The sequence below is a fragment of the Pongo abelii genome, chromosome 5 (genome assembly GCF_028885655.2).
Source record: "Pongo abelii isolate AG06213 chromosome 5, NHGRI_mPonAbe1-v2.0_pri, whole genome shotgun sequence".
NCBI lineage: Eukaryota > Metazoa > Chordata > Mammalia > Primates > Hominidae > Pongo > Pongo abelii.
In genome coordinates, this window is record NC_071990.2 from 87,637,351 (window position 1) to 87,761,753 (window position 124,403).

The following is a 124,403-nucleotide window of genomic DNA, read 5'->3' on the forward strand; positions in this document are numbered from 1 at the left end:
AACAGAAAAAGGCCTGGTGCAGTGGCTCACACCTGTAATCCCAGCACTTTGGGAGGCCATGGCGGGTGGATCATGAGGTCAGGAGATCAAGACTATCCTGCCTAACACGGTGAAACCCTGTCTCTACTAAAAATACAAAAAAAAAAAAAAATTCGCTGGGCGTGGTGGTGGGCGCCTGTAGTCCCAGCTGCTCGGGAGGCTGAGGCAGGAGAATGGCATGAACCCAGGAGGTGGAGCTTGCAGTGAGCCAAGATCGCACCACTGCACTCCAGCCTGGGCAACAGAGCGAGACTCCATCTCCAAAAAAAAAAAAAAAAAAGAAAGAAAAAAAAAAGAAAAAAAATTTAAAAATGGGCAAAAGACATGAATAGGTGCTTCTTAAAAGAAGACATGCAAGTGGGCAACAAATGTACAAAAAGATGTTCCACATCACTAATCATCAGAGAAATGCAAATCAAAACCACAGTGAGATACTAACTCACACTAGACAGAATGGCTATTATTAAAAAGTCAACAAATAACAGATGTTGGTGAGGTTGCAGAGAAAAGGGGATGCTTGTACATTGCTGGTGGGACTGTAAATTAGTTCACCCATCGTGGAGATCAGTTGGGCAATTTCTCATAGAGCTCAAATCTGAATTACCACTCAACCTAGCAATCTCATTAGTGGGTCTATAGCCATAGGAAAATAAGTCATTCTACTGTAAAGACACATGCACATGTATGTTCATTATAGCACTATCCACAATAGCAGAGACATAGAATCAACCTAAATGCCCATCAGTGGTAGGCTGGATAAAGAAAATTTTGTGCATATGCCACATGGAATACTGCACAGCTATAAAAAAAAGAATGAAATCATGTCTTTTGCAGCAACATTAGAGCTGGAGGCCATTATCCTAAGTAACATAGGAACAGAAAACCAAATACCACGTGTCTTCACTTATAAGTAGGAGCTAAATATTGTGTACATGTGGGAAGAAGGGAACAGCAGACACCAGAGTCTGCCTTAGGGTGAAGGGAGGGAGGAGAGTGAGAATCAAAAACCTACCTATCAGGTACTATGCTTATTATCTGGGTGGTGAAATAATCTGTACACAAAACCACCATAACACATAATTTACCTATATAACAAATCTGCACATGTACCCCTGAACCTAAAAAAAAAAAAAACCCTAACTTTTTTTTTAAAAAAAAAGTTAAAAAAAACAGTTGCTAGCAAGGCTGTGAAGAAAAGGGAATATTTATACACTGTCAGTGGGGACGCAAATTAGTTCCACCACAGAGCAAAGCAGTTTGGAGATTTCTCAAAGAACTTAGAACTGCCATTTGACCCAGAAATCCCGTTACTAAGTATATATCCAAAAAAAAGTAAATCATTCTACCAAAAGGACATATGCATTCACATGTTCATCATAGCTGTATTCACAATAGCAAATAAATGGAATCAACCCAGGTACCCATCGGTGGTGGAATGAATAAAGAAAATGTACATACACACCATGGAATACTATGAAGCCATAAAAAAAGAATGAAATTGTGTCCTTTGCAGGAACATGAATGCAGCTGAGGGCCTTTATGTTAAGCAAATTTACACAAGAACAGAAAACTGAAACCACAGGTTCTCACCTATAAGTGAGAGCTAAACATAATGATCAACATAGTAGTCATGGACATAAATATGGCAACGATAGAAACTGGGACTATTAGAATGGGGAGGTGGCGAGAGGGGCAAGGATTGAAAAACTATTGTGCACTATGCTCAGTACCTGAGCAATGGGATCATGCATACCCCAAATCTCAACATCATGCAATATACCCAAATAACAATACTACACATGTACCCCCTGAATCTAAAATAAAAGTTGAAAAGAAAAAGTGTCACAGCTAGGCAGAGGCAAACAAGCTCAAAAGCTGGTGACCTTTACAATGGAATAGCACAATACTGGGTCAATACTGCCTCTGCTTTTTGGAAGAATGTCCATGTACTACGAATAGAGGCTCCAATGTCAGGGAAAATAGCATATTCATAATGGTCAATTTCTTGGCTCTTTTTTGTCACTTTTAGCAAAATCTGTGAGGGAGAAATAAACTTAATAACTATCAAGTCTGCAAACTGAAATTAAAGAGAACACAGCTTTAAATCTGTTCTCTGCCTGTGGGTTGCAATCAAAGTTGAATGAGAGAACCATTTTGAAGCCTCCAAATTACAACAGCATCTATTGTTTTCATACTTTGGACAAAAGCAGTAATAAGAGGTATCTGTAAAACGACCAGATCGAGATTATGACTTCCCACTGGAACAATTATTTCAAATGTCCTCAAGAGATCAGCCTTGAAGCTGAATTAAAGCATTGGAGAGAACACCAAAGCCAAAACTTTTTTAAAAATGAGACTTTTCAGGCTTTAGAATTATGTATCTATAGAAAAGCCAGAGTACTATCATCGTTTTTGAAATGCATATAAAGCTACTGCAGCAGCCCAAGACTACAACCTTGAAAAATGTCCCTGCCCCCTTGACTTCTATCTTAGAGAGAAAAAACCAGCTGCTCACTAGCACTCAATAGTCTACCCTAAAGCAGTTATATCAGAAGTACTGAAAGGAAGGAAATCTGTTGTTGGTTTTCTTTCTCCTAAGGAGGTCTAGCTGCTGTTGGCTAGACTAATGACAAGTTAATTCAATCAGAAGCATTCTTCTGGGTTACCCTTCTGACCAACATAATGTTACCTCATAACCTTTAATACTTTCTGGGTCAAAATATTTTAATGCTGGTCTTTGATACTTGTCAAGGGAAGAAAAAAATGTAAAATACATCTATGTCTTTTCAAATAAATTACTTAGGTTAGAAAATCACAAAGCTAGATTTCAGAGATAGCTCTTACATATCTCATGAAGGAGGTGAAGCTTGAGGGGTGGGTAGAACTTAAATTAACTGCAGATGATTTCAAGCAGTATAAACAGCATACACAATAGGCTGTGAGAAGTCCTGTGGCCTCTGCATAGAAAGCTGGACTGGTTTCACAGAAGCTTCAGGCATAAATGAAGGGACATGTTGGGTAGGGACTTGCGTACAAAGTAAAAACATTCTAACTTTGTCCTATAAGTAACAAGGGTTCTTAGAGAACAATGGGTGATGTTTGAAAACACTGTTTTAGTAAGAGTTATATAGCAATGCCCCAAACTAAACCAGGGAGTCAGCCAGGACTCAAAAAACAGCACAAGTTCAACTAAGGAGAGTGAATAAGCAAAATGGGGTAAGTTGATGACTAAACTAGCAAGCCCCTTTAGTACTCACCAGCAGTCAGGGATGGCAGGGGTAAAACAGAGTCACCTCTGCTTGTTTGGAAAAACTCTTCCATTTGTATTTCTACAGAATTAGACTAATACCAATTTGAAGACTTAGGTTGCATATGATGGATTATCCTTGCCACTTGAGAACTTTTTAAACCTTGCCTTTTTCCTCTCCCTGATTGTTTCATGGTAGATCAGCACTGGAATGCATCAAGGAGCAACAAGAGTCAGATCTGTGACTCATCCATCGAGATTAAAATCTGTCCAAATACATAGTTAAGTGACTATGAATGTGTTGAAAATGCCAAAATAAACATAGACAGAGGCTCTTCTAAGCTTCCTAAGCAACTTTGAATTTTTTTCATCAATTTTTATAATATACTCTCTGCAAGCTTTAACAGAAACAGGACACAAAACATTGTCTTTACTCATTCTCATTTATGTCCATCAGATTGCGTTACCTCGCCTGGTAATGTACTAGAATTTCCTCTAAATTTTAGACAAGGTGATCGTGAAATGTGGTACAGTCTCAGGTGGTTTAGCAAACAACCTTCCACATCAGTGCAGTTATCTCAGCCTTTAAACCATCAGCTCTGGATTATAAATTTGATCTGCCAGTTTATGAACTTGAGTCAAAGACAAAGAACATTATGCCTTGCTTTGAAAGGGGATTAGAGCAAAAAATGAACTCAAGTGTTAAAAAAAAGTACTAAAAAATAATGAAACAAAAAATATATTATCAGTATCTCTCTAAGCAACAGAATATACTAACATGAATACAACAGCAATGTTACTATTTGCTAGAATTTCTCTCTCTGTCTCTCTCTCTCTCTCTGTCTCTCTCTCTCTCTCATTCTCTCTGTTTATCTCTCACCTTTCTTTTATTTGGTACACTATATCCTTTTAAATTATGTTTGCCCAAAGGCAAAGATAGTTTTTGCTGGTATTTTTCTACCTCTGAAGGGAAAACAAGGGTGAGTGCCATTTGAAGATGGACAGTATCTTATTTGTTCTGTTGGAACTCCTGCACACTGCAGAGACTTGGTAAAAGCTTAAAAATAAGGAGGAAACCTTTCAGTGGTACCATCAAGATCAATGTCCAAGGTTATACTAAGGACAAGAATTTTAACTCCACAATTCCTGCATTTGTATTCTCATAGATATAGAAAAACCCTTCCGAACTCAGGCACTTAACCAACCTGGTCTAAGCTTATAAAGAAGATGATAATTCTGATTATCTTTTTTCTTCCTTTTTCCTACTCCTAAAAAAAAAGCATAGCCCTCAAGCAGAAATTAACTGGACATTTTCTTTTTTAGTTTAAAGATTTGTTTGACTAATAATGTTGCCTAAATTATGGGACCATTTTCTTAGCAGGTTACCATGCTGTGTTAACAAGGAGACAAAGACGATTGTCTGGTGCAGAACCCTAGGAGCTCTTCCTGGGTTGCCAAGTGTTATTGATTGAATTGTGTCCTCTACAAAGATATGTTAAAGTCACAGTGTCTAATGCCTGTGAGTGTGATCTCATTCAGAAATAAGTTATTTGCTGATGTAATCAAATTAAGATGAGGTCATTAGAGTGGTCCCTAATCCAATATGACTAGTGATCTTACAAGACGAGAAAAATGCCGTGTGAAGACAGTGATACACAGGGAGAATGTCATGTGACAACAGAGGCAGAGATTGGAATGATACAGCTGCAAATCAAAGAATGTCAAGGATTGTTGGCCACCCTACAAGCTAGGAAAAGGCAAGGAAGGTTCTGCCCAAAGTCTCGGAGGAAGCATCATGTGAAAATGCCTTGATTTGGAACTTCTGGCCTTCAGAACTGTGAGAGAATGTATTTCTGTTGTTTTAAGCCACCCAGTTCGTGTTGCTTTGTTATAGCACCCTGGGAAACTAATACAGTCAGCAATGAGCTAGTTGAAACCAATAGCTTTCCCTTTTCCCAGTCGGAGGAACTGCACCAGAACTTGACTTCTCATGGGACAGATACCCCCAACAGTCTCTAGGTTCTGGGCAGCTGACGATTCCCAACATGCCTTAAACAGCCGTTTTTCTCCTATTTTACCAGGCATCTCATACTCTGTCCCCATTAAAAGGTAGAGCAATGGGAAGTGGAGATCCCCTGCAGAAGCACAGGCCAAGCACAGAATACTAGAAAAATAAGAGGAGTGTCAAAACTGCCGACTTGCCACTCATTAGTGCCACCTGCCCCAAGTGACACGCTGGAACTTGCCTCATGCCCTTTGCAGCACATATAATGCACTCAATAAAATTTGACATTCCATTTACATATTAAATGACATTTGGAGTATGCATAGAGCTCATATTCTAGAGTCATGATGCCTGGCTTTGAAAGCTGTCTCCTGCACTTACTAGCAATATGACCTTGAGCAATGTATTACCCTTTTTGGCCTCAGTTTCCTTATCATAAAATGCAGTTAATAAAAGATAACAAGAATTTCCTCTGGGTGTCCTTGGAAAAGTTAAATGAAAAAAAAATCCATGTGAAGTGGTGCACACACTTAGAATGCAAGTTCTATATAAGTTGCTTTGGTTGGTACTTCTTTTGCCTGCTGTAAGCATAAAGTAACAGAAAATTTATTTCTCATGACTGATGAAGCATTACCAGTCTCCCAGAGTGTGAGGCCTCTATCTTCTTACAACTATCACACTGACAAATTTCACTGGCTCATCATTTTCTCTTTCATGAAGTCATTCTTGGGTTTCACGTCCTTAAAGACAGCTATGATTCCTGTTTCGATTATTACTTTCCCTAAATCAATAAGCAAAACAACTACTTAAATTTTTGTACTTAAGAACAGAACTGTCTGAAGGCCTCCAGGCCCTATCAGATGCATAGAAATGATGATTGATGAATGTCAGGTATGACCATCACAGTCATTCTGTTGCTTTCTTACTGAACTGAGAACAACTAGCCACCATATCCCAAGAGAGTTTTAAATTGTCTTTAAGTTTTTTCCGATGCATAATTTGCACTCATCTAGCCATCAAAATGTCTATAATGTAGTAAAAGCTGATGTTTGAACAAGAAAATATTGTGATATTAAATTCATTTCGATCCCTCACTTATTGAGAATAACCACTCTCACAGCATTGAGTTATTTGCAGAGAAAAGGGTTGCACGTAACAGCCTAAACCTTTCTTTCTGTCTCATTATTAAGATGCAAAATGCCCCCCTCCACACACACACACACACACACACACACACACACACATGCACACACAAAAATATAAGGGAGTTTTTTTTTAATACAAATGCAAGAATTCCAACATCAATCATGAAAGCCTTTGGGATCCATTTTTAGGTCACAACATATAATTAAATTTTAGTCAATATTTTAAACCAAGCATAACATAATATGTCATTATAAAATCCATTTCAACAAATCATGCTTTTTTTACATAATTAACTTAAAGAATTAAGTGGTGACTCACTAGCTAAAAGAAAACAAGTCACAACTTGTCCTTATAATGTAAACCTATGTTACACATTTAATAGCGAAAGAGAGTGGAGGTCTCATTCAATAACCTAAATAAATACATACATGCATAATAAACAATAAATAAATAAAGCAAAAGAAGTCCAGAAGAATAGTCCTTTACTTTTGTGTTCCCACTCGAGGCCCCAGGGAGTATTTGGGAGGCATGCCTCCAAATTACTCAACTTCTCCATTGGAAGCTTCTCCATAGGCCTGGTAGGAAGAGGGAGCTTTCAGTTTAGAGCCTCTAAGCCACTTCAAATAGCCAACTTCTCCTCAGTAAGACAACCCATCTGTTTTTGAACTTCTCATTCTTTTCTTCTCCTTTAAATCTCAAAGTCTATTTACCCCCTTTTGCTTACCAAGAAGAGTATAAATAGGCTTGACCTATTTATAGAGCAGTTTTGCCCATCTCTTTTCTCTTCTGCATCTCCAGACATGAGAGAGGTGGGGTGGGATAGGATGGGAAGAACTCCAATTAGGGTCTGGCCCAGACTGGGTTATCTATGAGAAAAGATGAACCTTCAAACTGTTCAAGCAGACCTTCTCTTGACATATCCCATTTATAATTATGCTTCAAAACAAAAGAAAGCCTCTGTCTCTTTTTTAGCACCTTTTAAATTGCTTTTAAAAGGCCTCCTTAGTTACCCATATTTTGGTATATTTTAAGCTCCTGAAATTGGGTGAGGCAGGAGAAGGAGGAACCCAACCCTATGACGTGTATATTATGGTTATTATTAAAAAGAAATTCATAAAATAATCTTTAATTATATGCTAATTTTAAAACATTTTACTTGAATTACAAAATGACAACTTTAATTACTAAACAAATTATAAAAGTATATAGGTCTGTGAAACTGTCCAAGAGTCAAAAGGCAGTTGAACTACTCCATTATTCTAGACTACTAGGACTTCTCTAATATGTCCTGCTCAACAATTGATTGTATCACTTTGACACTTTTTAAAGACCACTGATTCTTGATGTCATTGATTTTTAAATTTCCCCTCTGAAAACTTTAAAACAATACTAAGAAAAGAACAAAGTAATGAAGAAAACAGTAATGAAAAAAAGCTAGAAAACACTCTATGTGTATGCGTATGTGTGTGTCTTATTGTTATTGTTGTTGACAATCTCATTTGTTGACAGCAAGATTGGCTTTGGAGACCACCGTTATAGACTGAATTATGCGCCCCCCCACCCCAAAATTCATATGGTGAAGCCCTAAGCCCCATGTGACTATATTGGAGATAAGGCCTTTAAGGAGGTGACTAAGGTTAAATGAGGCCATAAAAGTGGATCCCTGTTCCAGTAAAACTAGCATCCTTATAACAGAGGAAGAGATACCAGTGAGCTCACTCTCTGCCATGTGAGGACACAGTGAAATGGCAGCTATCTAAAAGCCAGGAAGAGAAGCCCCCACCAGAAACTAAACCCTGCTGGAAACTTAATCTTGGACTTCCCAGCCTCCAGAATTGTGAGAAAATAAATTTCTTTCGTTGAAGCCACTCATTCAATGATATTTTGCTATGGCAGCCTGAGCACATTAACACAACCACTGAATGTTTGACAGAGTAAAGGAAGGGCTGCATAATATGAACAGTTTGAGAAAACCTGTCCTAAGACAAAATCACCATTTTGAAAACACATTGCATGTGAGTCTTCAGCAATCTTTTGATTTTCTTTTTAACAGATGAAGGAATTATTTGGGCGGGCTTCAAAAAAACCAAATTCCTGGGCCACAGTCTCAGGAATTTTGATTCAGTAAGTTTAGGGTGGGCTCTGATTCTGTTTTGTCTCATTTCATTGTTTCATATTCCCCAGATGATTCTGATGCCTAGACAGGTTTAGAAACCACTGCTCCAGGGTATCCAGAAATAATAGAGGGTAGTGAATGAAATCCCCTCCTCAAGTGTTTTCTCCTCCTCCTCCCAAAGCTGCCTGTTCCCTATCCACCCCTTTTCTTACCAGTAAAATAAATTTAAAGTAGTCAGGCTGTTGAACTGAAATCAGTGTGTGGAAATTTTCTGTTGAAGAATAAGAAACTCCCACCCCCCAACCCTCCAGTCAATCAGGTGATATGCACGAGAGCAAGACAAAACCCTTGGGAAGTCACTGCATCCATTCTCAACAGGTCTGTTATAGATCTTCAGGTGTTTGTATTCAAACTGTCTTTCTGGATTAATCTATTTACTTTTTTTTCACCTTCACATTTGAAACCCATAGTTTTCATGAGTAACCCAAGTCTCTGAATAGGCCTTTCCTTCATAAGAAAAGAATATGGGAAGGTCACAGCAATCCCATTACTGGGTATATACCCAAAGGATTATAAATCATTCTGCTATAAAGACACATGTACATGTATGTTTATTGCAGCACTATTTACAATAGCAAAGACTTGGAACCAACCCAAATGCCCATTAATGATAGACTGGATAAAGAAAATGTGGCCATAGAATACTATGTAGCCATAAAAAAGAATAAGATCATGTCCTTTGCAGGGACATGGATGAAGCTGTAAGCCATCATCCTCAGCAAACTAACACAGGAACAGAAAACCAAACACTGCACATTCTCACTCATAATTGAGAGTTGAACAATGAGAACACATAGACACAGGCAGGGGAACATCACACACTGGGGCCTGTCGGGGGTGGGGGGCAAGGAGAGGAGAGCATTAGGACAAATACCTAATCCATGCAGGGCTTAAAACCTAGATGATGTGTTGATGGGTGCAGCAAACCACCATGGCACATGTATACCTACGTAACAAACCTGTGCATTCTGCACGTGTATCCTGGAACTTAAAGTATAATTTTTAAAAAATATTTTTAAAATGGAATATGGGAAGGTCAAAACCAAGCCTTGAATTTATGTCTCTGGAGCCTGGGATGTCAAGCAATGCGCTGAAGCTGGGGTGTATGTGGAGCCTGGAGTTTGGGGAGAGGCAGCTCTGCAGCCTTTGTTCCCTACCAGCAATCTCTCCCAATGCTGGGTGGTGTACACACCTCCCTCCACATGCAACACAGCCCTGAGGCTTAAACCATATCCCAAGGCTGGGACCATTCAGCTATAACACCTGGGACCGTTCCTCACAAGGTGAGGAGAGAGGAAGGAGTCGTTAATTCAAAGAGAAAGGTAAGATACTGCAGGATTCCACAAACACCACTGCAATTATGATCACTGAAGTTCCTAGAGCTAAAATTTTGAAAGAAGCTCTCATGGGAAACTCACTTGATCCATTTTCCTTCCAGAGACTCACTTGAGGAAGTACTTGTTGATAATAGTTTTCAAAAGCTGAAACAGCTAAATTTAAAGACCTCTTTTTTTTTCAATGCCAAGCCTTTTTTGGAAAGATTGTGGCCAATTCCCTCTGTACAGACACAGGATCTATGTGGAATTCTCATACTGGCCCAGTCACCTATGAATCCAAGGATTTGTTGCAACAGAAGAAAGTCTGGGCCCTGTCACACATGCATTTTTTGCACACCAAGCTCAAAAAAAGCAAGTATATGTCTTTCATGCTTCTTCCCATTTCAGTGCCCTCCCCTCAATACAAGCTCATCCCTTTTCTCTCTCCCAGGATCCTAAATATCCCCATTATATTTGGTATAAATCTTTGTACAAGGTTTTGCATAAATCTTTAAGCAGCAAGCTAATGACAAAAGTACTAACTTTGGAGTCAGCAGAACTGGATTCTAATCCAGGCACTATCAATGACCAGGCATGTGACTCTGGACCATGCTTTTCTCAGTCCATATCTGTTCATAAAGAAGTACACTGTACATTAAACCTCCTCTGTACATAAAAAAGCTCTCATCCTTCATCTGTACATAAAGAAGTACACTGTATACTAATGTCTATGGTGTCTAATTTCTCTAAAATTTTCTGGGATCTGATAAATAAATTTATAAATTTCATTTATGTATATATGAAGAGAAAAAGAAAATAAAACCACTTAAAAGGCCTTGAACATGTCATCTTCTAACTTCTCTAGGCCTTGATGCTGGTTCCAGATTGCCTGGTTTCAAACCCCAGTTTGCCACATACTGGCTACAGATTTGGGAAAGTTACTTAACCTCTTCATAACAGCCTACCAATATAAAAGACGATGACAATAATAGCTTTTTCCCCACAAGGATGATGCAGGGATTAAATGAGCCAATACATAAAATATGTTTATAGCAGTGCTACAAATAGAAAGAGTTCAATAAATGCCAGCCTCTATTATCATCCTATTGTCATAACATGAGAATAACAACCTGTCTTCACTTCTTCCTCATGGTTCCTGAGGATGAACTAATATAATGAATGTCAAAGTGATATGTAAATTACAAAGTGCTATTTAAAGGTAAAGAATTATACAAATGTTCACAAGCAGATGAATGATTTTTAAAAGTATGGCATATCCATAAATGGAAAACATTTTGGCAATTGCAAAAAAGAAACTACTGGTACATGGTTCATATGGATGAATCCAAAGACATTTCACTGAGTAGAAGATGCTAGATGCAAAGACTGAATATTTATATGAAATGCCTAGAAAAGGCAAATTTATAAAGACAGAAAACAGGTGGGGTGCGGTGGCTCATGCCTATAATCCCAGCACTATGGGAAGCCAAGACGGGCGGATCACCTGAGGTCGGGAGTTTGAGACCAGCCTGACCAACATAGAGAAACCCCGTCTCTACTAAAAATACAAAATTAGCCGGGCATGGTGGTGCATGCCTGTAATCCCAGCTACTCAGGAGGCTGAGACAGGAGAATCACTTGAACCCAGGAGGCAGAGGTTGTGGTGAGCCGAGATCGCGCCATTACACTCCAGCCTGGGCAACAAGAGCAAAACTCTATCTCAAAATAAATAAACAAACAAATAAATAAATAAAACATACCAGTGGTTGCCTAGGATGGTTTTGGGAGTAGAGATTCACCAAAAATGGGCATGAGGAAACTTTTTAGAGTGATAGAGACATTCTACAACTAGACTGTGGTGATGGCTGCACAATTCTAGAAACGTACTAAAATCATTGAATTGTACATGCACAATGAGTGAATTTTATGTTATATAAGTTATCCCTCAATAAATTATTTAAATAAATAATAAATAACTATAAAGTAACAGTGTTATCATCACCTAATAGGTTATTTCATAAACAGTATTTTTTTAAGAAAATTATTTGGAATTGCCAGATTTTATGAAGATAGGGAAAGTGCTTTGAAAATTCTAAGTTTCTATACAAACTAACAATATTATTAATAAAAACAAATAATAAACCCATTTTAAAGAACTCTGTGATTTGTCTACCCCACATATACTCACCCTGCCAAATACTCCCACGTCAGGAAGCTGCTCCTTTAGTGACCCTGAGTTCTTCCTTCCTCCCACACGCAGTCCACTCACTCCCATAATCCAGCTTTCGCTGGAGCTCTATTAGCCCATCCTGGAACACACTGCAATGGGATGGAAAAAGAACAGGCCTTAGTACAGACACAGGTTCAAGCCTCAGCTAAGCCACATTCTACCTGTGTGACATCAGGCAAAGTATTTACACCTGCACTCCTCCTTGCCTCTGTCTGTAAAATGGAAATGATAATGTCCATCTCCTAAACTCGTTTTGATTGTGATGATTAAATATAACATATGTAAAGCAGCTAGCATTTGCTCAACATGTTTTTTTCTCCTGTAGGAAAAAAAAACTCTACCACGTTTTGTTAATTCTTCAATATTTATTGTGTACCAAATGTGTTGGGGAAGTTTAAAAGAAACAAAGGTTTAAATAATTCTCCAGCAGAAGCCAAGTCTGACAGATAGCAGATGTTTTTCTGGGGCTTTGGTAAGAAAGTGCACTGCACATGGTCATTACAGCTGCTGAATGACAAGGCCTAAAGAGCTAGATCAGTGAGAGCAGTGTCTTGGCAATACCGAAGTCTCCTTTTTCATACAAGAGAAAAAACTTCCAAGGCCAAGAAAAAGAGTGGAGCATCTTTTTCCCTCATACAGGTCAGTTAGAAAAAGTCACAAGGGACTAAAGATCAAAGGAACATTTTTCTTTCTCTGAGTTGTGAATAGCTTTGGGTGAGTAATAAATTGAAAAGATTTAAGGGCAAACAAGGTCCAAAAAGAAAAATTAAAAATATGTTAGAGAACAACAAAACTCAGAGAGATGAATAAAAGAATATCCTGGGGATAAGCATGCTGATATGCAGCTTGAGGAACTAGCCCACAAAATGCACATAAAGGCCAATTCCTAGGGACCCCCCTCCCAAAAAAAAAAAAATTTATCTCTAGCTCCAGCTGCTGACCAGATACTGTGCTGGGTGGCCTGCTGCATCCTCAAATTTAACAGGTTCAAAATTTAACTCTAGTACTTCTTCTATCTAGTTGTCTAAATCAGAAATTATACTTAACCTTTTTCATGATCTCTGGTACCATTACTTTAATGCAGCTCTCCACTACTTCATGAATAAAAGAATGAGCAGAAGAATAGCTAAAGAATAATACTTGAAAGCCCATTTTTTGGGAGGTGGTTAATTTTATTTTTTAATCAACAAATAATACTTGTACATATTCATGGGGTACATAATGATGTTTTGATACAAACAATGCATAGTGGTCATATCAGGGTAATTAGCCTATCCATCATCTCAAACATTTATCATTTCTTTGTGGTTGGAAATATTCAGTATTCTCTTTCTAGCTATTTAAAACGATGTAATATATTATTGTTAACTCTACTCAAGGGCCAATTTTTTAAAAAATGATTTTAAAATATGGTTGGAAAATTCTCATTCAATAAGTGTTTATTGAGCAACTCCTGTATACCAAGCACACTGCCAAACAGTAAAGTGTATAATATAGTGTAGCCTATTGTAGCATATGAATGGAGGGAAAAGTTAGAGGTGACAATGAATAGGTATTTTAGGGCTGAAAGTAATCAGAGAAGAGAAATCTCCAGGATAAGAATCCAGAAAAGGGAAGTGATGTGGCTAGCATAAGAGAAACAGCATTTTCTACTTTGCCATCCTAGAGAGTCAAGGGAAACGAATACAAGTTACACTGGAGCTTTGGAGGAAGAACTTGAGACTTGTATAAAATAACAAAATATTCTTGTGCATTTTGCCTTACATTATGATGAATGTGATTAAAATTCTATAATTCTGGATGCTAAAGGAGAAAGAATTACTGATCCAAATGTCCTTAAATACCAAGCCTAGTGCTTAAAAGTTCTTCCTTATCAAAATATTGGAGAATATATACCCAAATGTTTCTCTATTGTTATCCTGAATTATTTACATTTAACTATTTCACCCTTTGGAATTTTGTTGTAATTTACATATGATGTGAGGATTTTGAATTGTTTTCTTTTTTGTTAATTTCTTTTTTTATTATTATACTTTAAGTTCTAGGGTACATGTGCACAACGTGCAGGTTTGTTACATAGGTATACATGTGCCATGGTGGTTTGCTGCACCCATCAACCCGTCATCTATGTTAGGTATTTCTCCTAATGCTATCCCTCCCCTAGCCCCCCATCCCCCAAAAAACCCCAATGTGTGATGTTCCCCTCCCTGTGTCCATGTGTTCTCATTGTTCAACTCTCACTCATGAGTGAGAACATGCAGTGTTTGGTCTTCTGTTCCTGTGTTAGTTTGCTGAGAATGATGGTTTCCAGCTTCAACCATGTCCCTGCAACGGACATGAACTCATCCTTTTTTATGGCTGCATAGTATTCCATGGTGTATATGCGCCACATTTTCTTAATCCAGTCTATCATTGATGAGCATTTGGGTTGGTTCCAAGTTTTTGCTATTGTGAACAGTGCCACATAATTTATTATTCTTTTCACTGCTTTGTGTTACCTTACTATCCTGGGTTAAGTTTGTCTATATTCAAGACCTCTCTTTGTGCTATCTTTTCTATTCTTTTTAGATGTATTTTTATGGTAATTTTTTTTTTTTTTGAGACGGAGTCCCACTCTGTCGCCCAGGCTGGGGTGCAGTGGTGCAATCTCGTCTCACCACAACCTCTGCCTTCCGGGTTCGAGCGATTCTCACGCCTCAGCCTCCCAAGTGGCTGAGACTACAGGTACTCACCACCATGCCTGGCTGATTTTTGTATTTTTTTTCTTTTAATAGAGACGGGGTTTCACCATGTTGGCCAGGCTGCTCTCAAACTCCTGACCTCAAGTGACCTGCCTACCTCAGCCTCCCAAAGTGCTGGGATTACAGGCGTGAGCCACCAAGCCCAGCCAGTATTCCCTTTTAAAAATTACTTTATTGTTACAATAGATTATACTACTTCACCTAAGATCATTGTCCTCCAGTTAATTCCTCTTTCAAAGTCTTCTTTGCATTTCTACTACATTTATAATGTCAGATAAGCATTAGAAACTTCTGTCCAATTCTCTCCATTAAAAAAAAGAAGAATGCTTCAGTCTTCTTATCCAGGCACTTACCTCTATTTACTCAAGTTTGCTTTTTACTCATTATTAGCATTGGCTGGGTCTGCTGAATTTTTGATATTAGAGGTTCTAAGTATAAGCAGCAATACCTAAACTGCACTCAAAGAAAGAAAAGTCAGGAAAGGCAATTTAAACATAATGGTACAAGAGATAGAAATACCAGCAGAGGTGCGTTCTGAAAGCCAAAAGTAGAGAAAGTTTAAGAAAGACTTTTGGTAAGCAATGCTAAAATTGATGAAGGGGACAATAACTGAAAATCAACCTCTGAAGTTGGAAGTTATTATACAAAGTCACTGATGATTTTCCCAAGAAAAATTTGGTAGCATGACTAAGTCAGAAGCTATATTCAGTTTATTGAGGAATGAGTGAGAGGTGAGGAAGAAGAAATGCTGAACATGAATTCTTTTCCTTTTCATGACATTAAATGGTAATGGTAAAGAGAGGCAAAGATAACATAGATGAGAGAGAGATTCAAGGAAAAGGGGGGAGTAGAGAGGGGTACAGGGAATATTTAGGCTAGAAAATCTCTATATGCAGGCTGGAAGAAAAGAGCCAGAAACCAGAGGCACAGACATTAAAAATAATCTGAGAAATGAATCTCCTTCTTACACAGTAAATGAAAAGGAAAAGATCATAGTAATAGCTAACACCCATTACTTACTGTGTGCCAGCCACCGTGCCATGAACTTTAATGCACTGTCTCATGTGAGAAACCCTCATACAAGACTTATCATCCTATCATCCCCGTTCTAAAGATGTTGGAAACTGAGACAAATATACAACAAGTTGGTCTAAGGTCACTCTGCTGTAGTAGTGGAGCTGGTGTCTGAACCCTGAAGTTTCACTCTAGAGTCAGAATGCTTGATGGCCAGCCTACATATTGTCAAGCAGAACGGTGAAAGCAGGGAGCTGCCCTAACATCAACGAATCACCTCCCGAATCACCAAAGACCACCTATGAACACATAACAAGGACTGCCAGCTTTGACTAGGACTCAGGAGTGGCAGAAACAAAGGAGTTCTCCATTACGAGAATGCCTATGCATGAATAGATGTGTCACTTTCAAAAGCAGCCACCCTGTCCTTCACACCAGTTTCCAAACCTTGATCTGCATACTGCTTGTTTTTTGTGCCTTCATGGTTTCCACTTGTAAGTTATTTATTTAATAATACAGGGACTTGGGTACAAAAAAATAGAAAGAGTGAATAAGACCTACTATTTGATAGAACAACAGGGTTACTATAGTCAATAATACTTAATTGTACATTTTAAAATAAAGAGTATAATTTAATTGTTTGTAATGCTTATTTCACATTGCATGCTTGTAGTACTCATGTACTCCATAAATATATATACCTCCTATATACCCACAAAAATGAAAAATTCATAAAAATGAAAAAAAAGAACACACGGGCAAAGGGACATAATTGTTTAGCCCACATGGTCATAACACGGGGCTTCTGGCCTGTCCATTTGAGAAAAGGGTTAGGCTGGTGAGTCTCCAGATGCACATGCATGGCACATAGTGATAGCTCCCTGGAGCAAAGAGAAGCATGCACTGGAGGGCAGGAAGACAGAAAAATTAGCCCTACACCAAGAGGGCCTACTCAGACTCTATACATCTTTCCAAAGCCCCAATTCCTCCGTAGAGGCTTCTCTGCTCCTTCAGCTCCTTCATGTAGTCATTCATGTAAATACCTTCACCTACCTTGGGTTTTCAGTTCCTTTAGAGAAGGGACCAAGTCCTATATCTCTTTCAAACTTCCAGGTTGGAGGTGTTCAAGAAATAGTTATTGAAAATGTATCAACTATTTCTACTCATGAGTAAGTGAGCTGCTTCTCATGATTACTTTTGATGAAAAAAAATGTGTTGATCATGAACCACTGTCAAGACCACTAGAGCTTGAGGTTTTGTTCTACCAAGTTTGCCTTAATTATTTCCTCCTGGGAACAAATATTAGCACATGCCAACACGGAGTAAGAGCCAGTTTTCGGCCAGAGAGTAGAGTTTTTTCTCAGTGCAAGGCCACCTTGCCAACTGTTCCCTGAACAGTTTAGATCTAGATGATGTATTCTAATCAGTTAAGCTATATTCTAGTTAATTAAGCTAATCAACCTAAATTCATTATTTTGCTCCCTGTATCGTGAGGTTGGTGAACATAGTTAGCCAATAGTATCAACAAATAAAACATTTTATAGTGAAAATGCCTTCATTCAAAAGCATTGCTGGAGATTGTTGTCAATTTAATAATTTATTCACAAAATATTGTGACCCCAGGCCCATCTCTACAGAAGCCTGGAATCCTTCCCAGTGGAGGAAACCTGCTTTTTATTCAGTTGACATCAGGCTTAGCCATATGATTTGGGATAGCCAATGGAATGTGAGCGTAAGTGATCTTATAATTCAGCTGAAGCTTTAAGAACCATTGTGATATTCCCCCATTACTCTTCCCTCTACCATAAAAATGGCCTGGCTTCATCAGTCTGGATCCCCAAATGGAGCTTCAGACAATCCACAGCTAATACTTTTATTAGCGAGCCACTAACTTCTACCATAGCAAGCCACTGAGATTTGGGGGTTATGCTTGGTTACCATAGCATAACTTCCTGAAAGCTGACAAACGTTGAAACCTACCTATAAACATTTCACTCTCTCCCTCTGGCCTCTGTCACACCACAGATATAAAATGCAATTTGAAGCTCAGTCTTTGAAATCAACAGTAAAATGAGAGAACCATGTCACAGGGTTGTTGAAATTGTTTAGTGGAATAGTGTATGGAGAGCACCTAGGATGGTGTGAGCTCAGAAATGTGAGCTCCCTCGCCACCATAATGCCTTCCCTTCATGTTTCATTCCCACTTCCGTGATGGAGGTAGCAAATGACAGACAATGTCAACCAGAATCTTGATTCTTCTCTATAATCATGTGATGAACAAGTTATACACAGTTCCTGCCTCACAAAACTTGTAGTCTTACTTCTAGCAGAAAAATGTACCATGTGCCTGCTTGCTTCCTCATCTATTAATGTGAAGTTCCAGCATCCAAGTGAAAAATTAACAAATGTAATTAGGATTGTCTTGGAGATAGAGGGAATCCATTGTTCATGATTTTTCCCTCTCCCAACCACTATCAACCACCCCACCGTCTATACACATCACCACTGCCAGTACCACTTCCAGAAATTACTCCCTGGTCCTAAAACCTGGATTAGATTGCCCTCCTTTGTGCTCCCATAACATCCTGTACTTCCCCCTTCTCCAAACTGTTACTCTGGAATGGATTTACTAGTTTGGGAATTAGTCTTCCTACTGAGAGAATAAACTGTTTCTTCGTTATTTTAGTCCTAGAAGTTGCCTCATGCCTCAAACATGGTAGATATTTATCAACATTTTTTGAAGTAATGAATGAGTGGATTTGATAAGTTAATTGCTTCATAATGACTTTTGAGTTCCTGCTGCAAGTTGATGACTTTTTTATGCCAGATGCCCAGGGCTCCAGGCAATCCTTATAGTTTTTTTTAACTGATAAGGAGTTCTCTATTATGAAATGGGGATGTGATTTACATATACCTGCAATCTTAAAGCACTCATAGAGGCCATTGGAAACTCAAATGGGTAATACAAATTGAATTAGCAGCTCTTGATTAAGAGAGCATTGATTTTATTAAAACTAGTGGAATATATGCCAGAAGTTAATTAATAGCTTGAAAATAATCAGACACTTCATAAAGCTGAACATCTGCCAAAAAGCGGGTATTCTGAGGTATGTTCAGGATAATTTCCAAGTGTATAATATTTGTTTCCATAGTTCCTTATGTTGTAATAACCAAAAAATAGGTAAATCAATTTTAAATGAAGCAATTTAACAAACTCATATTTCCTTTATATTTTGGAGGAACTCCAAACTTGCAAGAGTAAAACAATGTCCTTACTTACTCTCTTGGGATATCTAAAATATCTTCAGTCCTATAAGATTCTTTTTTAAAATGAGGAATGATTCTTGTTCTGTTTATTTTTACGTAACACCTTTATCATCAAACAAACTTCAAGATGTGTCATCTTTAGTAGGAAAATGTATTTCCACCTCATCCTCCTGTTAGACTTCAGTCTAAAGCCTATTCTCAGTTTAATGGGATTAACAGAAGCAAATCACAATTTAAGACTATAGTTTACCAAACTTCCTTTCTCTTGCTCAGTGAAATTCCCCTGATAATCCATCAGTCAGCCCCTGCTGGCCTTGAGAGGCACTCCAGAAGGCAGGAGGAAGGGCACACGGGCTCGCTTTTTGAACTGAAGAAGGGTTTCATTTGGTTTAGAATTGCCAAACTTCAAAAAATAAATAAATAACTTAAAGTGTTTTTCAAATCAGCCATAAGGCTACAAACCAGAAAGAAAAGTGTGAGGCAGGTGTTTGGGGAAGCTACCCAAGTTGCCTACATGGTTTCCAAGGTCCTTTCAACTCTAAGGTTTGTGTATCAGGCTGTCTACAGATCATACTGTCTCCATAAGATTGTCTAGTTCATTTTATGGCTAGTTTGAACAATCTGATTTTCTTTTTTACAATGGCAGGGGCTCAATCCATGTTAGGCTTCAATGTTGAGTCACCCAAGTTCTCCACAGAGAATAACCAACCAGCCGTAAGGAAGCTTCTTTTAGCAATGCCAGGATTCTGTAAAGTCCCTCCCAGCTTAACTTTTCCGACCTTGCGGCAGCAGAACAACGAAAAGAACAGCCCCTGGCACCCTCAGAAGAGCACAAAGCCCTCTGACAACCTGAGATGGCGCCCAGGTAGACTTCCCTCAAAAAAAAAAAAAAATGACAAGGCTGCTTCAGCAGGTCTTTCAGCCCCAACCACTCCACCCTCCGTCTCCTTTTCTTCACCGCTTTCCCCACCTCTCTTCCCCCCTTCCACTTTGACCCACCCCAATTTTCGTCCACTTCTCCCTCACCCCTTCCTTGTAATCTCTCTCCTTGAGGCGTCCTGTGGATGTTGACTGTAATCTCCCCTGGAGGAGAGCTAAGAAATGCACCTCCAGAGGGTCTGTTTGCCGTTGGAACCGCGTAGAGAAAGCGTGCAAACCCGTCAACTGCTCCCGCCGTTCCTCTCCCTCCTCAACCCAGGCTCGCTACAGAAGAGGGGAGTAGAGTCTGCCCCCTTGTTGTATCTATTTTCCCCTTCTCCGCCAGGGCTGTGGCCGGCAAGGGGCTCAGGAGGTGAGTCCCTTGCCCACACCTCCAACCCCGCAGGCCCGGTTTATAACATGGACAGCCCTGCCCTCTAGTGTTTGCAACCGGGAGCCCTAAGGCGCCATCAGCTCCAGAATTTCTCTTTTATAACCTAAGCAAGACCTGGAGTACCTCGGAGCTGCGACCTCCAGTTCACAATACCACCTGCCTCACACCCGGGCTCATCTTTTCATCCCGCCCCCACTACCCCCCTCTCCGTTCACGGTGTCCCGGGAGGCTGCGACCTGCGTAGATGATTTAGCAGACTGCCCCTGCCCATGCTCCTGCTCCTCCTCCTCCTCCTCTTCCCCGCTCTCTCCCTCTCGCCTCCTCTTCCAGTCCCGGCGCCCAGACTCGGCGAAGCGCAGCGCCTGCCACCAGCGGTGCCTCGGGCTGCCCCGCGCGCCGCGCTCCCAAGGTTCTGTCTCGCCGCACCCCGGCGAGCACTGGCGCGGGCAAGGACGCTGGCGGGGAGAACGCCCTGGGCTCAACGTACTCCAGAATCGAATGTTGAGAGAAGCAGTGCTTTGATCCAGCTCAGGAGAAAAAGGAGCGGGTTCCGAGTGAGACTTCTGGAGCCAGCGGGACGTGCCGGTTTGCCCAGTGCGGCGCGGCTGCACGCACCGACCACAAGGTGAGGGGCGCACACCTTCCGGGACGACCTGGCTTCCCTTCTTACCCCCACCCACTCCAGGTACTCCAGCTCTGGCTTGGGGATGTTTGCCAGCTTTGAGGCGCAAAGGCGGCGGGAGTTGGGATGCGGGGTGTCGGTGGGAGACTATGAGGGTCGCCCGGGCACTGTGCCTGCACGCTGGATTATAGTACAGAGAGCATTTCTTGTTCAAACAATTCCTCAAATGTGTGAACCTGAGAATCAACATTGTGTATAAATGTGGTTTGAGCATTTCATCCTGCTTCCTTGCAAAAGGATTAGAGGCAGCTTAAACATTAAATAGGCATGGAACGGGTGCTGGGGGGTGCCGGGGAAAACTTGAGTAGAAATCACAGGGAGGTGGTGTGCTCCAGGGACCCCGGGAGAACTGTGTGATTTCAAAGCCAGCTGATTAAAAAACCTTTGATTAGAAAGGACTGCACTGTTGCTCCAGCCCTCAGAAAATAATACTGTGCTCAGTCCTGATAAACAAAATACCCAGGTGAGGAGGTAATGAGGCAGGCTCATTTTTTTAAAAATACAAAATAAATCTTGGAGGTAAGAGTTAAGATGAGAAGTTCGGTCTTAAGCCATCTCCACCCAATACTACAAGGTGAGAGGCTGATCCCCTGCCTAATGAAAAGGAAAGGAAATTGAGTCAAAAGGGAAGTGATTCCAGCTGCTATTACAGGATCGTAGTGGTTTTGCATCTATATGTATATTTCTGCCTGTGCCCAGTTTTGGAAGAAAGGACCTTGTATTCAACCCAACGCTGCTTGTCCTTGAGTTAGAAGGATAAGGCAGATGGTGTCATCATCCCAAGGTGCTTCTTCCTAACCTTTCTAATTGTCCTTCCTTGCCTCCTGCACCAAATCTCTTGGGGAGGGAGCAGCCCAGGAGGAAATAATAGATCGTCAAATGGGTCGGGGGAGCAGTGTTTTTCCCAAAATAATTTAGGCTCATTTCATCATTCTTATGTTTTCCCTCAAAGCTCTAAGCAGTATATCGTCCTAAGCTGAATTTAACATTGTTCCAGAATATATATTTACCATAGTTATACATTCAGACACAATATGCATAACCTTAAACAGCCAGGATGCACTTGTGAATCAGGGGCTTCCCTTACTTAACCCTGCGCAAGAGAGGCAAAGCAGGCACGTGGGTCTGATTCCCTGTGCAGTCTCCTTCATGAGGAGCATATGTGAAATACCTTTGAAATACAGAGAAGATTGAGACAGCTTTTCTGTTTCTGGTACAGTTGCTTTCCTGCTGAATTAAGTGAAATGACCCTGTCTTCAACAAAAAAATGAATGGAGGCATTTGAGGCCCATTTAACAAATGCACAAAATATGCCTGCCTCAGTTTTTTCTCCCTTCAGAGCTTTAGCCTCCAGCCCACGGAGTTGTGATGATGAAACGGACCTCCTAAGTGGGACTCAGCTCAGTTTCTGTATCATATTTAAAACAGAGTATGTTGCTTATTTCTAAAATTGCACGGCACCTCACCACTAACTGTTTTGCTGCATAGAGGTATTTCATCACTAAGAGAGCTATATAGAGAAACTCACTGAAATCCTGATTCATCATTGTTGATAAAACTTAACTATTGTGTCATCATCATATGACATGGGCTGCAGAAGCTCCAAGGATTGCTATAGATCTCAATTGAGACTTCTAGTAACAGAGCTAGAAAGGAGCCTTTTAAAGTGTAGCCATGACTCTGGTCATTAGGTATATGCATGTTCAAATATTCCTTTAGGTGCTTGTTTTCGCTTTCATAACAATTTCCAGGGATGAAAACTTAGCAGATTATTTTTATAATGAAGAGTATTCAAATTAACAATGTGTATCCACCAGCTGACAAGTTTTAAATTCCACAGAAATCAACATCACAAACATAGTAAGATCAAGTTTTCATTCTTTCCTCTTCTGCCATAATGACTTCATTCAAGGCCTAGTCCCAGACCAAGTGCATGGAGACGATGGCTCATGTCTCTCAACATTTGCGCAAGGGAATGGTGCCTCCCTTGCAACTCAGCGTGATGTCACCTTTGTTAGCCATTCTGGTGTCTATACAAAATATTTGCTCCCCATTTCTTCTTATTGATGCCTGGTCAGCAGCAATCATGTAAATAAGTTTCCATTCTTCTGAGGAAGATAACAAAGTCAGGGTTTCTCAGAAGTGGTGCCTAGGAAGAGACAAAATCCAGGACACATCTCCAGTTCAGGTAACACTGCAATACATTTCAATTTCCTGCTGTGTGATGGGGTTATTATTGAAGAGGGAAATAAGGTGTATCATTCGCAGCACATTGTCCCCACCTGGCTCAAGCACCGCCCATTCCCCAGGTGGGCTCAATATGCTACCCCCCCCCCCAACCACCACCACCACCAAGATACCAAGGCTGCAGATGAAAAGTAGATCTCAGCCAGGCATGATGGCTCACACCTGTAATTCCCACACTTTGGGAGGCCATGGCAGGAGGATCACATGAGCCCATGATTTCGACACCAGCCTGAGCAAAATAATGAGACCTCATCTCTACAAAATATTTAAAATGAGTCAAGTATAGTGGTGTGTACCTGTAGTCCCAGCTACTTGGGAGGTTGAAGTGAGAGGATCACTTGAGCCCAGAAAGCCAAAGTTGCAGTGAGCCAAGTTCGTGCCACTGCACTACAGCCTAGGTGACAGAGCAAGGCCTTGTCTCAAAAAAAGAAAAGAAAAGAAAGTAGGTCTCTTTGCAGAAAGCCTCAGGCCCTGAACTTTTGTATCATCTTCTCATTACTCAAGTCTAATTCCCTACATCTCACTTTTACACACAGATCATTTTTTTCATGTTTCTTTTGATTGCCCACCCTGGAATTCTATTTCTACACTACCCTTTAAAAGTGAAAGATCAAATCTAACACTCTAATGTGGGAAAGCATTCCCTCTATTTCTACAAGCTTATTTACACAAAAAAATAAGCTTGACACTGATCAAAAACTGAATTTCTACCAAATAGGAACTTACTTTTTATGCCATAAATTATCAAGGCCATCTCAAGGCAGAGGTGAGTTTAGCATCTCATGCTTTATGCTCCTTTCTTCTGCACCTACCAGATTTGTATTATGTGTGAAATTATATGAACGTAAACCCCAGGGAAACATTGAAGATGAGTGTGCCATCATAAGTGATGCAGGGACAGATGAACAGGGAAGAGAAATGGGGCGGCAGCACTTGAGTGACTAACTTCTTTCTTGTTTTCTCCTCCCTGAATCATTTTCTAGAACCAGTATTGTGGCCCCTAAAATTTGGGGTTTAGGTCAGTCAACTTACCAAAGTTCATCTTCCTGGCGATGAAAGGACTTTCATCAAAATCCCAGCTACTTTTTATTCGTTCCCACATTTTGTGGATTAAGAAACTGAGAACCAGAATTTATAGAGATCATTCAATCAATTGGCATATTCCCGGATCACAACAAATTGATAAAATTCTTGAGAACCCTCTTTCTAATACAGTTTGACTATAATTTTGTCTTTCATTTTTAGTTCTCTTATTTTGTCTCATCCAATGTGGATTATCTGGTTTACTGCAGTCCTTACCTAAATAGATGTCAGTGTTTTGATCCCATTGTTGTATTCCCCTAAAACATATCAAATGAAAAACTGGACACTTTAATACGTTTATTGTTAGCACTCTCTCATGCTGATCAATTCTCAACACATGCATTTGTAGGATTAGGAAGACATAATCCTTTAGAAGAAGCTATAAAACCTAATCCTTCTGCATCTGGATCACTTTAAACTACAAGTTGTAAGAGGAATGAGCATCTCTGGATTCTAGTTATCAGTGCAGACCAGATGGAAGGTCTTTATGAAATCTGGTATGAGAAGGAAGGCATTTTATAGCAAGAAGAAAATATTTTGAGAAATAGCTACCAGCAGCAGCAGCTAGCAGTTCTAAAACTCTCAGATCCTCCTAATGACCCAATTAGGGAGGGAGGGAGGGAGGGAGGGAGGAAGGAAGGAAGGAAGGGAAGGAGGGAGGGAGGGAGGGAGGGAGGGAAGTGTTATAAATATTGGTCAGGGAAAAGCTTTATTATTAATTACAGATTAAATAATTAGCTACTAGGAAAATTCAAGGGGATAAATCAAACTGCCATTAGAAAGAATGAGAGAGCTCAGTAAGGTGGCTAGCTACAATAGCTTGCCTGGTTAGCAACAATATAATCATAGGGATTTATATTGCGCTTGTACACTGTTGGGCAGAAAACATGCCTGAGAGGTATAAAAGATGCTGTTAGCATCCAAGAAAAATGGGAAAGGAAAGCCCATCTCATCTGAGGAAGATGGAGGAAGAAGAACCTACAGAAAAGGATTCCACATTCCAAACTCATCCCTCTGAATTCAGTAATATTTATCCTTATATGATTTCTGACAGTGTAGTTTGTCATTGTAATTAATTCTTTCCTGTAAGTAAACAAGAATTGTATATTTACTTAAGTACCTTACATTTTAAACTTCATTACATACTGCAAATTTTAATGTTGAACTCTGCCCTAATCAAGGAAGTATTTGTTACCTAACATAAGAATTTGATATAGAGTAATCCATAAACACTATCCTACCATATAGTTCATCATAATTTAACATTTAAAGAAAGAAGCATGATTTCCTCTTTTATTATGCTTTCATTTGAGCCTTTTTAACTTTCTTATCATTCTTTCCTTCTGAGCCTAATTCAGTTCCTTACACAGATGCTCTAAAAAATCAAGCATTAAATATGTAAGTTAATTTGTAATTAGCAAATACATCATTTACAAGATACATTCATATTGGCAAGCATATTTTATTTCATAGATTGTAAACTGGTAAATCTCCTCACCCTCTCTGCAATACAGTAAGCCTGTTTCTAAGACCACCCGAGGTTTTATTTTATGTCCCAGGCATTCGAGAACCAGACTTTACTGACCCCAGGGTTTAGTGACTTACATATAAATGAAGCATCTTACCAAGAAAGGATGAAAAATGACTTTAGAGGAAGCAAAATCTCAAAGGTCACAAAAATTGATTACTTTCAACTTGGTGACAGAGGCAATGCTCCTGTGATGCAGATGGAGTAATTTCTCCAGCACAAAAGATGTCCAGCTAGGTCCCATTGGCTTTGAGATAATCTCTCACATTGCATTAAGTGTACTGAGTGCCCTGTCTCAGACTTATGTACCATTAGCATGCATTTAATTAACAATTAATGATTACATATTATTGTTACTATTACCACATATTCCTGTTATATTAAAATATGTGAAATTTGTAGCTATGTTTTGCCTGTTTAGTAAAATGAGTCTGAATCTAAGAGTGAGAGGGTCTACACACAGCCAAGAGGATGGGGTATTAACCCAGGCCTGTGTGAAGATATTTGCATCTCATGGAATGCTCTCCAGGGAACAAATTGACCTGCCCTGTGGATGTCAGCTAACCTCCCTCCAGCTTCCTCAGGGCTTGCTGAATGTACAGTGAGTGCCACTGTGCCAGTGTGGCGGTGAAGCACAGGCTCAACTCTACGGACCTGGGGTCAGAAGGCCTGGGTTAATACCCCATTCTCTTGGCTGTATGAGCTGCACGGTCTGTCATCATTACAATGGGGACAATAATACATGCCCTGTCTACCTCAGCCTCCTTTCAGGGAAGTTTCTCAAAACAAAGTATGCTATTGTGACTCACTGTCACCTGTGATGTCAAACTGCGCCTTGTGTTATACTCCTAGCGGGTAACACAGCATGGGGCTCAAGCCCAAGCTCTGGAGTCCAGAAAGCCAGGTTCATATCCCAGCTCTGTCATTCATTAACTGCTTTCACATCTCTAAACCTCAGTTTCCTCATTTGTTAGGGCTCGCATAACAGTACTATGTCATAGGGCTATTATGAGGATTAAATATGTGTATTCATTATTGCTAAATAATAAATTACCCCAAAACCTAATGACTTAAAGCAACACATTTTTATTATCTCTATTATCATAGTTCTATGGGTTGGGAATCTGGGTATGGCTTAGCTAGGTCCTCTGGCTCAGGTCTTTCACTCACAGGCTGCAAAGTTTCAACCAAGACTGCAGACATCTCAAGGCTCAACTGGGGAAAGATATGCTTCCAAGCTCACTCATGTGGCTGTTGACAAGCCTCAGGTCCCAGCTGGCTGCTGGCTGGAGACGTTGTTTTGCTACCACATGGACCTCCTTATAGGGCTACTAACAAAACAGAGTGCTTCATGCAGATGTTGCAGCTTGCTCTCCTTGGAGCAAGGGCTAAGATTGAAAGATGGCAAAACAGAAGCCACAGTCTTTTTGTACCTGATATCAGAAGTGATATCCCATGGCTTCTGCTGTGTTCCTCATTAGAGACAAGTCACTAGTTCCAGCCTAATTCAAAGGGAAGGGATTACACAGTGGGAGGAATACCTAGAGGAACCAAATCATTGAGAGCCACCTGAGATACTGCCTGCCGCAATATGATAAGACATGAGAAGCTGTTTGATAAAGACTCAATTCAGTATCACCTCATATTTTTATCTCATAGTCATGTTCTCAGACTGAAATTAGATAATCTGTGTCAAAGAATTTGTAAAATATAAAGCTCTATACAATATCAAGATTTTATTAGTTTTATTAATGCTGAGAATCCAGTTCCACTTTATAGATGGTGATATAAGAACAGCAAATCAACTAACCTGCACATTGCGCACATGTACCCTAAAACCTAAAGTATAACAATAATAAATAAATTAAAAAAATAAAAAAAAGAAGAGATGCGAATTTTACACCTTGCTCTGTGTGTGACCTTGGAAAAGCCATTTATTTGTTTCATACCTTAGTTCTCTCATAAAAGTGATGATAATAACAGACTTACCAGGATAAAATAAGATAATAGACAACCATGCAGCACACTGACAATATTTTGGTCACCCACAAACCACATATATGACAGTGGTCCCACAAATTATAATGGAGCTGAAAAATTCCTACAGCCTAGTGACATCATCGCTATTGCAGTGTTGTTGTAGCACAATGTATCACTCATGTGCTTGTGATGAGGCTGATGTAAACAAACCTGTGCTGCCAGTTGTATAAAAGTATAGCACATACAATTATGTATAGTATATAATACTTGCTAATGATAATAAACAACTATGTTACTGGTTTTTATATTTACTGTACTATACTTTTTATCATTATTTTGGGGTGTGTTCCTACTTAATTTAAAAAAAAGGTAAAAAGAAGTTTAACTGTAAAACAGCCTCAGGCAGGTCCTTCAGAAGGTATCCCAGAAAACAGCATTGTTATTACAGGGGATGACAGCTCCATGCATGTTATTGCCCCTGAAGGACCTTCCAATGGGACAGGATGTGTAAATAGATACAGTGATACTGATAATCCTGAGCCTGTATAGGCTGAGGCTAATGTGTCAGTATCTTAGTTTTGTTTGTTTGTTTGAGATGGAGTCTCAGTCGCCCAGGCTGGAGTGCAGCGGCACAATCTCGCCTCATTGCAGTGGCACAATCTCGCCTCATTGCAGCCTCTGCCTCCCAGGTTCAAGCAATTCTCCTGCCTCAGCTTCCTAGTAGCTGGGATTACAGGCACTCACCACTATGCCCAGCTAATTTTTTGAATTTTTAGTAGAGACGGGATTTCACCATATTGGCCATGCTGGTCTCGAACCCCTGACCTCAAATGATTCGCCCGCCTCAGTCTCCCAAAGTGCTGGGATTACAGGCGTGAGTATCTTAGTTTTTAACAAAAAAGTTTGAAAAGGAAAGAAAAAATTTAAAGTTTTAAAAACAGAAAAAAGTTTATAAAATGAGGTTATAAATAATGAGAATATTTTTGTATAGCTATACAATGTGTTTTAAGCTAAGTGTTATTACAAAAAGAGTCAAAAAGGTTTTTTTAATTTAAAAGTTTGGTTTTTTTTGTTTTTGTTTTTCTTTTTGTTTTTTTTTTGAAATGACGTTTCTTTCTTGCCTCCCAGACTGGAGTGGAGTGGCGTGTTGATCCCAGTTCACTGCAACGTCCGCCTCCCCAGTTTCAAGCAATTGTCCTGCCTCAGCCTCCCAAGTAACTGGGATTACAGGCATGTGCCACCATGCCCGGATAAATTTTGTATTTTTAGTAGAGATGGGGATTCACTATGTTGGCCAGGCTGGTCTCAATCTCCTGACCTCAGGTGGTTTACCTGCCTCGGCCTCCCAAAGTGCTGGGATTACAGGCATGAGCCACCACACCCGGCCTAATTAAAAAAGTTATAGTAAGATAAGGTTAACTTATTATTGGAGAGAGAAAAAATGGTTTTTACAAATTAGGTATAGCTTAAGTGTACAGTGTTTTTAAAGTCTACAGTAGTGTACAGTAATGTATTAGGCCTTCATATTCCCTCAACACTGACTCACTGACTCACCCAGAGCAACTTCCAATCCTGCAGACTCCATTCATGGTAAGTTCCCTACACAAGTGTCCCATTTTTTATCTTTATACCGTATTTTTACTGTACCCTTTCTACGTTTAGATACACAAATACCATTGTGTTACACTTGCCTAGAGTATTCAATACAGTAACATGCTGTCTGGCTTTGTAGCTTAGAAGCAATAGGCTATGCCACAGAGCCTAGGTGTACAGTAGGCTACACCATCTAGGTTTGTGGAAGTACACATCCTGATGTTCACACAATGATGAAATTGCCTAACAATGCATTTCTCAGAATGTATGATGCATGGCTATATATAAAATTATGCTGAAATCTAAAAAAATGAGATGATGGTCATAATGACAATGATGAAGATGACTATATGTTTCAGCTTCTACTCCATGGTCCTTTGAGGACAACTGAAGTAACTAGATATGATTTTTATCAGTTACGTTTTAAGTGTATGTATCAAATCCAGCTACCCCAAGTTTTACAATAACTTTATATGGTTCAATCTTATCTTGCTGAACACATTAGATATGCTCCCCTGAAAAGTGGCTTGCAAACAGAATTTTTAGAAACTGAACCATAATTAAAATGCACAGAGGCCGGGCATGGTGGCTCACACCTGTAATCCCAGTACTTTGGGAAGCCGAGACAGGCGGATCACCTGAGGTCAGGGGTTTGAGACCAGCCTGACCAACATGAAGAAACCCTGTCTCTACTAAAAATACAAAATTAGCCATGCGTGGTGGCACATGGCTATAATCCCAGCTACTCAGGAGGCTGAGGCAGGAGAATCGCTTGAACCCAGGAGGCGGAGGTTATGGTGAGCCGAGATCGCGCCATTGCACTCCAGCCTGGGCAACAAGAGCGAAACTCTGTCTCAAAAAAAAAAAAAAAGCACAGAGAAGGTTTCTATGTATCTAGTGGAATTGTACAATGCTTATGTGATCTTGTGATATCATTAATATTTTGTAATATAAATAATTATCCTTATCTTATTATTTTAATTTTCTGGCATTATAGCAAGTGCCCTTGAATTGGGCACACCTGTATAAATATTTATAGTTACTTAAGAACTCACAAAACAACCTTTGAAGTAGGCAAATAAAACCAACTCTTGGTTATCTCAAAGAGTTCTTTTTGTTTGATTCTTGTGTTATCTACATTTCTTCTCTCACTGTAAATTCGCATAAATTTGGCAGATACAAAACAAGTAAAGTTCAAACTTCTCCATTCAACCACTTTAAGGGATTTTTTTCTTGCTTATAAGTATATCACATGTTCATTGTAGAAAATTTGGAAATGCAGAAAAGTGTAAAAAATGTAGTTAAAGTTACTCTTATTGTCACCACCAACAGGCAGCCACTATTGATACTTTGATGAATTTCTGCCTTAGTGCTTTCCCTCTCTATAGGGAGAAAAGAGTGGTTTCTTTTTCAATGAAATCAAGAGTACATTATATACTTTTCTTGTATCCTGCTTTTTCTAATTAACATTATTTTTAAATGATATTTCCATTTATTGATTCAACAACATAAATTAGTAAATATTGACTATATCCAAAGTGGAATTTGGATGAACTGTAAGAAATATAGTTAATAATTGAATTCAGATTTTTTAAATCAATTCCAACAATTGTGAAGTAGTTTCTTTTCCTTTTTTTTTTAAATTTTACTTTAAGTTTGGTGATACACGTGCAGAACATGCAGGTTTGTTACATAGGTGTACATGTGCCATGGTGGTTTGCTGCACCTATCAACCCGTCATCTAGGTTTTAAGCCCTGCATGCGTTAGGTATTTGTCCTAATGCTCTCCCTCCCCTTACCCTCCACCCCATGACAGGCCCCAGTGTGTGATGTTCCCCGCCTTGTGTTCATGTGTTCTCATTGTTCAACTCCCACTTATGAGTGAGAACACGTGGTGTTTGGTTTTCTGTTCCTGTGTTAGTTTGCTGAGAATGATGGCTTCCAGCTTCATCCATGTCCCTGCAAAGGACATGAACTGATTCTTTTTTATGGCTGCAAACATTATCTATTTAATAAGTTTCACATATAATTACTATTTGAAAACATCATTTCTAATAAGTATATAATATTCTGTTGTATGGATATACTATATCTTATTTAACCAGTCATTACTATTGGACTTTTAGGTGGTTGTCAGTTTTTATACTATAAAATTATAGCATGAAAAGAAAATTTTTACATAAGTCTTTGTCATTCGTTATTCTAGTTATCTTAGTAAAAGTAGCAAAGGAGTCCTTGAAGTCACTAGGGGGAAATGAGGTTTGGTAATCCAAGTATAAATATATACACCACAGTCTTCTCTTCCCTCTTCCCTACCACTTCCTCTCACCTCCCACTGGCAGAAATTTGCAGGCTTTTAATGCTGGAAATTGCTGAAGTAACAATCTAATTGGGGTGGCCATCTGTCGTTTTTGGCCCACATGGTTCAGGTCACACTGAATGCACCCTTGGCTCCAAGAGTGACATGGGACCCAGGCCCATCCAAACATCTTGTTCTCCAGGGCACTGTGATTGATTCAGGGATGGGCCATGATCCAAGCAGACCAATTGGAATCAATGACGCTCAGTTGAGAGGTGTTCAGGTGCCGTCACCTACACTGGATTTGGAGATTTAAGGACACATGCCAGGAACTACAGGGACCCAACATAAGGGGAGTGCCTCCTGAGGATAAAACTTTACATGGAGGAAGGAAGAGCCAAGAGATGGAGAAAGATTCTTGACTATATTATTTAAGTTTCTGGATCCACCTGTGCCTGATCTACACTTGACACTGAAGTTTCATGAGCAAGTAAAGTCTCCTTCTCACTTACGCCAATTTAAGAAGATTTCTGTCATTTGTCTTTTAAAATGTCTTTAATAATCCAGAGATTTTTACCCTCTCAATTGACGAAAATGAGTTGCAATTAAGACAGATTCTGGAGCTGAATCCTAGTTCCGTCACTGACAGTGTAACGAGGGAAGGTTACATGACCTTTCCCCAGTCAGCTTCCCTACCTATAAAATGAAAATAATGCTAATATCACCTCAGAGAGGTTTTGCAGGGTTAAGTAAGTTAATATGTGAAAAAGTGCTTAGAACAGTACCTGGTATATTTTAATTACTACGTAAGTGTGTCCCTGCTGCTGCTGTTGTTATTTTGAAGGCAGAAAGAAAACACAGGAGAGTAAATGACTTATTTCACTCATGCAGAGATTTAGCAGCCAAGCTAAAATTCAAATTTAGGTCTTCTCTTTTCTCTGCTTGTTGTTCTTTCTCAAGAGCTAAGCATATCGTCATCTTTATGATATATTTGAGTATTAAGCTTTCAGAAGTTTCCGTCCACATATTTGAACATTTCTATCAAAAGTTTTTGAGGTAGACCAGGAGGTCAGAAAATAGATTTAAGTTACTAGCAATAACCAGATGCTACTGTAGGATTATAGGTTATCATAACTTGTAACTAAAAATTATTACTTTTATTACAATAAGTTTAATTAAATTTATTTAATTTTAATTAAAATTAAAATACATTTTATTATTATAATTTCTACTTTAACAAGTAACTGTACCTTTCACCATGTTTTATTTAGCACCTTTCACAGTGTTGTTGTCTTTTTTAATATACCTTCCTATTAAACCAGTTGCTCTTTGCAGAATGCTTGAATCATCTGGCTCTTAGTTAGTAGGCTCCCGTTACCTAACCAAGCACTGAGTGAACGTATTTACTGGGGAGGCAGCTGGTCTCTCCCAAATGTAAATCAGATTTCATCATGTCTGGCTTGGAGAGAATGTGGCATATGGCAAATGAAGACACAGCTGCATAGTGAAATTTTCCATCACAAATTAGTCTAATACCTAAATGCAGAGTGAATAAAACATTTTCTAAATAAGAATATTATGTTCAAATTCATAATCATTGTTAAATATTAAGAGTCAGGTTATTTCCCTTGAATTATACAAAATTTCACTATTCTGCTTGAAAAAGTACATGTTATCTTATATTTAAAGTCATACTATTCACATCCAGGCTGCCTTTCAACTTCTATTATTTAAAAATATTTTCAGATATCTACATTGCCTGTTATTAAAATGCAAACTATTCTTTGAGTAGAGAACCTTTGTGTAAGGCCTTACAAAGTTCTGATAGAGACGAAGTGCATGGAAGGAATGACAGTGTGGTGGGAAGATCCATGGCCTTAGGGGAATGGGTGGGAGCCTAAGCTTTGGAGCAGTTAGGTTGGAATTCAGACAAAGCCCTGCCACTTCTAGGCTGCAAAGACATTGAACAAGGTACTTCACTACCCTCTGCCTCAGTTTCCTTATCTGTGATAAGAATAATATCATGTAATGGTAATACAAACATCATAGGATTGTCAGAATCAGAATGAGAAAATGTATGCAATATTCTTAGCATAGTACCTGCCACATAATAAGCACTCAAAAATAATAAGACCTGCTTCATCACTGGCTCTAAAGTTTTGTCAAATTGGTTTCATAACCCTAAAAAGGCTATCAAATCTTCCTGGGCCTCAGTTTTGTCATTAGGTGAGTAAATTGGACCAAATTCTGTAAAAAGTACCTTTGGGGGTTAAAATGCTACAACAATGCCCATACACATTGGGGTAAACCAAAAATCTATAACAGGGGCAAACTTGGGAAGATTTTTTCAAATCTGTTTTTCTACACTGAAATCAAGCTGCATCCATTCTCCAAACGTGATCATCTTCTCTAATAATAAAGCAAGGTTTGTCTATTTTTAACTTTTTATCGATCCAGTGCTCAGATTTTTCAGCACCATTTGGGGAGGAGCGTTCAATGGCTCATTGCAGAACCTTCCTTGTCATGATGATTTTGATAATATTATTGACATTCTTTCAGATTCCATAGTGAGTCTTTGTCATGATTCAAAGGGCTCATGATGCTGATAACACAAACAAAAGTAACCAGTTCAAGAATTAATTTGGTTAATGAGGATCACTAATACGGATAATTTCTTCCTAATAGTTTTAGTGGGATGCATTATTTGGTTGGGTGTATAATCTTGTCTACACTGATCAAGCTAGCGTGAAACTCTTCTTATCAGCCTTTAACTACGTACTTTACCAACACAGCCTTTGAAATATTTGTTTTCTTTTCATGAAGAGCTTTTAAATTTTTTGCCTAGATTCGAAAGTAAGAAATCAATTTAAATGGCATAACTTTCAAACTAGACTTCTGAAATGAGATTTAATGCATCATCATTAAATCTAAATTGATATTTTTCTTTAAAAGATGCAACTTTTCTATTTCCTATGTAAATAACTGTGACTCTATTGATTTATAAACTCCAAGAACAATTACCACTAGGGAAAAAGACAGGATAAAGGAGCATTTGTTGTTAAGCAGATATAATATTTTGAACTGATGATAATGTTTCCCTTACAAAACATGCTTGTATTAACTGATATTTATACTCATTTTTGAAAACTGAATTATAGATTTATGAAGGATATATTCAAAACTTAATTCACTAAAAGAAAAAAATAGATATGTCTATTGAAATATCCCCTAAGAAGCAGAAAAATATTTTTGTTCTAGTAGTATAAATAGAATAATGCAAATAAGAATGTCACCTGAATTTTAAGTAACACACAGTATATTTGGACCCCAGATTGACAATTGGCAACAGTACCAGAAAATAAACTAGAAACTAGATGCAGCCAGGCCTTGGCAAATATCTTTTTAAGATATTTGTTAAGAAACTCATAATAACTGCTTCCTCATTGAGGTGAACTTTCCTTAGTTGACACTCTCTTGATTACAAGTACACGATGCCTACTTTAAATTATCCTTAATTATGAAGGGAATTTGTTAGAAGATGCCAGGATATTTGGTGAAACTCAAGAGCTAGAGTTAGCTACTAGGAAATTATCAGGAATCTAGAACCTTATTTTCTCTTCCCTTTTTTCTCTCCAAGACTGGCTTTGAATATTTCTACACACATGTGGCTAAATGTGGGTGTCCCATAGCTCCTTAGTTTCGATTTTGAGATTCAAACAACTCACAGAGAAAACCAACAAGCATCTCTCACTCACAGTTCAAATTCCTAGAAAAAAAGAGAGTTTGGCCCAGCTATAGTTAGCTGTCTATCCCTAGCCCATCAACAATGGTGCAAACATAGGTGCTGGGAATCTAGTCTTAGCAGGAGGGAAACAGTATGCAGAAAAAGGGGGATCTGTGTTGTACAGACACCCCAAAAAAGTTGTCTTTTCTTCCTTTTGGCTTACACATACACACACACAGACACACATACAGACACACACACACACACACACACACCATTCTTCCCATTTATTAAAAGGTCTCCCTGCCATATATGACTTAACCATCTTACACTGAACTACACCCTCATTCACCCTCTTCCTGAAGGGGATAATCCAATCAATCATATCTAGCAACTGAATCCTAACATGTCATCAATGGGCCCCTCTTCTCAAAGTGAATGATCCCCAGAATAGTCCATTTTTTTCTGTAGATTAGGCTTCATTTTGTTCAGAAAAATAGCTTTCTCTTTTTATTCTGCAACATAATGATTAAATGGTAAAATTAGAAAGTTATCAGTAAAACCACAAACATTCCCACTCAAAAAATGATTACAAGAAGCAAAAATCTTCACAGCAACATCATACATTGGTTACCAGACCAGAGAATTTATTGCATCCTGCAAGACAAGGATTGCAAGAAAGGTAAAGAGTAGGATAAATAGGTTTTATGGGCTTCCATTATTGTTGGGATGGGTTCCTTCCTAAATCAAGTACTTCACTACAATATAATGCAAATAAAGTTAACGTCTCTGCATGCTGCCTTGACTGACTCAGCCAACCAGTTTCATATTCTTTACATAGCTTTGTTAACTGTAGCTCTCTCTATTGATGCAATTTCTCTCTTAGTCAAGATCCTTTTGGTTGTGAGTAAAAACATACACAGATACAAAACCACAGACTTTAAGTTAGCGTAAGGAAAAACTATGTTGGGAGGAGTTTACTGGAAGGGTTCCAAGATACATTAATTCATAACAAATGACCCCAAAACTTAATGGCATAAAATGGCACTCTTTATTTAAGTCAATTTTGGAGATTGTCTAGGTAGTTTTTCTCATGTGGTCCAGCTCCGGTGGTCTCTGCTGACATTGTTCCTGCCTCTGCTTGAGCTGGCAGGTCAGTTACAAGCCAGACGATCTACTGTGTTCTCACATTTCTAAGGGTCGGCCGGCTGTCAGCTAGTGCAAAGGAGTCAGTGGTTAGAAGGGACTAGGCCATGTGGCTCTCAACATCCGGGATGCTACACTAGGCATCTTCACAGGGTTCCTAAAAGTACAATGAAGAAAGCGGCAAAGTCCTTGAGACTGAGACTCAAAACCCACATGATTCCATTTCTGTCACATTCTATTAGTCAAAATAATTCATAAGGTCAGCCCAGACTCAAGGAACAGAAAACAGATTGTATTAGTCCGTTCTCACATTGCTATAAAGAACTACCTGAGACTGGGTAATATATAAAGAAAAGATGCTTGATTGACTCACAGTTCCATAGTCTGTACAGAAAGCTTGGGTGGGGAGTCCTCAGGAAACTTACAATTGTGGCAGAAGCAAAGGGCAAACAGGCACATCTTACATGGCTGGAGAAAAAGCAAGAAAGTGAAGGGGGAGGTGCTTCACACTTAAACAACCAGATCTCGTGAGAACTCACTCACTACCATGAGAATAGCAGAGGGAAATCCACCCCCATGATTCAGTTACCTCCAACAAAGCCCCTCCTCCAACATTGGGAATTACAATTTAATATGAGATTTGGGTGGGGACACAAATACAAACCATATCATAGATTCACCTCTTGATGGCAGGAGCTGTAGTAGGGAAATTTTTGCAGTCTACAACAAGGGATATTATGAAGAAGTCAAAGATAATTTGTATAGCCAGACACCACAAGGGGCTAGAACTGTGAACTGTAAAGCTGGCAGAGCCTGAGATGTTTCCATTTTTATTCAGGCTGTCTGTCTGCCTCTCATCATATGGCGTCTTACTCTGCTTCTCTCACTAAGACATCTTACTTTATTCAATTACTTTATTCAACTTACTTTATTCAAGGTATGTATATAAGACCCTAGAGGCCTGCCCCACAAATCCCCAGTGTGCATGTCTTCAGTTCAAGTGATCTGCTCAGACAGCTGAATAGTATCTCTTAGCACCAATTTCAATTCCCAAAACAGAGGATTTGATTGTCCCAGATTTGGGGCAGTGATTCATCCCAATTCATCCACTATTTCTGGATGGGGAGCCACAGAATAGATACGTGGTTACTGTGAGGCCCCTCTGCAGAAGAGAGTGGTGTGGGACCCTTCTCAGAGGATGAGAGACTCAGGAGATGCTTTCTATCACAGTATGTAATGGCAAAGCCCGTATGCCCTGAAAAATTCAACTCTCCAAATGAAGTCAGTATTCTGTTACCAAGTCAGTGCCAGGAAAATGCAAGAAAAATTGAAAACAAGCTTGTCATTTTCTTCTATTTTTTTCTGAGTCTGAAGTGCCCGTAGATACTCTTAGTTCTTCTAGAAAGCTTGAAAGCAATATTTAATGGAAGTCAAATTTGGTCTGCAGCAGATTTCTTTTTCATTTGATTTTCTCCCTCTTATCTTGGGAACAACCTCTAATGAGAGAAATATTCCAGAGCACCATCTCAAGATGTATCTGGGAAAGGAACCCATTGTACACCAGAGCAAATCGACCCTGTGCTCCCTGACAATATGCTTAGTTTTCAACAGCTTCCCTGATCCCACTTCTTATGACTTTACCACACTTTTCTGCACTTCCCAGAGGTTCAGCAAGGCTTCCATCTCCCTGCTGGTCTTGTCAGGGCAATCTCTTCACTGGCACCATGGCTTATTTTCTACAGAACCACTGAAAGCAGACATGGTTCCCATGCAGATTATCTTCCCATTTGCACTTACCAATCATGTGAACTCAGGCAGGTCCACCTCCCTGTCAGCTTGTCTCTTGCAAAATTTAGACTTCAAGTATTTTCTCTCACTGCTACCCTGTATGTTTGTTATCAGATCAAATGAGCCGTCTGCATGCGGTAGCACCTTAAAAACATTAGAATGCTCTGTACGTGTAGAGAAATGGAACTTCTCTCATAGATACTTGGTAGTGAGATAAAGTGGCATGGGTCATTTCATGTCCAGTGTCATCATACAGATGTAAAATCCCACCTTGGAAATGTAGGTGACCACATGTAGAATTTTACCTCTGCCTGCTCATGAGACCCTGTGCAGAGGCCTCAGCTAAGTCATGCTCAGGCTTCTGATCCACAGAAGCTGTGAGATAATAAATGCATGTTGTTTAAAGCTGCTAAATTTGTGGTAATTTGTTACACAGCAATAGACAACTAATACAGTGTTCAATCTCAAATGTAAAATAACATTTTACATAACAGAATGCTATGTGTAGGCTTGAGTGAGTGAGAGAGAGTGTATGTGTGTGTGTGTGTGTGTGTGTTCCAAAGGAAACGTATTTTAAAATTAAATACATTTTAACATATGGTTTTCAAAAAGCTGAGAAACTGATGATAAATTTACACTTGTTGCTGCAACATCTCAACATTGTAAACCAAAAATAAAATTCTAAGACCCTCCAACCAATTGACTGAAACCCCCTCTCAGTCAAGGGCATTCCAAAGTAAACCTGAAAAACTAGTTCAGGCCATGATGGGAATGGGGGATTAGACACGCCTTATTATACCCTTCTCTCTTTGGAATCCGGGCAAAATGGACCAGCATTAACATTACAACAGAGATCTCAAGACTGACCAAACAGATTCTTTGTGGCAATAAGGTATATCACAAAATCATAGATAACAGGCCCTGAAAGAAATAGAAAGTATTTTACCCTAAAATATATTTCTTTGATGTATTTTAAAATGGCCCTGCAAAGCTGTCTCTTGTGGGAGAAGTCTACATTCTATAGAGAATCCTCTTCCCTTTCCAGGTCTTTTTCTGATCCCAGAAAGACTAACTAAAGTCTGGAACCTTTAAAAGTCTGATAAGAAATATTTACCATCTAATCTCTCCGAAGCCTGCTACTTGGAGGATTCATCTGCATAATAAGAACCCTGGTCTCCACAACCCCTTATCTTCATTCAGACATTCCTTTCTGTATTGATTCCAGTTCTTTAGATAATAACTTAACACTTTCAACCAATTGCCAATCAGAAAATCTTCAAATCCACCTATAACTGGAAGCCGCCCTGCCACCATCACTGCTTTGAGTTGTTCTGCCTTTCTGGACCAAACCAATGTACACCTTATATGTATCAATTGATGTCTGCTTGTAACTTCTGACCCCCTAAAATGTATAAGACCAAGCTGTAACCCAACCATCTGGGGTACATGTTCTCAGAGCCTCCTGAAGCTGTGTCATTGGCATGCCCTTATTCTTAACAAAATAAGCTTCTAAATTGATTGAGAAAAAAAATTTTTTTAAATAAAAACATGATTTTCTTGGTCAGAGCTGGGATACTACTTGCTTGCCATATGACCTTGCACACATTATTTATGGAGTTTTTTATGTTTCATTTTCTGTTTTTTAAATAAGAACAACTCCACCAACTTCAGAGTCTTATGAGAATAAAATGATAAAAGGTATGTGAATATGCTTAGCATACTATTTGGCCATGCTAGAAGACTATAAGATTAGGTTTTGTTTATTTGTTTCTTTGCCCCTTTCTTGGTGTTCACTGGGTTCAATGGCTGAGTTCTAGTATATGTTAACCTTGTCGTTTAGTGTAGAAAACAATGTGAGATTTAGCATGATTATTGAAACAGCAAATCTTCAGAAATCCAACAAGCCTATGGCACTCAAACAGCTTAGTAAAACCTACCCAACAAAATTTAAGAAGTCTTGGAAGCAGATGGTTTGGGGCATCTAGGCTTCAGCCCAGGGGCATTTTTGCTGGCATTCGTGAGACTTTTCAAAAACAATAAGTAGTCAACATTGTTCAAGGCTCATTTTTTTCCTGCCTTCTGAGGTGACTACTTGAGCAACATCTTTCAAATAATTCTAATCTAAGAAGAATTTTTTATTTTAGCCTTTTAAAAAGGCAATAAAATAAGACATCTATTTTTTTCTCCAAATAGCTATGTACGATAACCTCTATTTATTAGGACATTTTAAAGTTTCTTACCGTATATTCTGGCCAAGGCCATCTTTTTTTTATGAAACATTGTTAGAATTAAATCCCAGAATTTCAGATGAGCTTTCCCTTACACTGTCATATTTCACCTTACCTCTTAACTTTTAAGGGACTGTTCATGAATACCTGAGCCCCAACATCTCAGTCACTTGGCACTGGAGAAAAATCACAGTGCCACCCACCTATCTTCTGAATCAATGTATCTGAATGTTTAATATTTTCCATTTGTTTTACAATTTCTTACAAAATAAATTATTTTCCCGTTGAGGAAAAGAAAGATTTTTATGCATTTGCATGAAAAGGTTTCAAAGATATTGTTAAATGGAAAAAAAAGGGCACAGTAAAGTAAAAAATAGCTTGCATATCGAGATCTCATGTGCATGGAAATGCATGGGCAAAAGCCTACAGGAGCACAATGGTGGATGCTGGTAACCTATGGAAGGTGAGTGGAGTGTAGCGGAGAGGGGGCCTGTCACCTTTAGTCATATATACTTCCATAATAATAAAATTTTTTAAACTCAGGCTATATCCCCACACTATTTAATTTTTAAAATTGTTTTTAACTGGGAGTGGGCAGGAGGCATGCATTCCTTGACCAATAGAGGCATTTTTTTTTTTTTTTTTGAGACAGAGTCTCGCTCTGTCACCCAGGCTGGAGTGCAGTGGCGCGATCTCGGCTCACTGCCATCTCCGCCTCCTGGGTTGACGCCATTCTCCTGCCTCAGCCTCCCAAGTAGCTGGGACTACAGGCGCCCGCCACCATGCCCAGCTAATTTTTTGTATTTTTAGTAGAGACAAGGTTTCACCGTGTTAGCCAGGATGGTCTCGATATCCTGACCTCGTGATCTGCCCACCTTGGCCTCAATAGAGGCATTTTTAATTTACAAGCCCATGCGAGAAGCCCATGTGCCTATACTCAAATGCCAGCTCCTCACAATGACCCCAAACATTCTGTCTAAAGTGCCCTCTCGTCTTCCAGTCTGTTCCTGTTTCTGTTTTTTCCCTCATGATACTTGCTATAATCCAAAATTAATAAGTATCTGTTGGCCTCTGTTTTCTCCCAGCTAGAATACAGGCATTATGAGGGCAGGAGTCTCATCAATCTTGTTCAGTTTTCATCTCCAGCATCTAGAGAAGAATCGAGCATTGAGTAGATGCTCAACAAATATTTGAATAAATATAAGAATGAATGAGACAAATGCCCTTGTGCCATTATTGTCTGCTATAAAACTCTGGAGGAGCAGGGGCTGCAAGCAAAAATAGCAGTAGGCCCAAGTTTTACATCTGCTTCCAAAGTACTCTTTCTTATTTGTTAGAGAAGACATTTGTTTCAAGAGATCCAAGAGAAAATTTTCCTGGTGGAAGATCCTAGCAGCCCCAGACTCTGAACAGGAAGTGTCTACCAACCAGATATTGGCCCAGCTCCCACACAGCATAAGACAATGTATTAATCAGGGCTCTCCAGAGAAAGAGAACCAATTGCATGTGTGTGTGTGTGTGTGTGTGTGTGTGTGTGTGTGTACAGAAAGAGAGAGATTGATGTTAAGAAATTGGCTCACACAGTTGTGGAGCCTGGCAAGTTCAAAATCTGCAGGGTAGGCGGGTAGGCTGCAGACCCAGGGAAGAGCTGATATTGCAACTCAAGTCCTGAAGACAGTCTAGAGGCAGAATTCCCTCTTCCTTGGGGAAACTCAGTCTTTTTTCTCTTGAGGCCTTCAACTGATTGGATGAGGCCTACCACATTATGGAGGATAATCTGCTTTACCCAAAGTCTACTTTGAATTTAAATGTTAATCTCATCTTAAAAAAAGAAAAAAAGAAGAAGAGAAAACACTCAGCTGAGCACTGTGGCTCACACCTGTAATTGCAGCACTCTGGGAGACCAAGGCAGGTGGATCACCTGAGCTCAGAGTTCGAGACCAGCCTGGGCAACATGATGAAACCCCGTCTCTACAAAAAAAATACAAACATTAGCCAGGCGCCGTGGCACCTGTATGTAATCCCCAGCTATTCAGGAGGCAGAGGCATGAGAAATGCTTGAACCCAGATGGTCGAGGCTACAGTGAGTGGAGATCCTGCCACTGCACTCCAGCGACTAGTGTTTTGACTAATCTGGGTACCATTGCCTAGCCAGGTTGAAACACAAAATTCATCATCATGGGCAGGATGACAGAACCTCAGCTGGAGCCTTAGCTGTGTAGGTAACACAGAGAGTATCCTGTGGTGAAAAAATTAGAAACAGACATTGTGTGAGAAAGAAGGGGCAAGTTTTGTGTAACCTCCTGACAAATTTTGAATCTCTGTTAATCCTCTTTTATGCAAGTATCAGAAGATCACTTCATGTTCAGCCATAGGAGCCCTTTCCTCACAGCCCCATATCAGCCAAGCACATATAGATAAAGCTGCAGGCAAAGATAAGGTGTCTCTGAATCCCCAGCTGTGTCTGTAGGGACACTCTTCCTTAATGCCACTATATTCCTCATACTAGTAAGGAAGTCAGCCAATTCTACTCAATGTACGAGTAAGTACATTGAAATGCAGACTGTCTAAATAAGCAAACTGAAGAGGCACACTGGGAAAGTTATCCAGATAATTCAGGATAAAATTGAGCAGGTGTCTTGGTCTGTTTTGTGCTGCTTTAACAGAATAGTGAAGACTGGATGATTTATAAAGAATAGAAATGTATGTCCCACAGTTCTAGAAGCTGGGTAACCAAGATCAAGGTGCCAGCATGTAGTGACTAGTGAGGGCCTTCTTGCTGCACCATCCCAAGGCAAAAAGTGGAAGGACAGAAGGGGGATGAATGCTGTGTCCTCACTTGGCGGAAGTGCAGAAAAGAGCAAACCCACCCCCATAACCCTTTTTATACTGACACTAATCCATTCATAAAGGCAGACCCCTCCTGACCTAAACACCTCTCCAAAGGCCCTACCACCCAACACTGTTGCGTTGGGGATTAAATTTCAAACATATGAATTTTGGGGACACATTCAAACCAGGCAAGTTTGAAAAGCTTATATTTGGGGTTTACATTATTCCAGCTGGTGAACTTCACCAGTTAGACTCCCTTTACGACACAACTCAGGTGAATGTTCTGTTATCCCGGTTGTTCAATCAAGATCCGTTGAGCTGTAGTGGGTGGGGGAAGTGAATCAGGAGCAACCCCTTCAGGAAAGTGAGGATAAATGAAAGAAAGGCTGAGCTAGGCACGGAGAACCTGAATTCTAGATTTTAACACCTCTCTTGATCATTTGGGACAAGTCACTTAACCCTAAGCCTCAGTTTCATCTCTGATTCTCCTTTAGCCCTATAATTTCATGGGATGTCTAATCTCAGATACTCTGCTGGCCATGTGGCCTCAGATCCCTCTCCTAATGCCTAATATGTGTTAGCACCCTTGTGCTTTCAAATATTTACTACTACTGCTGGTTTTATTTCTACCACTTAAAGAATGGAAAATCCATATTTAAAAAAAAATCTATTTCCCCCACAATAGTGTGTCTGAATACAGATTCTGAATTGCTTTACACTTATACTGTATGTTTATCTAATTATAAGTAGAAAATACTATTGTGCCCGTGATAAAAATGAAGCTAGGAACTATCAAGAGAGCCTGGTCCTATTTCCAAATACCATTATATTATTTAATATTTTGGTTTCAAATCAGCTTCCAATATTTGGGGAGTCAGTTTTTCTTTTTTGATATTTTTTCTGCTCAACTGATTCAGAAAATCTCTTGTTGCTATGGAAGTCAAATGGGTTTTTTTCATCTGTTTTAAAATCGTCTCCTCATGCCTTTACAATTAAAAGTCATACCTAATTATAATGCTAACTTACTGAATGTGGATCACATATTACACAAAAGAAAATATATGTTCATAATGTCAGGTTCGTAAGAAAAAGAATTTTTTAATTTAATTGTTTTACCAGACTTTAAGTCTTTCCCATTCTTACACATCCCATTTGAATGACACTAAAATGTATAAAATCAATTATATGAGTTTAATTTGTCCAAGCTTGGTATAAAATCTTATTATTCCCTTCCTGAGTATCCGGTTATTCTAATTAATTTTCTCCTCCTTATCAGCGGATTTAATGATTCACTTCCATGCCCCTCTTTTGCCAAGCGCGTCAGCATGTATTGTCAGCCAGAGGTGTCTCCATGGCTATTAAGAAGCTCTGACTCGGTGAAGAAACAGAAGCAGTGTGCTGAGCAGGAGAAGAGGGATGAGGTCATGCCTTTGAGCACCGGCTATAACCTTTATGTTGCTCTTGGTTTTTGTAATGCACACATATGCACATACAAATATACGTGTGCACACAAAAATGCATGCCTAGCTATATGAATTCTTATGTCAGAAATGAGTGGCGAGTGAAGATCAGAACAGATTTCACATTTTTAACCTAGTCTAAATTCAGCTCCTTTGCCGAACTTCATCTGAGTAATCCCTTTTAAATCTGAGCCCTCCAGTTACTCCAGATTTTCTTAGCACTTTGTTACTTACGTGCATGCCTCTGCTGTCATAGCAAAGTCACAGGCTGACATCCACAGCAGGGAAGATAAGTAACAAATGCATGAACTTGTGGCACAAGATCAAGCACTGGGTGTACAGGCTTGTGACTGGCATTGAGGAACATGGTAAAAAAGGAAGGGAAATAAAGCAAGTAAGATTTTTGTTTGAACATTAAGGAGAATTTTTTGGTTAGGTACAGTGGAACAGTTTATAAAATGTGGCAGTATGATCCCCAGTCCTGGAACACATAAAGAAGAAAATAAAAAAACATTTTCCTGAAGTAGCTTGGGTCAGAAATGTCAGAGATGCAGTGCAAATCATCTTATCAGCTATTTGAGAATGGTCAGATGTAGACATGAAGAGATTGACATAATTATTCGTTCTATAAATACAGTCATACACCACATAATAATGTTTTGGTCAACAACAGACCACATATACGATGGTGGTCCCATAAGATGGAGCTGGAAAATTCCTATTACCTAGTGCCATCCTAACATCATGGCACAATGCATTACTCATGTGTTTGTGGTGATTTGGTGTAAACCTACTGGGCTGCCAGTCATATGAAAGCATATCACAGGCTGGGTGCTTTGGCTCACACCTGTAGTCCCAACACTTTGGGAGGCTGAGGTGGGCAGATCACTTGAGGCCAGGAGTCTGAGACCCACCTGCCCAACATGGTGAAATCCTGTCCCTACTAAAAATCCAAAAGTTAGCCGAGTGTACTGGTGCATGCCTATAGTCCCAGCTTCTCAGGAGGCTGAGGCGGGAGAATCACTTGAACCTGGAAGGCAGAGATTGCAGTGAGCCAAGATCATGCCACTGCACTCCAGCCTGGGTGACAGAGTGAGACCCTGTCTCCAAAAATAAGATAAAAAATAAAATAAAAAAATAAAAGCATACCACATACAATTATGTATAGTACATAATCCGTGATCTCTGTTACTGGTTTATGTATTTACTATACTATACTTTTATTGTTATTTTAGTGTGCTCCTTCTACTCATTAAAAAAATGTTAACTGGCAAACAGCCTTAGGCAGGTCCTTCGAGAGGTATTCCAGAAGAAGGCATTACTATTATAGGAGATGACAGCACCATGCATGTTACTGCCCCAAAGACCTTCCTGTGGGACAAGATGTGGAGGCAGAAGACAGTGATATTGATCATTCTGACTTTGTGTAGTCCAAGGCTAATGTGTATATTTTTGTCTTAATTTTTAACAGAAAAAATTTAAAACATAAACAAAAAAATTTAAATAGGAAAAAGCTTATAAAATAAGGATATAGAAAAAGAAAATATTTTTGTACAGCTGTACAATGTGCACCACTGCACCTGGCTAACTTTTGTATTTTTAGTAGGGACAGGATTTCACCATGTTGGTGTTTTTTTATCAAGAAGTTAAAAAAATTTAAATACTTATAAAGTAAAAATGTTACAATAAGCTAAGTTTAATTTATAATTGAAGAAAAGAAAATATTGTTTATAAATTTAATGTAGTCTTAGTGTACAGTGTTTATAAAGCCTACAGTAGGGTACAGTGATGTTCTAGGCCTTCATACTCACCCACCACTCACTCACTGACTCACCCAGAGTAACTTTCAGTCCCACAAGCTCCATTCATGGTAAATGCCCTATACAGATTTACCATTTTTTTATCTTGCATACTGTATTTTTACTGTACTTTTTTATGTTTAAATATGTTTAAATACACAAATGCCATTGTGTTACAATTGCCTACATTATTTGGTACAGTAACATGCTATACAGGTTTGTAGCGTAGGAGCAATAGGCTATATCACATGGTCTAGGTGTGTAGTAGGCTATACCATCTAGATCTGTAAGTACACTGTGATGTTCACACAGGGACAAAATTGCCTAACAACACATTTCTTAGAATATGTCCCTGATGTTAAGCAATGCAGGGCTATACTTATTAAGCACCTATTATATGCCCAACTCTCTGTTAGGCCCTGGAGACACAATAAACAGACTCTATTTTCAAAGCCCTCATAGTCTTAGGGGTAGGACAAACAGACAAGCAAAAATTACTCTACAGTTCAGGACATCATTCTAGAAAACCCTAGAAGAGAAGTTGCACTGGGTGCTATGGAGAAGAAGAGAGGCACCTTCCCTGGAGTAATGGTATGCCAGGGAAGTCTTCCTGACAATATCCAGTCCTCTAGTTTGAAAAACAAAATCATCATGTGACTGTGAAGAAAGCTCATATAGCCATTTGCATGACTGAAAAAATATGCATTGGAATCGTATCTGGGGGCATGGGGCAGATTGCACTACTAACACATAAGACAAATCAGGAATGTTTACAACTATCCTTAAAAATCCTACATATTGCTCATAAAGTACTAAGTGCATGAATATGTGCATAGTTTTATGTTGTGGCTATATTTAGTAAGTAATATATATGCCTAAATATGCCATCAATGCAATAAACGTAAGAATCACATTCTGTGGCAAGATGCTCTCAATGTGAGACACAAGGAAAATGTGATAGCAGGTGATATACTCATTTAGTGATATAGCAGAACTGTCTGCAGCACTTAAATTCTTTCTCTCTTTCTCTGCCTTTATATTTTATTTCAAGCATGGGTAGTTACATTTGTCTAAGTTAAACCTCTGTTTGTAACAGTAAAGTTGTAAACTTTGTCTAAGTCGTAAACTTCTCCTTACAACAGAAATAAGTTACACTGTAAACTTATTTGTTTGAACAAAGTTTTAGAAAATTTTTTACATCATCTTAAAACAATGATCCATAGTACTGAAGAACTCAATGAAAGAGTAATTACAAATTGCTAATGTTTATTAATTCTTAAGTTTCCTTATATTTTAATGCCTTACAATAATGAATTATTTCAATCATAGGAATTATAACTTGCACATAAAATTATAGTCAATAATTTTAAATTAATAAATGAAACAACATAGTACTAGTAAAAGAAAGAAAAAGGAACATATTTAGAGACATATTCTTCAAATTTATTGAGCTTCATTCACCCACAGATTTTACTGTTCGAGCTGTTGTTTCAGAACCAAATCTGCTCAATGAATATCACCTTCTGCCTCATTTTCCTCGTCTTTATAGGTCAAATTCCCTATCACTGCCTCCACTCCATGCCATATGTGGGCTTCCAGACCAAATCTGACTTGAGGGACTCAGCATCCCGGGGCTTTCCACCTCCTTCACTGAAGCCACCTGAGGGGCTCCTCCATCCGTCCTGGGCGTGCTCACTGCTCCTCTGACAGAGCAAGCCATTGACTTGAAGCAGTTCTCAGAGTCTCACCATCTCTGCAGGAGTGTTCCTACCTGATAATGAGGCTTTCACTCCTGGCATGGAATCTATCCCACTCCCCCCACTTTCTATGAGTTCCAGTTCAGAGGTTCTCAATGATTCTCAACTGAGAACACTAGAACTTCTTAGTACAGTGGTTCTCAAATTTGGTTTCACATTTTATTCATCTGGGAAGTTCTGTATTTTTTTTTAATACCAGTGCCTAGCCATCACCCACATAGATTCTGATTTAATCGTTCTGGAATAGGTTTGAGTCATCAACAGTTTGTAGAAATTTCCCAGGTGGTTCTAATGTGCAGTCAGGGCTGAAGACCACTATCTTTGCGGGCTTCTTGCAGCCCTCACCTTCCCAGTCAATGCCAAGAGCCAAACCAGTCCATCCAGCGTCTACATACACACACACAGACACACACACCAAACTTGCTATAAGTAAATAGCTCAAGGAATGATAGCAAATAGATGGTCTTCCTTATTCTAAGTGAAGTAACTCAGGAATGTAAAACCAAACACTGTATGTCCTCACTCATAAGTGGAAGCTAAGCTATGAGGATGCAAAGGCATAAGAATGATACAATGGACTCTGGGGACTCAGGGGAAAGGGTGGGAGGGGGCTGAGAGATAAAAGACTGCAAATTGGTTATAGCGTATACTTCTCAAGTGTTGGATGCACCAAAATCTCAGAAATCACTACTAAAGAACTTATGCATGTACTCAAACACCACCTGTTCCCCAAAAACCTATGGAAATAAAAAATAAATAGGAATTCTCTAACACCCACAAAAAAAAAAGTAGATGGTCTTCCCCTATATCTAAGTTGTTCTAATTGATCCAGTCTTTCTTGGATGGTGGTACAAAATGAAAGGATGGGTGGTTTCAAATTTTTCAGACTCTGAAAAAAAAATGAATACAGGATCTGGGTGGGAAATAATATTACCAAGAAGAGCGAAGAAGGAAAACAGCTGAAAATAAAAGTCAGGTTAAGTGATTGAGTCCAAGGTAAAAAGTTATAATATAAGAAGAAAGAGAAAAGTAAGGAGGAAATAATTGAGATATTTTAGGAAGTTTAATGTTATTTAAATGAACAGACTTACAAATAAGGAAACTCTCCATCCAGTTATTAGCATCATCCAATGACTCAGGCCCTGTGGATAATGCAAAATATACAGGTCCTGAGCTAAAGTGGACAGATGGAATCTCATCTCTACCTCTTTCCAGCTCTGGAATCTTGGGCAATCGTGGGAGACTTTCCAAGATTCCCATAGCAAGATCTTTTCTCACACATTATCTTCTTACAATATGAGATTGAATCTCCTCCCATGTGAGGTAGGATCTGTGCTTCCCATCCCTTGAGTCTAGGAGGTAAGTACAGGGGTGTGAAAGACAGTGTGGGAGCCGAGAAGGAACTTGCTGACATGCGTTTGTTGGGGACTGATTCAGAAAAGAGGTGATGCTCAGTCTGAGTATGGAATGCTGAGATGGAGTTTGCCAGGCAGAGAAAGGGTATTTCAAGTAAGGATAACCAACATATCTGAAGGCTTGAAGATACAAATGTACGTTTTCATTATACCAGGGCTTCTGAAACTCAGCTGCATGGACATAAAAGATTTAAAGAATTTTTATTATTTTAAAGGGTTAATATTTTATTCAAGTTTATTGAACAGATATAATTCTTCATAACCAGAGACAATACAAGGCACATAAAATGCACATATTTTCTAGAGAAACATAGAGCTTCTGAATTGGAGGGGACCTCAGGGATCTTTTATCTCAGCCCCCATGTACCCATGTGCCATGGCTGAGTGATATAGTATAATGAGCAGAAAGACTGTGAAACCAGACACGTAGCTAAAGAGCAAGTGCAATTAAAGGTTAAAATTAGATTATTATTCCTTTTGATGCCCTTCCCCCATGGCATATCACAAAACATAAAAGCAAAGGCAAGGGAAAAAAACAGCAACTGGGAAGACTATACCCTCTAGCCAACCTATCACAATTATAATGTGGTATTTGAAAGAAGAAAATACATTTCAAAAGGGCACCATTATTAATGCCACCAAGAAGGGATTGGAAAGTTGCAGTTTAAATCATTGATTTTGTGCCAGTTCTCTTGTTTATATAAATATCAATTCTCTCTGTGAATTATTGCACCTTTATTTAGTTAGGAATACATTTTAAAAATGCCTTGCTAAAAGGTGTGATTCAATGGAGAGAAAGTATTATCAAGTAGTGCAATGATCCATAAATAGCTATTATTATTATTTAACATTCGTTAAACACCCACAGTGAGCTAAGCACTGTACCAAACTTTGGGAGGATGTGTTTCTTACTCTGACAAGGACAGATTAAATACGCAGAAGAGAGGAAAGCTTAGGATCAGGGAAATTTATTTTTCTACTCCAACATTTCCATGTTCACTTGTCAAATTAACAAAATTCAAGATATTATAATAGTATTAATAATAGTTATTTCTTGTGTTCAGTGTTTTATACATTACGAAGTGTTTTATAAACCTATCTCATTATATAACTTGGCATATAGTCTCTGGAAGATGTGAGAATAAGAGAGGCAATTTTATTTCAAGAGAAGCATCAGCTGATTTGTTGGAGCATGAAAAGGCAGTCATAATGAAGGAGAGGGGAGAGATTTTTTTGGATAGGTAGTGTACGCAAAAAACAATTGTTCCTCTCACCTGGCTTTCAGCTATCAGTTTCCCTCCCTGAAAGCAGTCACTGTAATCACGTTTTTGCATATCAATCCAGAGATAATAAATGAGTATACTAACATACAGTTTACACACGTGGTATCACACTATGTTCACTGTTCTGCACCCTATTTTCTCTTATATTTTGGAGGTTATTTCATGCTACATTATTATTTTTAATGGTTGCATCTATTCCATATGTAAGTGTACCACAATTTATTTAACTGGTCTGTTATTAAAGCATATTTATAGAACTTTTGTCACAATTTTTGTTTGTTTCTGAAAAATTCTGCTATTACAAACAATAATTAAATAAGTAGCTTTGTAGAAATACCTCTGCAAGTATATATGTAAGATAATTTCCTGTAAGTGGAATTGCTGAGCCAAAGTGTATGTGCCTTGGTAATTTGATAGTTGCTGCTAAATTCCCTCTGGAAAATGTATACTGGCTGCAATTCCTAGCAGCAATGTATCACTGCCTGTTTCCCCACACTGTCACCAATGCAATGTGTTATCAAAATTTGAGATATTTCATAATCTGATGAATGAATAGCAGAATCTCATGGTAGTTTCATTTGCATTCATTCTAAGTATAAGATTGCTTAAGCATTAGTTCATAGTTTAACAAAAACATTAGTGGTTCCTTTTCTGTGAACTCTATTTATATTTTCAGTTCTTTTATAGGGTGGGTGTTCATTTTTGAATTGGTTTTTGGCAACTCGTTTAATATTGATCAAATTAGTCCTTAGTACATAATCTAAATTGCAAATATTTTTCCTAATGTGGCATTCATTTTCATTAATGGTATTTTTACGTTACAGAATTATCTAGTTTTAATAACTTAGTGTATTAATCAATCTTTTGTGGCCTCTAAGTTTTGTTTCATATTCATAAACATCTCTATTAACACAAGATTATTTTTTAAAAAGAAACTTCCTAGTTTTCATTTATGATTTTTTATGTAAATTGTTAGTACCTTTGGTATTTATTTTATTATGAGGTAGGGATCTAACTTTATTTTTTTAATAGATGACTATTAAGTGGCCCCAACTCTATTCATGAATAATTCAACTTTCTTCCATGAGTTTGAAATACTTCTGTCATATACTAAATTCCCTTGTAGGGAAAGTGCTTTGTAAATGCCATCATTATTCAGTTTAGAAATGTAGACACTCCCCTGAGTTAATTCACTAGAGTTGATGGTTGATAATAACCTACTGAATCCAAGCAGATGTGTGGGGCAAGAAACACAGAAAAAGCAATATGCAGGAAGCAGGAGGGGTGCCTAGTTGGAATTAAGAGAGCAAATAGGAACAGAGGAAAAATAAGATTAAAATGTCAGAGAAAAAGTGGGGACAACTCCAAAACAAATACTTTAATGATATAAAAGGTAATGAGAGGACACCTACTCCAACTGCCCTCCTGATAAAGTTCAAGCTGCATCACATGAACTCCGGGACTTTTCTGGTCTGGTCTCTACCTACCGCTCTAGCCCAGTGTAGATTTCTCACTAATTATCTTTCAGGTTTCAGCTTGAACATTATTTTCCGCCATCTACTTCCATGACTTGGCAAAGAATGAATCAAGTGTTCCCTTTTTGGTCCCTGCAGCATTCTATGCATTGTATTGTCTAGTCTCTTAAAGCTTTCACCTCTGTTGTGGACATTTTTCTTCACTGCCAGCTTCTAGTCATCTCTCTCAGTAACTAAGTTTCTCTCTGGATGACTTCTCCTTCTCTTACACTAAGCCCAGGTGCTTCTGATGGCACTGACTTGACCCCATCCCTGAGGTCCCACACATGACCTAGGCAAAGCTGCTTGATACGAGTCACTCTCCACACCCCAGTGATTGGTTCAGGGATTGGCATGTGCCCAAGGAGAGCTAATGTGACACAGTGAAACTTGGCCTGGGGAGCCTGAATGAAAACTCAAACCAGAAGTCATCTTACAACAACAGGGGTCTGCAGAGTGGACCAAAAATGAAGTAGAACCAAGAAATGGAGGGACAGGGAAAACCATCTGAAGCCCTGGATCAAACTGGAAACCAATCTCATCCCTGGATTATCTCATTAGTAATAAATTCCTTGGTTTTCCTCACATTGTTTTAAGCTGAATTTTCTGTCACTTCTAGAAAATGACTGCAACTTCTTAACAGCTCCTGAAGGTTGTTTCTTAAGGGAAGAAACTGTGTCTTAATGCTACTGTATTCCCAGGGCTCCATTCCTGGAGCACAGCAGCATTCAATAAACACACAGGGAGGAAAAAGGAATAAATAATAGGACAAAGTTCTTTTAAATCCTAAAGTAACAACTGCTTCCAGGTATGGATATTCTACTCGCAAAAGATCGCTGAGTTGACTGATGGCAGAATCTGGATTCAAATCTAGGCTGACCTGGGCCCAAATCCTTGGTTTGCTCACCTATAAAATGGCAATGCTTTGTGGTTTGATATTAAAATGGTGATGATACCTGCTTTTATTGCCAGAACCAAGGAGTGTGCCAAAGAGAAGAAGGTTCCTGCTTTGCCAAAAACTCTCAAGAAAAAGCAAAGAAATTTTGCAGAGCTGAAAATCAAGCACCTGAGAAAGAAGTTTGCCCAAAAGATGCTTGTAAAGGAAAGGAGAAAGCTTATCTGTGAAAAACTGAAGCACTATCACAAGGAATATAGGCAGATGAACAGAATGGAGATTCAAATGGCCAGAATGGCAAGAAAAGCTGGCAACCTCTATATACCTGCAGAATCCAAACAGGCATTTATCATCAGGATCAGAATTACCAATGGTGTGCACCCAAAGGTCTGAAAAGTACTATTGCAGCTTCTTCACCTTTGTCGGATCTTCAGTGGAACTTTTGTGAAGCTCAACAAGCCTTCAATTAACATACTGAGGCTTGTAGAGCCACATATTGCATGAGGGTGCCCAAACCTCAAGTCAGTAAATGAACTAATTGACAACAGTGGTTATGGTAAAGTCAATAAACTAATCGCTTTAACAGATGACACTGCTCGATCTCTTGGCAAATATGGCATCATCTGCTTGGAGGATCTGATTCATGAGATCTATACTGTTGGAAAACACTTCAAAGAAGCAAATAACTTCCTGTGGCCCTCCAAATTATCCTCTCCATAAGAAGGAATGAAGAAAAGACCACTCATTTTGTAGAAGGTGGAGATGCTGGCAACAGAGAAGACCAGATCAACAGGCCTATTATGGGAATGAACTAAGGTGTCTACCATGATTATTTTTGTAATCTAATCCATTAGTAAACAGTAACTGTTTTCAAATTGAAAAAAATAAAATGATTATAACAGCACATATCAAATACTTATTCTCTGTTAGAACTGATTATTTCACACCTTTTCTCCTGTAGCCTCACTGTTCTTCAGAAACTTTATGGATTATAAAAACCATGAACTCTCTAAACTCTAAAAGAAAGGCATCATGGACATGAGCAATTACTCTGATTTCCGCAAATAAAATTGTTTCATTTAGCTTCCAATTGCCTCTGCTAATGAGAGAACATAAAATTGTGGATAATCAAAAGTCATAGATATGTGTTTGGAGACCTTGTTGTATGATGAGTTAAGCAGTAAATTTTCCTTGCTGATTTCATTTTGCCTCCAGTGGCAAAAAAAAAAAATGAGTTTGGATTGTCTGAGCATATGTTAACTGGGTGATAAAAAAGATAATTATTGTGCTGGACATGAACAGAAATCATTTTATTTTTCATTTTATTTTAGATTCAGAGGGGATGTGCAGGTTTTTACATGGGAATATTGCATGATGCTGAGATTTAGAATCTAGAGATCCCATCACCCAAGTAGCAAACACAGGTAGTCTTTTGGAATCCCCAGTGTCTATTATTTCCATCTTTGTATCCATGTATACCCAATGTTTAGCTCCCACTTATAAGTAAGAACATACAGTATCTGGTTTTCTAGAAACCATTTTTAAATGTCCTTAAAATTTACTTCATGTAATCTACAAAGCAGATAACCCACAAGCAGATAATTGAGGGGTGAATGTCAACCGAATATAAGAAAACTTTTGTTCTATTGCATTATTATGATTTTAAACAGAGCATTATAATTTTTTATTTTCCAATAATTAAAAGCAATCTCATCTATTTTAGTTGGTGGAATTCTCATTAAGTGTAAAATTTTATATCACTTGAATATTCTCATGTTTCAATTGCCATCTTAAAATAGCACAAATCATGACTGAAACATTATTCATTCTATTCATAAGTTAATGCTGCTTAGATGCTGTTAGTAAAATGTATTAAACATTCTTTATGCATTTTCTCATCCCTTACATTCTTAGCTATGCAGGGGTTAAAGGTCATGCAGAATACTTAAAGGTATTGTTTGGGTATTTTCAGGGGGAAAAAAAAGGTTACCTAAGCTGAATGAAGTAACCAACTTTTACAAGGCTCTTCTCATCCTCTCATTACAACTGGTGGTTGTACACATTGAAATATTGTGTATGGGGCAGTTTTCCAAGTTGTATGAAAAGCCTTGAAATATTTAGCATTTTACTCTATTACAATTTGAGAAATTATATTAAAAAATAAACAAAAAGATATACGTCATTGCAGCACTATTTATTACAGGGGGAAAATTCTAAATTTCTAATAATAACGGCATATCTGTGACTTTAAAAATAATATTTCAAAGATTATTTCATAGCCAAACAAGCTAATTATAATATAAGTATTTTTAAGTCTTAAAAAAGGCAGGGAATTATCCCAGATACCTATATGAGTGTGTATGCGAGTTGGGGGAACTCTGGAAGAAAATCTGCCAGTGATTATTGGGGTTATGGCATATAGATGATTTTTACTTCTCATTTTCAACCTGCTAAATCATCATGAGTTTCTGTAATAAATCTGTATAACTTTTATGAGAATAAATTCTGTTTTCATAACTAGATCCTAGTTCCCAGAGCAGGCAGATTAGGTAAACAGCCCTCTTTACAAGATGGTTTCTAAAAAGAGGCTTGAACACAGAAGCACGTTCTACCACTGCTGTTTCTAGTTAGCTAGTTCTTTATTACAGTTGTATTTCACAGCTTGTTCTATAATACAGAAATTCTCTAGCAAGGTTGGATACCTCCTTACTATTTAGTAAGAGGATTTACTTTCCTGGGGTGGGGGGTAAAAAGTGTATCTTCATTCTACCTTCCACCTTCTCCTTTTACATCCTTGGCTTTTAACTCCACTGTAGGTTCTATGCTCCTTGTCTGGAAGCAGGAAGACCTATTAGGAGGCTGTTGCAATAGTCTGAGCAAGAAATAATGAGCCAGAACAAAGGCAGTGGCTGTGTGTGTGTGTGTGTGTGTGTGTGTGTGTCTGTGTGTGTAGCTGAGTGGGAAATTCAGTAAGTCTGAGGCTGACAGGGAACACAGGAGAGGGGATCTCTCCCCACTGCTGTGCTGATTACAGCTATACCCAGCTCCATAAGCTTGCAGCCACCAACTCTCATAAAATCAACCAATCAGACCTAAAAGAGACAGAGCACTGTAACCACAACTATCCTGGCCATCAGCATAGAAGCTTTCCAAAAGACCCTCCCCAAATACATATGTTCTGTAGGGTCTTAGCTCACCCGAACTTAACCTTTGCTTCATTTTAATAGTAAAAATCACAGCCCAGGGAGAAGATTTAAGATGCTAATGAGACATGGGACATATAAAGAAGCATGACAAGAGGCTGCACAGGTGCAGCCAATAGACCACTGCAAACATACAATAATGTTACCTGGAAGAGAGCTTAGAAAGAATACAAGTTCAAGCTAACCCACTTTCAGGGAGCCAACAGCAGATCTCTTTCTGCTGTAGTTTCCCTTTCTGCTCCAGGTGAAAGCCGCAATAAACTGCCTTGCTGAAGCCCATCTTAGACTCTCCATCAGTTTCTATTTTCTGAGGGTAGAGAACCCACTGGCCAGTCACAAGTCCCCACAGCCCATGTGTATTCTCTGCCTAGAATAAATCTCCTTCACCTCTGCTTGACCAGATCCTTCTATCCTTCAAGTTCCCATTCAAACATCTCCTTCTCCATAAAACCCTTCTATACCCACAGCTGGAAGTAATTTTCCCTCCTTTGATTTTTATGTTTTCACCTTTTTCATGTATGTACATATTTTTTTATTTTGAAACAATCAAAGTTGCAATACAGACAACTTTTTTAAACCACTTGAGAGTAAATTGCCAGCCTAATGCTCCATCACAGCTGAATACTTGTATTTCCTGCAAAGAAATGAGACATTCTTTACATAACTACAGTATAAACTTCAAAATCAGAAAATTAATATTGAAATATTAATGCCATCTATTCCTCAGTCCAGTAATGTTTTTTATAGCAAAAGGATCCTGTTCAGAATCAAGTGTGGCATTTAATTATCATCTCTTTAATCTCATTCAATCTGGAATGGGGTCTGTCTTAAATTTCATGACCTTGACAATTTAGAAAATACAGACTAACAGAGTACTCATCAATTTGGGTTTTCTAGTGTCTCCTCATGACTAGATCCAGTTTATGCACCTTCAGTAGAAATATCACAGAAGTGATGATTTGTTCTTATTAAATGGTGCATGATTGCAATTTGTTCTATTATTAGTTATGGTCACTTTGATTGCTTGATTAAGATAATTTCTTCCAGTCTTCTCAACTTTGAAGTTATTCTTTTCCCCTGTGTAATTAATGATATTTTGTAGAGATATATTTTGAAACTTTTAACTTATTCATTCACTTATCTTTTGTCAGTATGAACTCACTGTTTATTTTATTCTATAAGCTCTAATCCATTACTATCATTATTTATTTTGAACCTGAAATTGACAAGATTTGGCCAGTGGAAACCCCTTCAAAGTGGTTCCTGTGTACTTTGATACATCCTCACCATTCTTTGAGTATTTCTTTGCTTTGTGTTACAAGATGTTCCAAGATCATTCGCATTTTCTCTTCCCCCAACCTGGACTCATCCATAGTTCTACAAGGACTCCTGGTTCCCTTAAGAATGGTATTTAGAAACCAAGGTCTGAGTCCTAGGAGTTTTTATCGCATTTGGGGTGGTATTGCTCCGAAGACTGCTCAGTGAACAGAGCTTAAAATCATGGGAATGTGTGTAAGTGCACACATGTATAAATCCACAGGTTTACATCGATAGTTATTATCTACCTGTAGATACTGAAAATCATGAGTTCACACTTAAAGGTTCCAACTCCATTGAGTTTATTCCAGCTTTCTCCCTTTCCATATTTGCAATTCCTATTTCCAATAGTGAAAAACCTGGCTCCCACTATCCTTAACATAGTTACTTACTTAAACACTTCCATATATGTCTCCCATCTTTGGAACTATCAACTTCCCACATAAATATCCTCCTTATTCCATTCACGTCATGATTGCACATGGATATCTTCTCCTCTCTGTTCAGTCTCTGAAGCCCATGTCAAGTCACTGTCCCCTACCCATCCATCTATATATTCTCCTAAGCCTGTGCATTCCCTGAAAATTCCATGCCAGGCCACCCACCCCCTGTGATATCCTTGTCACCCTGCTTGGGCCCTATTACCCCACTTTGGACTATCCTATATGTATACCCTCCTCACTCTACCAGGATGCCCGTACATGGACATCCTCTCACTCTGATTACAAATAATAAAATTTTTTAGTTAAAGAAAAAAGAGATACTGGTAGGATTTTTAGTTTCAGAACATCCTTATACCTTAAGGTCCTTGGCCAAACCTTAATTTATTAGCATACATGATACACACTCATGGAAAAGTGATTCCTTTCCTTCTTTTCTGCCTGTCAGACCAGACCAGTCATCAATATAATCATTGTTTAAGGGAGAAAGTGTATTAGTTTTTTATTAAATCTCACTTTCTCTCTTTCTCTCTCTCTCTCTCTCTCTGAGACACACACACACACACACATACACACACACACTCTCCCATTCCTTTACCATGAAAGCTTATTTCACTGTTGCTCAATCCTCTGTGGATCAAAATTGGCAAAGGATACTAAAAGTACTAATATTTTTCATGGGAAACACCGCCTATTTTATTCTGTTGCTGGAAAGATTCTTCCACAAGACTGATGACAGAAACAAAGGAAATACAAGGAAGAGGTTGTGGAAAACAGGAGGGAGAGGGGTGAGTAAATAAGAAAAAGAAAAGGTGGGAATGACGAAAGTAGCAAGAAGGGAAATGGAAAGAGGTGATCTGGGAGAGAAAAACCACAGGTGGGATGCTAAATGGGAGAAATGTGAAAAGAAAGTAGTGGGAGTGGCATTCAGGAGAGTCTGACTTAGCCACCAAATCCCATGGCAAAGAGTGCCAACTTCATTATCAGCCCCAAAGCAGTGCTACTGTCAAAAAAAAAAAAAAGTTACCTACTCCAAAATCACTGACATGTCTAAGCAAGTAATGGAGAAACTGTTAGTTCATACACTTTTTGAGAACCAAACTTCTGAATTTTTGTCTACATACTTGCTTCCTGACATCTTTAAAGAATTGCTGTTTGGAGCATCAGTTTTGGACACCACACATCAACATCTCTAAGATGGTGAAAGAGTTCTTGGTTGATCAAAACTTTGTTGAATAAAAATATTGATATGTCTATAAATGGAACGCCTGCACCATTAGCATCACATCTGATTTTGCTGCTTTTATAAAGAAAGAAACTACACATTTCATCACGTCAATGTGTCTGACTCAATCCCCTACCAACGATCCAGAAAAATGTCTTGTCTAATGCTAGGATCTTGTCAAATCCAGGTTATGAAATCATTGCCTTTTTATCACTTTGAATTCAAAAACATACCTTAATATGAAGTTATTCTCTTCGTATTCTTCATTATAGACCTAAGTTTGCTGGATTTCCAAAAAGTAGTTTTTGAAACACAATAAAACTTAAGGGAAAATTTTTGCTCCTTTTACAGAAAAAGAATATCCATTCTTAGAACAATTTTTTTAAGATGCTGTATTAACTACCTTTATTGTGATACTTTTTAATACTGTATCAAAACCTCGGTAAGGTGCCAATTTCTTTTTTTCCCTCTCAACTTTTATTAAAGGTGTAGGGTATACATCTGCAGGTTTGTTACATGGGTATGTTACACTCAGGGAGTAAGCTTAGTACCCAATAGGTAGTTTTTCAGCCCGTGCCCCCTTCCTCCTCTCCCTCCTCTGGTAGTTCACAGTGTCTGTTGTTCCCACGTTTGTGTCCGTGGGTACTCAGTGTTTAGCTTCCACTTATAAGTGAGAACATATGGATTTGGTTTTATGTTCCTGCATTAATTTGCTTAGGATTATGGCCCCCAGCTCCATCCATGTTGCTGCTAAGGACATTATTTCATTCTTTTTATGGTTGCATAGTATTCCCTGTATATGTAACACATTTTCTTTACCCAATTCACAATTGATGGGCACCTAAGGATGATTCCATGTCTTTGTTATTGTGAATAGCGAGGAAATGAACATATGAGTGCATGCATCTTTTTGGTATAATGATCTATTTTCCTCTGGTTTTATACCTAATAATGGGATTGCTAGGTCGAATGGTAGCTCTAAGTTCTTTGAGAAATCTCCAAACTACCTTCCACAGTGGCTGAACTAATTTACATTCCCACCAACAGTGTGTAAGCGTTCCCTTTTCTCCACAGCCTCACACAGCATATGTTGTTTTTTGACTTCTTAATATAATAGCCATTCTGAATGAATGGCTGAAATGGTATCTCAGAATGGTGAGATGGTATCATATTGTGATTATAATTTCGATTTGAATTTCTCTGATGATTAGTGATGTGGAGCATTTTTTCCTATGTTTGTTGGCTGCTTGTATCTCTCCCTTTAAGAAGTGTCTGTTAATATCCTTTGCCCATTTTTTAATGGGGTTATTTGTTTTTTGCTTCTTGATTTGCTTAAATTCCTTTGTCAGATGCGTAATTTGCAAATATTTTTCCCATTCTGTAGGTTGACTGTTTACTCTGTTGATAGTGTCTTTTACTCACAGAACGATTTGATGAATATTTATTCCATGATTAGTTTAATTAGCAGATCTTTTTTGCTGAAGTAAATCATTCTATATGCTTCCTACAGATGTTATTATAGATGCTACTGAAAATATCAGTAGGGGACATTAGTTACTTTCCCAACATTCATTTCACTTTATTCCTTCCTAATGAAATCCTGATTTTAGTTTGTACATTATTTCCCCCACTCACCAAATTACTGAGGAAAACAAATCTCATTGCCAAATTGTCCCTCCTTAGTTGAAACCGGTCAGCACATGACATTGTTCTGGCTACTGTTGTAGGTACAGGAGAAATTACATGGCCTGCATTGGTCCAATCATAGTTAGGGGAAGAACTCTCTTTTACAATGTTAAGAACATATGTTACATCAGATTCTCCTGGTAGGTAACTTGTAACCATAGGAGAACCAGTCTGAATTCCAGGCTAACAGAGCAGAAATATGGAAAGAATTTATGTCTTGATAACATTATGGATCACTGAGTCACCACCCTAACCAAAGCTGACTCTACTGCTGGACTCTGTTATGTGAGATAATAAATTTCTTTACTGTATAATTCATCATTGACTTGGGCTTTTGTACTTGCAGCCAGAAATATCCTAAGTGATCAAATCAAGTCCAACCTCCTGTCTGAAAACTGAAATTGCAGGCAGACATGCACACCAACTTTGAGGTGCTGGTGAAAGTGTTTCTGCAGGTTAGGCCTTCACAGCTTCCCTGCAGAAAGAAATCTGAAAATAACTGAAAACACTGAATAGTTCCCATGCAGGTTTCTTCTGCTCAGACAATTTTAAAGCTTAAACATGACCTCATAATCCTTTCTTTCCTGGCATACAGAGAATTGGTAACGCCAGCTTTGCAAGGTAACCTCATTGATTTGAAGAAAAAGGAAATGATGCTACACAAATTAAACCCAAGAGAGTCTTGGAGAATTCTGATGTTCTTTGACAGCAATGTACCTTTGAATCACAGGTTTTAGTACCAGCTGCCATCAAAATAAAAATGTCAAAATCAATTGAGTGTCCAAGATAATTTTCACATTGCTATGTCAGTCTCTTTTTCAAGTTTAACATCAGATGGCTTAATTTGTACAGAGTTAATGTTTACTCTTAGGATTTTATTTTGATTCTTTTGCACAGTTTAGATTCATCTTGATTATTTCCTGAAAATCACCACTAAATTTACATGGCTTTTTCCATGAAGAAAATATTCTCTGAACAAAATCAACTTCCAGTTCAATAGGAGAAACCATAATCATATGAAAATTTGTTGTGTATGTGTATATACTTTTCTGAAAAGGGGAATTATATTTTCATCTGATTCACAAAGGAGTCCATGACTCAAAAACTATTTCTGAAGGCCAAATAGTAACTATAGATGGTCAGAGAAATTACCATGAAAGAGGAAAAGAGAAGAAATGAAATAAGATGTATTTTTTAAGTTTTGGCCTGGTTAAGAGGACAGATATAAGGTGACTGCCTCTTGGATATGGCAAAGTGGTGGTATATATATTTGAGTCTATTACAGTATAGTTGGGAAACATAACAAGCAAATAAGAAGTCCCTGGAGACTTTAAGACATGTAATGACAATATATTGCTGTGTGGGTACAAATTAGGTGCATGCCTGGATCAATCAAAGTACTTGTAGGAAACTTAAGACACAATCCAAAAAAAAGGTAATTGAAGAGATTTTAATGAAAGTACTACTTACAAAAGAGTAAAAGATGGGATTAAGGGAAGCCACAGGGATGGTGAAAGAGCCTAGGATTGACAACAGGAGAAGCCATTACCGCTTCTATGCCGAAGCTAGCCTATTGAGACTCACGGTGGTAGAAGGATGCCTGACAGGAGCTGTGATCATAGGTGGAAGGTTATAGAAACGGTCCACCTGCAGCACCACAGGAAAGGAGCCCTGGAAATAAATACCCCATTCTCACTCTCTCCCCGTCATCTGACCTCCTGCCAAAGCCTCTCAGTGACCAAATCCAAACAAGAGCTGAGGGGGTGGAAGCTGGATTATCTTATCTGACAAGATCAGTCCTTTAGAATCAAAACAGGGTCGGCCGGGCGCGGTGGCTGACGCCCGTAATCCCAGCACTTTAGGAGGCCAAGGCGGGCAGATCATGAGGTCATGAGATCGAGACCATCCTGGCTAACACGGTGAAACCCCGTCTCTACTAACAATAGAAAAAAATAGCCGGGCGTGGTGGCGGTCGCCTGTAGTCCCAGCTACTCGGGAGGCTGAAGCAGGAGAATGGCGTGAACCCGGGAGGCGGAGCTTGCAGTGAGCCAAGATCGAGCCACTGCACTCCAGCCTGGGCAACAGAGTGAGACTCCATCTCAAAAAAAAAAAAGAGAAAGAAACAAAAAAGAGAAGAATCAAAACAGGGTCATGGATGAAGAGGGACGTGACAAGGCAAACAGGTGCCACCCAACTCAGACACTGCCCATATAACAACAGTACAGGAGGGACTCTCAATAAGAAATAGAGATATTTAGTTCCACAGTAGCTCTGATACACATTTTTGGCAAAGATGTATATTTCAGAATCCTTTCCATTTAGTTAATGCTAGTTTTTAGTCATCATACTCTATGTTGACAACTTTATGGATATAAGCAAATACTTATTTTATAATCATTAACTTTCTGATAGTAAAGCTAATTTTTCCCCTCAGGCAAAAATATTCTTCTAGTTTCATAGCTTTGGCAGTACTTTATTCCTGTTAAAGAGTAAAGTGTTTATGTAAACTGGAAACAATTGTTTTGATTCCATCTCCAAATTATACTAATTCCTATGAGATTCACAGTTCCCTTTTGAGTTGTTATGAACCTAAACTGTGTCCAGGAGTATGTGTGGGTGGTGTGTATAATGTACTGAACTGATCAATTGACAGTCTGTGTATACATGCACCTGGAAGGCCACCACTAGCTCATGTCTGTGTCTTTTCAGGGATAGATTGCATAGGTTGTCTGGTGCAGTGGAAAGAGTTCTGCAGACACTGGTCATGATCTGTCTTTTCACTAAGAAGCTGTAGATCTCTTGGCAAGTCCCTCACCCCTCCAACTACTCTTCAAAGGAGTAATGGGTTGAGGCAATAGAGGCTCAGATATTCACCGACTTTAAGTTCTGTGGTTCCCATGCCTGTGCCTGATCAGCATAGCTAATCGGAACATCCACTTTGCTGCTTACTGACTGCTGTGGTTTGAAAAGAGCTTTGTTTTAAACTTATATAGAGAGTGTTAACTACTCTACTTCAAATTAAATATTAGATAAGGAAAGCAACAGATGACATTAAAATACAACAAATCCTCAGTGACTTTCTGTGAGTCTAAGAGTTACAGCCTCACATGAACCTTAGGATTTCCATGAATTGCATAAATTATGCTTACCATTTCGCAGGTAAATATTTACATGTCCAAGTAAAGACTCCACAAAGCTGTGAGAAAGGAAGAAGATAATTCATGCCCTAGAATAGATCTGTACATTGTAATTCGGCTCCGCTGGAGAAATTCTATTTAATATCATCTTCAATGTCCTGGAATGGAGGAAGGAGCTATGGAGCCACTGCTGAGGCCAAGGTATTTCATGCCAGCAGTCACATGGGTATTTGTACAACATTCTTGCATCATACAAATAAATAATTAGCTATGTATTTAATACCTACTGCACACTGTGTATTACATATATTGTTTAATTCTCATAACTGTCCTTTGATATTATCTCCAATTTACTGGTCTCAAAGAAATCAGGTAAATTAACCAAAGACACTACCTAGGAAGGGAAAGAGTCAGGATTTCAACCTAAGATTCTAAAGCTGATGCCTCTATCCTTGTTACCCTAGTGTCTCCAGCAACTCTGGCCAGACATATTCACTATCTCTTAAAAACTTCCATTGGTTTTTCACAGAAAATGAAGCTGTTCACTTAACTTTGATTTCTCCCTTGAGTGATGTATCTGAACCCTTAGCCCTCCACATGTGCCTCTAGCAATATCTACTATTCCCTGGAGAATAAGAACCAGGTGGGCTAGGCCTGGCCTCAATTGCCAGTATTCTCCAGCTCCATAACAGGGGCAAGCAACACATCAATGTGACCTGTCTTTAGGCACTATAAGTTCTATCTCTTGTCTTTCTTAATTATAGACCATATTTTCCTGTAGGTATCTACCTCCTCTTCCCTTCCACCATAATTACCCAATTATCCAAACAGCCTACTCCCTACCTCAACTGTCTCTAGAGAACATTCACCTTCTAAATGTGCTTTAGATAATTTTACACCTTTACTGGGCTTTGAGAATTTTTTTAAGGGGAGGCACTGCCCTAACCCACTCTCCTTTTGTCTTAGGTTGGGTTTCTTGGAAATAGATTCTAAAATGGAGAATTGTGTGCAGAAGTTTGGTTGTGATGTGCTCTCAGGAGATACACCTGCAAGGAAGTGACAGAAGAATGCCTGAGGAGGAGTGAGAATCCAGGAATGGGTCAGCCCTGAAGAGGGGTCTGGGGCAGGCACCATGGTGTGCACTGTACCTGCTCAGATTGGTGGGCCTGACTTGTGTCTTCAGTTTAATTACCTATTCCTCTTCCAGACAAAAGATCTTTAGGTTCCTAAACACCAGTCTGGAATCTGACTATGCAAAAATGAAAAGATCCTGAGCTCCCTCTCCAGGGGAACTAAGTGAAACAAAGAATGATTATAAAGTAGGAAAGTTCTAAAAATAGTAAGATGAGACTGGGTAATTTGAATGAAAGCCAGTCAAGTCTGTGTGGAATATAGCATCCTACTGATTCATTATCAGCCCATATAATTTAATTACATTCTACTTACCATGCAATTTTCACATCCTAAACCATCCAGCGTGAAGTCTATGTTATCTGATTAAAGAAAGAGGAAAGGGAGAGAAGGGAATGACAGAAAAAGAGAGCTCCTCAAGCCATGCAAAAGAGGAGCTTCCTTAAGGATGGCAGAATGCGTTGCAAATTCAGAAACATATTTAACATGTAAAAGAAATGATGTAAATTTATCTCTTGTTTTCTATAAATAAGCCAGGTTTGATTATCTTAAGCTATTAATACAAATATTCTTCTTTGTCTTTCTTAACTTGAGCCATTTACAATTTGTAACACAGAGAACCATTTTTCAGATCTAACTTAACATGTAACTCTTCATTGTTTCAACTGAAATTAGCAAATCCCAGAAAGAAAATTCTTCCCTAAGAAATCATTTCTTCAAAGTGATTATTTAAGAGTTGCTAAGTTAGAAACATACCTATCACTATCACTATCTTCTGATCATGGTATCACTATCTTCTGATAAAAATTTAAAGATATTCATTTGAAGAACATTTATACCTCAAGTTCTAGGAAAAGGAGGTTTTAGTGACTGAAAGATGTTGAGGAAAATGTGAAGCTCTTAATTAAAATTATTGAGTCACATGAATATACTGAATAAAATGGTGGTACCCAGAAGCTGGGACAAGTAATGAGAAAGGGGAGATGACGAGGGGTTCGTTAATGGGTACAAAAATACAGTTAGTAGAAATAATTTCTAGAGCTTGATACCACAATAGGGTGACTCTAGTTAATACTTTTTATTGTATGTTTCAAAATAACTAGAAGATTTGGAATGTTTCCAACACAAAGAAATTATAAATGTTGAAGGTGATGGATATCCCGATCACCCAGATTTGATCATTATACATCATATGCATGTATCAAAACATCACATGTACCCCATGAATATGTACAACTATTATGCATTGACAAAAATTAAAAATAAAAAAGTAGTGAGTCAAACACAGTAGTGGTATTATTTATTCCAAAAACAATTATTTACTTTGGTCCTAATAGATCACATAAGAAATATACAAATAATGTCATTAGGTTAATCTGATTGAATAAATTAATAAATCAATAAACACTAAAGTTTTGGGAGTGTTTCCATATAAAAAAATAAAGAGGTATTTATTTATTTAAACATTTCCCGCAATGTACAGTGTCCTACAAATTATACAAAATGCTTTTTTTTTTCAGATGGGTGCCTTGCTATGTTGCCCAGACTAGTCTCAAACTCCTAGGTTCCTGCCTCAGCCTCCCGGTAGCTGGGATTGCAGGCATGCACCTCTGCACCCAGCTCAAAATACACATTTAAGTCTGTCTCTAAAAGAACCACAATTAATATTTTATTTCAAATAAATTATGCTGTGAACAGGATATGATCTTGTGGAAGTCATGGTTTTTTATCTGTTTTATTTACACCACATCTCCAGCAACTGAAACAGTAACTGATACAAACTCGGTGCACAAGAAATGTCTGTTGATTAATAAATTAGGATAAAATTAGTGAGGAATGTGCTTTAGATAATTTTGTATCTTTATACCTATAAGACAATAGTACAAATAAGAAATTGCTCTGGCCATTCAGTGAATGTACTTTGTCTTAGAAAGAGAACTAGCAGGTATGTAAAACAAAGGAGTTCAATCTAGGTTTGGGTTGACACTAAAACACTCTATTGACATATGTCCAGGTTCTATTTAGAGTCTTGGATTCTTATGTAAATGTTCTACAGTCTTTAGAATAACACCACAGACATAAGTCCAGACCCAAGACAACTTCGTTTCAACAGAGAGCTAAGCAATGGCATGTTTAAGAAATTTCTTTGCCACAAAATATTCATGCTGGGATATCAACAAAATATTAATTCAACTGTAGTGCTTAACTGCATTATTTGACCAAGAGATTAAACTCGTCCTGGAAAATCCAGGAAAGGCAAGATGATTTGACAAGGAATAGCACCCTATGGAGTCAGTGTTCTTCCCATAAAGACCCTAAATACTATATTATCATCACTATTATATAATGTGCCTTATAGTTTATAAAACACATTGATATAAATTATATAGTTTAATACACAACACCCTTGTGAATCAAGTAATAGTACTGAATCATGTTAGATGTTTGGAAGTATTAATCACAACCTTTTATAATCTAATTGAAGATAATAATAATAATCATAATCACAACTTGCACCTAACAGCACTGATTATATGCCAACTACTATCTGTGTGTTTTTACATCTCTTAATTCACCTACTCCTCAAAAAAATCACAAGTTTCTAAATAGGGATCAAGACATCTGCTTTATTAAAGGTGGTGGACAAATTGAATTTGCAAAAGTTTCATTTTTTTGCCAATCTCTCCTGAATTAAAGATAATCACGGAATGACCACTGTATTAGTCCGTTTTCATGCTGCTGATAAAGACATACCCAAGCCTGGGTAACTTACAAAAGAAAGAGGTTTAATGGACTTACAGTTCCATGTGGCTAGGGAGGCCTCACAATCATGGCAGAAGGCAAGGAGGAGCAAGTCATGTCTTACGTGGATGGCAGCAGGCCAAAAGAGCTTGTGCAGGGAAACTCCCCCTTATAAAACCATCAGATCTCATGAAACTTGTTCACTATCACGAGGACAGCACGGGAAAGACCTGCCCCCGTGATTCAGTTACCTCCCACTGGGTCCGTCCCACAACACCTGGGAATTCAATATGAGATTCGGGTGGGGACACAGCCAAACCATATCAACTATCCTGACTTTTCCACCCAGTGTCAAGCTGTAAAACTAGAACAGAGACAACTGAGGTCTGGCTGGGCCAAACTCATGTGGTCTGTTGATGGTGATCTGCTTACCAATGGAGCCTGCATGTGTGAGCTCCAGCCTCACCTGGGCCAAGGCAGCTGTATGAGCTGACAGGAAGATGGGACAGAGTGAATGTCAGGCCTTCTCCAATTTTGCCAATCTTTCACAAGTTTTTGCAGTGGGTGAAAAAGTGTTCTGAAAATGCTGCTGGTCTCGCTTGGGAAGTAAAGCAGATATTCCCATGCCTCCATGGGAATCAGCAGAGAAGATGAGTGTTCCAGTCTATTCTATCTATACCACCTCCAACAATCAAATGGGGAAAACTGAGCCAGATAGGCTTGTATCTTCCTCAAAGTCAGGGAACTGGCAAGCAGCAAAGACAGGACTTGAGCCTCAGTGCTCCGACAGCAGAGTCCATATTGTGTTCACTTTACACTTCATGGAAACCTTCCACTCAGACAAGTCTGGTGAAAGCTGAAAGGCAAGGGTTCTAAAAGTGAAAATTCTTGAACACTCTTCTAGAAGTTTTTTCATGCCCTAACCAGATTTCCTTTTTCCCATAATTTCTTGTCACATGTGCTGAAAACATACCATTTATACCATTCATGCCATTTTTTTCTGAGCCAAGCTAAGTAATGGAGTGAGCGACATTTTAAATACATATATATGATATATATATATATAAATACTTCATCTCACATCAAGATATTTAAAATTTTATTCAGCTTCGCTTTGGTATATTTCTGTTGCTCAATAAGTACTCATTATAATGAATAACAGGTTAATACATCTTTGGTTCACAGAGTTACCAATTGTACCAAAAGTGCTAGTATTTTGCTTTGGTGACTATCAGCCTCAGAAGTAGATGCTACATTATTCTCTCATTTGTATTTTCATCAGTCTTCATTCAACAGAGATGCCAATATGAAACTGCTCATTAGTTTACTTTCCACTAAATGCATATACATGATCAGTATGTGCTGGTTCATGTAGTACTTACCTTAGTATCTATTAACAGGCTCAAATAGCAAGGAGGAGTAAATTTGATGCCACATTCCCACAAAAAAAGAGTCTTCTCAGTCTAACGCAATTAGAGGTCTTTTCTCTAATTTATTTGGGAAAGGGGAGGTTGAATGATGACCTGGAATGATTCACTGCATTTTAAAGTTCTTTTTAAGAATTCTACTGTGGGAATTTAGAGTTCAGTAGCTAGCCTCTCATGTTGCCTCTGATCTCTTGAACTATTATTCCACAAATAAACTCTCCAATTGCGATTACAATAACAGTTCTGCAACTTACTACAGGAGAATTTGAGGTGTGGGGTGGAATGGAAATTAAGACAATCCTGGGGGCCTGCCAATCCAGGACATTATTACTGTCTATGGGACCAGGGTACTTTTGTTTCTGCTATAAAGCTTCTTAAGGAAAAAATTTTAAATGTTAGATAATTTCAAAACCTTGTAAAATAATGAAAAAAAATTTAATTTTTAATAAGCCTGTAATTACTGGAGATAATGACATTTACGTCATCTGTCTTCTACTTTCTATGGAAAAACTTTCATAGGTACCCCTTGAAATGTTTCCTGGGTTTTTTTGTTTGATCATTTGTTCTAGGACCAAATTTAAATATGTGATTTTTTCCTTTTAAAAATCAATGATCCCCACTAAGCCTCCTAGAGACAGAGCATCCATCCAGCTTGCCCACCTTAATTTTGTTTTCCAATGAGTTTAGTTTGTTTTATGGTTGTATCTATTAGTGGATTTGTATAGTTTTGGAATAATTTTATTGCCCATGAAAATGTAACCAGAGCATAGTAAAATATTAATAATCATTGAAGAAATGCATGACAATAGGCTTAAAATGTTTCAAATCTTTTTCTCTATTTATAACTGATTGAATAAACCTATTCATTTTACTAAACAATTAGTTTTCAAAAATAACCAATATATAAAACTCAAGAAAGTCAAAGATCATATCCTGAATTACAAAAATAATATTTTAAAATATATATACTCCTAGAATTATTTGACTTTCATTTAACTAATACACTTTGTGATCAATCCCCCTGATTAAATTCAAATTTACGTTAACCTATATTTACATTTATTTTTGGAGGTACTCTAGAAAAGTTTTCCAAATTGCATCCTAGTTGCTGTGGCCTTTGGTTTAATGGCTTTCACTTTTGAGTTCAAGCCTCATTTCCCAAATACATTCTACAACTAGGCATATTTATTTAGAACTCAAAAGGCCACCATCTTCAGACTTAAGAAACAAAAGCAGCAGTGGTTTCATTATATTTCACATATTTTGTTATATTTTACCGTGTGTAAAATATAATACTGTCTTCTTAGGTGAAAGGTCATATAATTCTACTCTCATGTGGATGTTTTCCACAAAATGAATACACATTCTTTTGATTAATCCACATTCTTTCAATTGACCTCTGATCAATCCACATTCTTTCAATTGACCTCTCTTAAAAACCAAAGCACAGCCATTTGAGCTTCAGTGCTTAGAGCAACTCTTTCTGGCCTGTGTAAGGAATTTACCCATGACTTGAGTTTTAATACTGTACTCTAACCAACAGCAAGAGAGAGCCACCAACATGAAAAAACAGGGATGCTGATTTTAAGAACTTAATTACAAGAATTTATCAGTTAGAATAACTCTAAGTACTGTAACAAATAAGCCCTGAAATGTCAGAGGCTTGAAAGAGCAGAAGGTTATTTCTTATTCAGATAATGGCCCAACTCTGGAACTCCTAACTGAGAGGTAGCTTTTCTCTACATGGTGATTTGGGACACAGACTCCTTGCCTCTTGTGGTCCCACCATTCAGGGTCTCATAATCTTCTGCATTTTGCCGGTGGAAGAAGAAAGCATGGAGAAACATCCTGTTTCTTAAAAACTGTGGCCCAGAGGTAACACACATCACTTTTGCTCACATTTCTTTGATGTGAAATAATCATAAAATCAAACTAAGATGCAAGGTGGTGGGAGGGGGAGTGTGTAGAAAGTATACTTAAACCTAAACTATGGGACAGGGAGCACAAGTTTTGGTGTACAACTATTCATCACAACCACAAACACAATCAAGCAAGAATTTATCAACACCTATTTTATTCTGGATGATGTGGTAATAATCAAAGACAGCATAGGCCAAGTGACAATAAAGAACTATAATGTACTCACTCTGTCATTCAGCAAATGCTTACTAAACATCTACCGGCTGGCACTTGCTGGGTTGTAAACTAAGCAAATTAAGATGGTGCTCTCAATCCCATATAGGAGACAGGCCTGAGCAGTCCTGGGTTACCTCAAAGCAAATCAAGTACATTTTTAGGATTCCAATGTAGGAGCACCAAAACTAGAGACAGAAAAAAAAAGAGTTTTTGAAACAATTTGATTCCTCATGTGTCCTTAAATAGCATTAAAATGTTCATCAAAATAAAGGTAAGAACTTTGTAGGATTTCTTTATACTTATGATTAACATTTTTTAATTACGTGTATAGGGAACATCAAAATATTTTTATAATATCCTAGCCCTTTAAGGTATCAACTTGGTCCAGATATTTAATTAAGTGTAAGGAATGTCCAAAAAGACCTCACAAATGGGATGGGATTTGAGTGCCTTAGAAAAAAAGCAAGGCTCAGATAAGCAGAAGATATGAGGGAAAGTGTTCCAAATCAAAGGAACTAGAATAGTGCTAGTCAGCAAAGACAGCATCAGGACAACCATTATGGCTGCGAAAGGTAAGTTAACTGGGTGATGGGTCCTCTTAACAGCCCAGCTTCACTCAGATCTGCCTTCCCTGTTGAATATGAGCACCTCAAGGGCAATGACCATGGCCATCCTTTAGCCCCAATTACCAGTATCTACCCAGGTTTGGAGAACTGAATAAAATTCAATGTGTGCATCAACTTGCTTCTTTTAAATGTTGCAGGATACATTGCAACAAGGTGAAATTTTTAAAGTATATCTTGACTCTGGAAACCATATGTTGTCAGGTCAAGATGGGAGGCAGGCACTGCTCTTATCTGTCTCATATTTGAATGCTTCTGACTTTTTTTTTTGGATGTTAAACAATGAGGCAACTGTGACATTGCCTCTGATTATTTTCTTTTTATTTATTTATTTATTTATTTATTTATTTATTTATTTATTATCATTATACTTTAGGTTTTAGGGTACATGCGCGCAATGTGCAGGTTAGTTACATATGTATACATGTGCCATGCTGGTGTGCTGCACCCGCTAACTCGTCATCTAGCATTAGGTACATCTCCCAGTGCTATCCCTTCCCTCTCCCCACACCCCACAACAGTCCCCAGAGTGTGATGTTCCCCTTCCTGTGTCCATGTGTTCTCACTGTTCAGTTCCAACCTATGAGTGAGAATATGCGGTGTTTGGTTTTTTGTCCTTGCGATAGTTTACTGAGAATGATGATTTCCAATTTCATCCATGTCCCTACAAAGGACATGAACTCATCATTTTTTATGGCTGCATAGTATTCCATGGTGTATATGTGCCACATTTTCTTAATCCACTCTATCATTGTTGGACATTTGGGTGGGTTCCAAGTCTTTGCTGTTGTGAATAATGCCGCAATAAACATACGTGTGCATGTGTCTTTATAGCAGCATGATTTATAGTCCTTTGGATATATACACAGTAATGGGATGGCTGGGTCAAATGGTATTTCTAGTTCTAGATCCCTGAGGAATTGCCACACTGACTTCCACAATGGTTGAACTAGTTTACAGTCCCACCAACAGTGTAAAAGTGTTCCTATTTCTCCACATCCTCTCCAGCACTTGTTGTTTCCTGACTTTTTAATGACTGCCATTCTAACTGGTATGAGATCGTATCTCACTGTGGTTTTGATTTGCATTTCTCTGATGGCCAGTGATGATGAGCATTTTTTCATGCGTTTTTTGGCTGCATAAATGTCTTCTTTTGAGAAGTGTTTGTTCATGTCCTTCGCCCACTTTTTGATGGGGTTGTTTGTTTTTTTCTTGTAAATTTGTTGGAGTTCATTGTAGATTCTGGATATTAGCCCTTTGTCAGATGAGTAGCTTGAGAAAATTTTCTCCCATTTTGTAGGCAGCCTGTTCATTCTGATGGTAGTTTCTTTTCCTGTGCAGAAGCTCTTGAGTTTAATTAGATCCCATTTGTCAATTTTGGCTTTTGTTGCCATTGCTTTTGGTGTTTTAGACATGAAGTCCTTGCCTATGCCTATGTCCTGAATGGTAATGCCTAGGTTTTCTTCTAGGGTTTTTATGGTTTTAGGTCTAACGTTTAAGTCTTTAATCCATCTTGAATTGATTTTTGTATAAGGTGTAAGGAAGGGATCCAGTTTCAGCTTTCTACATATGGCTAGCCAGTTTTCCCAGCACCATTTATTAAATAGGGAATCCTTTCCCCATTGCTTTTTTTTCTCAGGTTTGTCAAAGATCAGATAGTTGTAGATATGCGGTGTTATTTCTGAGGGCTCTGTTCTGTTCCATTGATCTATATCTCTGTTTTGGTACCAATACCATGCTGTTTTGGTTACTGTAGCCTTGTAGGATAGTTTGAAGTCAGGTAGTGTGATGCCTCCAGCTTTGTTCTTTTGGCTTAGGATTGACTTGGCAATGCGGGCTCTTTTTTGGTTCCATGTGAACTTTAAAGTAGTTTTTTCCAATTCTGTGAAGAAAGTCATTGGTAGCTTGATGGGGATGGCATTGAATCTATAAATTACCTTGGGCAGTATGGCCGTTTTCACGACATTGATTCTTCCTACCCATGAACATGGAATGTTCTTCCATTTGTTTGTATCCTCTTTTATTTCATTGAGCAGTGGTTTGTAGTTCTCCTTGAAGAGGTCCTTCACGTCCCTTGTAAGTTGGATTCCTAGGTATTTTATTCTCTTTGAAGCAATTGTGAATGGGAGTTCACTCATGATTTGGCTCTCTGTTTGTTATTGGTGTATAAGAATGCTTGTGATTTTTGTACATTGATTTTGTATCCTGAGACTTTGCTGAAGTAGCTTATCAGCTTAAGGAGATTTTGGGCTGAGACAATGGGGTTTTCTAGATATACCATCATCTCGTCTGCAAACAGGGACAATTTGACTTCCTCTTTTCCTAATTGAATACCCATTATTTCCTTCTCCTGCCTAATTGCCCTGGCCAGAACTTCCAACACTATGTTGAATAGGAGTGGTGAGAGAGGGCATCCCTGTCTTGTGCCAGTTTTCAAAGGGAATGCTTCCAGTTTTGGCCCATTCAGTATGATATTGGCTGTGGGTTTGTCATAGATAGCTCTTATTATTTTGAGATACGTCCCATCAATACCTAATTTATTGAGAGTTTTTAGCATGAAGCGCTGTTGAATTTTGTCAAAGGCCTTTTCTGCATCTATTGAGATAATCATGCATTTTTTGTCTTTGGTTCTGTTTATATGCTGGATTACATTTATTGATTTGTGTATATTGAACCAGACTTGCATCCCAGGGATGAAGCCCACTTGATCATGGTGGATAAGCTTTTTGATGTGCTGCTGGATTCGGTTTGCCAGTATTTTATTGAGGATTTTTGCATCAATGTTCCTCAAGGATATTGGTCTAAAATTCTCTTTTTTGGTTGTGTCTCTGCCCAGCTTTGGTATCAGTATGATGCTGGCCTCATAAAATGAGTTAGAGAGGATTCCCTATTTTTCTATTGATTGGAATAGTTTCAGAAGGAATGGTACCAGTTCCTCCTTGTACCTCTGGTGGAATTCGGCTGTGAATCCATCTGGTCCTGGACTCTTTTTGGTTGGTAAGCTATTGATTATTGCCACAATTTCAGCTCCTATTATTGGTCTATTCAGAGATTCAACTTCTTCCTGGTTTAGTCTTGGGAGAGTGTATGTGTTGAGGAATTTATCCATTTCTTCTAGATTTTCTAGTTTATTTGCATAGAGGTGTTTGTAGTATTCTCTGATGGTAGTTTGTATTTCTGTGGGATCAGTGGTGATATCCCCTTTATCATTTTTTACTGCATCTATTTGATTCTTCTCTCTTTTCTTCTTTATTAGTCTTGCTAGCAGTCTATCAATTTTGTTGATCCTTTCAAAAAACCAGCTCCTGGATTCATTAATTTTTTGAAGGGTTTTTTGTGTCTCTATTTCCTTCAGTTCTGCTCTGATTTTAGTTATTTCTTGCCTTCTGCTAGCTTTTGAATGTGTTTGCTCTTGCTTTTCTAGTTCTTTTAATTGTGATGTTAGGGTGTCAATTTTGGATCTTTCCTGCTTTCTCTTGTGGGCATTTAGTGCTATAAATTTCCCTCTACACACTGCTTTGAATGCATCCCAGAGATTCTGGTATGTTGTGTCTTTGTTCTCGTTGGTTTCAAAGAACATCTGTACTTGTGCCTTCATTTCATTATGTACCCAGTAGTCATTCAGGAGCAGGTTGTTCAGTTTCCATGTAGTTGAGCGGTTTTGAGTGAGATTCTTAATCCTGAGTTCTAGCTTGATTGCACTGTGATCTGAGAGATAGTTTATTATAATTTCCATTCTTTTACATTTGCTGAGGAGAGCTTTACTTCCAACTATGTGGTCAATTTTGGAATAGGTGTGGTGTGGTGCTGAAAAAAAATGTATATTCTGTTGATTTGGGGTGGAGAGTTCTGTAGATGTCTATTAGGTCTGCTTGGTGCAGAGCTGAGTTCAATTCCTGGGTATCCTTGTTGACTTTCTGTCTCGTTGATCTGTCTAATGTTGACAGTGGGTTGTTAAAGTCTCCCATTATTAATGTGTGGGAGTCTAAGTCCCTTTGTAGGTCACTCAGGACTTGCTTTATGAATCTGGGTGCTCCTGTATTTGGTGCATATATATTTAGGATAGTTAGCTCTTCTTGTTGAATTAATCCCTTTACCATTATGTAATGGCCTTCTTTGTCTCTTTTGATCTTTGTTGGTTTAAAGTCTGTTTTATCAGAGACTAGGATTGCAACCCCTGCCTTTTTTTGCTTTGCATTTGCTTGGCAGATCTTCCTCCATCCTTTTATTTTGAGCCTATGTGTGTCTCTGCATGTGAGATGGGTTTCCTGAATACAGCACACTGATGGGTCTTGACTCTATCCAATTTGCCAGTCTGTGTCTTTTAATTGGAGCATTTAGTCCATTTACATTTAAAGTTAATATTGTTATGTGTGAATTTGATCCTGTCATTATGATGTTAGCTGGTTATTTTGCTCGTTAGTCGATGCAGTCTCTTCCTAGTCTCGATGGTCTTTACATTTTGGCATGATCTTGCAGCGGCTGGTACCGGTTGTTCCTTTCCATGTTTAGCGCTTCCTTCAGGAGCTCTTTTAGGGCAGGCCTGGTGGTGACAAAATCTCTCAGCATTTGCTTGTCTGTAAAGGATTTTATTTCTCCTTCACTTATGAAGCTTAGTTTGGCTGGATATGAAATTCTGGGTTGAAAATTCTTTTCTTTCAGAATGTTGAATATTGGCCCCTACTCTCTTCTGGCTTGTAGAGTTTCTGCCGAGAGATCCACTGTTAGTCTGATGGGCTTCCCTTTGAGGGTAACCCAACCTTTCTCTCTGGCTGCCCTTAACATTTTTTCCTTCATTTCAACTTTGGTGAATCTGACAATTATGTGTCTTGGAGTTGCTCTTCTCAAGGAGTATCTTTGTGGCGTTCTCTGTATTTCCTGAATCTGAATGTTGGCCTGCCTTGCTAGATTGGGGAAGTTCTCCTGGATAATATCCTGCAGAGTGTTTTCCAACTTGGTTCCATTCTCCCCGTCACTTTCAGGTACACCAATCAGACGTAGATTTGGTCTTTTCACATAGTCCCATATTTCTTGGAGGCTTTGCTCATTTCTTTTTTTTCTTTTTTCTCTGAACTTCCCTTCTCGCTTCATTTCATTCACTTTATCTTCCATGGCTGATAACCTTTCTTCCAGTTGATCGCATCGGCTCCTGAGGCTTCTGCATTCTTCACGTAGTTCTCGAGCCTTGGTTTTCAACTCCATCAGCTCCTTTAAGCACTTCTCTGTATTGGTTATTCTAGTTATACATTCTCTAAATTTTTTTCAAAGTTTTCAACTTCTTTGCCTTTGGTTTGAATATCCTCCCGTAGCTCGGAGTAATTTGATTGCCTGAAGCCTTCTTCTCTCAGATCCTCAAAGTCATTCTCTGTCCAGCTTTGTTCCATTGCTGATGAGGAACTGCGTTCCTTTGGAGGAGGAGAGGCGCTCTGCTTTTTACAGTTTCCAGTTTTTCTGCTCTGTTTTTTCCCCATCTTTGTGGTTTTATCTACTTTTGGTCTTTGATGATGGTGATGTACAGATGGGTTTTTGGTGTGGATGTCCTTTCTGTTTGTTAGTTTTCCTTCTAACAGACAGGACCCTCAGCTGCAGGTCTGTTGGAGTACCTGGCTGTGTGAGGTGTCAGTCTGCCCCTACTGGGTGGTGCCTCCCAGTTAGGCCGCTCGGGGGTCAGGGGTCAGGGACCCACTTGAGGAGGCAGTCTGCCCATTCTCAGATCTCCAGCTGCGTGCTGGGAGAACCACTGCTCTCTTCAAAGCTGTCAGACAGGGATATTTAAGTCTGCAGAGGTTACTGCTGTCTTTTTGTTGTCTGTGCCCTGCCCCCAGAGGTGGAGCCTACAGAGGCAGGCAGGCCTCCTTGAGCTGTGGTGGGCTCCACCCAGTTCGAGCTTCCCGGCTGCTTTGTTTACCTAAGCAAGCCTGGGCAATGGCGGGCGGCCCTCCCCCAGCCTCGCTGCCGCCTTGCAGTTTGATCTCAGACTGCTGTGCTAGCAATCAGCGAGACTCCGTGGGCATAGGACCCTCTGAGCCAGGTGCGGGATATAATCTCCTGGTGCGCCGTTTTTTAAGCCCATTGGAAAAGCGCGGTATTCGGGTGGGAGTGACCCGATTTTCCAGGTGCTGTCTGTCACCCCTTTCTTTGACTAGGAAAGGGAACTCCCTGACCCCTTGCACTTCCCCAGTGAGGCAATGCCTCACCCTTCTTTGGCTCGCACACGGTGCGCTCACCCACTGACCTGCGCCCACTCTCTGGCACTCCCTAGTGAGATGAACTTGGTACCTCAGATGGAAATGCAGAAATCACCCGTCTTCTGTGTCACTCACGCTGGGAGCTGTAGACCGGAGCTGTTCCTATTCGGCCATCTTGGCTCCTCCCCTGCTTCTGACTTTTATCACAGATTAAATTTACTGGAATTCATTTATTTCTATACATTTGTCCTTCTGTCATCCCCTCTTACTTTGTGTAGTAAATATGATATATTTTTCTCCACAGACTCTTCACCTCAGGAAACTGTCATTATCTATTCTGTCAGTCCTAAACATCTGGAGAACTGGCAAAACTATTAGCTCAAAATTTATGATGGCATTCTTCACATTTTACAGAACAAATTCTGGTAATGTTTACTATTTCCAATATCTGGAGGACTGTTATTTACTATATATGCTTTTTTCAAAGGAGAAAAGTTTATATCACTACCTTGCTGTGCTTCTTAGAAACATTTTTAAAGTATTATATAGGGTCACAATTCTATCAGTGTTTTTGTAAGAGCTTGAATTCATACTCATGGTGTTTGGAAGAATTTGTTTTTCTCTAGGCAGAGCTAAGATTGAAATTAGATTGCACAAAGATGACAGTTTTCAAGACTTTTGAAGGCAGTCTTTTTAAATTCTAGGAAAATAAAATATCTTAGTTCTGACATTCAGATATCAATGTAGGCTAGTTGCTAGTGAATGAGCACTAATCAGTCATAACTTTTTTCTGCTGAATCTGAACACCACCTCCAAATACTCAGCCCAGTACTCCATCAGTAAGCACCCATGAGTTGAAGTTTATATGAGGTGAGACTATTCACATTTCCCATTATATCTGAAGTACCTCACTTGTAGCAGTTAAGAAAAATAAATATAATCCTATAATATTTACAGAGATATTAGTACCCTATCAAATTCTGCTTAGTGCTACTAATCCCCATAGACTCTTTCAACACTTTGTTAAGAAATAGTGAAATTTAATTAACTATATTCTAGAAGGGATTGTAGCTAATGAGAGCTTAGCAACTAAGAAAGTTCACGGGGGGTAAGAAGAAACAAAGCAAAGTCCCCTTGGCCTCTTTCATAACCATACTATTGAGGAAGGAAAAAGAAAAAGAGGCAAAAATTGACAAAGTAAATATTGGAAACTTGGAAGTCAGAAAATTGGAAACTTGGAAGTCACAAAGGGAAAGCAAAACACATTCACTGTTGAGGCAAGACAACCAAATACAAAGTAAATAAACACATATAGAACAAATATGGAAAACATATAGAATGCATGCTCCCCAACCCCTTCCCACAGCCATGGCAAATATCAATTATCAATTCACAGCAATTCTCATGCTGAGCCCATATGCAATCTTAGCCCAACACAGTGTCAGTATAATCACTGAAACATGAGATGAGATAAGGCTTAGTTGTCATTCCCAGTCTTCCATCTGTTGCTAAAGCTTTCTTAGGTTTTTTACTATACTGTATATAAAAAGCTAGGGCTCTCCAAGGCACACAAGTCTTAAAACTTGCCACAAGTTAGCAGTGAGGCAGATAAGCTGATCTCATCCAACCTCCCTTCAATAGCAAAGGAAAAAGAAAACTATCTTATATTTCTCTAATGCTCCATAATATATAAGGAACTTTATCAGCACTACCCAACAGAATTCTGAGCAATAATAGAAACATATATATATATATATATATATATATATGTTCAATCCAAAATGGCAGCCACTAATCACATGTGCCTATTGAGCATTTGAAAATTAGCACTAGTATAACTGAGGAACTAATTTTTACTGTAATTAAGTTTAACTGGCCATGTGTTCTTAGTCATTTTGTGCTGCTACAACAAAATAGCAAGATGGGTAATTTATAAAGAACAGAAATTTATTTTCTCATAGTTCTGGAGCCTGAGAATTCCAAAATCAAGACATTGGCAGGTTTGGTTGTCTGGTGAGAGCTACATCCTCCACAGGGGAAGAATACAGTGTCCTCACATGGCAGAAGGCAGAGGGGCAAGCTCACCAAATGTGTGAAACCTCTTTTATAAGGGTCTTAATCTCATTCAGGAAGGAGGAGCCTTCATGGCCCTATCACCTCTTAAAGGCTCCACCTTTTAGTACTAACACACTGGCAACACCTGACCTTTGGAGAGGACATAGTCAAACCATAGCACTATATATAGCTGCTATATTGAATAGCATACGTATCCATATTATCTAATTTGATCGTCACAATAACTTTGTCAAGTAGGTCATCTCCATTAAAAAGAGAAGGTAAAGAGACACAGAGATATTGACTTGCCAACATTACAAAGCTAGAGAGTGACCAAATGTATACTTGAATGTCATTCTTTCAGAATCTTAAGTTATCAGACCTTTCTTTGGTACCACATCAAACTTAAGGTAGGTATGGATCAAAAGAAGACCATGCCCTGAAACTAGTGGTTCTATGCAGCCCACTATGAGTTTACCATGGGAAGTACACTGCAAAGAACTAACTCTGAAAATCTGAGATTTTACCCTATTTGTAAGCTAACAAATTAGCATGCCAATTTCATGAAAGCCAGCAGAACACAGAAGACTCCTGGATCAGAGTGAAAGGACTTTATTACTCACAGTAATAGTAGTAGACAGGGTATGAACATTTTCTTACAGCAACTTCCCAAGCCTGAATTCCCACAGAATGATGGATGCAGAGGGCCAGATGACTCTTATGCATGCAATGGGTTGCATTACAGTTTGCAAACTTACCTTAGAAAACCTAAATCATTTACAGTGGGCAGAAAGCATGCCTACTCCTTATTCCAAAGTGGAGTATTATCTTTATCATAATAAACAGTAAGCATGACTCCCTTTCTCTATATCTATCCTCCAAGGATGCTGTCTATACAAACATCCTTGAAATGATAACCTGAAATGAAGGAAGTCCCAAAACATGCATAAATGTGAGAAACCACACACCACTTCTCCTGTTTGGTGAAAAACTATTTTTTCCTGTTTTTTCACCAAAGAGCAGAAAATAAGCCAAGAAAAGAGAAAGATGACTAAATATCAACATAAGAGCCAAGTTGAGGTGTGTGTATGTTTGATGGAAAGATTACGTGTTCAAAGTTAAAACCAGAAATTAATGTTAAGCCCGGAAATTAAAGTGAAAGTAAATTTGGGAAATAATAGTGCCATATAAGTGTGATGAATCATTGACATTTTTATTGGGCAGTAACAACATGTTTTTAAATATAATTTCCCCCAAACTAGAGGCTACTTCTTTCTTGGAACTGAATGATAAATACATGCACATACCCCTTACCCAAGGCAGGCATCTGTTCTGAGGGATCCTCCAGGTTACTGCCCTTACCCCGACACCACACTGCCTCCCAGATGTCCTTCTCCCTGAAGCCAGCCCCAGATCTTCTCTCCCCAAGCAGCTCTCCTTTTTGCCTGTCTTCCTGAGTACCAGTCCCCAAATCACCAAATTCTACCGTGAACATATTGAATGAAAGTGTGCAGTGCCTTATGCCCTGATGAGAAGTGGTCTTGGAAGATGTTTTCTGCACCAACTTAAGAAGCTATCACCAAATCATGAGAAAAAAAAAATGATGAGCTATTTATACTTTGCAGACATAGGTGGTTGTTGGAAGAAAAAAGTGCCTTAGGAATCAAATAACTGGTATTGGAGGATTCCTGTGACTTTGTAAAATTCAATTAAATATCTAGGGGAAAATAATAGACAACATTGTCACCTGAGGATACATTATTGGTCCTTGTTGAAAAAGCAGTATTTTCTAACCAGTTCCTTCCTAACCTATTTGCCATTAATTTCTGGAAGTTATAAACTGTAAGAACAATTACCATAACACTGACTGTAGCATAAAAACCATAGGATGTTAGCCCCGAAAGATGGTCAGAAATAATGAGGTCCTAATTTTGCAGATAGGGAAACAGAGACCTGAAGCAAAGAGTGTCTTTTTCAGGGTCACACAACCAATCATTAATGTATCTAAGACACATTTGCAGGAGGATTCTGTTCTTCACTCCTCCATTTTTATACAACATACTATCTCTTGCTTTTCAACCTACAGTAGGTTGAGCCAAAAAAAAAAGAAAGAAACATACAAACCTCCTCCTTGAACATGCCCTTTGAGGTGGCTGGAACAGTATCAAGTGGTCTGAGATAGCAGTGCACTAGGTGGAAGCTTAGATAGATGGCACTAAGTAGAAGCCTAGTAGGAAACCTCAGCCCTGCAGGCAGCTTCCATGTGTATTCCCTTGGGTCTGCCACAAAGGCATGCTGCACTACAAAAGATTCAAAAGGCAAATGTGTGCACAGCACAGGAGGGAGCCCAGTTCTTCTCTGAGGAGTTTCCTACTTCAGTAGTGTTATTAAACTGGGTCAAAAGAAAGTCATTTCATTTTTTTAAAATATGCTAATACAACCTCAAGCACCAGCTAGCTTAAATGACAGGCATTTCATAAAGTTCATTTTTATTATTCTCAGCTGAAAAGTAAATAACACTCCTACAGGTGTCCTTCATATAAAAATGATTTATTTGCCTTCAATAGAGACTCTGTATTGACTAAAACTTTATCTGTATTTCACAAGACAGATCATTTTTCCCCATCACCTTTCAAAGAGGTGTTGTTGCCAGTCTATACAGGACAAACGAAAACAGTCTAATAAAAGAAATGGTTCAGCAGGAGCTAACTGAAAGAGTTCCGAGTGATCAAAACTGGAACAATTTGAGCAATAAAATAAATAACCTAGTATTGGATTATAACCCAAAGAATAAAATAAATAGCCATGAGTTCATACTTATATAAATATAAATAAACATAAATAGGCATCAGTAGTGTATTTATAAAATAATTTCCCCAGAACTAAAGGCTACTTCCCCCTTGGGACTGAATCATAAATATATGCACAGTAAATATCAATATAAATAAATGACTGAACAAATAAAGTAGGGTAGAAGAGATAAATCTTCCTTTCAGAATTCCATATAATGTATGTCCATATTCTCCCTCTCCAAAAGGCAGAGCTTAATTCCTCAGTTTTGGAGGTAGACTAGACTTAGTGATTCACTTCTTAAAAAATAGAGCAGGGAAAGGGAAAAATAGTAACTTTATAGTGGAGAATCATGGCAAATGCTACCTTAACCAAATGATGACAGTTAACACCACCAGTAATGTCAGGTGAATATCATGTTCTCTAATATGATCTAATGAGAAGGGCTTGACTTCTGAGATACTCTTCACCAAAACTTATAACCCCAGTCTAAACATGAGGGAAAACATCAGATAAACTGAGATCAGGGGGACATTTTTTTCTACAGAATAACTGGCCAGTATTCCTTAAGACAGTCAGTCATGAGAAACAAGCAAAGATTAGAAAGTCACAGACCAGAAGAGACTGGGGAGATAAGAAAAATTAAATACAATGTGGTGTCCTGAATTGGAACAGAAAGAAGACATTAATGCAAAAACTATTAAATCCAAATAAAGTCTGAAGTTTAGTTAATAGTAATGAGCCAATGTCTTTTTCTTAATTTTGATAAATGTACCATGGTAATACAAGATGTTAACAATGGGTAAAACTGAATGAGGGGCATATAGGAACTCTCTGTACTATCTTTACAGCTCTTCTATAAATATAAAATTCTACCAAAATAAAAAGTTTATTTCTTAAAATAGATGGTGCAAATGTATCTTATTGCATGCTCTTCCGTGGAGCATGGTAGAGTTTTATAGCGAATGCATTGCCAAATCCAAGGAAGACAGAAGACTTGAGAAAACTAAATACATTCAGCAGCCAGGGGTGGAGAGGTGACAACAGGCTGTAGAATAAAAGGAAAAGTGATGTTTGTTCAGTGAAGAACAAACTAAGTCTTATTTGTGTAGTGGTCTCAGAAGCAGAATATGTTTTAAACAAAAAATTAAGGAAGGTAAAATCTCAAACCAACAAGTAAACCAGATTTCACAGAAACACAAATGTGTAGCAGCTGCCCAATAATGATTATGTTTAATAGTAGAATAGACTCCAGTTGCAGATATATGTTTTATACCAACTCTGCAAATTGGAGAAATTTCTCTAAATTTTCCTTGTAAGTTGTGCAGGATATTACATCTGACTTTCATATTATCATCTCAAAAGTGGTGAAACCATTTTGCCAATCACTTGCATCACCTTTCTGCCACCCTGCCCTGTAAATTACTTCCTTTTCCCACTCAAACCATCCTCTACGTTCAATTCCGAAGGTTTCAGTTCCAACCCAAACTGTCCCCCTCTACCTATCCCACTTACAACCCTTAGTCTCATTAGAAAAATCTCAACCACCCTCTTGCCTTTAACACCTTTTTCTGGATGTGCCTTCTAAACAATAATCCCTTCAAAATGACTTTGTGAATGAATGCAACTGATTTAAGGGGTAAAGAGAAATGTATCTGCTTTCTACAAAAGCTTTATGTAGACAGGGAAAATTACCTGTATAACTTGCTCTTTTTCTCCTCATCTTTCTTTAGAAACATAGAGTTGTGTTTCCAAAAATTCCAAGGAAGGCCTGGGCATAGCTTGTAATACATGTGGTATGGAGGTTATTAAAAACAGTTTTTCAATTCAAGTTCTCAAGCCTACTATGAATGTTTACCAAAGAACGATGTGAACTGGACTGACAAATGCATTATACTTTGGTCAATATATATTAGGTTCACATTTTGTTTTATCACCTTGATGGCTGAAGAATAAATTTAAAAGGGATGGACTAAACATTCAAAGACAGAAACACGAGTAAATATTTCAGAGTTCAATATGTAGATAACAAATCCATCAGCATATGAACATGTTCAGCAAACAACAGACTGAACAAATGTTTATTGAGTATCTCTTAGGTGTCAGGAAACGTGCAAGCACTTTGGCAAATGCTGTCCCATTTAATTTTCTCTATAAATGTGTAAGGTAGGTATAATTATCCTCATTTTTCAAATTGTAAAACCAAGCTTCCAAAGATTAAGTAACTTACCCAAGGAGAATTGATGTGTTGCTTAAGTAATATTAGTTCCAAAATATCAGTGGCTTAACACAATAAAATATTGAAATGTTTCTCACTCATATCACCATTCAATGCAAGTCAGTGGTGGGTGTGGCTAAGAATACTCTATCCCACTCATCCATTCAGGGACCCAAAATACTTTCATCCCATGTCTCTGCCCTCCCCTAGGTCCCCAGAGACCTCTCCATCCAATAGCTAGATGGAGATTAAGAGCACATTAAAGGTTTTCTTGTGCAAGACCTGGAAGTAGCACATACCACTTATGCTCAAAGTTCATTCTCCAAAAGAAGGACCAGAAAAGGAACAGCCAAGCAAGAAGAAAACTTTTAGACAATGGGTAAAACTGGGTGACAGTATATAAGAACTCTCTGTACTATCTTTACACTTTTCTATAAATATAAAATTTCACCAAAATAAAAAGTTTATTTTTAAAAAAAAGATGGTATAAATGTATCTCATTGCAAGCTCCTGCCTGGAGAATGGTGGGGTTTTATAACCAATGCATTGCAAAATCCAAGGAGGACAGTTAAAGAAACCTTGGGAAAACAAAATGCCTTCAGCAGCCAGGTGTGGAGTGGTGACAACAGGCTGCAGAATGAAAGGAAAAACGACGTTTGCTCTTCACAGAACAAGTGAACTATTATTTGTGTAGGAGTCTGAGAAGCAGAATATGTTCTAAAATTTACTAACTGTAGCCACTATATTTCTACCAAGCACTACCAAAAAAAAGAAAAAAAAAAAGGTGACTCTATCTCCTCCCCTGCCAGAAAAGGCCAAATTTGCTTTCCTTCTACCACTGCCTGGCAGCAATCATCCAGCACTCCTCTTCTCTCCCTGGAGCAACATCAGAGGAAGACTGCTACAACAGAAGATTCAAAGAAGATCCAGAATCTCATAATATAATACCCAAAATGTCCAGGTTGTAATAAAAAGTCAGTCATCATATCAAAGACCAGGAAAATTTAACTTAAATGAGAAAAAAAATCTGCAGACAAAAAGAATTTTTGAAGCCCATAGCAAAAACATCTCAGTGAAGAATTACAAGCACACTTGAAACAAATAAAATAATAGAAAGTCTTGTCAAAGAAATAGAAGACATAAAGAAGAACCAAGTTGACGTTTTACAATGGAAAAAAATACAATAACTGAAATTAAAGAGCTCAGTGTATGGACTCAAGAGCAGCATGGAAAACAGAGGAAAAGATCAGTGAACTTAAAGATAGAAAAATGGAAATTACCTAATCTAATGACAGAAATAAAATAAACAGAAGAAAATCAACAGAGTATTGGGGACTTGTGAGATGTAACAGAAGATCTAACATTCATGTCAGTGGAGTCTCATAAGGGAGAAAGAAGACAGAGCTGAAAAAGTATTTTTTTAAATAATGGCTAAAAATGTCCCATTTTGGCAAAAGATATAGAAAAAGATTCAAAGGGTTGAGCAAACCACAAATATAATAAGTCAAAAAAATCACACCAGACATATCATACTTAAATTTCTGAAAATTAAAGACAAACAAAAAATCTTGCAGCTGTGAAAGAGAAATGACACCATACCTATCAGGAGAAAAAAAAAAAATTGAATGACTAGGTTTTTCAGCAAAAACCATGGAGACCAGAAAAACCTGGCACAACATTTTCCAAGTGCTCACAGAAAAGAACTGTCAACCCAGAATTCTACATGCAAAGAAACTATCCTTCACTAATGAAGGATTCAATACAGTCTTAGGTGAAGGGAAACTAAGGGAATTTGCCTGAAGATCTACACTAAAAGAATAGCTAAAGAAAGTTCTCTAGACAGAAATAATAAGGAGAAATCTTAGACCATCAGGAAAAAAGGAAAACAACAGAAAGAGCGAAAATATGAATCAATGAAATATGCTTTCATTTTCCTCTTGTTTTCTAAATTATGTTTGATAGTTAAAGCAAAATTATAACAGTCTGATGTGGTTCTCAGTGGATGTAGAGGAAATATTTAAGATAATTTTATTATAAATGGAAAGAGGGTAAAATTATATAAAGGAAGTAAGGTTTCTATACTGCACCTGAACTGGAAACTGGTAACACCAACAGATGGGATAAGTTGTGTGTATATCATATAATATCTAGAGCAACTACTAAAAGAGCTCTACAAAGAGGTAAATCCAAAAACACTATAAGTAAATTATGATGAATTCCCTTAAAAATGTCCCCAAGTAACCCACAGGAGCTGAGAGAAATAAACAGAAAAACATAAACAGTGAAAACAAATGAAAACCAAAAAATAAAATGGCATACTTAAGGATTAACATATCAATAATTACATTGAATTTTAAAAGGTCTACATACCGACCCAGAGCCATGGCTCACACCTATAATCCCAGCACTTTGGGAGGCCGAGGCGGGAGGATCACTTGAGCTCAAGACTTTGAGACCAGTCTGGGCAACATGGCAAGACCTCATCTCTATAATATAATAAATAAATAAATAAAGGTCTACATATGAATGAAAGACAAAGATTGGAAGAGTAGATTAAGAAAACATGACCCTGCCAGACACAGTGGCTCAAGCCTGTAATCCCAGCACTTTGGGAGGTCGAGGTGGGCGGATCACCTGAGGTCAGGAGTTCAAGATCAGCCTGGCCAATATGGTGAAACCCCATCTTTACTAAAAATACAAAAATTAGCCAGGCATGGTGACAGGCACCTGTAATCCCAGCTACTAGGAAGGCTGAGGCAGAAGAAACACTTGAACCTGGGAGGCGGAGGTTGCAGTGAGCCAAGATCATACCACTGCACTCCAGCCTGGGTGACAGAGTGAGACTCCGTCTCAAAAAAAAAAAAGAAAAGAAAAGAAAAAAAAAAAGAAAACATGACCCAACTATATGCTGTCTGCAAAAAACTCCAAATGTAACTAGGTAGGTTGAAAGTAAAAGAGTAGAAAAAGATATGCCATGAAAAGATTAATCAAAGGCAGTAGGAGTGTCTATATTAATATCAGATAAAATGGATTTCAGAGTAAAGAAAATTACCACAGAAAGAGAATGACATTACATAATGATAAAAAGCTCACTCCACCAAGAAGACATAGCAATTCTAAATGTTCATAAACAAAATAGCACCTGCAAAATACATGAAACAAAATTTAACAGAACTGGAAAGAGAAACTGGCAAATCCACAACTAGAACTGGAGACTTCCATACTCAAAACTGACAGAACAAAATGACAGAAAATCAACAGGAGTATAAAGGAAACCAAAAATACCATCAACCAACAAGATCTAATCAATATTTATAAAACGCTTCAAACAACAACAGCAGAATAATCATTCTTTTCAAGGCCCCATGATAAACCTTATCTTGGACCATAAAATAGACCTCAGAAAACTCAAAAGAACTAAATTAACACAAAGTATGTCCTCTGACCACAATGGAACCTAACTAGAAATCAATAACGGAAGTATAACAGGAAAATCTCTAAACAGAAACTAAACAACATACTTCTAAATAATTAATATGCCAAAGAAGCAACTCAGGAGAAATCTTTAAATACTTTAAATTTTTATAGAGAAAATCAATGAAAGGTTGTTTTTTTTAAAAGATCAATAAAATTGACAGACCTTATAACTGACATAGAAAAAAGATTATGTTATTTTGTTATCAAATTATTGATATCAGTAGTATCAGTAAAATGTTATCAAATTATTGATATCAGTAATGAATCAGGGAATATCATTACAGGCCTGCAAATATGAAAGAGATAAGAGAATACTAAGGACAATTCTATACATGTAAATATAACAACTTAGATGAAATTGATCAATACCTCAAAAAGCGCGAACTATTACAATTCACCCAAACAGTTTAAATAGGCCTATAACTACTAAGAAAATTGTATTAATAATCTTAAAACTCCTGAAAAAGTAATCTCCAGGCCCAGATTGCTTCTCTAGAGAATTCTATCAAAAGATTAAAGAATTAACACCAATTACACAATCTCTTGCAGAAAATAGAAAAGGAACACTTTCCAACTCATTTTATGAAGCCGGTATACCAAGCAAAGATAGTAAAAAAAAGTTAGAGATCAATATCCTCCATGAATATAGACATACAAGTCCTTAACAAAATATTATCAAAAGAATTCAGCAATATATAGAAAGAATTATACAGCACAAACAAACGAGATTTATTCTAGAAATGCAAGGCTGTATAATCCACCAGATTAAGATTAAGCTATAGAAGAAAAATCACATGATCATATCAATCAACACAGAAAAATTATTAGACAAATTTTAACATTCATTCATTATAAAAAAGATTCTCATAAAAATAGTAGTAGAGGAATACTTCCTTAACTTGATAAAGAACATTTACATGAAACCTAAAGTTAACATGATTCTTAATAGAGAATAACTAAATGCTTTCTCTCTAAGATAGGGAATAAGATAAAAATGTCTGCTCTTACTACTGATATTCAACATAGTAGTGGTATATCTAACCACTAAAATAAGATGAGAATAAAAAAGAAAAGACATACATATGAGAAAGAAGAAATAAAAATGTTCCTATTTCAAATGACATAATCATTTATGAAGAAAATTTCAAATAATCTACAAAAAAACTCATATCTAATAAGTTAGTTCAGCAAGGTAGCATAGTACAAGATCAATACCCAAAATAAAAAATATTTTTATATCCTAAAAATGTATATGTGAAAACCGAAATTTCAAACACAATGCCATTTGCAATTATTCCAAAATAAAATAAAATACTTAGGTGTAAATCTAACATAACATATGCAGGACTTGTATGCTAAAAATTACAAAATACTAATGAAATGAATCAAAAAAGGCTTGGACAAATAGAAAATAAGTTAAAAGATGGTAGACTTAAACCAAAGCATACCAATAATTACACTAAGTGTAAATAATGTAAACATCCCAATTAACAAGCAGAGGATGTCAGACTGGATAAAAATGCGAGATTCAATTACAGGCTATCTATAAGAAACCCACTTAATATAAAGATATAGATAGGTTAAAAATAAAAGGATTAAAAAAGGTATGTCATGCAAACATTAATCAAAAGAAAGTTGGAATGGCTATATTAATATTATACAAACTAAACATCAGAACAGAGAATATTATCAGGGATAAATGGAGATTTAAATAATGTTATAAGAACTATTCATCAAAAAAAAATCTTAAATGTGTATATATCTAATGACAGAACTTCAAAATACATGACTCAAAAATTGACAGAACTAAAGGGAGAAATTGACATACCCACAATTATAGTTGGAGATTTTAACACAATTTCCTCAATAATTGATGGAACAAGCTGACAAAACACTGATAGATGTATATAAGATTTGAACAAAACTATCAAGCAAATTGTCTTATAGAACATTGTGTGGAACAATCACAGAATACACATTATTTTGAAACATAAGTATAATATCACCAAGATAGGCTACAAGCTGAGCCATAAAATAAGTCTCAGTAAACTTCAAAAGATTAAAATCATGCAGAATATATTCTATGAGCCTGAGTACAATAGAACTAAAAATAAGTTTTGAAAGAATCTATAAAATCTCTAAAAATTTTAAGTTAATAAATGCCTTCCTAAATATTGTGTAAGTCAAATAAGAAATCATGAAATTAGAAAAGATTTCTGACTAACAATGAAAATACAACATACTGAAATTTGTAGGATATAGCTAAAATAATGCTTAGAGCAAATGGATAATTCTAGGTGCTTATATTGTTACTGACAAAATGTTTTAAACTAATTATCTCAGCTTTTACATTAAGAGACCAGGAAAAGGATGGTGAATTAAACCAAAGTAAGTAAAAGGAAGGAAATAATAAATATAAAGACTGAAAGGAATAAAATAATAGGTAATAATAGAAGAAATTAAGTCATTCGAAAGCTGGTTCTTTAAAAAGATCAATAAAATTGAAAAATTATTACTTAGACTGATCAAGAAAAAAGAGGAAAAAACTGAAATTACCAAGATTAAGAATGAAAGAAGGAATATTACTCTAAAAGGATATGAAAGGAATATTGTTTTGGGGAGGTTGTTTTTTTGTTTTGTTTTCACTTGTTTATTTATTTTCAAACAGAGTCTCGCCCTGTCACCCAGGCGGGAGTGCAGTGGTGTGATCTCAGCTCACTACAACCTCTGCCTCTTGGGTTCAAATGATTCTCGTACCTCAGCCTCCCGAGTAGCTGGGATTACAGGAACAGGCAACAACGCCAGGCTAATTTTTTTTATTTTTAAGTAGAAACAGGGATTCACCATGTTGGTCAGGCTAGTCTCCAATTCCTGGCTTCAAGTGATCTGCCCACCTCGGCCTCCCAAAGTGCTGGTATTACAGGCATGAGCCACCATACCAGGCCAGTTTTGGGGTTTTTTTGTTTTGCTTTTCAAAAATAGGTTTTAAGATATACCAAATAAACTATACAGATATCCTCTAACAATACAAAAAAATTAAAAATGAGGTTAAAGTATATAACAAAAGCCAAATATGACAATACACATGAATAATTTATAAAACAAGCCTTTCAATCCTAAATAACTAAAATGGGGAGACCTCACTGAGGGCTAACATACATAAAATGAGGACTAATAGCAAGGAACAATCCTAAACATTTTCCCATGTGACTGACTAAGCCACAAAAAGCACGTTAGAAAAACTATTAATTTTTTTCTACTCAGTTACCACCATCTTTTCCTTTTCACCTTTTCCCTGATTTTCTCTACCAATGGTTTTTCTTTGGTTTGATCAGTTGAACCCAAAAGATTTGGAACCTAAAATGAGTATCAACTCTTATTGGAATAGCACTTGGGAAATGCAATCCTAGAAAAGGCAAATTTTTACCCGAGGTAGCTTGAGAAAATTCAGCATCCATTCTCAGTGTGACAACGTCTCCCATGTTAATCACTAGGTTAATAGCTGCACTTGGCTAGATTACATGACCCTGCATGATACTAGAGTGCTCCCTGGTGAGGTGCTACTATCTACACAAAAACCTGCCCATTAGGCTTTCAATAAATACAAAGCGTCATTTTAAACCATTTCACTAGAATAAATTTTCAAAATATATCATTTCTTCTGGCCTAATTTGCTTCTTGAGATGGGCCGGGGTGCTGTTCATGACACGGAAGATACAACAGCTAATATGTGGCTATTTCAAGCTCTTTAGACTTCAGCACTTCCCACTTATCAAGCCTCAGCACTTTTTTGCAGCAATAATGGTATTTTCCATTAACATTCCCACTGTCATGGGACCAACACCCCCAGGAACTGGAGTGATGTAACTGGCTTTTTTCTGACTCCTTAAAATTCCACATCTCCAACCAACTTGGGTTTGCCAGTTATGGGACCTTGACCTCTCTTTATTCCCAGATCAATGACTGCTGAAAAAGGGGTCAATTCAGCTAGAAGATAAAACAATTGTAATATAAAATTATTTTTAAAAAGAACTTCCAAAACCTAGAGTAATATATCAATATTCAAGTACAAGAAGACGATTAAACACCAAGCAGGTTTAACCCAACTAATACCACCTCAAAACATTTAATAATCAAACTCCCAAAGGATAAAGATTTTTGAAAGGATTCTAAAAGCAGGAAGAGAAAAGAAACAATAAACAATGGAGCTCCAGTATCTCCAGCAGCAGACTTTTCAGTGGAAACCTTAGAGGCCAGGAGAGAGTAGCATGACATATGTAAAATGCTGAAGGAAAATAACTTTTACCCTAAAATAGTATATCTAGCAAAAATATCCTTCAAACATGAAAGAGAAATAAAGACTTTCTCAGATAAACAATAGCTGAGGGATTTCATCAACACCAGACCTATCCTGCAAGAAATGCAAAGGAAGTTCTTCAATCTGAAAGGGGAACATTAATGAGCAATAATAAATCATCTGAATGTACAAAATGCACTGGAAATAGTAAGTACACAAACAAACACAATATTATAACACTATAGTTGTGGTGTGTAAACTATTCATATCTTGAGTAGAAAGATTAAGAGATAATCTATCAAAAATAATAACTACAACAACTTTGCAAAACAGACAGTATAATAAGCTATGAATAGAAACAACAAAAAGTTTAAAAGTAGGGAGATAAAGCTAACGTGTAGCATTTTTATTAGTTTTCTCTTTGGTTATTAGTTTATTATTTATGAAATTAGTCTTTTTTAAGTTATCATCAGCTTAAAATAATGGGCTATAAGGGATTATTTGCCAGCCTCATGGTAACCAAAAATCAAAAAATATATAACAAAGACACAAAAAAGAAAACACATAAAATTAAAACATACCACCTGAGGAAATCACGTTTGCCAAAAGGAAGACAGAAAGAAAAGAAGGAAGGAAAAGAAGACCAGAAAGCAACCAGAAACAAATCAAAAAATGGCAAGAGTAAGTCCTTACTTATGGATAGTAACACTAAATGTAAATGGACTAAACTCTCTACTCAAAAGACATAGAGTAGGTGAGCAGATTTAAAAAACAAGGCCCAACAATCTGGTGCCTACAAGAAACACACTTTGTTACTAAAACACCAGGGCTTCTGTCTAGGTCCTGCTGCTTGCCACACAGAAAGCCAATCACTGAGACTATAAGTATTGCCAAGGAAGAAGATTTTAATTGGGTGCTGCAGCTAAGGAGATGAGAGCTCAGTCTCAAATCCATCTCTCTGACTGACTGAAACTAGGGGTTTATATAGCAAGGAAGAAATGTAACAATGTGTAAGAAAGCAGGAATTAGAGAGGGGCAAGGAAGCAATCATGACAAATGAAGCATCTGGCATCTTATTGTCTGGATGTAGTGATCTGGTGAGTTTCAGTTCTTTAATACTTTTTGTGAGAGGCCTGAAGGTCATTTCCTGAGGAAGGAACTCAGACAAAAACAAATACAAGTTTCAAGCTTTAAGACCAGAAGGATCAATTTTTATGTTTATCAAAAAAGAACTATCTATGAGACTATTGGGTCAGTTTCAACTTCATCTATAAGGATGCACACACACTGACAATAAAGGGATGGAAAAAGATATTCAATGCCAACGGAAACCAAAAAAGATGAGGCGTCACTATATTTATATCAGACAAAATAGATTTCAAAACAGAAACTATAAGAAGAGACAAAGAAGGTCATTATATAATGATTAAAGGGGTCAATTCAGCAAGAGGATATAACAATTGTAAATATATATGCACCCAACACTGGAGTGTGTCCAGAATTTATTCCTTCCAGTAGGTTCTTGTTCTCCCTGACTTCAGGAATGAAGCCATGGACCTTCACAGTGAGTGTTACAGCTCTTAAAGATGGTGTGTCCGGAGTTTGTTACTTCAGATGTTCAGATGTGTCTGAAGTTTCTTACTTCTGGTGGGTTCGTGGTCTCGCTGACTTCAGGAGTGAAACCACGGACTTGGTGGCGAGTGTTACAGCTCTTAAAGGTGGTGCAGACCCAAAGAGTGAGCAGCAGCAAGATTTATTGTGAAGAGCAAAATAACAAAGCGTCCACAGCATGGAAGGGGACCCGAGCAAGTTGCTACTGCTGGCTCGGGTGGCCAGCTTTTATTCTCTTATTTGGCCACACCCACATCCTGCTGATTGGTCCATTTTACAGAATGCTGATTGGTCCATTTTACAGAGTGCTGATTGGTGTGTTTACAATCCTTTAGCTAGACACATAGTGCTGACTGGTGTGTTTTTACAGAGTGCTGATAGTGCTGATTGGTGTGTTTACAATCCTTTAGCTAGACACAGAGCGCTCATTGGTGCATTTTTACAGAGTGCTGATTGGTGTGTTTACAATCCTTTAGCTAGACACAGAGTGCTGATTGGTGTGTTTATAATCCTCTAGCTAGGCAGAAAAGTTCTCCAAGTACCCACCTGACCCAGAAGCCCAGCTGGCTTCACCTCTCAGGAGCACACAGATATATAAAACAAATATTATTACAGCTAAGGAGAGAGATAGACCTCAATACAGTAATAGCTGGAGACTTCAACACCCCACTTTCAGCATTGGACAGATCATCCAGACAGAAAATCAACAAAGAAACATCAGATTTAATTTGCACTATAGACCAAATGGACCTAATAGATATTTACAGCACATTTCCTCCAATGGCTGCAGAATATGTATTCTTCTCTTCAACATATGGATCATTCTCAAGGATAGACCATATGTTAGACAACAAAAAACCCTTAAAACATTCAAAAAAATTGAAATGATATCAAATATCTTCTCTCGCTGAAATGGAATAAAACCACAAATCAATAACAAAAGGAATTCTAAAGACCATACAAACACATGGAAATTAAACATGTTTCTGAATGACCAGTGGGCCAATGAAGAGCCTAAGAAGCCAATGAGGCCAGGCACAGTGGCTCAAGCCTGTAATTCCAGCACTTTGGGAGGCCAAGGCTGGCAGATCACCTGAGGTCAGGAGTTCAAGACCAGACTGGCCAACATGGCAAAACCCCATCTCTACTTAAAAATAAAAAAATTAGCTGGGCATGGTAGCATGCACCTGTAGCCCCAGCTACTTGAGAGACTGAGGCAGGAGAATTGCTTGAACCTGGGATGCAGAGGTTGCAGTGAGCTGAGACCGCACCATTGCACTCCAGCCTGGGCATCAGAGTGAGACTCCATCTCAAAAAAAAAGAAACAAAAAAGAAGGAAATTGAAAAGTTTCTTGAACAAATGAAAATAGAAACACAACATATCGAAACATATGGGACACAGCGAAAGGTTACAGGAATAAGTGCCTACAAGAAAAAAGTAGAAAAACCTCAAATAAACAACCTAATAATGTATCTTATACAACTAGAAAAGCAAAACCAAACCAAACTCAAAATTATTAGAAAAAAAGGAAATAATAAAGATCAGAGCAGAAATAAGTGAAATTGAAACAAAAAATACAAAAAAACAAAGAAACAAACAGTTGGTTTTTTAAAAAGATTAACAAAATAGACAAACTATTAGTCAAACTAAGAAAAGGGAGAGAAGATCCAAATAACATCAGGGATGAAAAAGGAGACATTACAACTAATATCAGAGAAATTCAAAAGATCGTTAGAGGCTACTGTGTGCAATTATATGCCAATAAACTGGAAAACCTAGAAGAAACTGATAAATCCCTAACCACATACAACCTACCAAGATTGAACCAAGCATAAATCCAAAACTTGATCAGACTAATAACAAGTAATGAGATAAAACCTGTAATAAAAATTCTCCCAGCAAAGGAAAATCCAGGATGTGATGACTTCACTGCTCAATTTTACCAAACATTTAAAGAAGAACTAATACCAATTCTAGTTAAACTGTACCAAAATATAGAGGAGGAGGAAATACTCCCACATTTATTCTATGAAGCCAGTATTACCCCCAGACAAAGATATCAAAAATAGAAGACTACAGACCAATATCCCTAATGAACATTGATGAAAAGTCCTCAGCAAAATACTAGCAAGCCACATTCAAGAACACAATAAAGATTACTCATCATGACTAAGTGGGATTTATCCCTGGGATGCTAGAATGGCTCAACATATGCAAATCAATGAATAGGGTACATTATGTCAACAGAATAAAGGACAAAAACCATATGGTCACTTCAGTTGATGCTGAAAAGCATTTGATAAAATTCAACATCCCTTCATGATTGATAACCCTTAAAAAAATGGGTGTAGAAGTACATACCTCAACACAATAAAAGCCACATGACAGACCCACAGCTAGTATCATAATGAGTGGGGAAAAACTGAAAGTCTTTCCTCTAAGATCTGGAACCCAACAAGGATGCCCACTTTCACCAATGTTATTCAACATAGTACTGGAAGTCCTAGCTAGAGCAATCAGACAAAAGAAAAAAAGAAAGGGCACTCAAATTAGAAAAGAAGTCACATTATCCTTGTTTATAGATAATATGATCTTATATTTGGAATAACCTTAAGACTGCACCAAAAAACTATTAGAACTGATACACAAATACAATCAAGTCAAGGATACAAAATCAACAAATAAAAATCAGTAGCATTTCTATATGCCATCAGTGAACAATCAGAAAAAGAAATTAAGAAAGTAATTCTATTAACAGTTGCTACAAATAAAATAAAATACCTAGGAATAAACTTAACCAAAGAAATAAAAGATCTCTACAGTGAAAACTATAAAACATGACACAAGACATTGAAGAGGACACAAAAAAGTGAAAAGATATTCCATGTTTATGGATTGGAAGAATAAATATTGTTAAAATGTCCATACTACACAAAGCAATCTACAGCTATAAGGCAATCCCTATCAAAATACCAATGACATTGTGCACAGAAATGGAAAAAATAATCTTAAAATTTACACGGAACCACAAAAGACCTAGAGTAATCAAAGCCATTCTGAGCAATAAGAACAAAACTGGACGAATAACATTACTTGACTTCAAGTTATATTACAGAACTATAGTAACCAAAACAGCATGGTGCTGGCATAAAAACAGACACATAGACCAATGAAACAAAATAGAAAACCCAGAAATAAATCCGTACGTCTACCATGAACTTATTTTTGACAAAGATGCTGAGAACATACATGAGGAAAGAACAACATCTTCAATAAATGCTGCCAGGAAAACTGGCAGCATTCCATATGCAGAAGAATGAAATAGACCCCTATGTATCACCATATACAAAAGTCAAATGAAAGTGGATTAAAGACTTAAATCTAAGACCTCAAACTATGAAACTACAACAAGAAAACATTGGGAAACTCTCCAAGACATTAGTCTGGACAAAGATTTCTTGAGAAATACTCCACAAGCACAGGCAACCAAAAGTGAACAAATTGAATCTTGTCACATTAAAAAGCTTCTTCACAGCAAAGGAAACAATCAACAAAGTGAAGAGATAACCCACAGAATGTGTGAAAATATTTGCAAACTACTCATCTGACAATAGAATAATAACCAGAATATATAAGGAGCTCAAACAACTCTTGGAAAAAAATCTAATAATCTGATTTTAAAATAGGCAAAAATTTGAATACACATTTCTCAAAAGAAGACATAAAAATGATATATGAAAAGGTCTTCAACATCACTGATCATCAGATAAGTGCAAATCAAAACTACAATGAGATATCATCTTACCCAAGTTAAAATGGCATTTATCCAAAAGATAGGCAATAACAAATGCTGGTGAAGAATTGGAGAAAATGGAATCCTTGTACACTGTTGGTGGGAATGTAAGTTAGTACAACCACTATGGAGAACAGTTTGGAGGTTCCTCAGAAAACTGAAAATAGAACTATTATATGATTCAGCAATCCCTCTGCTAAGTATATACTCAAAGGAAAGAAAATCAATGTATTGAAGAGACATCTGCACTCCCATGTTTATTGCAGCACAATTATAGCTAAGATTTGGAAGCAACCTAAGTGTTCATCAACAAATGAATTGATAAAGAAAATGTGGTAGCAAAGAGATACCATCTCACGCCAGTCAGAACAGTGATTATTAAAAAGTCAAGAAACAACAGATGCTGGCGAGGATGTGGAGAAATAGGAATGCTTTTACACTGTTAGTGTGAATGTAAATTACTTTAACATTGTGGAATATGGTGGGGCAATTCCTCAAAGATCTAGAAGCAGAAATACCATTTGACCCAGCAATCCCACTACTGGGTATATACCCAAAGCAATCTAAATTATCCTATTATAAAGATACATGCATGTGTATGTTCACTGCAGCACTATTCACAACAGCAAAAACATGAAATCAACCCAAATCCCCATCAATGATACACTGGTAAAGAAAACGTGGTACATATAACCATGGAATACTATGCAGCCATAAAAAAGGAATGAGATCATGTCCTTTGCAGGGACATGGATGGAGCTGGAAGCCATTATCCTCAGCAAATGAACCCAGGAACAGAAAACCAAACACCACATGCTCTCACTTATAAGTGGTAGCTGAACAATAGAACACATGGACACAGGGAGAGTAACAACACACACTGGGGCCTGCAGGGGGAGTAGAAGGAGGCAGGAAGAGCATTAGAAAAAAATAGCTAATGCATGCGGGGCTTAATAACTAGGTGATGGCTTGATAGGTGCAGCAAATCACCATGACACACGTTTACCTATGTAACAAACCTGCACATCCTGCACATGTACCCTGGAACTTAAAATTAAAATTAAAATTAAAAGAAAATGTAGTGCATATGTACAATCAACTACCGTTCAACCATAAAAAAGAATGAGATCCTGTCATTTTCAACAACATGAATGGAACTGGAGATCATTATGTTAAGTGAAATAAGCCAGGCACAGAAAGACAAACTTCACACAGTCTCACTTATTTGTAGGAGCTAAAATTTAAAACAATGAATTCATGGAGGTAGAGAGTAGAACGATGGTTACCAGAGGCTGGGAAGGGTAGTTGCAGGGGGTGGAGAGAATGGGGATGGTTAATGGGTACAAAAGTATAGTCAGATAGAAAAAATAAGATCTTGCATTTGATATCACAACAGGGTGACTATAGTCAACAATAATTTCTTCTAAATTTTAAAATAACAGAGTACAATTGGACATTTTGTAACACAAAGAAAGAATAAATGCTGAGGTATTAGATACTCCAATTACCTTGATGTGATGATTACTTGTTGTATGCCTGTATCAAAATATCTCATATACCCCCTAAATATATACACCTACTATGTACCCACAAAAAATTTAAAAATTTTTAAAAATTAAACTCTTCTGGCCAGGCATGGTGGCTCACACTTGTTATCCCAGCACTGTGGGAGGCTGAGGTGGTGGATCACTTGAGCTCAAGAGTTCAAAACCAGCCTGGGCAACATGGTGAAACCCTGTCTCTATAATAAATACAAAAATTAGCCAAAGGGGTGGTGCATGTCTGTGGTCCCAGCTGCTCAGGAGGCTAAGGCAGGAGGATCGCTTGACACTGGAAGGCAGAAGTTGCAGTGAGCCAAGATCATGCCCCTAAACTCCAGCCTGTGTGAAAGAGTGAGATTCTGTCTCAAAAAAAAAATTAAACTCTTCTGCTTGTCAAAAAGCAACATTAAAAAATACAAAGGCAACCCACAGAATGGAAGAAATGTTCACAAAACATTGTGACAACAAAAGACCTGTATCCAGAGTGTATAAACATCTCCTAAAACTCTATGCACTGTTTTGTTTGAGTTTATAAAATGGTAATGTTTTCTTGTTATTATGAATATAATAACCTTGTAATAATCACATGTCATATTCCAATCACAATTTAAATAAATAAAAAAGAAAAAGAGAATAAAGAATCCCACACTGCAGTATCTCCCCTACATCTTCCCACTGCTTCTACTGAAGATCTAATTGGGAAACAGAGTATCCACCCTTCCTTTTCCCTGGAGAGGCAAAGAAAAGTATTTCCGAAGACTGAGAAAGTAAATTTAACAAACAGAAAGATAAAATTACTAATATGAGGGCAAGGTGCCATTCCTGAAATAATAAAAAAAGAAGAAATTGATACATGGTACATATTGAAGACTTCTTTAAATAATTGGAAGTAATTTGGGCAAAATGAGAACAATCAAAGAAGAGACGAAAGAATATTTATGGTGAATTAACAGTTATTGAAAACCAATAGATTAGCTAAATTGGTGAAATTAAAAATGAACTGAGCATGCCATATACATCAATGTCCAAAAGCAGCCATTCTCTGTGGGGAAAGGTGAGTGTTGGCTCTTCCTAGAGACAAGAGGTCCTTCATAATTAGGTTCACAGGCACTAATTTTAGAGTATAAAATGCAGCTTGCTGATTAACACATGAAACAGAATTGCAGGCTGAATTATTATTTACATTTAAGAGCACCTTTTTAAACCTCTTAAATTAAAATAAATGTATAGTTTATTAAAATATTATAAGATGATCACCCCTGCAAACCACTACCCAGATCAAGAAGTATAACTTGACAAAACACAGAAGCTATGTCTCAATCACAATCGTGTCTCCCCCTCTAAAAATAACCATTCTCCTTATGTTTAAGCTTCCTTGAAAGTTACATCACTCAGATACATACCCCTGATAATGATAGTTTTGGTTTGCTTGTTTTTATTTTTATGTGTCTTTTAAGTCCCTTTTAGTCTATACGCCACACTTCTTATCGCCCTCCTTGTCTGCAATTTATTTAAGAAATTGGGTGATTTAACCCATGAATTTTTTTACAGTTTGGATTCCAATGATTGCATAATCATAAGGTAGTTTAACATGTTTCTTGATTCTCTGTGGTTTCTTTAAAGTAGTTATTGGTCTAAGATGCTTAAACTTTTAATACATTGACTTTAGAGAGCTTCAACTCCATTTGCAATAGCTACTATGTGACCTCTGAATTTTTGGTAGGCAAGAGGTAAAGCAATTGCAGCCCAGAACATCATGTGGAGCCAGGAAATGCTGCTAGGAGAGAGGGTGGCTAAGCTGACAGAATTGAGGGCAGTTTTCCTGGATCAGTTTAGAGGCCATGTGCAAAACAGAAAACTTGCAGCAGGAGGGAATGACTTATCAGAGGGAAGTGGTATCTGGAAGTGTCTAGAAATGGACAGAAGTCAGGACTTACACAGGTTGACTGGGAAAATGCTGGGAAGTAAATAGAGAAAGGCAAGTACACCCTGGGTTCCTTCGAAGCAGTTCAGGAAAATATTTTCTAAATGATGGTGATTACATGCAAAGTAAATGAGTTGATCAGGAATGCTCCAGGTCCACCAGCATGTTAAACTTTTAATGGTTGAGATGTTATATAATATTTTCTGATAATTCAAAGTCATAGCAAAACTTTGTGGTAAGGATACTTGTCCCATATTTCAGATAACTCTAAGAATGCTAGGAAAGGGGAATATGTCAACAAGCAATGTTACATGTATGGCTGCATAGTATTTTCTATTTTTTCCCTTTCCCTCAGTCAAGCATGTGGCCTGGTTTATGCTTCCTTACCTCACAGATATTTCAGAAAGCGGAAGTATCAGACAGTAATCCCTATTTATGTTCTCAAAAGCCAAGCCCATAGGAGATCTGTTAATAAAAGATTTGTAAATAAGTAAAAAAGGAAAAGAGAGCTTTTAATAGGTGGCTGAAAGGGTTAGAAAAAAAAGTGAAGGAAGAAAGGAATTTCTCCAATGGTCTACATACCTATCCCCCCAAAATGGAGGAAAAGAAAAGATCCTGGGGGTCTAAGACTTGGGCCAGAAGTTCTGGAAGTGCCTTGGAGAGTCTATAATATTTTAAACAGGGATACATGCATGGTATGGCTAGGGACTTAGGGGCTACGCATGGGGTTCCCAACCTTAAGACATTTCCTAAGCATGTTACGGAAGTAGTCTGGATCTGAAAGAACTGTAGGAGTGGGGGACAGTAAATATCTTACCAGGGACTTTCTCTGTGCATGCGACACCTGAAACCCCTCTCTCCAACCAAACCTCAATGCCTTGGCCCTCAAAAATCCTCCAGAGACTTGGGGGTGTGGTTGGGGTTAGAGAAAGTCTCAAGCATGAGAAGTGAGAAGCTTAGAGGCAGCAATTAAGTTGACACATGTTCTCACTTATAACTGGGAGCTAAATATTGAATAACACATGAACACAAAGAAGGGAGCAATAGATACCAGAGCCTACATGAGGGTAGAGGGTGAGTGGAGGGTGAGATTTGGAAAACTACCTTTTGGGTACCATGCTTATTACCTAGGTGGTGAAATAAGCTGTACACCAAACCCTGCGACACACAGTTTACCCATGAAACAAATCTGCACTTGTACCCTCAAAACCGAAAATAAAAGTTGGAAAGAAAAAAAAGAAAGAACAAAATTAAGTTGACTTATTTTTAATAGGCTTTTATTACATATCAGAGTTTGTGGGATGAAATTTGTCTCCATTACCCAGTGCAAAAAACACTGGGAAAATTCATACAACAAATGACCGCAAACACTTACATAGCACTTACTGTGTATTAGGCGTTGTTCTCAGCTTCTACGTGTATTAACACATTTGATCTTCACATTACTTACCTTAGAGAAAGATGTCATTATTCCTGATTTAAAGAGGAGGAAATTGAAGCAGGCTAAGGTTAAAGAACATGCTTAGGATTACACCGCAGCTGACAAGTGGCAGAGTCAGCATTCAGAGTCCATATGGGTAATCACCACTCCAAGCTTCCTCTCCAAAACCGCTGACTCAGGCACAGTTTTTAGGTTAAAGTAAATCAGGACTTATGAAGTGAAATGTCAGTTTTCTAATGGAGGAACCAGATCCAAAATATAAAACCCTCTTTAAGATAATTTTTAAGATGAGCAGGTGCCAGCTGAGTCCTCCTTCTTGATAATGCTTGGGTGCTTTGGAAACTCTTCCTGGATGAGAAAGAGATTCTTGTCCCTCTTCACCTGCTGCAAAGGACAAAGCCCCTGAAGAATAATATGCCAAAGTCGGCCTTAACATCTATCATCCCTATAACCTCATCTCCCTGGTGCTCTGACCTTCACTGGGATGGTATAAAGCAGAGGCTGCAGAGTATCCTTGGAAATGAGGAGCAGCATACACTAACCAGTTTGGTTTAGAGTAATTCTCTCCTATTTGTAATTTTTATGAAAAGCAATTTAAATATGGCCTTGGACTTCATGATATTTTTTATGTCACAATAAAGTGGAAATTTAAAGTTACAAATCCCCAAAAAGGTCCTCCATCAACTCCTCATAGGATGTATCCATTTTTAGCTCTGATTATTGCAGTTAACTTTCCAAACTGCTGGGATTACAGGTGTGAGCCACCACGCCAGCATATTTACTGTGAAAGTTTAAAATCTGATTTGAAAGCTGCTTATTATAAGCAATATAATTTTTTCTTTAATGGCCCCAGAATGTTTAATGTTACATAATATGAATATATATTTTCAAATGTAAAAAAAGCCTTTTTATATATAAACATGTATAAAAGAATAAATATAAATAAGAAATTAATTGGGGTGGCAAAGTACCTTTAAAATTTTGTGATGTTTTTGTCAAAAAGACTTGAACAAATTTACAGGAAAAAAACAAACAACCCCATCAAAAAGTGGGCAAAGGGTATGAACAGCCACTTCTCAAAAGAAAACATTTATGCAACCAACAAACATATGAAAAAAAGCTCATCATCACTGTCACTAGAGAAATGCAAATCAAAACCACAATGAGATACCATTTCACGCCAGTTAGAATGGTGATCATTAAAAAGCCATCATTCTGAGCAACCTATCACACGGACAGAAAACCAGACACCACATGTTCTCACTCATAGGTGGGAAGTGAACAATGAGAACACTTGGACACAGGGCAGGGAACATCACACACCGGGGCCTGTCGTGGGGTCAGGGGACCGGGGAGGGATAGCATTAGGAGAAATACCTAATGTAAATGACGAGTTAAAGGGTACAGCAAACCAACACGGCACATGTATACATATGTAACAAACCTGCACGTTGTGCACATGTACCCTAGAACTTAAAATATAATAATAATAAAAAAAAGTCAGGAAGCAACAAATGCTGGAGAGGATGTGAAGAAATAGGAATGCTTTTACACTGTTGATGGAAGTGTAAATTAGATCAACCATTGTGGAAGACAGTATGGCGATTCCTCAAGGCTCTAGAACCAGAAATAACATTTGACTCAGCAATCCTATTACTGGGTATATACCCAAAGGATTTTAAATTATTCTACTTTAAAGATACATGAACACGTATGTTTATTACAGCACTATTCACAATAGCAAAGACTTGGAACCAACCCAAATGCCCATCAGTGATAGACTAGATAAAGAAAATGTGGCACATATATATCATGGAATACTATGCAGCCATAAAACAGGATGAGTTCATGTCCTTTGCAGGGACATGGATGAAGCTGGAAACCATCATTCTCAACAAACTAACACAGGAACGGAAAACCAAACACCACATGTTCTCACTCACAAGTGGGAGTTGAACAATGAGAATACATGGTCACAGGGCCGGGAACATGACACACCAGGGCCTGTTGGGGGGTGGAGGGCTAGGGGAGGGATGGCATTAGAAGAAGTACCTAATATAAATGATTGATTGTTGGGTGCAGCAGACCACCATGGCACGTGTATACCTATGTAGCAAACCTGCACGTTCTGCACATGTATCCCAGAACTTAAAGTATAATTTAAAAAAAAAAAAAAACAGTTTGAAAACTTCCCTGAAGTAAAAAAAGTATCCTTTGAGGAATAATGTAAAGATGAGCTCAAGTTCCACAGGAAAGAGAAAATTAAAATTTATAAAGAATTTATGAATATCAAACTATTTTCATGTTTTCCAGGAAAAGTGTGGCTTTCTCATTCATTAACCAATAGCATAATATTTTCCAGGAATCTTCACTCAGAAGAAATGCTGTGGCCCTTCCCTTTACCAACAGAAAATGGAACACAAGAGACCACGTAGCTGAACAAATTATAGCCTCCTTACAAGTGAGAAACCTTCGAGGCTACGTAATTTTCAGCCAAAGGAAAATAACCAACGCTTCTCCACATTGTAGACTGAAACAAGGGAAACATGAACATCACAAACTGTACCACAGAAGCCAGCATGGCTGTGAGACCCAAGACCATCACTGAGAAGATGCTCATTTGCATGACTCTGGTGGTCATCACCACCCTCACCACGTTGCTGAACTTGGCCGTGATCATGGCTATTGGCACCACCAAGAAGCTTCACCAGCCTGCCAACTACCTAATCTGTTCTCTGGCCGTGACAGACCTCCTGGTGGCAGTGCTCGTCATGCCCCTGAGCATCATCTACATTGTCATGGATCGCTGGAAGCTTGGGTACTTCCTCTGTGAGGTGTGGCTGAGTGTGGACATGACCTGCTGCACCTGCTCCATCCTCCACCTCTGTGTCATTGCCCTGGACAGGTACTGGGCCATCACCAATGCTATTGAATACGCCAGGAAGAGGACGGCCAAGAGGGCCGCGCTGATGATCCTCACCGTCTGGACCATCTCCATTTTCATCTCAGTACCCCCTCTGTTCTGGAGGAGCCACCGCCGCCTAAGCCCTCCCCCTAGTCAGTGCACCATCCAGCATGACCATGTTATCTACACCATTTACTCCACGCTGGGTGCGTTTTATATCCCCTTGACTTTGATACTGATTCTCTATTACCGAATTTACCACGCGGCCAAGAGCCTTTACCAGAAAAGGGGATCAAGTCGACACTTAAGCAACAGAAGCACAGATAGCCAGAATTCTTTTGCAAGTTGTAAACTTACACAGACTTTCTGTGTGTCTGACTTCTCCACCTCAGACCCTACCACAGAGTTTGAAAAGTTCCATGCCTCCATCAGGATCTCCCCCTTCGACAATGATCTAGATCACCCAGGAGAACGTCAGCAGATCTCTAGCACCAGGGAACGGAAGGCAGCACGCATCCTGGGGCTGATTCTGGGTGCATTCATTTTGTCCTGGCTGCCATTTTTCATCAAAGAGTTGATTGTGGGTCTGAGCATCTACACCGTGTCCTCGGAAGTGGCTGACTTTCTGACGTGGCTCGGTTATGTTAATTCTCTGATCAACCCGCTGCTCTATACGAGTTTTAATGAAGACTTTAAGCTGGCTTTTAAAAAGCTCATTAGATGCCGAGAGCATACTTAGACTGTAAAAAGCTAAAAGGCACGACTTTTTCCAGAGCCTCATGAGTGGATGGGGGTAAGGGGTGCAACTTACTAATTCTTGAACATACTTGGTTCAGGAGAGTTTGTAAGTATGTGTGGTCTTGTTTTCTTGTTTGTTTGTTTGTTTTGTTCTGTTTTGTTTGAGGATTGTTATTTGGCGTGCCATTTTCTACCTCTGGTCTTATCTGTGATACATAATTTCAAATAAACATTATCATACAAAAACAGAAATTTTGTAGAAGTAATAATAAGATGAAATAGTAAATACTTTTTATGGGTTTTTTTTTTTTTTAGCCATTTCAGTTACCCTGCAATTAAAGAATGCCAAAAATATCTTTATTTGCAGAATTTCTTATTACTTATAAATTAAATACCTGATAATGCCCTCCATGGCATTAAATCTGAGATTATGGCTCTATCTGCATACATATTCCAGTGGGAATTGCATGACTACGTAAAGAATTAAAAGAAAGTGATGTGCTGTCATCTACTGCTTGCAGACCTGAGCTAAAGTCGTTTGCTGTAGCACTGTGACTACATAGCCTATTCATTTCAGGTAAAAATAGTACAGCTGGCTTGTCCTTTTTAGTTCATGATTAAATAAACTTCCTCTTTTTCTAAAATGGAAATACCTGGAATAAATGCACTGGCACTTTTCTATGTCTTTTACTATGAATATAAAACATAAAGCAAATAAGAAGTCATCTAAATCTACTTTGGTCAGTGTGTTGCAATATTACCTGATAGACACATTGGGCCTCCTCCAATTCTAAAATCTATCCCAGCTAAGCCTCCCATATACACTTTCACTGTAGCAGGACAAAGGTGGGAGTACATGTCAAATTTGGGAAACTTTTTAAGAAGCTTAATGAGGTGCAGTGATCAAATGACAGAATATATTATCTGAAGAACTTCATTGGAGACTATTACTCATTAAATTACCAGTTGCAGCCGGGCGTGGTGGCTCACGCCTATAATCCCAGCACTTCAGGAGGCCAAGGCAGGTGCATCACCTGAGGTCAGGAGTTCGAGACCAACCTGGCCAACATGGTGAGGCCCCATTTCTGCTAAAAATGCAAAAATTAGCCAGGCGTGGTGGCACGTGCCTGTAATCCCAGCTACTCAGGAGGCTGAGGCAGGAGAATGACTTGAACCTGGGAGGCAGAGATTGCACTGAGAAGAGATCATGCCACTGCACTCCAGCCTAGGCAACAGAGTGAGACCCTGTCTCAAAAAAAAAAAAAAAATTACCAGTTGTGCTCTTGGGGAAAAAAAGTAAAAGTTGAAAATCTGTGTTTACACCAAAGACCACTCATCAGGATATAAGAATGAAATTGCATCTCCCAGAATCCCTGTGGCTTCCGTGCCAGACTGTACCCTGAGGCCAGGAGGCTGCATGTGGGACCTGAGGCCCTGGGTGTGGCCTGAGAAGGAGTGATTGCTCTAGTCACATGGAGGAGTACACCATTACAAAATCAAGAGTGATGGCAGGAGGACTGAAAGTTTGTACATTCTTGCATACTCCTAAGTAGGTGACCGTTCTCAACCTCTGCTCCTAGTCTGTCATCCACAGCCTCTCCCCATCTCTTCACTCTTCTTTGTAGGGAGAAGACATTGATTTGCCTCCTTTCCACCTCCGTGTTTTTAGTCCTTCAATCTATCCCCTCTCAACCTTTCTAGAATCTTGCTTCCTACACCCAACCTCCCTCTGCAACTTCCTTTCTCCCTCCCCATCCCAACACTTTTCCTCCTCACTCCTCTTTAATCTCACCTATTACTTTGCTCAAGTCCCTTGGACACAAAAATCAACTTCCTCTGGCCCTACTTCCCCATCAAGCTCCTACTTCATCTCTCCCTTAACTCTCTCACCCGGGTTTCTCCAATCATTAATCCACTCATTCTGCCTCCACTTCTCACCTTCCACTGACTTTTCTATCCTTTTCCATCTGAGTATGCCCTAGTTCTCCCCAAACTTATCTCCCAAAGGTCATTGGAGACTTGCCCGTAGCCCTTCTCTGCATCTCTACCTGTCATTTTCTCATCAGTTACAACAGCTAACCATCCCTTTCATGTTTAAGCCCATACCTTCCAGGATATTTTGCTCTCCTGGTTCTCCAACTACCTCCTCGTCTATTCTTTGTCTCCTTTCCTTCCTCCTGTGGTTTTGTCCTCAGCAATCACCTCCTATATCTCCATATTCCATCCCATGTTCGGCCATTTCAACAATTAGTTTCATGCCTGTGGCTCCTAAATTTGTGACTTTAGTCCTGATCTTTCTCTTTCTCAAACTGCAGACCTATAAGTTACATCTGGTGAGCCTCTCCCTATGAATATTTCTTTAGTACCTCAAACGCAGCCTTCTATACTGAACTCAAGATAATTTTCCCACACTCAAGCCTTCTCTTCTTTCTACCTTCTCAGTCTCAGATAACAGAATTACCATGCTTTTTATCATTCCTATTAGATGAATGTAATTCTCTCTCTTTGCCTCAGGTCTCCAACATCCAGATAGTCCTGAAGTCTTGTCCATTTACCTCTACAGAAACGTGTTTATGCCACTTGCTCTCCAATAAGTTGGTCCTCTCCCCTAGATCAAATGTTATTTGATCCACCTGCCCCTGGATTCTCCCACCTGCAACTCGGCCCCTACACATCTCCCAGTGTGAGTTTCTCACTGAGGTGTCTCCAGACTGGCAGCACCTGAGAACTTGTTAGAAATGCAAAGTCAAGGGCCCTATTCAAGACCTACTGAATCAAAAATTAAGAGTGGAGCCCATTAATCTCTGTTTTAAGAAGCCATCCAGGAGATTCTGATACAAGCTAAAGTTTGAGTCACTATTTTAGATCATACCGTAGATTTTTAATTGAATTGTTCAAAATCCTTTACTCTGTCCTTATCAATATAAAATAAATTAATAGTCCATAGTATAGCATTCAAGGCCTCTTACTTTGTGGCCCCAAACTATCTTTGCAGAGTTATATCTCACCACTTCTTTTCACCTACTTCATGCTCCAGAAAAATGTGAGTATTACCTGTGCTTTCTAAACTCCCCTAACATTTGATCCCATTGCTTTAGAAACCTGACCTCCATGGCTTCACATCTTTCTTCCACCAATTCTTCATATGCAGCTCAAATGCAGTCTCTTCTAAAAAGTCTTCCTGAGATACTTCTTCCTTCCCTGTCCCTATGGAAGTCCTCTCTCCCAGCTCTATGCTCCCATATAACTTCACTTGTATCTCTAATACTATATGCATCCTATCTTCTAGTGCATTTGTTTGTGTATTTGTGCTGTCTTCCCTAGTAGATTGTGAGCTCCTTGAAGGCAGGGACCGTGTCTGTTTCCTCTCTGTATCTCTAGGGACTCATACCGTGTTTTACACACAGTCAGCACTCAATATCTGTTAACATGAGTGGAATTAAGTCCCTGGAGGAGAAAATATAAATGTGTCATCTTTTCTCAGTGAGAAAACAAAACTTCCAAAATCCATGGTGCAATACTGACCTTTTTTTTTCCAAATCTTACCCTGACATTCCAGGTTTGTTTCGAAAAATTCTGGGAAAAACTTATATATGGAAAGAAAATAAATTTCTCATTGAATATAAGTGAATATTCTTTATTAATTAGGATTCCAGATAAGCTGTTCTCAAAAGAGGGAAAGGAAAAAGGGGAGATTCGATACAAGGGGACAAAGAATAATCTCTGCCACAAGGGGATATTGGTTTCTGTATAAGCAACTCAAATATTACTGGGAAAGTCACATGGCTGCCCAGCTAGGGGTGATCTATGTACAAGGATGTTGGCATCTAAATTACAGGTGATTTTACCAAGATTGTGCCTATGCTCAAAATTCAGTATTTATTATGACTACAATATCTAGAAAGCATATGAGCCACTCACACTGCTTTCCCATCATCCTCCAGATGTTATCTTTGAAAATTCTTGGCAATTATAAGAGTTTTAAAGTTTTAAGAGTCTAAGTAAATAAAAAGCAAAAAGCAGATACATAATAATTTTTACTTGCTTATTTTCATTAACTCATTTCCTAATTACTAGGTAAGTCCTAATTAAATACATTTATCTCACAGGTGCCTCTGCCCTTAGCAAAGAAGTTGCATATATTTCCTGGTATAAACCAAACCTGTTGAAAAATAATCTATTGTTTGCTTTGTTTATTGAGCCAATAGTGCCAGCTGCCATTGACTACTATTGTCCCCTGTAAATTAAAACTTGAATGAAGTAATAGTACCTTTTAATAAGATCAGTGTTTCTCATGCAAACATTAGTATGCTAAAAGTAAACCCTAGGGATGGCATTTTGATTGCCTCCATTAGAAATTAGGACTTCTTAGCTTTCTATTCTTGGTGAAAGAATTCTTGAATATAAATCCCTCCCTGGTAGAGCTGACAGGTCCTTTAGTTACAACAGATGGCAGTAAGAACCCCCATCAGCATTGCTACCATGGTCTGCTTTGGGTAACACTACAGGCCTCCTATACTTTTGGACTTCAGTTTTCAAACTCTGATAATTACATATGAGGTAAGTTCCTAAACAAGTTCCAGCAATTGCATGGCTTCCAGCACAATACATTTTAGTTTCAACCATCACACTGGTCTTGGTCTACTAATGTGTGTGTGTTGCCTTTGCTTAGTTTTTAAGGTCTTCTACACACAACTTTTAACTCCATTATGCACAGCATTTGCAAAAGCAGTGATAGCATTCGAAAAATTAGTATATAGAAAAAGAAGCATATGACTATGACAAGAATACAAATAAAGATAATTTTTTAAGTAAAAGTGCTGAGAAAATGACAACCATCGTATATGAGAATGGGATCAAATCTTGCTCAGTTTTCAAGGACGGCCACACGTAACAGGTGAAGACCTCTGTGCCTAAAGTATGGACTATAATTAAGGAGAAAAGAAGGAAAAGTGGTTAGAGATATAAAAGTGTCTGAACACCACACAGTAGTTTTAAAGGGAGTTTGGGAATGTGCGTAGACATTTCAGTTGTCTCCATAGAGAATATAATGGCATTTTTGTGGTAGCATTCAGTAAGTCTAAACCCTGCAGTAGATAAATCAGTCCCACTCAATAAAGGATTGTCCCACCCAAAATACCAATATCACCACCTGCTGAGAAATTCAGGAGTATCAGCATCAATATGGGATGCTCAGAAGTCTAATGTTAATTTAGAAGTTGACTAGGAGTTGTTTGAGAACTTAAAGGTGAAGTATGGTAAACATGTTGCTTACAAAATTTCATTAAGAGCCATGAAAGGTTTCAAAGTTTCAAAGCCAATTTGAATTTACTCAACATTAAAGTGAGGGTCAAGCCAGCAAATGAAAACACTACAATGATTAAAGAGTTTCCCATGACATTGGTGAAGTAACTAAGAAAGGGGCCCAATAAAATGCCTATCAGCAAGGAGGAGTGTGTGCATGGTATTAACGCTTCAGAAGATTGACTCACATCCTTATTTGATGGAAAACCTTACAAAGACTATAAGTATAGTCTCACCTAAGCCACCTCAGATTTAGAATTAAAAAGGATTGACAGACAACCTTCAGACCTTAACTAGTTTATACATTGGAGAGCTTCTTTTAAATTGGAGAGAAAGCAAGAATGTTATCCACTTCACGTGTCCTCAAGTAATGGTGTTGAGGTGGAATCTCAGTTACTGGTCCATAAGAAAAGGAGACATTTCAAATGGTAGGAAGGAGAAACTGGATATTCTTGGGACCCTAAAATTATCCAAGGACATCCAACCCGAAAATTATCCAAGGACATAGGAGATAATTTTAGGGTTTCAAGAATATCCAATGTACCCGTAGAGGGATCCTCCAGGACCACACCCTAGAGAATATACAGTGGGTTTCAGCCTTACCACAAAAATGGTTTTAAATTATTTTCTTCAGAATAAATAGAGATCACTCTGAGGGGAAATTCCTTCAGTAAAGTCATCTTTTGGCTGTCTGGAAGCACCTAGTACACAGCATGGTGGCATGTAATTTATATAATATATACAGGGTGAACTTAATTGGAACAGATACACTGATTATAGATTTCAAGAAGTTTAGAAGGAGGCTGGGCTCAGTGGCTCATGCCTATAATCCCAGCACTTTGGGAGGCCAAGGTGGGCAGATCACCTGAAGACAGGAGTTCAAGACCAGCTTGGCCAACACGGGGAAACCTCATCTCTACTAAAAATACAAAAATTAGCCAGTTGTGGTGGTGCACACCTGTAATCCCAGCTACGTGGGAGGCTAAGGCAGGAGAATCACTTGAACCCGAGAGGCAGAGGTTGCAGTGATCCGAGACTGCACCACTACACTCCAGTATGGGTGAAGGAGTGAGACTCTGCCAAAAAAAAGAAGGGGAAGGAAGGAAGGTAGGGAGGGAGGGAGGGAGGGGAGGGGAGGGAGGAGGAAGGAAGGAAGGAATGAAGGAAGGAAGTGGGGGAGGGAGGGGGAGGGAGGGAGGAAGGAAGGAAGGAAGTGGGGGAGGGAGGGGGAAGGGAGGGAGGAAGGAAGGAAGGAAATAAATAAATTTAGAAGGAGAACTATGTAATGGGTAAGGAGGGCACTTTCTCATATGGAAGTGGAATTGTCAAATACCTAAAATTTTTTTAAGGAAAGGGAGTATCCAGGACAATGATAATGATAGGAAAGAAACAGCAAAGGGAGGGGCTAAGAGATGGCATCAGCAGAATTTTAGGTAATCAAAACACATTGAGCACCTGCTATAAGTTTAAGTAGATTGTGAAATTTTTTAATTGAAAAAGAAAAATAGGAATAAAAGCAATAATATGAAGCAAGAGAGAACATAGCAACGGAAAGAGCGGAGGTCAGAATATATTAATAATATCAATTGTGGTTTGTTGTTTAAAATGTTAATTTAGCCTGTGCTATGACTTTAGCATCATACTAGGCACTGGGATCTCTGTGAGGAGAAAAAAAAAGTGGGGATGGGGCAGCAGATGATCCAAGTGGAAAACCATGAGACCCAGATCTTAAGAACAGATTTGTAGAAAGCTGATTATATTTATTTTCTGTATAAAATGGTATTTTAGACAGAATTATAAGAGGGTGGGAGGGAAAGGAGGCATAGGAGAACATTTTGCACATACGAATCTTGGGGAAAATGAAAATGATACTGGAAACTCTGGAGAATAGAGAAGGGATGGTTGTTCAAAGAAAATATATAAAGAATATCTATAAGCAGGAATACATATTCCTGTATTTTTGGATACAAGAAATAAGGTCATATGGGCTATCATATTTTTCCAATTTGTCTAGTATCCAACAATCATACATCAAGTAAAGACCCAAGAAAGCCAATATATGAAGACATCCAAAAGAAAGATGTTGGAAACAGATAACTGAGAAAAATTTAGACTTGTATGCAGTCTAATAATAAGCAGACTAGTAACCTCAAGTGTTTCCAGTTCGTAAACACTCAATAAGAGATTGGCAAATGAATAAATCAGTTGCTCAGTTAAAAAATCAAGCCTGAGCTGGAAGTTGGATAACAAAGGAGAACAATTTGGCAATCTAGCAAAAGTATTTAGGTAAGTAAGAAAGATGCTAATAAATATGCATTCAGAGGTATGAAGTAGTCATATGAAAAAGCTGAGGCTGCAAGCTGAACATTTAGCCATCCTTTCTTCTTGTACTTTGGAGGGTGGGAGAGGTGTTTTATAGAGAACAATAATAACAATAAAAATGTAAATTGTTTTGGCAAATACTATAAAAATGTTGAGGCAGCATGCAGGTTTTTACCTGATAGCTTTACCTGATTACTTCTCATTTATCACTTTTTTACTAATAAAAACTAAGACCTAACTTCCCATTCGAATCACACACACACACACACACACACACACAGAACCAAAAACAGTATCCTCAACCTCAGTAAGGAAAGCAAAGATCGGTTTGATACAGGCAAGTGTCATCAGCTAAATGGTTAGGAGAGTGCAATTAGGAATGTAATATCAAAGCATAATATCAGATGTACTATGTACATATTATTCTATGTATGTTTGTTGGATGCTATACAAACTGTAATAGGAGAATATGAGATATCAGCCTCAATAATCATGCTGAAGATAAATCATAATCAGAGTCTACAAAATGTTTTCTATATTGAAAAGATCTTCCATAGACTGCCTGCCCTGCCCACAAACTTCTTCTAAATGGATGATCAGGTACAGCTTCCATGAGAAAAGCAACCTTAGGTGGTTTCCTAAGCACAAAGCACCGTGTAGCACTATGTGACACCTCCCGCCCCCACCCTTATTCTCTGCCTGCAGATGATTGGTTGGGGGAGTTGAGCACCCGGCCCAAGGATGGCCATGTGTTATGACGTGGTCTGATACAAAATGCCATCCCCATCAAGCTACCAATGACTTTCTTCACAGAATTGGAAAAAACTACTTTAAAGTTCATACGGAACCAAAAAAGAGCCCACATCGCCAAGTCATTCCTAAGCCAAAAGAACAAAGCTGGAGGCATCACACTACCTGACTTCAAACTATACTACAAGGCTACAGTAACCAAAACAGCATGGTACTGGTACCAAAACAGAGGTATAGATCAATGGAACAGAACAGAGCCCTCGGAAATAACGCCGCATATCTACAACTATCTGATCTTTGACAAACCTGAGAAAAACAAGCAATGGGGAAAGGATTCCCTATTTAATAAATGGTGCTGGGAAAACTGGCTAGCCATATGTAGAAAGCTGAAACTGGATCCCTTGCTTACACCTCATACAAAAATTAATTCAAGATGGATTAAAGACTTAAATGTTAGACCTAAAACCATAAAAACCCTAGAAGAAAACCTAGGGATTACCATTCAGGACATAGGCATGGGCAAGGACTTCATGTCTAAAACACCAAAAGCAATGGCAACAAAAGCCAAAATTGACAAACGGGATCTAATTAAACTCAAGAGCTTCTGCACAGCAAAAGAAACTACCATCAGAGTGAACAGGCAACCTACAAAACGGGAGAAAATTTTCGCAACCTACTCATCTGACAAAGGGCTACTATCCAGAATCTACAATGAACTCGAACAAATTTACAAGAAAAAAACAAACAACCCCATCAAAAAGTGGGCAAAGGATATGAACACACATTTCTCAAAAGAAGACATTTATGCAGCCAAAACACACATGAAAAAATGCTCATCATCACTGGCCATCAGAGAAATGCAAATCAAAACCACAATCACACACCATCTCACACCAGTTAGAATGGCAATCATTAAAAAGTCAGGAAACAACAGGTGCTGGAAAGGATGTGGAGAAATAGGAACACTTTTACACTGTTGGTGGGACTGTAAACTAGTTCAACCGTTGTGGAAGTCAGTGTGGCGATTCCTCAGGGATCTAGAACTAGAAATACCATTTGACCCAGCCATCCCATTACTGGGTATATACCCAAAGGACTATAAATCATACTTCTATAAAGACACATGCACACGTATGTTTATTGCGGCACTATTCACAATAGCAAAGACTTGGAACCAACCCAAATGTCCAACAATGATAGACTGGATTAAGAAAATGTGGCACATATACACCATGGAATACTATGCAGCCATAAAAAAAGGATGAGTTCACGTCCTTTGTAGGGACATGGATGAAATTGGAAATCATCATTCTCAGTAAACTATCGCAAGGACAAAAAACCAAACACCGCATGTTCTCACTCATAGGTGGGAATTGAACAATGAGAACACATGGACACAGGAAGGGGAACATCACACTCTGGGGACTGTTGTGGGGTGGGGGGACGGGGGAGGGATAGCATTAGGAGATATACCTAATGCTAAATGACGAGTTAATGGGTGCAGCACACCAGCATGGCACATGTATACATATGTAACGAACCTGCACATTGTGCACATGTACCCTAAAAGCTTAAAGTATAACAATAATTTTAAAAAAGAAAAAAAATGCTTCCCCCAAACACGAGGTGATTCATTGAGATGGTGACATTCTTACTCTCTCAAGAATTTGAACTAAAAATATACAAAGGACATACTACTGTCAATGGATCAGAAGGAGAAAGATAAGCAAACAGAGGCTGAATAAAACCCCAGCTTACTCACATTCAATGCACAGGACAAGAATGAACTCAGTTAATTCCTGCTGCTGAGAAACTAACAATTTCATTTATCCCCTAGAGATGCCTCTTCCAACACCAAACAGCCTTCCAGGTCCCAAACTATTCCCAGATCCTTAAGGTTTAACTGTAAGAGTAGTCCAGAGATTCCTTTTACTCTTATCGCAACAGTTACCATTACAATAAACCAGAACAATAAGTGCAACTGGGCAAGATTCAAGTCATGATTTTCATTTCTATTGACCTTTCCATTGTGGAAATGTACAGAGTTTCTGTTACTCCCTGATACACTTCAGTTCCCTCCATGAAATTAAATTCCTCCATTTACTTTTTACTACCTGTATTTCAATTCTATTTATTATTATTTGTTGTTGCTGCTTTACTTTTTTTGTTATTTTTGCTTTGGTTCCTAGGATGAAGTGATGTAAGGAACAACTGACTTTTCTTAAGTTTTGGCCTTGAGAGTAAGAGCAGTGAAAGAAGGATGGGAGAGGTAGTGGGCAGAGAGATGAAAGTACTTACAGGATCTGAACAACGTTTGTGGACCAGGCTTCACCAGCCCTATTAGCATCCTCTCGGGGTTTTTCAAGGGATTTGGAGAGCACAGTCATGATAATAACCACCACCATGTGCTCAGCCAGGCTTAGCCCAGTCACAGCCATCCTAGGGGACAGAATCACCTCCTCTTATCTTATAAATAGATGTTATATGCTATAGCTCTATATGTTACAGATCTGAATATACTCCAGCAAATAAAATGGACATATTTCTAGTTAGGGAAGTCTTTTCTGAAAAGAAATAACCAAGAAAAATTACTAAAATCCAGTGGGAGGAGGAGAGGATTCAGTCTACTAGAGAATAATTTGAAGATAAATTTCAATCAACAAACATTTGTTAACTCTGTGTGTAAAGCTTTGCAACACATTGTGTTGTCAATAGGCATAGCCCCAGCCCTTAAGGAACATATGGTCTGTTGGAAGAGAAAGCCGAGTAAATAAGTGATTGCAGTAGAGTGTGACACATTTTATAATAGAGATATGTACAATGCATTATGTGAGCACAGAAGCGTAAATAAAAATTTCTGTGAGACATAGGAAAAAGGAGCCTAGAATAATCACATTTTAAGCTGGAACATGATATGAGTTTGCTAGGCTGACAATTTATTCAGATAAACAGCATGAACAAAGGCATGTAGATGCTGAGATATAAATGGTGTTCAGGGAATGAAAAGTGGCCAGTGGTGGCCAGAGTATGGGGTAAAAAGAGCAATGGCAGGAGAAGAGGCTGGCAGGGAGGAGTGTCCATGAAGGACCTCAAATGCCTTGCTAAGGACAATAGATCTTATCCTGCAGACAGCAGAAAGACACCTAAGGTTTTTTAACCAAAGGAGAACAAGATCAGGCCTGCAGTTTTGAAAGCATTCTTGAATGAAAGACAGAAGATGGAAGAATGAAGACCAGATAAACAGGTATTGGAAAAAGCCAATGAGAAATAAGGGGGAATCTATATTAAAGAAGAAGAAGAAAGTGAGGGAAGGGGGAAGGCGGGGAGATGCTAGAGAGAGTTCAGAAATAAAATTGAAGGATGAAAGACAAGTAGATTTAACTAGAAGATAAACTCTTTAAATTGAAAGACAGCAAAGTTTCAGATTGCAAAAAGGACCATGTAGTAATTTCAGAAGCAGAACATAAATCACACAATTTGATAATATAGTAGAACAGAGCAAGTCACTATTGCCAAATGGATGAATTCTTTTTCTGCTTTGCAGATTGTCCATCCTTGCTTAATCATAGTCAACTGGGCAGAAAATCTTTCTGTGAAATAACAATATAATCAGAAGTGTTAATTACATACCTCATTTTCTCCACTGTTAGCACTACTCTTTCATTGAGTCTTTCTAAACACATTGGTTACTTAACAATATGGTTAAGCAAACATCCCTCACACCAGCAGATATGCATTCATTTATCATTCGACAAGTATTTACTGAGCACCTACTATGTGCCAGGAATTATGCTAGGTCCTAGATATCTAGTGGTGAACTAGACAATTGAGATTCCTTCCCTGACTGAGATTTCACTGTAATGAAAGTGAGAAGCAATTTAAGTAGCATTTTCAATACAGTGTGTTAAAGTGCAGTAAAGGGAAGTATTTCCTTTATGGTCTAGAGTAGTACCTGAGAGAGCGCATTTCTAAAAATCCCCAGGTAACATTGATGTTTCTAGTCTAGGGACCACACGTTGAATGGCATAGATTCCCATAACCCAGTGTTAGTCATTGTCACTCAAAGTCATTTGAAGAGAAATTGGCAGGAGAATGAAATCTGCATTTCCTGCATATCATGATTTCAGCAATAGCAATTAAGAACAGAGAAAGAATGAACAAGCAAATACAGGCATACTTGCAGGACTCTGATGGAACTACAGCAGAAAATCCAACTGACCTTTGAGCAAGTTGGTTCAGAAAGACAATGGAGATGAGTGTCCACATTTGGGACCTCAAGCAGACATGTAGAACCGGAGCTATGAAAGTAGAAAACAAGGTCCAGGACAGAGTTCTCATTGCATCACTCATTTTGCCCATAGCCCAGTGCAGAGGGATTAGCATTTAATACCTGACCTAAAATTAAGTTATAATAATACTGTTTAAATAATCTGCTATGTGCATTTATGCTTCAAATTAAATATTTTGTAAATGTCTTTCATCCTATGGGTTCATATGTTTTCAACTAATTATTTTGTTGTCCTAATAAAATTTCTGGATCTTAAACATCCTTTTCAGGCAAGATTAAAGAGAGTACCTGAGCTAGGAGAATTTAGCTGACTGGGATTCTGAGACCATCTACCTTGTCTTTTAAAGCAATTAAAAGGCCAAGAGAAGCAGAAAGGAAATGGGAAAGAGAGGAATCAGCTCCTGTTTATTTAGTTAGCCTCTGCCACACCTGAATTATAGGATACTGCAAATCCAGAGTCCTAACAGCTGCAACAGCAAGACACAAAAACATAAAACAAGCAATAAAGAAACATCAATAAAAGACCCTTTCCCAACAAAATGTTCTTTACTTTGCATTTAATACAATATAATCTAAAATGTGTGCTTAAATTTCAGGATGTGGGTCTATACCATTAACACAAGATATTTAAATGTGCACCTAAGTCAGCATCTGAAAAATGGCTCACCTAGCTTCCAGAGTTCCACCTGACTATATTCTGTGAGCTTTACACCTTGTTGCCCTTCAGGAAGCTAGAATTTTCAGGCCTGTGTGTCCTGATAAAAGCCTCAATACAGAGAGTCATCCCAGGTGAGGAGGCACATCACACCTCCTCATTTTGAGGATGGGCCCTACACTATCAAGAAAAGCCAGGAATCATAGTTTTGCTTTCCTTGGCTCTTGTTATATTGACAATCAAAAACTACCTTACAGGGTATTTCTGAAGTTCAACCCTTAACACGGTTATACTCTTTGGGCCTTTCCTACACTTGTTCTTGCTTGCATTCAGCCAGGACTGGAGGCCAGTAAAGGAATTAAATAAGTGAAATTTGTTTTCTGTGCTCTTTACGCTTCTGATAACCATCAGACACCAGGGTCCTCCTGTTGCTCCCAGCTGCCCACAGACCTCTGTAGCACCCACACTGGACCAATAGCCCATGCTCAGAAAACATTTTCTTCCTTTGGAAACAGCTCCGACAACAGCTTAGGAAATTTCCCCCCATCCCCATTTCATATGGCTCCAAGGAGGCTTTCCATCACAGAATGCCACTCCCAGCAAGGAGTGGGCACGTCACCAAGGTCTGGTCAATCCGGGTCCTTTCCTGGGATTATGGATGGTGCCTAAGAATTATTAAAATGGGAGCCCAGAGCTGCCAGTGGCCATATTCTCTATTTGAAGGCACCAAAGCTAACGAGACCAACACAGAGACAGAAGATAAAATCAGAGTTGGAGATACAGAGGAAGCCATAGCATTTTTGCTAATGAGAAATCAGAACAGTTAATTCCAGCACTAACTCTTATGATTCTTGAATATATATGCAATAATAATCATAGTTTACTAGGTTACTTCTCTCAAGTAATATATTTGAAATTAACTTGAGACACTCTGGTAGACTGAAAAGAATGCTGAATATGCTGTTAAGACAACCTATGTTTAAATTTCAATTCCAAAATTATTAGCTGAATGGTATCAGGAAAGTTTCTTCATCTATAAAATACGGGTAAAAATACTTCCCAGATTGTTGTGAGAGTTAAATTATGTAATACTCAAAAAGTGCTTTCATTAACTATAAAGCCAGAGAGCAAAATAGAAAGACAGAAAAAGAGATTGAAGGGGATGGGAATTAAAGTCAGAAAATCTTTAAAATTGCCTAAGATAATGCAATGATATTACAAGGATTCTAATTTGATAAATAATGCTAAGAAGTCAGACATTTGATGTCTATCCGGAAACTGCCCAGCACTTTTAATCCAAGTTCTGATTTGATCTCAGAGCCCTCCAGTGTTTGATACATGATGCATCTAAATCCTCCTGTTTTCAGTGCTGTTCCCAGAAAAACAAATTAAAAATTATTGTCATATTATACTGAAACTAGACCTTGGAGAGCGTATATTCAATTCCCACATTTATGAGATGAGGAAACAGAGGCACCAAGGGGCTATATATACAAACAGTATTTCAGAAGCCGAAATCATACTATTTATTTTGAAATTTCACCCTTTATATTTTTCCTGAGTGTCAAAATTCAGCAATTACCATTTTGATATAAATAAGATCCACTCTTATTTAAAATGTATAATTAAGGTATATCTATACTGATCGGGACCAAATTATCACTCAGTAATGTAAACATGATGCTTTAAATATACATTTACATCTTGGAATTATTTTAGAACAGATGCTTTGGCAATTAAAATGCAAGTATTTTTTAATCAAAGCCTGTACTTATGACAATTACTTGATGCCCCCTACTGGCCATAACATTATCTTCCAGTGTACATATGAATTCTTTCTGCATGACCTTCTAATCTGCTTCATAATATGCCTGAACACTAGGAAGGCTGACTTGGGGATTAAAATAAGTAAATAAAGGACTACACAAAATACAAAAATGCATCAAAAACATTAAGCCAATAATATAAACCCAAAACAAATCATTACTGGGTAAATTTTCAAATCATTACTGGGTAAACCAGTTTCACTTAATATTTAATTTATGAAACATAATAATCATGAAATGAATTTTGTTCTTATTTTTAAATTTTCCGATTGCATCAGACTCTATAAGAATGGTCTATTGAGAAGTGCAGGCAACATAAAAATATGAGTAAATGCCCTAACCAGTCAGATAACTTTAAGACCCAAGTGAACTTAACTAAAATACATTCCTAGTTCCCATACAATTTTATACACAGACGTACACATGCACACACACTGAACACCCTGCATGGCATAAACATCATATTTTGACCCAAAGAAAAATCACGACCCCTACAATAAACCAAATTATGGTTAGCCTAATGCTATAACCAATTAAATCCCTGATAGCCCTCCATGACCGACTCCCACCACCACCAACACATCATCTCTTGAGCCCCTGCATTTCCCAGCCTCTCATAGACAAGTTTATCAAAACATTCCCCATATGAAGACTCACCAGGCCCTACTTCCCAAACAACCACTTTTGAGACCCAACATCTACTCATGTTGCACACCCTAAAGGGCGCTCCTGAGCAATCTTTGCTGCCAGTCAGATCTGAGACCTTATGCTCCCTGTATCACACCTCTTCCTGTCCCCGAGGACCCTAGCTCCTAGTCCCAGAGTTCTCTTTTGATTTCTGCACCCCCCACCATTTTTCTACCTGTCCCTCATATCCCAGCCCAATGGCTGTATTCATTTCTAGGGCTACCATAACAAAATGCCATGGTCTGGTGGCTTGAATGATGGAAAGGTATTTCCTCACAATCCTGGAGGCCAGAAGTTCAAGATCAGGATGTCAGCAGGTTTGGTTTCTCCCAAAGCCTCTCTCCTTGGCTTACAGATGGCTTCTGTCTCACTGCATCTTCATATGGTCTTTCCTCTGTGCACATACAACTCTGGTGTCTCCCTGTGTGTCCAAATTTCCTCTTCCTGTAGGGACACCAGTCAGATCAGATAGGGCCCACCCTACCAGCCTCATTTAACTTAATCACCTCTTTAAGGGCCTTTTCTCCAAATTCAGTCACTTTCTGAGGTGTGAGGCCTTATGGTTTTAACACATGAATTTGGAGATGCGGGGGCCACAGTGTAGCTCATAATACCAATAGACACCTAATAACAGGCCTCATGGTGTAGAACCTCGTGTCCATGTGGTAAGTGTGGAGCCCCTTCCCCACTGCCCTGCCCATAGATTGAGTGCCTCCTATCTGGGATGAAAGCTGAAGTTGGTTGGTTGGTTTTAGAGACAGGGTCTCGCTCTGTCACCC

At 38.2% G+C, this 124,403-nt stretch overlaps 1 protein-coding gene and 1 pseudogene across 1 annotated transcript; both read left to right on the forward strand.

Moving 5' to 3' along the window:
- The first annotated feature begins 20,621 nt into the window (after positions 1 to 20,621).
- Positions 20,622 to 108,040, forward strand: HTR1E (5-hydroxytryptamine receptor 1E). Its single transcript, XM_002817117.5, has 2 exons — positions 20,622 to 21,118; positions 106,512 to 108,040. The coding sequence occupies exon 2, from the start codon at positions 106,696 to 106,698 to the stop codon at positions 107,791 to 107,793; it is 1,098 nt and encodes a 365-aa protein (XP_002817163.2). The 5' UTR covers positions 20,622 to 21,118; positions 106,512 to 106,695; the 3' UTR covers positions 107,794 to 108,040.
- LOC103890947 (large ribosomal subunit protein uL30-like) lies at positions 53,748 to 54,561 on the forward strand (annotated as a pseudogene).
- Positions 108,041 to 124,403: the final 16,363 nt, after the last annotated feature.

What these genes read in the sequence shown, in the direction of transcription:
- HTR1E (XM_002817117.5), top strand. Translation starts at nt 106,696, where the DNA reads ATGAACATCACAAACTGTACCACAGAAGCCAGCATGGCTGTGAGACCC.